The 141,027-nt window shown below is 52.2% G+C and overlaps 1 protein-coding gene across 7 annotated transcripts; it reads left to right on the forward strand.

Moving 5' to 3' along the window:
* Positions 1-20,254: 20,254 nt before the first annotated feature.
* Positions 20,255-100,506, forward strand: BCOR (BCL6 corepressor). Of its 7 annotated transcripts, none has more exons than XM_062626060.1 (15): positions 20,255-20,496; positions 61,022-61,152; positions 62,599-62,677; positions 63,584-66,415; positions 67,080-67,133; positions 67,582-67,765; positions 75,628-75,909; positions 76,312-76,665; positions 83,016-83,338; positions 83,656-83,925; positions 89,402-89,568; positions 96,439-96,584; positions 97,762-97,839; positions 98,050-98,200; positions 99,380-100,506. In XM_062626060.1, the coding sequence occupies exons 2-15, from the start codon at positions 61,067-61,069 to the stop codon at positions 99,672-99,674; spliced, it is 5,301 nt and encodes a 1,766-aa protein (XP_062482044.1). In that variant the 5' UTR covers positions 20,255-20,496; positions 61,022-61,066; the 3' UTR covers positions 99,675-100,506. The 7 variants fall into 7 exon arrangements, with proteins under 7 accessions (XP_062482044.1, XP_062482043.1, XP_062482042.1 ...); XM_062626059.1 differs by lacking the exon at positions 20,255-20,496 and adding an exon at positions 42,489-42,554; XM_062626058.1 differs by lacking the exon at positions 20,255-20,496 and adding an exon at positions 43,000-43,135.
* The last annotated feature ends 40,521 nt before the right edge of the window (positions 100,507-141,027 follow it).

A 141,027-nucleotide genomic window follows, 5' to 3' on the forward strand; every position in this document is an offset into this window, starting at 1 on the left:
GTAGTGCCTGGTACAGGTGAGACACGTTTTTTCTCTCTTTTCAGTGAATTTCAATAAAAGACAAGCATGAGAGTAAAGAGTGACCATGAAACAATATTTTGTCATCCTTTCCAAATGGTTGTTTTGTTGACACCTTAAGGTCACAGCTATCGGCTTCACTGAGTTTTTCCCCTTCCCACTTCTCTCCCCATGTTGGTGTGAATACATCAGAGTGCTTTTTTGCCATTATGCTGTGCACTGGTTAGGAAACAGCCCTAGCACCTTGTGAAGCTCCGGGCTGCTGCAGGATTGGGTAGGAGGAGCAGATGGCCTGATAAATATCTGAAAGTGCACCCTCCATTCACAGTTTTCACCATCCTCCAACCCTACTGCACCTGCATGTCTTAGCAGTTTTGCCTACGAGGTGTAGCTGAGTGCCCAGAAATTAACTTTTCTAATCTGTGGCTATTTCTGATCTCACATAAGATACCTATCCAGTGCACTGGACTCTATCTTCAAAGTACTTACAGCTTGGGGAGGGAGCAAGAGCACCATTTTTCTCCTGATGTCAGTATCTGTAATGAGCACTGCTATCCCAGTGGTATCACAGTTCAAAATGTGCATGATCATGATCCCTAGGTGCCAGTTAATGCAATATAGGCATGAGCAATACTCGTCTTACATATGCTGGGGGTTGCCCCATATTGCCTTGCCTTGCTCTGCAATGCCCAGCCTCCCATGTGGCTTCCCCAAGCTCCCACCACCACTGTGCCACTCTTTTCCTCAGTGCAGCAGGATAATTTCCCTATCTGGGAAGCAGGGAGCTGCAGGAGGGAGCTCTGCACCCTCCATACAACTCTTCCTTTCTCCAGTGGCATGCCAAAGCAGAACAGATCCCCAAGAGACTCAATGTCAGTGGGTGCCAGGAACTGAATGAGTGAAAGAAGGGTGGGGGTTGTTGGGGTAAGCAGCCCTATACCTTCGCGAAAGGCAGGGGAGGAAGAGAAGCCAGGGTCCATCTTACAGTATACCTTGGGATTAAAGTTGACCAGTTACAGGGCTTAGCCCCCCTGGTGAGATCACATTAGGTACAAGAGAGTGAAACGCGCAAGTGCCTCCTCTTCCACCCATAGCATTCTGTGATTAAGGAGATCATGATTGTCTCTGCACTACTATAAAAGAATCAAATATGATATTTAGTAGGGTACAAGCTTACATCGTTGGCAGCAACTAGAGGTAAAGAGCAGAACTCATTTAAACCGGAGGAGCCAAAGCCCCTGCTTGAAATCCAGCAGCTCCTTGCAGGGCAGGCTGGCTAGGCGCTCTCCACTGGCAGCCAGATTGACGCTTCTAGCCAGGCAGTGTGCCCGGAGCAGTGCTTCCCAGGAAATCACAAGGCTCTCAGAGAATCTCTTTGCTCATCAATTACTTGGCTTTTTCTGCCAAGGTTTCCCCCCAAAATACCACTTGTGCTTATTACTGGCTACCCAGTTCAGCCTAGCTCATTTAACAGAAACCCTAAGTTTAAAACAACTTTAAAGTAATCCTGGACATGGAAATAGTGCAGAGGTGAGAAATTACCCTGCCTAAGAGCGATTTGATAGCCTCCAAGAGTACACATAAATCTTTCCAGCAACCAGGACACTGATTCCTGCAGACTGTTGAGTCTGGATGAAACCAAGAAATCCTGCATCTTACATGCTACTTACAAAGTGCCAAGTATTGTCTGGGCACTGTTGGTGTTGCCAGAGCTGGGCCCCTACACACAGCACAGGAAGGGTCAACCATTCTGGGCTCAGTGACCAGTATTCCCAGTCGTACTGGTGACCAGACATGGTGGTGATAAATAGACCACATGAGAGCACTTGAACCAGGTCCGTGGTGTGGCAGTGACCACCATCAGATAAGGGAAGAAAAAAAGGGGGGAAGGAAAAAGGGAGAAGGAAAAAGTATAAAGCCATGTAACACAATATAGTAAAATGAATTCGCTTACGTGCTGGGAAGGTTTCCAAAAGACAGGAAAACATTTCTCCATCAGGAGGAGCTCTTTGCTTTGGTGAGACCATGTCAAAGAAGTGGTCATAGTTTTTACTCCAAACCCCCTCCTCCTCCTTCCCCTCCTGCCCCCGTTTTATACGAGAGCGGCAGCTTAATTGATTTGATAAAATAACAGCCAAAGGCTGCCCACAGAAGACAGGGAGCAAGGTGATGGATGCCCGTCACGCAGCCCATCCCGGCTATCCCCGCCTGCTATCCTCCGTCCCTGGGTAGGGGGACGGGACAGGGTGAGAAATATTCCTGGGCATTCAGGTACTCCCCTTCCCTGCGCCTGCCACAGCGCGGGGGCCCAATTTGCCCCTCGCTCTGCAGAGCTTCGCAGCCCTCCCGGCGGAAGCCGTGCGGAACCGGTAGCAAGTCTTTCCCTGCCCTTCCCCCGGAGGAGGATGCTTTTTATCTCCCACCCAGTTTCCTACCATTCAACACCCTCCCCAGGCCCCACCACCACAGCCACCCCAGGCGATAGCCGCTAACTTCGCAGCACAAATTAAATTGCTCGTCATAAAGGCGCTTCGCTATTTCCGGGACATAGCGCGGCGAGTGCTTTGGGGAAGGAGCCCGCTTAAAGGTTGCCACGGAGGGAAACCGCCGTGGGGACTGAACTTGCCCGCGGGACATTTTGTGACAGGGAAACTGGGTTCCCGAGCACCCGCAGCAGCAGGAAGAAAACCCGCCGAAATAACTGCGCTAAGCGGGGCTCAGCGACAGCCCTAACGCCCACGTTTTCTCCCTCTCCCCAGCCCCAGCAAACGGGGCTGCGACCCTCCCTTCCCGGAAGGGTCCCCACGGAGGCCCTCGGGAGCCCGTCCCTGCCGCGGGAAGGTCACACCGCGTGTCCATGTCCGCCACTACCACCATCACCCTCCGGTGTCCCTTGGGCCACCGCAGCGCTGCTCCGAGCCCGGTGACCTTGGCGGGGGGCTGGTGGGATCCCCAGCGCCCGCCCAAGCGTGTTCGCGCCGTCAAATGCGAATGAGGCAGTTACGTGCTGCCACCCATGGGGATTAGCGCAGCCCCGAGTAGCAGCACCACCAGCAGCGTGGAGTTTCCAGCGCTTTGTCCGCAGTTTCAGCTTGTTTTTCTTCCTAATTATTTTTTCAAAGACCCGATGACTCTTCTGTGTGCGTTGGGATTTTGGGCTTTGTTGGGTTTTGTGGTGGTTTTATTGCTCGACTGCTTTTTGTTTTCTTCTAGTTTTGTCTGCACTGCAATGGGGATTTTGAGCTGGAGAACCCGAAACCAGGAACCGTGACTAATTTAGGGGTGTATTTCTTCGGTGCGCTCATTTTAAGACAGTAAAAAAAAAATGGAGTGGAGGGGCTATGAATGTGGGCGAGGGGAGAGGGAGTGAGCATGACGCTTAATCCCCCCTGAGATACATAGAGCCCGGAGGAGGGAAGGGGAAAACACACGAAGCAAGTAAGGAGCAGATTGCTTTAAGATATAGAGCAATGATGAGGTTTATCATTTGATGAATTCAGGGAACATGAGAGCTGCAATTGACATTCCTAAAAACAAATCGGTGGGGAGTACTGCTGGAAAATCGATACGGCCCAGTGTAATAGTCTGACTATAACCAGATTCCTCTCGTAGTAATAAACCGCGAAGTGAGTGTGAAGTACCGCGATTGCCTGGCTGAAAGGAGGTCTTGTCCCCCAAAACAGAGGCCCCCTCTCTCCCCCGGCAATGCTCCCCGGCTCCCGCAGGGACCCGGTGCGACGGTACCAAGCACCTCGGTGAGACTGTCCAGCAGCAAACGTTCAGAACCCCGAGGGAAAGGCGGGGGATGAAGGGGGGAGGCGTATTTGGTATTTAAATAGCTTCCCGAGTAAGCAGCGAGCGCTTTTGGACTAGGACGGAAATAAACCGGGATTTAAGCTTTAAATATCCAGGCTTAAGAGCGAGATGCACTGGGCTGGGAGCGCTCCTGGGGTGGCTCCCGAGGGGGGCAGGCCTGAGAAAGAGAAACGTGGAGGGGATGGAAAAGGGGAAGAGAAATGGAAGGAGAAGCACGATCGCGGACCCAGGCCCCGCTCTGGCTGTGCCTCCCCCTCTGCTCGGCCGCTGCGAGCGGCGGGGATGTTTCCTGCGCCCGGAGGCGGCAGCCGGTTGGAGGGAGGAGGTGTAGGGGACCCCCGCCGCCGCGACCCCGCACTAAGCGGCGGTTTCCAACAGGGGGCGAGGGAAGCCCGAGGAGTCAGCGCTGGGAGCCCCCCGGGAGTGGGCTCGGGAAAGGGACTGGGACGAGGTCGGCCTATCGGTCCACAAGCCCCCCCCCCCCCCCCCCGCCCAGCGCCGGTGGCAGCCACCGCGAGGGACAGGCCCACCCTTCCCCGGCGGCTGCGGAGGGGAAAAGGAGAAACCGGCGCCAGGCAAACCCCGGGGACGTTTGCGGAGCTGGCTTTTATTCCGGCTTTGGCTGGTGAGCGGAGCACTGCGCCCGGGACTGCCGAGCCCCGCTGTGCCAGCGGCTTGGCACGGGCAGGCAGTGCCGGCTGCCAGCGCCGCGCCGCCCTCCGAGAGCTGCCATCATGCGGTTTGCAAAGCTGCAGCGGCATCACGCCGGGGGGCCCCTCCTGCGGGCGGGAGCCAGGGAGCCGGGTGGCGGTCAACCCCCGCCGGGGGCCTTGCCCGGCAGGGCCCGGGGGCCACCGACGAGCGCTGGCCCGGAGCGGAAAACAGCCTCTCCCTGCCGAACAGCCGCACTCGGCCGGCTGCGAGGGAAACAGGATCCCGCTGCCGTGCGCTGCACGGGAGCCTGTTCCTGGCAGCCGCGGGCTTCCCAGTGCCTCCACGGAAGAGGATACAAGTTGAATGCACGGCCGGGACAGAATATCCAAGGCTGGCGGAGGGGAAGGGGAGGAGGGATTGTGCTCGTCCGCCCGTGATGAATAATCCGGGCCGGCCTCCCGGCTGTGGCGGCCAAATCGCTCTGAGATCTGCCAAGAGATCAGCCGCGCTACCTCTGCCCGCGCCTCGGGCACTGTTGGCCTTTCCTCGGCTGGCTCTGGCAGCACGATCACCGCCAAGAGCACGGTGCGGCCTCCGCAGGGGACACTCTCCCGGGGGCCGGAGCGCTCCCCCAGCATCAGCCTGGGACAGCGGGGAGGATTGAAGTCTAGCAGTGGCGGAGGAGCGGAGCCGGGAGGGGTGTCACCGGGGCGGGGATGCCCCGAGGCAGGTGGAGCCCCTGCCGCTGCTCCGCGCCCTTCAGGCTCCGCACCCCGCCGTGCCCACTGTCCCGAGCTGGACAGCTCGGGGCCGACTGACCCTTCCCTCCTGCTTCCGACTGCCAGGGCCTCTGCTGGGAACAAACACGCTGTTCCGGCCCGGGGCCACGCAGTTGGCCCAGCGGTGGCGGCGGAGCGCTGCCAAGGGGCCCGCGAAGAAGGAAGGTCCTCGGGTTTCCCGCAAGCTCACACACACGCGGCCGCCCCGGCACAGCGCTGGGGTCGTCCCGGCGTGCAAGCGGCAGAAGCTGTGTGAACGAGCCCGTGTGCGTGCGGGTGTGGCGTTCCCGGGGAGCAGCGGGCGTGTGGCTCCGCGTGTGGGAGCCTGCGGCTGCGAGCGCCGGCGAAAGGATGCCCGTGAGGAACCGGGAGCGTGTTGCGAGGGAGGCGGCGTGTGTGTGCCTGTGGGGGAAACCCTGAGCGTGACAGCGTGGCGGGTAGGAGGGAGTGTGTGTGTGTGCGGCAGTGTGACACGAGTGTGAGAGAGGGAACGTGTCTGCGAGCTTCCCCACGGGGGGAGTCAGAGCCCGTGAGAGGGAGGCAGCGGGTGTACGTGGGAATCAACGCGTGTGTGACACGGGAAGTGTGCGTGACACGGTGCGACCGAGGCAGCCCGTGTGCCACACGCAACGTGTGCGTGACACAGGCGGCATGCCAGTGTGACTCAGCCTGCGTGTGAGTGCACGCGTGGGAGAGAACTGCCGAGCGGCGGGCGGGCGCGCTGCGGACCCGAGGTTGCCAGGCAGAAACCTCACTTTTATGCCCCCGGGGCCCCCTGCGGAGGCCACTCCCCGCCTGCGGCCCCGTCCGGGATCGGGGCACCCCAGGCCCACCCGGCTCCGCCCAAGGCAGCGCGGCCGGCACTCGCCGGAGGAGGGAGCTGCCGGGGCAAGAGCCGTGGCTGGGCGGGCGGCGGGCCATGGAGGAGGGACCCCATGCCTTTCCCCTCCCGCGCAGCGCCGAGGGCCGTTCTGCCCATCCCCACCTTATGTGCGGCAGGAACTGGGATTTTCCATCTGCCTGCTCTGCTGGTCGAGACCTCCGCGCAGGGCTCGCAGGCACCAGACCACCGGAGGGGGACCGAGCTGCAGAAGCAGCGGGAGATGCTGCCGCCTGCCCGGCGGAAGGGGCTGCTCCTCGAACAGTCTGCCAGTGTGTGAAAAAGGAACGATGGCAGCGGCGGGAAGGAGGGGGAGAGAGGAGGTTGTGGTGAGGAAGCTAGCGGGGGGAGGCCCTGGAGATCTGCCCTTCCTGGGGAACCTTGCCAGTGTTGTCCTGCCTCTGCACGTCCAACCGGCACAATTTTGCTTTCCCTGCCCTAGCCTCTCTGATCCCTCTTGCCGGGGACAGCAAAAAACGGGGTTTCGGGGGAGGGGGAAGGGGATACCCAGCTTTCATGCTCCACAGGGAGTAGGAGACCGCTCTGCGGCTGTTGGAGCACAGCAGAGAGAAAGGCCCTCAACTCGGTGCGGGAGGCTGCTCCTGCTCCACTGGATCCCAGAAACACGGGAAACTCCACGGGAGAGATGATGCAGTTCCTGCTAGTGGCTGTGTGACCCTCTCCCGAAGGGACACTAAAAACAGGGACGTGGAACAGATACGGATACCGGTCCTGATTGTCCTAGCAGGGAGGACAGCTGTTTGGGTGGGTGGGTGTAGGATGCAAGAACATCGAGCCACGTCCCCACCGCTGCTGTCCCAGCATCGTGCTGGAATTGCCGCGAATCACCGGGACACAGGGGAGCCGGTGCTGTCCCGCCACCAGGCTCACCCCCGAGGAGACAAGGTGTCCCCCGGGAATCGGACGGGGGATGCCGGCGGCCTTCGCCCAGAGGCAGCAGGGCAACACCGCTGCGAGGAAGCAATGGCTCTCCTCCTCCTGCGCTATAAAGCAGAGGCTGGCTCTGAGCAGCCAGCAGTGATGAGCTGATTTAGGTAGGGGTGAAACGTGCACTGAAAACCTCGTGACACTTTCCCCTGGTGGATTCAAATAAAAGACCGTGAGGTGGCGATCTCCCGGGTAGCTCCTAGGATGCTTGGCGTTGACACGTTTCAATTTTGGATTGAGACTGTCAATTACCCGCTGAGTTGCGAGTCAGCCTCAGGCGGGCTGGAGAGAGGGGACGGGTGTATTTATTAACCTCTCAAGCCTGGTGGAGCTGCGCTTCCAGCCGGTCGCTCGGGCCTTCTCGCACCTTCCTCCTGTACCAGCCAGTGCCACACGGGCTGCTCCGGGGACTCCCGTCGCCCGTTGGCAGCCGTACTTTGCCTCCGCCGGGCCCTGCGGAGGGGGCTCTCACTAGGGCAGAGCAGAGCGGCGAGCGCCGAGGTGCTGGGAGCAGGCTCTTTTGGCCAAAACAGCCTCGGACAGAGCCGGGAAATGCACGGGCATTTCCTCGCTTCCCTAAGGCACTCGGTCGGAAAAACAGGCCGGCTCTGCTTGGCATAGCCGCCTGGGTTGTGACACCCCACCCCAGTGGAAGTCTCCCCCGGAGCAGGAGCAAACGGCTCCGAAAGCCCGCTCCAGAAGCAGGAGCGGAAGGGCTAATTAGCATTTCATCTGGCAGCAGAGATCTGCAGGCAGATCGCTCAGGAAGCGCATCGCCCCCTCCCACGGCGTGCCCTCGCTGCATCGCACGGCTGCTGCTAAGCGCTCAGCGCCGTTTACAGAGGCGGATTCTCTCAGGAGGGGCCCGCCCGCTGCCCCCGACCCTGCCTTGCACCGCCCCGAGGACGCTGCGCTACACCAGCCCAGGAGGACTCCCAGCCCCGCGGTTTGCCCGATTTGCGCCTTCGCTGCTTCCCTTCCAGCTGCCTGAAAACAAGCCACCCCGACACTCCAAACACCTCTGCCTCTTGCCTTCTTCCCTTTCTCCTCCCTGGCCGCCCCAGGCTCCCAAACTTCGGGGGTCGGGAACTGCGCCCCCCGCGCGGCTCTCTCTGCTGGGAGCTGCAAGTGCTCCTCTCCACCCCGAGCCTCCGTGACGAGAAAGGCATCGTAGGCAGCCTATAAATAATTTCCATTATGTTCAGCTGACAGCGAGAGGCGATTAATTTTAATAGCTGTGTATTTGCCTGTTTCTCCTAATGCTCTGTAATGAGATGAGAAGCCATCCAACCCCAGATGGCTCCAGCCGCCTCATTTATTTATTTTGTGTATGCGTGCGTGTGCAAAAGCGGGGAGAAGGGGGTGGTGTGCATGGGTTCCCGCAGCCCCCCACCAACTCCCTTAGCTGCCCGCGTCCCCGCCACCCTCCGGCGCTGCCCGCGGGCCGTGGGAACCATCGTGACACTGCACACTCAGCCACCGGGGAATGGCCACTCGTGGGCACCCCCGGGGCCGCGGGCCGGCACCGGCTGGGTGTTTCGGGGCTATTTATTTCTGCGGGAGCGCCGGGAGGCGATCGGGGGGGGGGAGTAAATGCAGCGGCTCGATGTTCGGGTTGATGGGCGGGTGGAGGGCACCACGGCTCAAAGCCCATCCTATCAACCTGAATTTTGCCTCCGCGTAGCCTGAGGTCCGGGGGAAGGGACGGGGACACACACGATGGGAGGGGAGAGCTTTTTAGGAGCCGGGAAAAGCAGACCGGTCGCTGGCAGCAGCCAGCAAGGTGGCTGGCAGCGTGACAAAGCCTCGCCACGCCAAGCGAGCTGTCCCTCCGCCCGGGTGGCGGGCGGGGGAGGAGGGAGATTGCGAAATGTAGGAACGGTGGAGTCCCACATTTGGGTACTGCAAAGGGGCTGTGTGTGTGAAAACGGGCATTCCCTGGTAGGACGAGGCTGGTTAACCAGGTGGAACAACACCGAGGCGAGCACCTATGTATTTTTCTAAAAGGCGTGTACAAAGAATTGCATTGCTTTGAAGGTCATTTGAAGTTACGGGGCTTTTCAGGCTCGCAATGCCCGTGCGCTATTTTAAATGTAAATCAGAGGGTATCCGCACAAACCTGTATTGTAGGATCGAGGCGTAATGGATTCACTCCGGCTGCGCCTGAGCTCGCCACAATACAGCTGAGCAGCCGAGCTGGGAGCGCGCCGGGGTTTCTCTGCGGAAACGCAGTTGCCGAACATGAAAAGCATTAAATCGTGATGGGAAGGGGGCGGCGGGGGGGGGAAGAGCTCGGGACCGGAGGATGCGTTGCGGCGGCACAGCTACCCGTTGCTAGCAGCCGGGAAGTTTCTCTCCCAGAACAGGCACAAGGCTGGCGTGTCACGCACGGTGGCACCGGCGAGGACAGCCCCTACATCGCTCTTCCCTCGGGTGGGGGGGCACCATCCTTTCTGCCCCATCGCCCCCACCTCGGGCACGGCAGTCCTCGAAAGGCTGTTTGCTCCCGGGGGAGGAGGGTCCGTCCCCCGCCTGGCTCGGGGGACCTTGCCCCCCCCACCTTCACCCCCTTCCCGGGGAGGAGCTAGGCCCGGGCCGACCCGGAGGAATGTGGCACTAGGGAGGCCGGCCGGCAGCCTGTCCTTACTGCCTCTAAACCTTCATTAATCACACCGCCCGGGGCCCGGGCGTCCCGCCGAGCTGAAATGCTGTGCTATTAGCCCCACGCCCTGGGGTACGGTTCTCCCCGGCGGCGCTGCCAGCCAGCCCTGGCCTCCGTAGTCCCCACTCCAGCACCTGCAGGCGGCTCCGCCGGAGGCGAGGATTTGCAGCACCGAGCCCGCAGAGAGCCTTCCCTCCTCCTTCCCCTTCCCCCGCTAATAACAGGGCATCGCTCAGAAGACGGCCGCGCCGCACGGGAACAAACGCTCATTGATTTCCACCGCCCGGCTGCTGAAGAACGCCGGACGCCCGGGGAGCGGAGAGCCAGGCTGAGCTGTGCCGAGCCGCGCTCCCGGCACTTGGGGGTGGGCGGATGAACTGGGGAAGTAACCCAGACGGCAGAGTGCGCTTCCCTGGGCATGTCCCCAGGGCCGCCCGTGGGGAGGACACTGCACATAGACGTGCAGGTGACCCGGGGCCGTGTCCCGGGAGAGCGGCGGGTCGGAGAGGTCGCGGGGCGAGCGCCAGCGAGGGACCGCCGCGGTCTGTCCCCGCGACGCCGGGCCACCGTCGTGCAGATCGCGCCGTGTCGCCTCCCTGATGGCAGCCACCGCCCCCCTCTCCAGAAAAGTCAGCCCGGTACCACCGCTTTCCCCGTTGTCCACGGCAACCGGCGTATCTGATTGAACCTCGTTGTAGGCAGTGACACCCGCGTAATGGATCATCCTGTCAGTGCTTTTTTATCACAGGCATTTATTTTGGTCACGGCTGGTGATAACTTTGGTGTTTATCCCTTGTGTCATTACAGGCCTAGCCGCGATCTCCCTTCCGCCCTCGCCTGCGGGCTGGCAAGCGCGGGTGGGGAGGACGGGCCGCTCCGGATCCGCGGGGACCGCAGCTTCGCCCCCCCCTCTCCCGCCCAGGCGCTTCTCCGAGGGGCGCCCTCACCCAGGACTCCCGTGGCCCCGGCTGGGTACAGAGGGATCGATCTTTTCGGTTTGATTTGGCTTGCGAAGGGCCCTCCCCCCTTTCGGCACGGCCTCCCCGGGGCTGAGTTATCTTGGGTCACGCGGAGCTGGCGCAGAGCGCCGAGTGCGGTAAGCGGAGGCTCCGGCGGAACCCCGGTGCAGGAGAGAGCCAGGGAAAGTGCTGCCCGCAGTTGTCCATCAATCCAGACACTGCAAAAGTAAATAAAGCAGGGCAGTGCCTCCGGGGAGGGGAGAGAAGCCTCTGACAGGCGATTGTCTAGGGCGGAGCCAGGGCTATTTTCAACCCAAGAATAACAGGCTGCGGTGGCTCTGACCCGCGTGGCCAGGAAAGACCGGATCGGGGTGTTTTGCCTTTGTTATTCTGACGGCGGGATGGCACAGCGCAAGCCAACAATGGCCCCGAAGCGAACGAGAGGGGCATGAGGGGGGCAGCGCCTCAACTCAGGGGAGGGGGTGGTGCGGGGCCAGCTTTGCCCCCCTCGCCCGAAGTCGGGGGGCTGCTAGCGGAGGACCGGGCCGGGGGCGGCCCACAGTCCCACTGTGAAACGGCGGGAGATGGCACGGCGCGCAGGGAGGGCTGATGGGAGGCCGGGTCGGGGCCCCCGGTGAGCTTAGCGGGCGGGGTGGGGGAAGAGGCGAGGCAGCCCTGCTTATCTGGATCACTAGGGTTAGAGGGAGCAGCTGATAGGAACAGAGGAGCTGAGCTCCCGCTGCTGCAGATACAGAGCCGCGATACGGGCGAGACAGGCACCGAGCTGGAGGAAGGGCGGGCAAGCGGGAGGGAAGAGGGAGGAGGAGGCGGCGGCTCGTTCCGGCTCCCGAGCAGAGCCCAGGTGCGCTGTGGTTTCCCTGCGCTCAACGCTGTGCTAAGAACCCCCTCCCCTCTCTCCCCATCCCCCGCCCTCCTCTCCCCGGCCCCATCGACGTTTAACCCTTTCCCACCTCCGCGGGGGTGGAGGCTGAGGCTTGCGCTGTCCGGGCCGAGTCCCCTGCGGTTCCCCACTCCCTCCGTGGCAGAGACCGATCGCGGTAGGGGATAAACGGGGGGGGGGGGCGGGGGGGAAGCGGGTGGGAAGGCTGGCCTTGTGTGCGGAGCACCGCCCTCGGGGGGCAGCTCTCGGGACCCGGCTTTGTACACATACACCCAGCTGCGCCGAGCCAGCCCTGGGCTCCCACCGCCGCTGCTTGTAGCGCGGCCGGTCTTGGTTTCAATCAGCCACCCAGCGGGGTTTGCTGCGCAGCCGCTGCTTTCTTCCCCCTATCCGGTCCCCGCCGCCCTCTTCCTTCCTGCTCGGCCTGGCTTGCCCTGGAGCTTCCCCGCCTCGGCGGCGGCAAGTCCCCGCTCCCGGCCGCTGCCGGCGGGGAGGCGGATGCGGCGCGGCCAGAAAGAAGGGGAAGAGCTCTCTGAGCGCCCCCATCGCGCTCCCAGCCCTTTAATCAATTTCACCGTAGTATTAATTTTCCGCCAGTCAAGCTCGCCCAGGAGGAGCGGGGGGGGCGGTGGGGGGAGGGGAGGCTGATGTCAGCTGGAGGCGGCGGCAGGGCTGAGGGCCAGACTCCCCGTTCAGCCCCGGCACAGGAACTTTCGGCTCCGCTGGCTCTGGCAGCGCAGAGAGACGGGGGGAGGCGGCGATTTCCATTCCGGTGGATGCTGCCCCCCCAGCACACACATCCACACGCTTTCCCTCTCCCTTTTCAGCTCCCTCCTCTCCCCGCCCCCCCCCCCCCCTTGCAGACACATCCATACAAGGGCCCATTGCATCGTAGCGATGATGGATCGTGCCTAGCGGGGGTGATTTGGTGTTGATCGCATATTATCACGGGCAGGTTGGACTGGTTGCTGATGGACGGCTTTCTAGCAAGCCGCTCCTTCCGACGCTCGGGGAAGCTGCTCGATCGAAAAAGCAGCTTGCTTTTTACTCCTCTCACCAGCACGCGTAGGGCAAAGCTTAGCATCTGTCACAACAGCTCTCCGGATAGCGCTTTTCTCTCCTCCCACTCCCTTTGCGCTTCGGCAGACCCGCCGCCGGCTGCCTCTTTCCAGCAACGGGCGAGCACCGGGCACGACTTGGGAGGGGTTAGGGGTGGCTGTGAGGGTCACCCCAGCTCTCCGGGGGGGAGCTGCTGGCCGGCGGTCGTGTGCCTCTGCGGAGGGAGATGCCCATGGGGTGTCCCACGCCTGCCTGGGGAGAGCCTCTGGACCCCCGGCCCGGCTGGCTCCCGGCCTGGGGAGGGCCGATCCCTCTCCCTCGCCTCCTCCTCGCCTTTTTTTATGTAAGTGCATGCAGATACAAAGGCGGTTTCGTAACGCCTCCCGTCTGCAAGAACCGACGACCTTGGCTAACCTTTCGGAAAACTGATTGCAAATGCCTGTTAACAGCCCGGCCCTACTGCACAGGGGACCGGGGAAGGGTCATCGCTTCGGTGACAGGCAGCGAAGGTAGTCATGGAGCCACGGCCAAAGGCCTGCTCGCAGCCTGCCTCCCCAGAAACGCTTCGTGCGAGCGCTTATTCTCTGGCGAGAGAGGAGGGCGGTGGAGGGGAGGCTTAACCCTTTCGCTCCACGCCGCCAGCCGTCTCGCAGCCTCCTGCTCCGACCCGAGCTGCGTTGGCCACCCAGGTGCCCGGGACAACCCTGTCAGGGCCAGGGGCCAGGAGCCAGGCCAGGAACTGGTCCGGGACAGGCTGCCCCTATCCCACGTGATAGTGCGCAATGAGGACCGCCGGTTCTATTTTTTTTACACAGGGCTCGAAAGAGATGCTGCAGGCAGCTGCCTCCTTCGCTCGCTGGTTTAACTCCTTCCTGCAGCACCACTACAGGTTCTTCGGTCTGGGGACTTTTCTGTTTGGAAACCGGAGAAAGGGGGAGGCTATAGGCAGGGAAGCGATAGCTCGCTCTCGAGAGCTGCTCTCCAACAGGCAGCGCCTTGAAATCTATTTAAAGAGAGGGAAAGGCGGGGGGGGGGGGGGGGCGGGAGAACAAAGGGGGAAGAGGAGGAGGGGGCCGAACCAGAGCCAGCGAGAGAGTGAGAAAGCGATGGATCAGCCGGTTTGCAGTGTACATCAAGCTATCACATCTCTATATGCTCCGATCGATGAAAAGGATTTGTCATCTGCAGACCTCACTTCCCAGGGAAAGTACGGGGGGGGGGGGGGGGGTTAGGAAGTGAAGGAAGAAGTAATAGCTTCAAGGCCAGAGGCACTTCCTGATACAGCCAAATAGAAGAAAGGCTGGGGATTATTATTCTACAGCAGCCAAAGGGACGATCAGGGGACCCTGCAGACTTCTCTGCCCGCTTCCTCATGCTCCCACTCCTTTCTCCCCTCTCGTTTTTTTTTTTTGTTGAAACAGAGCTGCTTGCTTGCAGGGCTCCACAGATTTTCTTTGCCCGCGGAGGCTTGAGGTGGGTGAGCAGAAAAAGATCGTGAAAGCCTTGGCCTGGAAAAGAAAAAAAACGTGCCCAGCGAGAAAGTAAAACACACTGTTACAGTGACGTGGTTTGGCTTTAGGGAAGAGGGAAAAAAAGAGACGTAGCCTTTTTCTCCACCGCTCCCGGGCCCTGCCAGCCCCTCGCCTGGTGGTTACAGTTGCACTCTGAGTAAATAGTTCCCACACATGGTCCACATTTTGCACAGCAGCAGCGTGTTTCCTCTCGGTCTCTCATTGCTGCTCAGAGGTTTAGAGGAAGTTAAAAATCGGGCGAGCTGAGAAAAGACTGTTACATCCTGAATGAAAGCGAAAGCCCAGCGTTTCGGCCTTCTGAGCGCCAAGCTCTCACCCCCTTAGTAGTCACATGTTGGACATACCACTACCTACTTACACCCGACCAGATGGGCTCTCGGGTGCTCACAATAGTCAGGCTGGCTGCAGAGCCCGCCTGGGGGAGGCCGGCCGGCAGCCCGCCCGCTGCCTTCAGCTGCCTGCGGGAGCTCCTCGGGGGTGCGGGCTCCTTCCCTGTCGCTGGGGGATTCCCCGTCCCCGCTGAGGGGGATGCCCAGCAGCCAAGCCGTGTTTGCAAGAAACAGCGATGTCTAACCCGCAACCCGTCCAGTGTTTGCCTTCTCGGGGCCCCAGGTCATGAGGGGGAGGATGCTGATGTGGCCAGGTGGGACATCCGTGGGGTTGCTTCCATCCACTCAGATCCTCCCTGGCTCGGGCCCCGCTTCCCACCCTGCACCAGGGGAGCTGAAAGCTACGGTGCCTCAGCGACGTGCGCCGCAGGGAAACCATTATCCATCGTCCTCCTTTCCTTCTCCATCCAGGCCCCGTTCCCATTCTCCCCGCCCCTGAGCCGGGATCAGCAACCGATCTCTGTCCATCGGCTGAGCTGGAGACGCATCATGAGTAGCGTAAGTGCTCGGCCACACCGCGCTCCCGTGACCCTGTCGCGCCTCGCTCTCTCCATGGAGGCCTCCCCCTCGGAGTCCGGTGCCCCAGCAGCTCCAGCTGTGCGATATTTAAAAGAAGGGTTGCATTCTCCCCGATAGAAGCCCACTCGTTGCCTTGTTGCCAGGAACAAAGCGTACATTCAGAGGGGTGGCTGTTGATGGCTCCCTCTATATAGCACTGGAAAGCGGGTGGCCTTTGGTTACTGGCAAGGAAAATTCTAATCAGGGTGCTTGTAAGCGGGGCTTTATAGAAGCTTAGTTACAAAAGGCTTACACCAGAGTAATGCAATAATAGCCAGGGAGCCCTAAAGAGGGTGGAATGTGCTTGTGTCTGGATGATTTTCCCCGCTAGCACAGAGAGGGACTGTTTACCGCGAGTGCCATTAAGTAGCGCTGGAAACACCAACCGCAGCCTTATTTCAATATATTGTATCTGCTCTAAAAGCAGCTTGCTTCGGACGACTTTTATATCGCCCTAGAGAAGGAGAAGGAGAAGGGAAGAGAGGCCGCCCTCGGCCGTCGAAGGGGGCTCGGAACCGAGGGGCAATACCAAGGGTCAGGGAGCAAGGAGCAGCGAGTCAGGGCCCGCCAGGGTGGGCGCACCGGAGCGTGCCCCGGCAGGCAGCGCCGCCGCTGAACAAAGCTGCGAGGCGAAACAGCCACCGGGACCCGGGGCACAAAGCCCCGGGGCTTCGGCCCCCTGGGGTGAGGGGCACCAACTGACTCCGCCGATAAGGGCTGGGAGGCTCCGGGGCGGACACCGGGGTGGATAGCATCGCCCTCCTGCTGCTTCTGACGCCTCGGGCATCGGTGACCGCTGTGTTCCGGCTCAGCCCGGCTAATGGGATCAGAGGCGTCCCTCCGCCACCGCTGCTGCGTGTTGATTTTTCCATCCCGCCGCTGCAGCCTTTTTGCCCGACACCTCTGCCCCCCGTACCCCAGCCAGACCCAGCTACCGCTTGGCCGCCGGCGAGGGCCGCGGCTCCAGAGGGCAGGAAATGACTTGGCTGGGGAACCAGGGCCGGCCCCCGCCGCGATACCGGGGCACGGCGGCGGCCGGCCGAGCAGAAGGCTGCGCCAGGGGTGTCCCGGGAGACGGCAGGGCCCCGGGCGGGACGCATGAGGCGAACACAGCTTCACCGCCAACCCCTATCACCCTTCACCCTTCCCCGGTACCCTCAAGCAGACTTTGCAGCGCTTTAACGGAACAACGAAGCGCGGCAAGCAAACTGCTGTTCGGCGCAGGGCAAGAAAAATGGGTTTTTAATAGGCAAGGTCGGCGTGCTTGGCAGCCGGCCACCGCGGCCGGGGAAATAGAGGAGCTGCGACTTCAGGTCGGAGCAGAAGTTGCGCTCCCGACGAGGATCCCGCAGCACGGTCCGTAGGGCGAGATGCAGCCGCACACGGAGCCGCCGCGGAGAGCTCCTACCGACAATACCCCCCCCACCCCGACCTCCCCTCCCCGGCCCCCCACTTCGCCCGGCTCCTCCGCTCTCGGGGTCCCTCGGCGGCTTCCCGCCGCCCCGAGACCGGAGCGGGCGGGGGTAAGGAGCCTCCCTGCGGTGCCGGGAACTGTGCCCCCGGGCTGGCAGCGGGCGGGGGACAGCAGGCCGCCCCTGCTTATCGCGCTCCGTCGCTGATGCACGCCTAACCGCTGCCGTGCGACACTGCCGGCCTCGTTGAGGCGGGAGGAGGGGAAGGAGGGGGAATGGAGCCGCCCGATGGTGAAGCGGCAGGAGGGTTTGCAGCAGTGCTGGCGGGGCTCCCGTCCCGCCCCTGGGTCAGCAGGGCTTAGTAATGCTGGTGCCGAGAGCTCCCTCCCGGCTGCCTCGCATCAGCCTCCCCGTTGCCTCACCGCTCGCTACCGGCTCCGCGGGCAGCGGGGATCCCGCGGTCTCCCCAGCTGCACTGGCCGCCTGTGGAGGAGCCGGGGAAGGGAATGTCCATTCCACCACTCCCCTGCCCCTCAGTCCCTTCTGCCTCCTTGCAGCACCATCCTCTGCAGGTCCACGGAGGCGAAAGGCGACCCCGACCAGAGCAGGAGCTGTGCAGCCCCTCTGCTCGGAAAGGGCTTGGCGGGCACAGACACCTATTCAGCACCCACCGACAAACCGGGACGGAGGAGCTGTGGGGAGGGAGGGACAGGCCTTAAGTGCCGTCAGGAGAGTGAAGGGAACCGGGCCAGGAGAGTCAAGAGCGAAGTCCAAGCCTGGGGAAGCTGAACGATATAGTTGAGGGAGGCCAGCAACCCACACCCCGGCGGTCACAGGCCTTTCCCGACGCTTTTGCCGCTGCCCTCAGCTCCCACCGGAGCACAGCCCAGGCTGGGGCTCGGTATAGCAGGAGAAGGTACAGGAGCGAGGCATGCACCTCAGGTTCCCACGGGGCCCCGGCCTGGGCTCCCACCGTCACCAGACTCTCCCGACCGCACGGCGGCAGCGGGCAGATACCCCCCCCCCGGTCCCGTCTTTCTCCCCCTTCCCCCGCCGCAGGGCTTGGAGCTGGGCGCGGAGACACGGGTGCTGCGACGGGGACGGGCTCCGGGCAGGGCTGCGGCGGCGGCTGTCAGCGGAGCTCCCGCTTCGCGCCACCCGTGCAGCTGCCAGGGTTTTGGCAGCTCCCTCCGCAGACCTCCCAAGGCCTGCGGGGGCTGAGGGGTCACGGGGAATGGCTGCACAGTGCGAGAGGCCGCGGAACGGCCTGCAGCTAGGCCGAGCAGGGAGAGAGGGGACCATCCAGCGTGGAGGAAAGGGAGAGGTTCAAAGAGCTGGGACGGACAGGCACACACAGAGGACAGGCAAGGCCACCAGCCTGCAAAATGCTGAACTGGCAGCCTGCCGAGAACCTAGGGAGCTCTGCAGTCCCGAGAGCCAGGGAAGTGGCGGTGGAGCAGCCTGAACGGGGCAAAGACTCTTACCTGGTGTGACCTATTGCTTAAAGAACCTGGCTTCCCCTTCCAGGGCCAGGATGTACCTGCAGTGTAGTCTCTGCCTCTCTCATCCCATTATTCCAGTATAATCTTCATGTTGTGACCTACAGCAGTACTGATTTATTTTTAATGCATTCCGATTCCTGTTCCGTTGTCAAGAGATGCATTGAGATTCATTTTATATCCCTTGCTTTTCAGACTTCGGTTTTGCTGGAGGGACCCGCCAATAGAGCAATTCGATTTGATGTGATTTAATGAACACCTTGTTTTCTAGCAGGAGGATATGCAACCGCATTCGGCTTTTGCGAAACCAGACGTTTCCCACCGAAATCCTATCTGGTGGCACATACTCTAACATTTCATTAACAACCCCCTTGATATATTGATTTTTAATATTTGTATTAAATGATGTGTAAAATTGAACTCAGGCGTTAGAAGAGATTGTGCAAGCCGCAAGACATGACTCCTGTTTTTTTTTCAGTCCCGGAACAACAGTTGAGGCCAGCAGGAGGAAAAAAAAAATATAAAAATCTCCGCGGGGGGGGGGGGGGGGCGGGGAGGATAAAGGGCAGTGCCCGGGAACGCGCAGGGGAGATGGCGACAAGGCGCAGCCCCTTGCGACCGCGCCACCACGGCCCGGATGCCCCCACTACCACCCAGTCTGCCCGGTTTCCACCCGCGGCTGCCCCTGTTCCCTCCAGCACCCCAGGCCGCGGCGGCCCCGGCTCCCCTGTCCTTCCCCTGCTCTGCCGGCTCAGCTCGCTCCGCGTCGCCTCCCTCCCTCCTGCTCCATATGGTTTCTCCCCTCCTCCTCTTCCTCCTCCTTTCTCCCCCCCCCCTCCATGTTGTCTCCGTGACTCTCCCCGCTCCATGTTACGCCTTGAGCCCCCGGGGGAGTGTTTCCCCGCAGTGGCACGGACGGGCCACGTATCACGGCTCAGCCTGGCCCGAGCGGGATGCGCATGGGGCTCTGCCGGGCCAGCACGCAGCGCAGTGGGGAGAGGGGGGGGCAGCAGGGGAAAAAGAAGGCCGTGGGGAGTGGTGCCAGCCAGAGCTCCTGTCTAGAGTTTTCCGGCTGTGCGGGAGAAGAGCCTGAAGTTCATTCCCTTTCACTCTCCCCCTTTTCTGTTTCTTCTCCCTCCCCCCCCCCTTCCAGGAATACGAGGCATTCGGAGATCAACATAATTCACCTGCATAAAAAAAACCTCTCGAGCTATAAACTAGCGGTTGATCCTCCGCTTAGACTAGTGTTTAGCCGTTCATGCATCATGAGTGTCAAATAAATGCCTGATTGAGGCCCTCAGCGGAGGAATTAGCTTTCCTTGTGCTGGAAATGCATAATAAAGTGCTGAGGCATCCCTCCCGGAGTTAGCTGGGGCTCCGCTCCCTGCTCTCCTCTTTTCGGGAGCTTTCCCTCCGGCGCCCCTGCTCTGTCCTCTGCCCCCTAGCCCTTATCAGCACTCCCAGCTGGCCGGGGCCGAGGGGAACCCCCCTGTGGGTCCTAGATAGGGTGGAGTGGGGACGGTCTCGGGGAGGAGGGAGCACCCGAGCATCGCTCCCGGTGCCTCGGTCCCCGGCCGGAGTTGCGGGGGCTCCCCGGGGAATGCTGTCCCAGGCCGCCCAGGGTCGGGGAGCAGCGGGACCGGGGAACAGCGGGTAACCCCCCTTCCGGCAACGAGCGGCGGATATGACCCAGCCCCGAAGCTTGGTGGCGAAGTGGGGGGCAGCCAAGCCGGTGCAGCCACCCGGACACAGCCGAGGTACCCCCGGCAAGGGGTGCTGCCGGCGCTGAGGGGGGGCCGGCCGGGGCACACAGGGGTTAACCGAGCCACAGCCGGGAGGAGCAGTTGAAGTGCACGGGCTGCAGATGCTTTTCAGGCCTCGGTGTCTACCGTTTTAAAAAAACACCCGGCCCGACCATGCACCAGTGACCTGCAATTTCCCCTTCTCAAACTGAAATATGGCCAAACTATCTTCAAGTTAACTAAGGGCTGGGGACGGAGGCGGGGGATGTTGGGGGGGGTGGGGGTGGGTGGGGGGGGTGGGGTGGAGGGAGGAAATCGCTCTGGGTTGAGATCTGTGTCAAGTTTCATCCCCTCCTGACATTTCTGGCTCCGCGCCAAAGTCCCGAAAATGGAAAACTGGGGAAGGGCGGGCGGTGTGGGGTGGAGAGGAGGGGGTGAGGGGAGCGGGCTGCAGCTCTCGGCGGAGAAGCAGTAGCGAGAGGCTCCGGCCAAGAGGGATGCATGAGCAAGCCCGCCTGAGCGGAGCGCGGCGGCATCTTCCGCCATCCGTATCGCCGCCGGCCGCTGCCATTGTTACCGGCGGTCGATGCGGGGACCAGAGCCTCCGCTCCGGCAAGAGATAAATAGCCCCTGACAGCGCCTCTTCGCACCCACAGCTCGGCAGATCGGACTCAGCGAACAGCCGCAGGTCTGTGTCGTTTTCGCGGGAGTCCCTTTAAATCTCCGCTTCCTCCCCACAACCTCTCCCGGGGGATGCTGCCGACCTTCCCCCCTCCTCTCCCTGCTCCGCACGTCCTTCCCTGCTTGCTCCCGCTGCTACGGCTCGGCACGACGTGGAGCCACCGGCCGGGCGCGGAGCCCCGCCGGGGGTGTATGGGGTGAGAAAAGTCTCTGCTGAAATACTTTCGGCAGGCTGCGCCTTTGCCAGAAGGGGTCTTAGCGCTGGGTCTTTTGTCTCGGGGCCTTCGTCTGCATCCCCCGGGGCGTCTGGCGGCTCTCCCGGGAAGAGCTTCCGCGGAAAGCGCGGGGGCGCCCCGGCCCCCCGCTATCAGCGCCCGGCCGCACTTCTGCAGGCTCCACCGCCTCGCGGTTCTCCTCTCCCGCCACAGAAACCGAAGGGCTGAGCCCTCCCCGCCGGATCCCTGTCCTACCCGCACCGCCCCTTCGAGTGGTGAGCGTGACAGTAGCCCGAGGGGGACCGGGGGAGGCCCTCGCCGGCCGTGGTGCTCCTCTCCACCGGCCGTCCCGGAGAGGGTGCTGGGGAGCAACACCGGTAACCGAAGCGCTACTTTCCATCTGCTTCCCCCGCCCCCGAGCCCGGCAGCCCCGGGAAGAACCGGGGGGGCATGTACTCTCCGGACCCCTTGGCACCTCTGCGGGTTGCCTTCCCCCGGGACACCGGGGAACGCCACGTCCCCCGCTGGCGCTTGCGAGCGGCACGGCGTGAAGCAAGCCAGCACTTCCTTTCTTCCAGCATCCCATTCCTCACCCCCGGCCCCGGCGGAGGCCGAGCCGGTATGTGTGTGTGTGCGAAGGGGTTATCACCACCCCGAGTCATTTTCAGGCCGGCTACCGCAGGAGTCTCTCACAGGTGGAGCCGGTACGGGCAGCCGGGACAGGGGAGACAAAGGCGGGAGCCCGGGATGAGTTCGGAGACCCGAGGCGTGGAGAAGTGCGGGCACGGCCCGACCCGGCTCGGCTTGGCTTGTCCCCCACCCCCGCCAGCGGTGGGGCTCGGCCAGGGCCTCGGGGTGCTGCCACCGCCTCGGGAAGCACGGGCTGGGCTTTCAGAGCGCGCCTTTCCATTTCCATTTAATGTACTTTTAGGCGATTGTTTTCCCTTTCCACTTGTCTCCTGCTAGCCTCATAAACTGCCTCATGATTTATTACCTAGGCTAAGTGCTTAATTTGTGAATATGAAACAGATTAAAAGGAGATCGGCGTATTTTAGCAGGCAGGCCAGAGCGAAGCCCGGCAGCTGTTTCCAGTTTGTAGGCATCTCCAACCTCGTGTTAAGCGGGCTAGCCTGCTAGTGATCAAGGGGGTATCCCCGGCTCTTTCCGCGAGGCCCACCGCCGCTGGCTCCCCGGGTGCACAGCTGGCGCGGAGACCGGCCACGGGACGGGCGCTTTGGGGTGGGCTTTTGGGGGTGGGGGCACAGGACACTGACGCCGTTCGTCGAAACGGCACGCGTGACGCTGGGATCCAGGACCCGCTGTGTCGGCTCTGCCGGCGTCGGGCCCTGCAGGCACGCAGAGGGTTAACGACGACTCTGCCCTCTCCTTCAAAGAACTCACTCGAGATAGAATAAATACGGTCGGGGCGGAGAGGGGGTGCCGCTCAGGCCACATGATGCAAAAAGTAAGACAAGCACACTCCGGAGAACAAAGGCTTCCTCCCCCCTTCCTCCCCCTCCCCCCAAAATCTTAATTCTGCAAGTAAACTTGAGCAGCTATAAACCAAAGAGGAACGGTGGAAGTTATAGCCAAGGGAAAATCAAAATACCTTTGATGCAGTCCAAACACGCACTTGGTATTTTCTGGAGACATTCCCCCCCCCGCCAGGCGGGACGGGGGCTGCCCCCACTACAGTGTTGACGTACTCCTCCGGGGTTGTGCCTCGGGCCGATTTAGGTCTCTCCCAAAGTCCAGGGAGCACCCGCTGCCCGCGGCCAGAACCATCTCTGAGCCCTGGGAGAGTGCCCGCGCCTCGCCGTCGGGGCCGGGGTCAGGAGCAGCAGCAGCGGGGCAAGGCTGTCCCAGGTGTCCCTCGGGGCCAGCTCGCCGGGAGGGAGGACCGTGGCAGACATCCCGGTGAGACATGGCCGGGTCCCCGAGCAGGTCGTGGGGCTGGGGGCGATGCCCGGCTCCACGGGAGCCCGATAGGAGCTGGCGTTTGGGTGACTTGCCCCCTCAATCCCGCGCCATGCAAGAGACACCTCTCTGCCCGCGAGCACTGCTCCTGCCTGCCCTGCATTTGCAGAGCAGCCCAGGCACTTCTATGGCTGTCAATAGCACCCTGGAGTAATTCCCAGCCCCAGTGCCCCACAGAGCCTGCCTCCTCCCTCTTCACCCCCTTCCCCTGCCTCGCCTTGGCCTTGGAGGAGGTTTTAATGCATCGGGGACGGCAGAGGAAGCGAAGGGAGAAACCATCAAGCCAGCAGCCTGTGCAGCTGAGCAGACCATGAGGCCTGCCGAGTACAAAGCACTGCCAGAGAGGCAAAAATCTATAACCTGCCCTATACCTCTGCTCACCACATAAGAATTGGGAGCAAGAGCACTGTGTGACTCCCACTGGAGCACAGCAGACAGAGCTGGGTAGGAGGTAAATGACTCGTGTGCCCTCAGTGCACCTCATGCAATTGCTCTGCTGCTGCAGATGTGGCTGGCATGGGAGTTATAGGAGCAGGAGATGGGGACAGGCTCTGGGCAAAGCATGGGGACAAAGTATGGGGTGGCACATGTCTAGGCAGGCTGGGCCTCAGTCTGCTGGGGAGCAGGAGAGCAAAAGACCATGCACAGCATTTGGAAAGATGTGTGTGCGTGTGTGAAGATGTCAGAGCAACTCTTGTCTGGGGAAAGCAATATGCACTGTTGCTGGGAAGAGGTGTGTAGATAGTGGTGGCTTGGGGACACCCTGTCCCATGTCAAAGAAGCACCTGTAGAGCACAAGAATGAGACAACAGCAGATGTATCTGCAGCTTTCAGGTTGGCTTGAGACAGGGTCCTTCTTCCGTATTTGGGGCAAGGTTTGTGGCAAACCAATACTGAACCCCATTTCCCAGGGGCCTGACAGGCTTTGCATGTAGCTGACGGGTCCCTGCCTTGTGATGCGATAGGAGAGCTATTGCATAGGTATTACCGGCATAGGTATTATATGTTTCTAGCCCTGGGCCTTGTTCTTCACTGACTGAAGGCAGGACTAAAACTTTTGAGCAACCTGAGGAGCAGTAGGTAAAAATGGCCCCAGGGTCTCCTCACCTCCCTGTGGGTTCTGCACAGAGCTGTTCTCTCGCTAGGTACCTCCAGCATTTTAGCAAGCAGAGAGGCTTGTGTCATGATGGTAAGAAACCGTTTTCAAGCAATATACGTAAGGCAAAAATCTTTCCAAATTGTTGACTTGGCCTTTGCAGTCACCTCTACCTCAGGCAGGGCCATGGCCACAACGTTAAACCTTACACTGCTGAAATTCACCATGCTAAAAAGTCACCTGGTCCCTCAAGCGCTCTTGTAAAGCACTCCAGGTCCCCATAGAAAATGCTTTGCGTGTGCTTAAAACTATGTGGATTTGCTTCCAACAGTGCATAATGCCAGTTTCAGCCTGATCCTGTCTTGGCTTTCACTGAATTAACGCCTGGATGGATCTAAGTCCCAATATCTGAGTGGTTCAGATAGTTGTCCTGCTGCTGTCCCTCACTGCCCCAAAGGCATTTTAAAATCTCCTTGGAAGTGCTGTTATGTGGCCATGGCTAAGCCTCAAACAAAGCAGTAAACACAAGAATCACAGAATCGTTTGGTTTGGAAAGGACCTTAAAGATCACTCAGTTCCAACACCCCTGCCATGGGCAGGAACACCTTCCACTCAAAGCCCCATCCAGCCTGGTCTTGAACATTTACAGGGACTGGGCATCCGTAATGAATGAGCAAACCCCTGTGGCTTGCAGTGGTTGTATGGACACTGAAAGGTATGAATGCTGCTTCAGTTTCGAGCACAGATGCACCCCAGACTCCCCTCCTGACCCCAGTCCTTTCTTGCCAGTACTCACAGACTGCAGGCACCCCATCCCCAACAGCCTGCAGCCCTTCTTGCTGCAAGGCTTACACCTTCATCGTTCACCCAGTGACAGTCTGTCAAGTCGCAGCGTCTCTTTTTCATCACCTGCCTCCAGAACGCTCCCAAGCAGGGCAAAAATGTTTTCAGAAGTCCTGTCAACAAAACCCCTTAAAGACCACTACGTGACCACCTAAATGATGTCTTCATGTTCTTATGACCTCTAGGTATGCCACCTCTCTGGGCTCTGTTTAGATTTGTAAGCTTGTGGGACTTTGTCTTGCATCATCTGATGTACTGTGGCTCACCTAAACACAATACAGTGGTGGGAAGTTTTGAACTCAGGTCAGGCTCAGGATGCATAGAGATAGGGGCTAAATTTCAGTTGTATTCTTTCCAGGTCCACAACTATTGTGTTATCCGACAGCGGCTTTAGCATGCTGGGCACTCTAGGCACAGAAGGCAGACCGTTCTGCTTGCCCATAAAACAGAAGCAAAACTGTAAAAACCTACAATAGCGGATGACCAGAAGAGTGATGCTGGTGGTACAGAGAGGCAGGCAAGTTCCTGGTTTCGCCGGCAGGCTCTTTTGCCTTTTGCTGTTGCTCTCCAAGGCCACAGCTCCCAAAGCCCGCGTCCTGCAGTTAGAACAGTGTGTGTTTGTATGCGTGTGTTCATGTGAATGTAATTTTGTTTCTACATAATGTGGATTACCTTTCTTTTAGCAGCAAATCCGTTCAGGGCTTTGGATAAAAAGGGAAATCCTGCAGCCATTCCTTCTCTGGGAAAGGACATGTCTTCCGTTTTTCTCTGCTTTTTGTGGTCCCCAAACACTTTTTCCTAGCTCGGCATCTGATCTCACCTTGAAAGCCTGCCTGCTCTCAGAGTGAAGCACTCTCACTTGGGGAACGCGGGGAAAACACAAGGATTAAGGCACAGCAGGTGAGGTGTTGCTCAAATAAATGGGAGGAGAAGGGAACCAGGGCATAGAGCATAGAAGTAACCCCCAGTGGCATTGCATTGGGTGGTGCTAATGGAGGGCATGTACCCCACCACTACCAGCCCCCTAGGAAGCCTCCCCCAGCAAGGAGATTGGGTGTGCCATAGATGTGGGACACCTAATGGGCTTCCTTCTTCTGAAGCCCGGTAGGACTGCTTGGCTTTACCAACTGTGGAGGCAATCTTGTAGGGAAAGCTCCATTGATTTAAATGCAAAATTACCTTCCCGCAGTTCTAATTTCCCAGGCGAGGGCTATGCAGGCTCTGAAAACGCGAAAGTTGATGTATTGGTTCAATTAATTTTTAAAATAAGTTTGAATGCCATTTGTTTCACATCTGATAGGAAAGCGCTGTAGATTTTTGCAAAGACAGAGGTGAGCGCAGATAGGGTATTTTGTATAGCCTTGAAGGCTTAAACGAGGCATTCATTTAGTACTAGGCCTCTGCGCAGGGATGAGGCCCGTGGTGAAAGAAAAAGACCTGAACATCTGTATTTGCTAAGTGGCACTGGCAGCAGTCAGCCAGCTCACAGAGAAGAGCAGACATGCGGGTGTGAGGCCCAGTGGAGGATGCTGTGTCCCCGGTGCTTTTTAAAAGGAAATGCTAGTGGGGGAACCCTTTCTGGTGGCCTTGGCTCCTGTGACCCCCCTCTGATGTATGATATTTAAACAAGGAAATGTCAATATTGGTTTTCCACGTACAGCCTCGTTCTGCTCTCCATGAAAACTAATGACAAACCCCTTGGAGGGTTAGAGCAGACCCCAAAACAGTCACTCAGACCCAAATACTGTTGGCTGCAGCAGCCTGGAAGGAAGAGCGAGCGGGCTGTCATGAGTGGTTGGGTGGTATGAGCTTGCAAGTAAATTAGAAAGAAGCACTCCCACCCTGTGGCTCACAGAGCCTCAAAACTGCAGGTCTGATGGTTTGATTATTGCTTTTTTAAATTATAAATTGCATTTTGGTACAGTGAGGATAATGGGCTGCGTACTAAAGTGCAACTGAAGGGTGTGTTACAACAAAGGTGACTGTGCTGGCTTTTTCACGGTTGAGGCTGAGAATTTGATTTAAACCTGATGGCTGGCTGGCAATGGTTTTGGAAAGGAGAGATGGCAGTTGTATGAGGTGTCTAAACTGGGGCATCAGATGTGTCTTCTGATACGTCCTCTGAGGTAGGAAAGTGTAAGTCATAGTAAGAGAGGGCAAGTGTGTTTCATAGTAAAACGAGGGCTCGTGGAAAGTATAAAGGGAGGGCTGCTACTAGTAGGACATGAAGGCTGTGACGTGTCATGGGAAAAATCATTTTTGTGGATAATTTAAGCTTAAAGGGGCAGTTGTGGTGCAACTGCATGGCACAGAATGTGAGGTGGAGCATATGCACAAAAGCAACTTAACCATTAATCCTATTCTGCCCTTGTCTTGGTTCATGCAGGCTGGGCCTGAGTTTTGCAGTAGCAGCTTCAAGGTCCTCTAAGATCACATGAGCCTCATCAGAGTTCACTCTAGGGTAAAAAGCATAACTACACAGGCTTTATGCTGCTGGCACCTTGTTCCTGTAGGCAGTAGCAGAGTAAGTGGTATACGAGTCCCTTAAGCAGATCTGTGCAGATGAAGAAACACTCCTATATGGGGACCAGCTTTCCTGGGCAGGTTATAGCTGCTTTCCCACTAGAAGGTGCCTATGGTGCAGGCCCACTATTCTCACCCAGTTTCCAGCATGTGCCACAACCTCTGTTAGGGCAGATGCGGGAACAGCCTGGAGAACTGATTTACAAGATGCCATAGGCCAGTCTGCTTCTGGTGGGGAAAGCACCTTTGGTCTCATGCATGACCACAATATCGTGAATCTCCAACTGAGACTATGGAAGACCTATCATGTGGGAGGAAAATAGTGTTGCTCAGGTATGAGTCCTAGGAAGCACAGGGTTCGTGTATGAGGCTGAGGCTCAGCCACTTCCAAGACTGTCCTGTACGATTTTCTGCTTTTGGGGATACAAATGGAAAGATCTTTGGGGCACAGGTTGCTTCACATTACACAAGGCCCAGCACAACACAGTCCTAGCTACAGCTGAGGCTTTTAGAAGGCACTCTCAAATAATCCAGGGCATCTAGGCTACAACCCAGGCCATTTCTCATGCAGTCCAGGCTTGCAGCACCAAGCGTGGTTGCTCTCACTGCATGCAGTGTTTCCTGATGTAGCTTGAATAGATGAGAGATTTGGAAGTTACAGGAGCAATAAATGCTTCTGTAATACATAGACCTTCCATGTCCATTCCATACTGCCATTGCTCAGCAAGGCTATTTTCAGAAGCTGGGATAGACTGAAAAATGTATGGGCATCACCAGGATGGGCAGAGGAAGGGCAGCTTCTATTTAATCTCTTATCTAGTGGGAGAGCTTTACCCTGCTTTCTTTTGGAGCATTCATGTGAAGGTGAATGGGGAATGGGCTCGGGTGTGAAAGGGACTGTTTGCCATGGTTGAAGAAGCCCTTGTGGAAGCTGTCTGTAAAGTATCTTTGGAAGTACTGTCTCAAAATTGAGCCATGCCACAGCCAGTGAAAAGACTGAACAGTGAAGGTCTTGCTGGAACTTAACTGGGGCTTCAGCACTGCAAGAGAGGGAGGAGAGGGAACGGTGTAGTGGAGCTCTGTGCTCATCTCAGTGAACAGCCAGGGCTAGGGCCATTGTGAGTATATGTAGCAGTTGCTTCTTACAGCAAAAGCAGAAACATGAAGCCCTACTGAAGGCTAGTGCTGATGGACACTGAAAAAGCCCCACCTAGAAAAATGAAGCTAGCTTTGCAGTTTGGTCAAGTGATGCTCCGCACTGTGAATTTGATGGACACTAGTCTGCATGAAGACAGGTGACTTTTTAAATGGGGTTTTAATACAGTATTGCTAAAGCTAGCTATAATCTGCATAAGGTTTTAAACAAGCTTAATGATGCTATTAATACTTTTGACATGAATGGAGACCATTGCCAGAATATTGTGTTCAGCTCTGTTGTGGTGGTTGCATGTTAAAATTGCACTGGCAAATTAGTATGGGATCAGAAAAGAGCTACAAGAGTGATTCAAGCTCTGGGAATCGCATCTTATTGCAAAAGACGAAAGAAATCCCATCTATTAATTTATCCAAGGCTATGACTCGGTTTGATCATAGTCTTTAAGTGCCCTAAGTGTCTCTATGGGGAGATTTCTGATAGTAGAGATCTCTTTAATGTGGCAGACAAAGGCATAATGAGATCCTATGTTGGAAATGAAGCTATATGAATTCTGAGCAGAAATAGGTGATTTTTTTTTTTTTTTTAAACCAGAGGGAACACAACCACTGGAACAACTGAGGCAAGCAGTGGGTTTGCTGTTACTTAAAAGTCTTCAGAGCAAGTCTGGATGCCAGGTTAAAAGCTCAGCCAGAATTTATGATGTCTGGCTGAAACTCACTGGCCCATGATATGTAGCAGGTCAGACCAGCTGATCATAAAGGTCTCTTGGTTTAAAAAAACCTGTGAATTAGGTATTTCAGGTCCCCTGAGCCCCAATATTACTGAAGGTCTCGAAGGAATCCATTACAAGTTGTCATTAACTGTAAGCAAGCAGGAGGATTGCTTTTTTTATTAAAATTTCCAAGCCCTCGTAAAGCACCAGTTTAGCAGCTCTCAACAAACATGACAACATTTTAAAACCAGCTAATTCTCCTGTTTGCTCAGCTTTGGTTTTGCAGTGGCACAATTTCATCAACGCTGCACCTACCCATGCTTCTGTAGGGAAAATTGTGAATTCCAGCCAAATTAAAAAAAAACCTACATAGGGCAGCCCCCTCACTTTGTGCCCTCCTTCGCACGTATTCCTTCATCTCACAGATACATCGCAGGCTTTCTCTCTGCACTGTGCATGAGCAGAGCAGGGAAGAAGTCCCTGTTTTCTAGTACAGTTCCCTCGGACTCCCCTCGGGAGTCCATTGTCAGAGAGCTCCTGGCTTGGCCGAATGAACGGCAAGGAAGGCGAAAAAGGTATTGAGACACCTGGTATTCCTGAAATTATGCAAGCTATTCTTTCATAAAATGGCGTCCAGCAAACGGTCAGGATGTTTGTCTTACACGGGAGGAATAGTTTGCAAGACAGCACAAACTTTAGTACCTCTTCGAAGGAAAAAATTCCCAGCCGTGGCTCTCGGGAGCCTTGAAAACCATATCCACGGTTGCGTGGACATACTAAACCTGCGCTACACTCAGTGCCTCATCAAAACTGAAACGAGGTGGGAAGGAGCGCAGCCAAAGATGGAGTTTAAAGTTTCCCGGGGACTGCGCTCACGTCGGCGGGAGTCCTCTCCCCCTATCCCATCCCTTCTCCGTTTCTCGAGCCCGCAGCGTGTGATGGGCAGGCAGGGGGTGAATGAGAGGGACGAGGCCCCGGGGCTAGGCGCGCTGGTCGCCGGGGCGCCGCTGCCTCCCAGGGAGCAGGCGTGGGGGCCGGCGGGGAGCCAGACAGCGGGGGAGAAGGTGAACCCGGAGCCGATCGGGGCACAAACCCATTAGTTGGGTTGCACATAACTTGGGAAGACACTTGGCTTCGCCATGACAACCGGCGGCCCGGACGGCTCCCACGTCCCACCGCCTTCCCCCGGGAGCCCCTTTCTGCCCCCTTTCTCGGCGTTTGGGGAATGCGGGGGTAGAGGGATAAGCCCGGTGCGGGTAACAAAAGGGGATGAAAGGAGCTCCGTCGTTCACTTTACACGTCCAAGAAGCATTTTCATGCTCCGTAATGAGAAGGGATCATTCCGAGGAAGTTCAGATCAAAGGGGAGAGCATCCCAGACATTTGCATAATTGCCGGATTTCGGAGCACGGGCAGCAGATCGGCTGCTGCCCAACCTGGGCACCGCACCGGGGGCTGCTCCTTGCACCGCCCGGGGGCCCCGGCGAGAGGGAGAGGCTGCAGACCGTGCCCCCGCGGGGAGACAGCGAGACGCACCCCGGGAGCGGGGATACGGAGGCCGGGGGGGCGGGCCGAGCGGGGTGCTGGGGCACGGCTGCGATGCCCGACGGCAGGGCTAGAACCCCCCAGTGTGCCTAAGCGGTGTCCGGGTCGTCAGGGGCCCCCCTCCTGTCCCCCGCCGCTTTTTGAAATGTGAAGGTGGTGCCGGTGGGGATTGGCTCCCTGTTCCCAACCGGCGACATCTGTGCCGCGGAGCCAGCACGTCGCCTCCTCGGGCGGCTGGCGGGTGGCTGCCGGCTCGCCGGCTCGCATCGCCACCAGCGAGCGGGGATAAAGGGATTAACCGGCACGCTCGCTCCGCCGGCGGGAAAGGGGGGAGGGGGGGGGGCACTTCACCAGCTCAATCCTCCTGCTCCCCCCCCCGCGTCGCCTCTCCCTGTGCCCGAACCCTCGGCTGGCCCCAGCAGCGGGAGGCACCGGGCGCGCCCGCGATGCTTTATTGTTCCTGTAACCAGCCGGGGCTGCCGCAGGCGACCGTGGTGCTCGGGGCGAAGAGGCTCTTTGCTGCTACAGGGGAGGGGATGCCCCTGGACACTGCCATTTTAAAGCGGTAAACCTGGCGTTTCGCCACGGGTGCTCCACACCCCGCCCCCCTTCTGTGGAACCCACTGCACGCCCTCCGTGGTTCACGGAGATGCGGAGCTCCCTCCTGCCCCTAAATCAACGCAGCCCGCAGCTGCCCTCCACCTGCGGCTCGGAGGCGAAACCCCTGCCTGCCGCTGGGACGAGGCACCGCTTTCTGTCCCGGGGATGCGGCCAGCCCTCGCCCCTGCTCCCACTGTACCGCAGCCACCTATTGCCCCGTCCCCTAGCCAGAAAGCCGACAGCCTTTACCCCGTCCCCGAGTCACGGTTCAGCCCGTCCTCGCTCAAGCCGCAAACCGGCATGCAGCTGACCCCAGGCCGGGGTGCAGCCTCCCCGGGGAAGCCGCGGCTTCTCCTCTCCAGGCTGGCCCCCGAGAGGGCTGGCAGGGTGCAAGGGAGGTGAGGCTGGGCTCGGTGATGGCTGGCGGATGGCGTGTTAGTGCGGAAAGCGACGGGGGAAGGCGAACGGGAGCACGGACGGCACCGTACGAGCTCGCCACGTGACCAGAATGTGTTTATCTCGCCCGGCGAAGCCTGCGGAGGCCAGCAGTGCTTCCGCGGCGCCCGCGCAACTCCCGCGGACGGGGCTGGGCCCTGCGAGAGAGCGGAGACCGCATCTGCTTTCGCTGTCGCTTCGGCTCATCATTTGCCTTATCATTCATCAACCTCTCCCGGTTTCCTCCCCATTTGCCCCCAGCCGCCTCCCCCAGGGTCAGTCGGGAAAAGGCTGGGAATCCATCTGAGACGTGGGAATAAGGGTGGGATTGAGATGTGGCTGGGGCGGCGGGGGTGTTGGTGGTGAATAAAAGCAGCTGCATGCAGAACAAAGGTGCTGGAGGGTGGCTTTTGGTGGTGGAGCAGAACCTCGTAAATGGGAGATTTCCGTTCACAAGACTCCGCTTGCAGTTTGTCCTGCCCTTGAACTATCTGCATCGCAACCAGCAAGTAAATCACCCGGAGCCTGGGTGGGGGAGGGTGTGCACAACGCTTCCCTCGGTTGCTAAGCGCAGAAAAGTGGGAGATTTCAGCCTCGCAGCGCAGCCCCGCTCCAATATTTACTTTGGGAGCCCAGCGAAACGCGCTCCGTGTTTATCCCGGAGTGCCGGAGCAAGCTGGCTTTTGCGTGGAGTGAGCGGAGGAGCTGCCGTGGCGCGGAATATCAAAGCCAGACTTCCTTGGCAGGGCTCCCAGGCTGGGCTTTACTGGCACCCGTGGGATTCCGCGGGGCAAGGCGAGCGCGGGCCGGGCGGCGGCTCCCGCTCTTGGCTCCCCTGGGCACGGCACAGGAGAGGGGGGGGGAGCCCGCAGCATTTCGCGGCAGCGACGTTTCTGCCGTGTGCTCCGGGTTGAGGCGCAGCGGCTGGGCTTGCCCGCGGGCTCGGCGCTTCGCACCATCAGCTGCGGGCAGCCGGACAGTAATCTCATTAGTGCCGTCGCGTTTGGGGAGAAAAGCGCCCGTCGTCCCCGCCCGGCCTCTGGAAAGCAAAGGTCTGCAAGGCCCCGCGGCCGTCCCGTTAATGTTCAACCGGGAGCGAGGCAACCGTGCTTCTCCTCCCGGCTCCTCGTCGGGGGGGCGCCGACCCCTGTCCGCCGGTGCCGGCCAAGGCTGCGTGGAGGCCAGTCCAAGCGCAACGCACCTCTCCGTTTTACCCCGCCAGAGTCTTCTTGGAAGATGCTAAACGCGTGCATGTTGTGGATAATGCTCATTCTCGGTATTTAGGCGAAAGCCCAGCTGCGAAATGCCCCGCAGCTGTAGCCAGTGCTAGAATGCCTTGGAACCAGAAAATGCTCGAAGAAGTGGACAATTTACTAGGCTTAGTCACTCCATATGCCAATGTCACGAGAACACGTCTAGGAAAGTCCCACATGCCCACTCCGTAGCGAGGCTGGGTAATTCTGCATCCATCCCTGGCCAGGGCAGGGCAAGGGGCTGCGACACGGCACTCGCAGACTGCCTGGGGTCAGATGGCGATGATAGCGAGTGCCCACGAGAACAGCCCCGGGAGTCATTGATAAAGGTGTCCGGTTTCCCTGCTCGCTCGCGAAAGCAAAACCGACAGGTTCAGCAAGATCACGTAATCGTGGCGTCTGCCTAGAAAAGCTGATTTCATTACTACCCACGGAAGGAAAATACCTGTCCTCCCGCAATGCAAAAACGGATTCGGCCATCCTGACCTCCCAGCCAAGAGTCGGAGCGGCATTCAGCTGCCCGGCAGGTCAGCACCACAACCCCCAAAACAAACGGGATCGGGCAAATTCCCCAGCAGCCCCTCACAAACTCGCTGCTAGCTGGCAGAAGTCTGACTAGGAGCCTGCGGTTAGGCTCTGAGGCCTTCATGCATCCCTGGTGAGCAGCGCCCCATCGCTAAATGCAATTGACAGCGGCGCTGAATAATTTTCAGGCTTACAAAAAAAACCAATTTAGCAGTTGGAGCGATCTGGTGACGAGCGCGGGGAGCAAGGTGGAAGGAGCCCTCCTGCCTCGGACAGGGGCTGCGGCCGGTCCCGCACGCCCGCTCAGGGAGCCGAGACCATCTTAGTGTGCACAGTACCGTAAAGCGCTAAAGTGAACTGCCCCGATGGGGTTACCTCCCGCTACGGCTCTCCCCCGAACCGTCCCCCCGTAACCCTCCCCAGTTAGGGGCCGTCGTGGCGTGATCGGGTCGGCGGTGCAGGCAGGCACCTCACGGAACCTCCTTTCCCGGAGCCTCCTTCCTGCCCCCACGATAGGCACACAGCGCGGTCAGGCTCGTTTTCCTGCCTCGGGGGAGAGAGAGGAAATGGGGGGGGGGGGGGGGAGAGGGAGGGAAGTGGCGGGGTAACCCCTTCCCCGCTTTTCCTCGTATTCCTCAACTGCCATTACTCGCTGAAGTTCACAAAAGAGCAAGACATAGAGATCTAGGTTTCCGAGAGGCGAAAATAGCGAGGTAAACAAATCGCCGCAACCGAGGGACCCACCGATGGGCTGGGAAGCTAGTATCCGGCCGGGAAAAAGGGGGGGAAGGAAGGGAGAAAAGGGCTTTAGAAACTGGAAGGCAAAAGCTGTTGGGGAGGAAGTGTAAACCGAGAGGGAGGCTGGGGGAGGGGAGCGCGCGCCATCTTTTCATGTCACAGCGCTGGGCTCGGCCACAGCCTCACGGTTTCTTTTGAACAGCGGAAAACGTGCGATTAGCAGCAGACGGGCGGAGACGACCAGTCCTGCGCACACACGCAGCCCGCTGTCTCCGCGCCGCGTAATCCCAGCGCTCAGCCCTGCTGCGCTCTCCCATTAAAATCCCGGAGATTTCCTCCATCGCTCTGAGGAAAACAACGCCTGCCACCGCGTGAACCGGGGCAGCGCCGCCCGCCCCGCGCCGCCCATTCGCGGGCTCCGCCGACTTCCCGGCCAAGCCCGGCCAGACCCTGAGGGCTGCCCGGTCCTCGCCGCCCGGCCCCTCCCTCCCCGCGGAGGGCTGGTGCTCACCCCCTACTCCCGGGGGCCACCCCTTCGGGGCCGCACGGCCGGAAAGCGGGGAGCCTGCCTGCAGCATTCCCCCCTCCTGTCTCGTCCCCGGAGGCTTCAGCTCGCTGCTCCCACTACCCCCGCACCCTCCCTCCTTGCATCCCGAGGGTGGCGTGCGCCGCGCCGGAGCTCCCCGCGCTGGGGTGGGGAGCAGCGCCGGGATTCCCCCCCCCGACCAGCCGGTCCCGCAAAGGAGCCGGGCCCTGCCGCCGCCCAGAGCCCCATGAAGGGTGCTTTATTCCGCAGCGCTCAAACCCCTCATTGTGTTTGGCAGAATCACCTGCCTCCTCCGGAGCCGATTAATTTAATGCGATACAGAGCGCGCTCCGTCCCGACCCCTCCTCGGCGGGGAGATCTCCGCCGGCCGCTGCGCTCTTCCCGCAGCCGCGACGCGGAGGAGGGGCACGGTGGGGCGCGGCACGGCACGGTGTGGCACAGCACGGCGAGGAAGGCTGGCATCCTCCGAGCACCGGGTTTCTCGGCAGCGCCCGGAGACGCCTTCCCCGCCCGGTAGCGGCAGGGGCAGCAGCTCCGGTCGGAGTCGCACAAGCAGCCGCCGCCGCACAGACCTGTTCGGTGCCCGGGGGGAGCTGCGAGGCAGGCGGGGGCCGAGCCGTGCCTGGCGCGGGGATTTGCTGGGTCGTTGGCTGCGCCTGGGGAAAGGCAGGCGGGGGGGGGGGGGGGGGGGAGTTGGCTGCGCCTGGCGATGGAGGATTTGAGAGGGAAGGGGAGGGGGTGCCTGGGCTCAGTGGAGGGGGGTGGCTGCTACGGCTGCTGGGGACGGCGGCTGTTATTTTTAGGGGGCAGCGGTGGTGGGAACGGGGGGGCGGTGTGGAAGGGGGGCCGCCGGCTGCTCCCGCGGAGGGGGCATGAGGTGAGGGCGGTGGGAGAAGCGTCTCCTGTTTCTAATAAAGGAAACTTTTATTGAACGATAAATGCAGGGGAACGAAAGCCGTGTGGGTGCGCCGGGGGGGGCGGGGGGGGGGGGGGGATTGATTTGGCGAAGGGGGGCAGGCTGCCCATGGCGGCGTGGGGTGTTCGGGGCGGGGGGGGCGGCACTGGGCTGCCCCGGTCCAGGGGTTGGTCTCAGGGAGGGGGCGAGAGCTGCCCCGGTTCGATGGGAGGCTGGAGACGGGGAGAGCAGGATGCTCGCAGTGGGGGGTCTGAGGGAAGGGGGGGGGGGGGGGGGGGGCGTAGGCCGTGGGGTGGTGCCGCCTGCCCCTCTCGGGCAAGGGGGGGGGGCTGAGGGGGAGGTGTCGGCTGCGCCTTGCCAGTTGGGATTTGATAGGGGCGGTAGGAGACACGTCTCCTGTTTCTAATAAAGGAATCGGCTTTTATTGAAGGATAAATGCAGAGAACCAAAGTCGTGTGGGCTGCAGCCGCCGAGCTTCGTTAGCTGCTGCTGTGAAGATAAAACGCTTCACAATAACCCGAGCGCGAAGGCCGCCGAGTATGGGGACTCACAGTCCCCGCCGGCCCCGGTCCCGATCTCCAGCTCTCGCCTCTGGCGTGCCCGACTCCCTCGGCTCCGGCCCCGTGGCGGAAGGTGCCTGGGGAGCCTCCGACCGTGCTAACGGCTCGGGTTTGGGATTTTGCCAAGTTTCTCTGATTAAGGGAAACTCGGGATGAGTAATCGCGCCAGGCTGGGGTTTGGGAGGGTTTTTCGCTCGTTTGCTCTTTTTCCCCTTACCAGCTGCTGACCCACTCCTAGAATACGGCACCGACGGGTTTCTGAGAAGGGCGGCGGGAGGAGACGGGCGTCTCGCGAATCTAGGAAGTCCCCCGCACCGTCTCGGCTCTCGGCCGTCACCCCGTCTTCGCTCACGCTCAGGGCACGTCGAGGCTGCGTGGGGTCCCCCTTGTCCGGGGCTCCCATCAGGGACTCGATGTGGCTTTGCAGGGGGACGAGCCCCCCCCCCCGTACACCCATAACACACTCCTCTGTTTCGCGTGGAGGCCCATGGGGAGGTTTCCCAGGGCAGTGAGGACAGGACATGGCTGCGCCTGGCCCTCGAGCTCAGGAAGACTTTTCCCCTCGGCACCTCGCCTTATGAGGTGGCGACGGCTTAAGGATGGGAGATCGAAACTCTGAGCCTCGGGAGGAAGCTCTGGGGGACGGGGAAGCAGGCCCGGTCTTGGCGGCAGCAGACGTGTGCGCCCCAAGCCCCGCTGCACGGGGAGAAACGGCGCGCGCATCCTGTCCACGGGGCCGGGGGGGGAGCAGAGGGACCTTCCCTGCCAGGTGCCGCGGAGGGCTGGGCCTCCGAAGTGTGTGCCACGGCCTATGCCCTAAAGGGGCCTCCGCCTGTGCCTGCCGGACGGCGGGGCAGAGTAGGAAGCGGCCGGGGGCAGGTCGGGGAAGTTGGGGGGGGGACGGACAGAAGGGATTCGCCCCCGAGCGCCGCCGCCGGAGGATGCTGCTGCAGCTTGGCTGAGGGCAAGCCTTGAGCATCGCTCTGTGCAGTCGGGAGCGTGGTTTCTGTGCAGCAAAACGACCTGGAAAAGGCAGTCCGGCTCTTGTTCTCAGCTGCCAGTGCGTGTTGCTGGCGTGGGGCTCTGCCCAGCTTAGCTCCCTGTCCGCCTTACCGGCAGCGAGGGGCCTTTAAGGACGACCGCGGCCCCTGCCTGTGACGGGGGCGGCGGGCGGGCACGGCCGGGGAGCGCTGCTAATCTCGGTGCCTGGCAGGTTTATGTCCTCTACCTGCGTGGTTTCCGAAAGGCGCGCTAGGAAGCGGCTGCTGCCCGGATTTGGGTACCGCGGCAGGGGGGCCAGCATAGCGCGGTGAAGGGTTTTTAAATGGCGTTTCTGAGCAGAAACTTTTTGAAGCTGCTTTCGAAATGAGCATTTTCTGCGATGAGGTGGCCGATCAATCGCTGGGGGGAGGTTGAAGGCAGACGTTTTGCCCCAGCTTACTGTTACCTTTCACACTTGCAGGGCGAAAAAGTGGCTTTTTATACCCACCCCCCTCTCGCCTTAATTGCTAAAAACTGCGAAGTGTTTACAGGACAATCTCCCCGCGTCTATGCGGGGGGGGGGGGAGGTGGGGGGAGGGGAGGGGGGGAGGATACGATTTGAAAGGGGCTTTTCTCTGGAAAAGTACACACGTGTACACACCGAGAGCCTGTCCCTGCCCCCGCTCTGCTGCGGCTTTGATGTTGCTCTCTTTTCATATGGATGCACCCCGGCGAGCCACCCGCCGCTGCCAGGCTCGCAGCCGGGGCGCGCATCCCGCTCTGCACGCCGGCGAGCCCGGGGGCCGCGCCACGGGGCGCGGAGGGCGGCGGAGGCCTCCGCTGTCACCTCTGGGGCGGAGTGTTTATGAACCCGAGTGAGGAATTGGTATTCAGCTCCGAGCCACGGCATCGTCTCCTCGCTCTCCCCACCCCCTCCGAAACAAAACACAACCAGAAGGAGGACGGAGGTGATTCATCGACTGTATCCAATTATTAACATACAAGCTGTAGTCTGCAAACACACCTTCAAACCATGGCGGTTCCCCCGGCCGCCGTATTCTATTTAAACACGGGAGGGTGGAGGCTGCGGTGCCTCCGCGGAGCGCCGCTCGCTGCCGCTGATCCCGGGCCGAAAAAAAACGGGGCCGGGGAGCAGACCGCGACCCCCGGGGCTGAGGGACCTCAGCGGGAAAAAAGTCGGGGGCAGCCCCCTGCTCCTGAGCATCGCCTTCAAAAGGCGAAGGCTCAACCTCTTACTACTCTCCGGCCGGGGCCGGGGTTTTGTTTGGCTTCGGCTCCTGCATCCTCCCCGCCGACCCCCCCTGCGCCGCCCGCTGCCCCCCGCCAGGCTGGGGGGAGGCGAGGAGGAGAGCAACAACCTCGCCGGCGCTATTTTTACCTTTCCAGACGTGCGGCGCACGCCCCCTCCCCTGCAGGGCCTTGCTTGGCGGCTGCATCTCCCCCTTGGCTGGAGAGGGCCGGGACTGCCCGCTGCTCTGCCGCCTTCTGCTGCTCGCCACCCTAGCGCCAGGGCCTGGGCGCTGAGCCCTAGGCATCAGCCCCCTGCCCGACGGGTCACTGCCGGGGCTCGGGGAGGGGGGAGACATGCGGGACACAGGCGCGCCCTAAGACAAAATGGCCGAGGTATGCAAGTAGAAGAGGTGGAGGGGGCAGCTGGCAGCCAGCCTGCCTTCCCCCCAGGGAACTGCTGTATCCCCGTCCCCAGCCTGGGCCCGGCGAGCGCATTCCCGGCCGCAGCGGCAGCCGGCCCAGCGTCGAGCTTCCCTCCCGACTGGTGACGTGCGTCTGTTTGCCTGCCTGTCCTTCCCGAGCTGCCCGCTCCGAGCGGCGAACCGGGCCCGGAGGGCTGTGGGTATCTCCCCTCTTTTGTGGTGCGGAGAGAGGGTGCTGAGTAAAGCAAGCACAACCAGATTTGTCATTTGCCCCTGTGAGGAAGGGGTAGTCCGTGAAGCGAGCGCGTCTCGGGCTTTTCCGGGGGTGAGAACGGATTTGAGTAGCCCTGAATTACAAGTAGTACTGCTACACAAAACCCCCTGGATTGCGGGGTGTGTCGTATGGTGTGGCACGGCGGTGTAACAATGTGCTGGCAGCGCATCAGGGCTGGAAGCGCTGCAGACCCCGTATAACGCCAAATGCTTTTGTTAGATTTCTAAACAGCCTTTGATATAAATTCAGAGGACAGCGATTACAGGCTTTTCCTAGTAACACCAGGCTGAGCACCTCGGTCGCATTTTCTGCAGCGCCCATCTCTTTCCTTCTCCGCGCCCAGGAGATACGTGTGCTCCGGTTGCCGTTGGCTCGGAGGGGGCCGGGCCTCGCCGCTCCTACGGTTGGACTCCCAACTTTTGAGGTGTGCGGGAAAAAGGGGGAAACTTCCAATTAGGGGCGGCGCTGGAGGTAAAAGCCGGTGTCAAGCCATTCCACTTGGAAGCCTCCTGCGAGAAGCCCATTCTGCCATTAGTGGATTTGTCTTTACGAGGTTACAGCATTATCGAAGCAGCCGTTTCTTAGCGAGCGCATCACCCGGCTCCGCGGCGGCAGCGGCAGCAGCAGCAGCAGCGGGGAGCCCCGAGCATCCGTGCGCGGAGCTTCACTCCCTCTGTTCGCGGGGAGGGAGCAGCGTGCAGCGGCCTGACCCAGGGGTCAGCTCCCTCCGGGGCTGGGGGTTGCGGGGGGAGGCAGCCCAGTAATCCGCATGCTCTGTTTTTCGGAGTTAGCGGTGCCCGCCACACCAGAGGCAGGGGGAAGCGATGGGAGCAAACTGAAGCCCTAATGTCTTCGCCGGGAGCCTCCGTCCTCCCGCTGCAAAGATCGGGCACCCGGGGAACAAAAAAGGCACAGAGGCGAACAAGCGCGGGTTTGTTCCCTCCAGGGAGAAAACCGCGCACAAAAATTTTGCGGTTAAAGTGGGGCATTTACCCCGAGGTAAGATAAAGCAGCATCAACCAGGCAGCCCGACGCTGTCGGCGCACACATGTAATCCGGAGTTTGCAGCCCCAGGCAAGGGAAACGGGCGACTTTTGAGATGCAAGTGCGGGCCGGTGGCACCGCGGGTCCAGACCTGCGGGGAGACGCCCAGGTAGATGCATCCGGGGACCTGGGAGACGCGCTAGTTCTGCTTTCCTACCTGAAGTTTTTTCCTAGGAAAGGGGGAAAAAACCCAGCACAGGCCTTTCCTCCAGCTGTGTGCCTGTAACTCACGTGTGTGCAGTAGTCTAGCCCTAAAACATCTTTATAAAATAGGCCGTGTCTGTTATCGATTAAAAAACCGTGTAGAAGCCTTTTCAGATGCGCGGTCTGCCGCGCCGGGATCAAACCGGGCCGCTGCTTGAGGCCGTGCACCCCACCGGCCGGTACCGAGGGACTGCAGCCCGTCCACCGGGCTCCTTGCGAGGAAGCCGTGTGGTGCGGCTGGAGTTTCGGGTTTCAAACGGTGGGGATTTCACTTTTGTGACGGCCGAGGGTTTTAGGTTTTTTTCCTTTGAGAGCCTTAGCGAAAACCCAAAGCCCAGTGATGGCACTTTCATGAAATGCCACGCCTCTGGCCGTGACCCGGGTGCGTGTCTTGTGTATGCAGTGTCCCCCTCCCCCAGCATCTGGGGATCCCTTTTTACGGACGTGCTTTGACCAAAATTTTTGGGACAGCTTTCGGGAACTCCTGGTTTCCCATCTTGAGCTAAGCGACAGCAACAGCAGGCAGTCCCGGCAGTTCTGCTCCGGCGCTAAATCCTCGTCGCTCCGCACGCTGCTTGTGCGCTCCCGGCGAGAGCAGCTTTTGTAGCTCGCAGCAGCTCCGCAGCCTTTTCGCTGTGTCCTGAACGTGGCGATTAAGAATTCCCCCCTCCCCGGGCGAGCTGTCCGCGTTAATCACTTGCCGTTTGGCTGGCACTCGCTCCCACACGGAGTGGCGGCGGCAGGCGGGAGGAGGGGGCTCGATGCGGGGGCGCTGAAGTGGCGAATCTCCCTCTTCCCCGGGCAGGCGCCGGGCTGTGAGGGGGAGCTGCGGGGCTCAGTGCACGGCTGGCCTCCCACCCCCCCCCCCCCCCCCCCCCCCCCGATTGCCTCTGCGCCCCGGGCTTGGAGGGACCAAACCTGGGAGTATCGGCAGGGATGGGCGTTATGAACATGAAATTTACGAGGAGCTCGCCAAGCCAAAAGTTCCAAAGTAAATAGATGCAGCCGATAACTACCAACCCGGAGATTTAAGGGCTCAACACGGGCAAAAAATCAAGCAGCCGTAGAAATGCCAGCGGAGGGAAACGGTGCTTCAGCCCCCTTCCCCCCCCTCCCCCGCTTACCCCCTCCCCGCTTCCGAGGTAGCCACACCGCTCACACGCGGTCAAAAGCGCGTTAAGGGCTGCCAAAGCCGGATCAGGCAAAAACGCGCTGTAATGAGCTCCCCCCGCAATGCAGCCGCTGATGGACGAGTGGCTTTTTTTTTTTTCCTCCATCCCGATTCAGAGCTCGCAGAGGCTGCCCCGGAGGGAAGCGCGGAAATCAGCGCGGTCGAGTCGCACACCACGCGAAGCTGGGGGCGTCTGGTGGGACCCGAAGAAGGGAAATGGGGCTCTGGGGACACCCGGGGACACCCCATCGCGGGTGGGAGGCTGCGGTCGAAAGGGTCGGTGCGTGCTGTGATCCCTGCGGGGGAGCTAGGAAGGCTGCGAGCACTCGGTGTGTCCTGGGGTGGCGGGGATGCGCTGGCGCGACAGGGGGGAACGCGGAGTCAGCGGGTCTGGAAGGGGGGGTCGCGGGCTGCACCGCCGGGGGGTTCCCGGGGAAGCCGGGCGGGAAGACCGGGGGAGAATGGGGCGACATGGGGTGTCAGCGCTGCGCGACCGGCCACGGAGCCTCGCAGCGATGTCTGGCAGCGCCGCCGCCGCCGGGGTTTTGACAGCTTGGCTGAGCGGAGTGAGCGGAGCTTTATGGTAATTGCGGTTCTCCACTGGCCTTCTGGGTAGCGAGCGAGGGGGGTATCTGCGGGGAGGGGGGCGGCTTTCCTCTCCCTGCCGGCCGGGGGGCGCGGGGGCCTCCGGGGAGCCGCAGCTTGGCAGCGACCTGTGCCAACCGGGGCGTGGGGGGGGGGGGAGAGAGCGCAGCGAAGCGAGGGGCTGGCGGGGGAGGGGGGGGGGGCAAATCAATTAGCCAGGGCACGAGGGGGGAGCGGGTGAGCGGCCGGGCGAGCCCTGCTTGGGTAGGGAAACGCAGGGGAGGGGGAAACTTGCAGAGGGAAAAAACGGTGGCGGCGCTGCTGCTGCTGCCGCCGCTGGCGGCGGCTCCCTCGGTGCAGCGCCTGCCCGGGGGGAGGGGAAGGGAGGGGAGGCGGCGGCTGGAGGAGGAGGAGGAGGAGGAGGGAGAGAGGGAGGGGGGATGAGAGGGGAGCGCAGCGTGCAGCAGACGGAGCCCGGTCTCCCAGCGGCAAGGTGAGGAAGAGCGGCTTTCCCGGCGGACTAAAGGGGGGGGGGGGGGGGGGCCGAGGGGAAGAAAGGAGGAGGAGGAGAATTAAATCCCCAGCCACACACACACAAAGCCGCGGCGGCCAGGGCACGGGAGACGGCGGCGCGGGCGAGATGGGAGCGCCGCGCTCGCCAGCGCAGGAACTTCGCCCGGAGCAAGCCAGCAACATGGCGCTGCCAAACCAGAGCCGGCAGCCGGAATGAGCATCGCGGGCTGCCGCTCCCACTACCGCTGCTGAGCCCAGCCGAGCAGGGAAGCAAACCCCTTCCCGCGGGCACCTGTCCCGTCGGCGCAGGCGGCGGCCGAGTTCCTGCCCCCCGCAGCTCAGTGCCTACCCGCACCCGTTCCCCGGCCTGCCTGCGCCGGGGCACGCCGCGGTACACGCACCCACGGAGACGGGGAGGGCGATAGGGAAACTTTTCTCGCCTCTCTCCACCTCTGACTCCTGACGGGGTTGCCCTTCCCGGGAGAGCGGCAGGGCAAGGAGACGGTGCGGGGACCCGCGGCGCGGACGGCGCTCGCCGCAGCCCCGCGGCGCGGCAGGAAGGTCAGTGCTCCGCTCCGCGAACAGCTCCCGTGCGGAAGGCGCCGCCGGCGGGTCCCGCGGTGACCGGGCGTCCGCGGGGCTCCCCTTGCCCCGCCGCGGGGACGGCAGCGGTGGCGCAGGCGAAAGTTCCGGCGCGGGTCAGAGGGGCTCGGGCGGGAGTGATACAAGCGGCGGCGGGGCGGCGGTGTGGGGGTCTCACAGAGCGGCTCCGGGGCTGCGGTGAGGGAGGGGAAGTTTCGAAGCAGTTGCTTGTAAAGATGCCTGTTCTGGGCGGCGGGGGGAGCTGCCGGTCGCGCTGTCGGCTCCGGTGCGCCCGTGTGTGTGTGAGGGGGTGGCCGTGGTGTTCCCGTCGACTCGCACTTCGCGATCGGGAAAGCGCCGGGGCAGCGGCGGTGTGGGGCTCCCTGGGGACAGGCCCTGCTGACCCACGGAGCAGGGACGGTTCCCAAGGCGTGCGAGCCGGGCTCCGCGCTCCGTGCCCGCGGAGAGCACCGGCAGGTGAGCGGCGGGGAGAGCCCGCTGCTGGCTGCCTTCCCCCCACCAGGAGAGCCCGGGGCGCCGCTTCCCCCCTCCTCCGCTTCCCTCCGCCCCGGCGGGGCGGGCGCCGCCGCGCACGTGGATCAGGGCGGCCCAGGGCTTTCCCGTGCGCGGAGCTGTGGCTGGCGTGAGGTCCGGCGTGACACGGAAGTTTAGTGAGCCCCAAAGTGTAGTTTGGAGTTGAGAGCAAGCGGGAGGGACGCTCGGGCTTGCCATCAAAGGGCCGGCCGGAGGGGGCCGGTCGGGCAGGGGAGGCAGCTTTGTGAAGCCGGGGCCAAGTGCGGCGGCTCTGCGCAGCATATGAGGCATGTATTTGATGTTCCCGGAGCGAGTCCGGGGGCGAGTGCTGCGGAGCGTTCACGTTCCTTTCTTGCTCGATCCGTGTATGCTGTGTGGTTCCCCCCCCCTTTCGTTTCCGCGATGTCTGTCGGATCCCGGGTTTGGAGATGGGGGAGGGAGAGCACCTCCCCGTTTTCCCCGACCACAAGAAAAAACGCCTCGACCGTAGCGAGCGGTGTAAAACTGCCAAAGTGTGGGGACTGGCTTTAATGGTATCGCCTCGGAGCTCCTCGCAGCATTCCCACTAATGAATCTTTTCCAGAAACTCCGTTCATTGCTTTCATCTGCTCTCTGGAGCCCGCAGCTTTTGTATTCGTGTTTGTATTAAAAGGTTGGGGGGTGGGGTGGGGGTGGGGGTAGCCCAGCCAGCACCATGCAGCCAAGCCCGGATTTTCTAAAGGTTTTCTATTTTCCATTTTCCCTCACTCCTCTCCGTGTCCCTTCCGCGGGGGGCGGCCGGAGCAAAGCCGTGCCCCACCGTTGCTGCTTGGGAACAAAGCTGAGAGTTGGGGGACGGGCGGTGCGGGGTCTCGGTCCCAGCTGGGGGGGACGGGCGGGACAGCTCCCGCTTCCTCCGCCGGTGGTTTCGCCGCTAGCCGCTCTTCCCTCCGCTTCTTCCCCCCCCTTCTTTCCCCCCTTCCCCGATCCAGCTTTGTGCGCGCCGGTGCCCTCCGAGCCCTGGAGCACCGCTCGCTCCGGCCGCAGCTCTTGGCTACTTTCACCCCCGAGCCGCGGTCCCCGCCTGCCTGGAGCCCAGTGCTGCCGCGCTTGCGACACACCGGTTCATTTCCTTTCGGTTCTGCTGTCGGAGCCGCTGGGTGGATTCCCTCCCCCCGTTTTTTTATTCCCGAGAGGTAGCCAGCGCAGCGCTCACCCTAATTGCTTTTAGGAGGATTAGGAGCAAATTCCTCCCCCCCTCCGCCCTTTCTTCTCCACATTCCCCCCCCCCCCCCCCCCCCGTTGCCTTCGCGCGCCGGGGTTGCAGTTTATCCCTGGTGCAGTTCTTTGAATTGCTGTCACAAATAGGTGACTCAGAGTTAATTAGGAAGTATGCACCGGATCAGTGGGCTGCACAGCTCATTAGTTATTCCCCAGCCTTTTGCAGCGTTGGACCTCCGGCTCCTCGCCCCTTAGACAGCTTTAAATACGCACCCCGGAGGGCTGGCAGGGACCAGGGAGCACTTGGGGTGAGGGGGGGCTGGTTGCGAAGCGGCGTGATGAATACGGACAGTCCAGGTTGGGAGCTTGCGTGTGGACTTAAGGTCGGGTCCCCTCTTTATCTCATCTTCTTCTCCCCCCTCCCAAGCCCCTCCGGCCCCGGCTATCCAACCTGTCCCCCGAGGGAGCCCTCGTCGCCCCAGGGCCGGAGGGACTAGCCCGGAATGTCACCAAAAACAGGCACCCCCAAAAAATAGTTTATTGGAGCGTACGCGGAGAGAGCAGACAAAATCTCATTTGTCAGGCATGAAGGTGGGCTGTGTGGAAGGCTATAAATATACCGGAGAGGATTGTATCGCGGTCACTTTTCTTCGCCATTTCTAAGGTGAGTGGCGGAGGCTGAGGGACCGGGCAGGGGCTTCTCCTGGTATTGTTTGTCCGTCTGTGATAGATCGGTCTAGACAGCCGCTCAGGCTCCCTGCGAGCTCAGGAACCGGAGCCTGAAAGGGAGAGTGGGGGAGCCGGAGAGGAAAAGGTCACCGCGGTATTTTTTTTTTTTTCTCTTGTGGCGATGGTTGTTAACCCTTAAAGCCGAGAGGGGATCGGGGTCGGCTGCTCCGGCCTGGAAGGATGCGGGAGCATCAGCAGTCACAGCGATGCTGCCGGAAAGGGGTGGGGGTGGACACGACGAGTGGGGCAGTGCGCCTCGGGCCCCCGGCGCTGCCCGTCCATCCGTTGGCTTCCTCCGAGCTGTTTCCCGCAGTAGAAAAAGAGTTCACGAGGCGAGCGCCAGAATATTTCGTTCCCAGGAGTTTTCTTTCGTTGGAAACTCCGAGGAGCGCTTGGAGCCAGGGTTGTGTGGCCGGGGGTGAGGGGAACGGGGAGGTCTCGGGGGTGGCCAGCTGGCAGGGGGTACCTAGCCGCTCTCCACCTCCCCCGGCCCCACCGTGCTCCCCTTTCCCCGGAGCTGCAGGGAAAACCCAGCGGCGGAGGTTCCCGTCCCCGTGGGGGGAGCGCCTTTTCGCGGTCACCTTCAGGTCCCATCAACTTCACCGCCGGCGCCCTCGGCACCACGGGGCCACCACGGGTGTGCTTACGACGTGGGGCAACCCTCGGCCTGTGTCCATGCATGCCAAGGCCGAGTGTACCCGCCTTGAATCATATGGAAGCCCATGGGGCCACGCATGCTTTGTGGGGGGCAAGGGCAAGCGGGGAGCGGGTTCTTTGTAGGGGCTTGGGAGGGTCGGGGGCTGTTTGCAGCCCCTGCGTCAGTATGTGCTTCCTTTTGTACTGAGGCGTCCTCCGTGGTGGATGAGATGCGATCGTGGCGTGCAAGCCTGGGCTGTACAGATTAAAAGCAGTTACGGCTTTAGAGCGATGGATAAAAGCTGGTTTTGTTGGATTCGCCTGCAGCGCAGACCATTCCCATTCCTCTTTGTCTGAGCCCCGGTTCCGGGCGCTACAGCCTTATTGGAAATGCTCCCAAGCAGCCCGCGCAGCCAGGGCAGCAGGCAGCTCAGTGCTTATTTACACGTCACATCTAAATACATCTCTAATTAGAATAGAAGCAGTGCCGGAAATGGCAGATTTGTTGCATATCTAATAGAGACCAGTGCAAACAGACTCAGCAGGGTTTCCGTCTTCCCCCCCCCCCCCCAAAAAAAAAAAGACCATCAAGACCAAGCCAGTAATCTGAGACCGAACAGAAATTACTTCTCCCATTTGAGTGCATTAGGAACCACATTGGCGACTGTAATATTTAAAGCAATACTTAGGATGTGTGAACAGAATGCCCAAATATGGACTGGGTCTTGAAACAATACTGGTGCTTTGGCTTTATTCTTGCAGTGGTGGACAATCCAGGCGCTGTGTCACACACCGTATCTGCCTTTACCAGGATGTGCTGAGAGCTGCAGCCTCTCGGGCAGTTCAAAATTGTCCCATTTCCCTGCTCTACCTCCACCTTGTTACAGTCCACTTTAAGGTTGATAAAGAAGCCAAGGTCCCCTAATGGGGATGCCAAACGCAAGGCCACAGAGCTCCAGAGCCTCCTCCATGCTCTTGCACAAGCAAACTGTGTGGATCTGCAGCTGCGAGACTGCAAAGTTGACATGTTTTTGGGTCTCTGCTTGGGGAGAAAATGCACCCAGGCCGCCACAGCCCAAAATAATGACTGCTGCGCATGCCAAAGTAGTTTTAGCAATCTGTACCTGTCGTTTAAAAGGTCTCAACTTTGACCGGTGAGTGGCCCCTGCAAAAAAGGGCAAAAGGCCTGCTCCAGCTCAGGTCACAGCTCTAGCAGCCGTGTTGCTCTCGGGGGAAATGTGGCTTGGAGTAAATAGGTGCTCAGTATGGAGGAGAAGTGGCCTCTGATTTCTGCATGTCTTGACGGTGTGGGCTCTGGCTGGGACTCTGTGGTGCAGTTGGGTTGCACAGGTGATATGCAATACGCTCTTTCCCCCGAATGCTGTAATACATCATGCTTTAGTGTGGGCTCTGGAAAAGCAGCATGAAGCTGAGTTTAATACTTCCTCCTTAGGCTGCTGTTGCTTTACAAATAATTGATGGCCAGAGCGGGGCTGATCCCCTCTTTCTTGGATCTGCCGTCACCTGAAGAGGCAAGCCAGGCTGAGCCCTGTTATCCATGCCGAGCAGCTCTGCCTGCCTGCATGCGTGTGTATGCCTGCTTGCAGGAGACAGCGCGAGGCCCGGGCTGCAGGCAGGGGGAGTTCCCTGGCCCTGAGCAGCTCCCGTTAATCCTCGTGTCCTTTCAGGGAACCAGTTTACAGCTGCCTCCGGAGTAAACTTCTACTCTGACCTGGCCTGCTCAGGTCCGGAGGCTGTGGCAGGCAGGGTGTCTCCATCCTTTTCTGGGGGGAATGTCTCCGGAGCAGGCAGCCAGTACTCACTCCTTTGAATGACCCAGCAGATGAGGGGGGGATGGAGAGGAGGAGGCTGAGAACTTGTTGGAAATGTAGATTTAGGAAAGTTCTGCTACATTCCAGCAGGGAATTCATTCTTCGTTTGCTGGACAGTTCTTGGCTGAGTGGAGATTTTTTTTCCACCTCTCGTCCACCACTGGAAAAGTTAGCGAGCAAGAGCATGCTTCAGTACCTGCTCTCCTGTTTGCCTAAACTGTTGTCTGAATTATCCGGGACTCTCCCTACGCATACAAGTGTTCTTCGCACCTCAAACCTACCTCAGCTGGTAGATTCGGTGCTGTGTGATTAGACATGCAAGGAGGTTTGCTTGGAGAAGATCCTGACAGCATGAAATATAATTTGTGATCTGAAAGACAGTTTCCAGTATAATCTCATTATGCACCACAGACTCCCGGTGTTATTTTGTAGAAGGCGGACAATGATCAATTTACATTGACCTAGGGCTGGGCGAGCTTTTAGATGGTAATTGCCATATTGATTTGCATGCAAAAAGAAGACCTGCTAAAATTAAAGACCGGAAGCTAAATTTATTGTCTAGGTGAAAACTAAAGGACTTGTCACAAGTCTGGGGTAAACTTGGAAAGCTATGAAATACGGAGAAAATGATTCTCGTCCCAGTTGCTCTGGAAAATGAATCTGCATGACGGAGTCCGGGGCTGCAAAGACCCCATTGTGAGCGGAGGCACACAAGCCGGGGCTGTTCTGTGTAAGCCCCGACTCTAAACAATCGGAGAATAAAATATCTCTGTCCAATGAAAATCTCAGCCTGAATGTTGGGATTGTCGTGCTAAGGAAAACAAAGCTTTATTTGGATAAGACAAAGTGGAAAGCGCAGAATCCACCAGCCACACTGGGAATGGCTCATATAAAGAGCCGAGTGTGTTCAATAGAGCGCTGGGGAAAGGGGGAGGCTCAGGGCTGCGCTCTGCAGCCGAGCCTTCACCGGGAAGGCCTGGCATTGTGCTTCCTCTGCCTGCTCCTCGGCCAGGAGGGGTGAGAACACTCCGAGCCAAACCCACTCTCTTCATGGCTCCTGCTGCCCTGGGAGCAATCTCCTGAGGCTGGGAGCTGCACCCGTGCAGCTCTGTGGCAGGGTCAGTCATTCTCTATGCACCTCCAGATGGCCCATGGTGGGCTGTGGTCTGCCAGCACTGACAGTTCTCAGCGTGTTTTTTCACTTTCAGCTGGATGAGCTCTTGCTCTTACCCCAGGTGTTCATTTAACGCCCGGGAATACCTCTCCTACGGGTCTTGTATGTCTTTCAGTATTTGCATATTGCAAAACATTTGGGCCTGTATTCTGCTATAAAAGGTTTTCTCCTCCATGGAGTATCGAAGTGGCTGGTGCCTGGCACAGTTGGTAGCAGAGAGGAGTATGTCTGTACTTGCATAGGAGGCAGACCTGGTGCCGCCTGATCGCTGTCCTTGTGCTTGTGTGGCACAAGTACCATGGGGCTGCTTGTCTCTTACCCACTGCTGCATTTCTGCCACGCTTCCCAGGAGTGGAGTGGCATTGCAGATGGGGGGCTCTTGGAGGGTTGTGAGGGCTTTGTGGACTCATTTAGCCATGGCCTGAGGATAGATGGCATTTTTGTGTGGTGGCAGGTAGGGACGAAGAAGTGAAATCAAAGCTGGAGGGGTGTATTCTCAGCTCTTGAAATTCACAGAGAACTTGCTAATGGCAAAAGAAGGGGTGGGCTGAGCTCCCAAGTGTAAATTCCCTCCCTGAGCCAGACTTTCTCCATGTGAAAGCCCCTGTCTATGAAGAGATCCTACAGGGATCCCTGATCCTTAGGCAATCCCCTCTGCTCCCACGCCTCGGCATGCTGGGTTGTACTCTAAGCCTCTGCACCTTGCCTACAGCAGCAGGAGTCTGAGCTGGGGATTGGGAGAAGCCCTTCCCACAGTCTGCAGTCCCCCTGGCTCACTTTGCTCTGGCCTGGCCATGCTCCCTGTGCAGTTTTCGCTTCTTCCCGTTTCAGTAGTTGGGTACAAAGTGGATTAGCAAAGCCCAATGCAGAATTAAGCAGCCAAGTGCAAAGTTATGCCGAGCTCCACCTGGGACAACTTGCCTGCCGCTGCAGTGCAGACCTCACATGCTGTGCTGTGCTGTGCTATGACGTGCCAGGGCAGCCCAGGGCCAGCGGGCAGGGGTGGATGCTTCCCAGGGTCTCCATGCAGCTGTGGGTGAGGAGAGAAATAGCTCTGGCTAAAGTTGTGAGCAGCAGGGGAAGCCGGAACAATAGTTGCGAGCAGGAAGTGATCTCCCAGGGTAAACGTTTTAATGGGAGTGTAACCTGGCATTGCAGAAAAACCCAACCCAGGGCGGCTGCTGCCAGCTGGGGAGGATGCAGGAGATGTGTGGGAGGCCGTGCTGTGCCGTGCCATGCCGTGCTGTGCCAGGGGCACCCGCAGCGGAGCTGGGGGTGGCTGCGGCGCAGCCTGCCCTGAGCAGGTGGCTGAAGGTTGTCTTATTTTAGCTACAGAAATACCTCTCTAGATCCATTACTGCGAGATCTTGCTCGCAATAAACTGTATTGGCTCTCCTCTTTATATTGCTGGTATGAAAGAAAACCCAGCCTATATGCATGGAGGCAAGCATGAGCTAGTGAGATCAGGTTTCTGACTGAGCTCCCGGAGGAGAAGTCAGCATTTGATTGAAGCTACACTTGGTTCTTGGTTCCCAGGGGACAGCAGCCCTGAAACACGAGAGCCCTCCCTCCTTTCCCCCCCTCCGCCCCTTCTCTCTCTTCTTCCTCTAAAAGCCTTTGTGCTGAAAGAGCCTGAGTAGACACGAACCGCCGGTCTCTCAAGAGTGTGTTGCAGCCTTTGCTGACATTTTGTTAGCAGTGGTTTTTACTAGGCCAGCAGATTTCTAGCTATGTATGGGCAATGATACCTGCGAGTACATAGGCATTTGTCGGAGAATCCGATTCGGAAGTTGGTTGGAGATGTATCACGTCAGTGTGAAGCACACCTGCCTGGGGAGTATTACCCTTTGGTAGAGACCAGACCAAGACGGACAGCTTCTGACATCAGCTGTTTTCCCTTGCTGGTGCTGGCTTGCAAACTGCATACAAGCACCTAAAAAGTGTGCTGCCAGATCCTGTGGCCTCTTTTAAGAGTTCATGTGGTACCAGAGAAAGGATATATTGGGGGTTTTGTCTTTGAGATGCGTATTGGTAATGCTAGGAGTCAAACTGGGCAAGGGAAGGGTTCCTCCAGTCCCTTTATGTTCCCCTCGTTCTTGCTTCGCTTTGCTGCTGCTACCGAAATAAGGCCAGGGAAGGAGGTACGGGCATTGACACTCGAATTCCAGCTGTGGCCAACAAAAGGCCCGCTGAGAGCGTGCAGGTGGTTGTATTGCACAGGAAGTCCGACTCGTGTTTTAGGTTTGGGGGCTTTTTTTTTGCTCTTTTCCCTTACGAGGGAAAGGGCTAAAGGTGGAAACGGGTCTCTGCCGGGGTCCTGGCCCAATGCACGGCCGACCGGGGCGGAGGGATTCCTCCGCGGGAGGTTTGCTGCTGTAACAGGTCGGGTGCCGAGGCCGCTGCCTCCGCTAAGCCCGGTGTTCCCGCGGAAGAGCTGCTCAGGGGCGAGCTGCGAGGCGGCGGTCGAGCTCGTCGTGTGCCGCTGCGCAGCTGCAGGCACGGCTTTCCCCGCTGCTACGGGGCTTCTCCTCGCCCTTCCCAAAAGCCAGATCGAGAGCGGAGCTCGATTACTGATAAGGCTTTCTGTCGGGAGGGCTGGAAAGTCCGCTCTGCTGTCGGGGGGAGCCCCGCAGCGCTTGGGACTTCCACCGGCATCGGGCTGGCGGAACGATTCTGCCCAGCCTCCCTCTCGGCCGCGGAAGCTCCCCGAAGCTCTGCCTGACCCACCGCCGGGAACAAGCACGTTTCTGGCCCCGGGGCGGGGGAGGTGGGTAGAGGGTGTTCCTTGTTTCGAGTAAACTAGCTGCGGTAGTTGATGGTAAAGCAGCGAAGGCAGACACAATGCTGCTGTTGATCTCTAACTGGGGATTGTTAGTCGGGATTTAACTCTGTGGCGAGGGAGGGGGGAGCGAAGGCTGTTTACAGCCAGTGCAAATAATGTGACAGCTGTTGGAGCGCGAAGAGCTCGCGCCTCTCCGGCAGTCGCACACAAAAGCTCTCGCTGCGGCCAGAGCAGCCCCGGGGGCGTTTTCGGGGCCCGGACGGACACCCCTGGGGCTCGGCGGGCATCCGGGGAGGCGGGGCGCCGAGCCTCACTCCCCTACCGTCTCCGGAGCCAACGCCGCCGGGGGCGGAGGAGCCACCCCATCCTCCTTTTTCACCCTCCCCCTTTTTCCCGGTTGATTTACAAAAGGCGGCGGGGGGGGGGGGGGGCGGGCTCCGCGCCCGACCACGACCTGCTTTGGAGCTGGGAAATCCCTCCCGGCGGCGGGTTTGCGGTGACTTGGTGGGAGCAGCGAGAGAGGCGTCCCGGGAGCCCTGGGGCCGCAGCAGGCGGCCCCGCTGAGGCCTCGGGCAGGGCATGGCATGGCATGGCGTGGCTTGGCATGGTATAGTACAGTGGTGCCTGAGGCTGGCAGTGTGTTTGCTTCCCGAACACGTGTTGGCATAGGAGAAGTTATCGAGCTGGCAGCGTGCACCTCTGGCAGCTTGGACGTGCAAGGACCCCAATAACAGGGTTTTGGTGGAAAAGCTCCTGCATAAATACACCAGGAAGCTTTCTCCTGAAAGCTTCTGCATCTAAGCCCTGCAGCTTGCCTTTTGAGCATAGGACATAGAATATGTTTCCTGTTCTTGAAGTTTGCTCCGGTACCCAAAGTGTTCTCCCGAAGAGACTCTGGAAAGTCGAGGGAACTTTGAGAACTGGGTTCCAGCCTATATTTGTATGTGACATAGTTGAAAATCGCTTTTATATGTGACCTCCACGTACTGTTTTTTTTAATGAGGCAGCTCTGGGGTGGAAAGCAGGTGGGAAGAGGAGTTGCTTATTTCCTCCCCCACCCCCCTTTTTTGTAATTTTGGTCGCGTGTTGCCTCTATTTCTCTCCAGTCTATATCCCCCCCCCCCCGGCCTTGTCCCCTTGGTCCTTTATGGATTATGCTGTGCTATTAGCAACAATTTTCTCGATTTCTATAAACTTTTATATGATACATGCCATTTTTTCTACAATACAGCTTGCGAAACTAGTTTCGCCTTGGAGCAAAGGCGGAAAGATAAACAAGCCTGCATAGCCAAAACACTGGCAATCTCTGCTTTCTTCCAAATCTTTTAAAGTCACGGAGCAATATTTTCACGATTATGCTGCTGCTTCTGAGGAGGGAATGTCGCTGGCGTCAAAAAAAAAGGAAAAAAGCTAATGCAAATTAGAGAAAATTTTCTTTCAGCGATATGCAATGTATTAGTCACTTATCATGCTTAGAGGCAGACCTCATTTGCGCGTCTGCCAACTCGTTCACATCTGCTCGGAGCTGTTCAGGGCATTTTAACCTTGGCGATGTCGTGTCGTAGTCCCACGGATCAAGAACGAGTAATTAAAGCTTTAAGCAGCAGCAAAAAATTCATAGCCGCCCATCTGCATCGCAGTTGAGTCGCTGCTTTGTTTCGGTGCAGAGCGCCGGGATGGGAAGGCAGGGCCGGCAGCGGCCTCGTTCTCCAGAGAGGCATCTGGATTGCTCCCCCTCCCTTTATTTATTTTTCCACGGGAAAACCGAGCCTTGTCGTTGGGTTTCCTTTTTTTTTTTTTTTTTTTTTTTTTCCCCCGGTGTTTTCCACTCGCTGAGGCGGGCGGCGCCGGTACAGCCAGCCCTGGACGTGAGTGAGCTCTGGTTTGTGGGGATACGGGGCTGGAATATACGGAGTTACGGAGACGTGAGGATGTGGTGTGCGACACTGAGTTGCGGAGACGTTTCTTGAGGGGGGTTCATCGTGCTGCTTTCCGAACCGAGGCCTTGACACCGCTTTCCTGAAGCGTTCAGTAAAGCGTTTTCCTTCGAGAGACGTTAGCACCCGAAAGCCGACATAAACTTTGGGGCGAGGCTAATTTTTATGCATTAGCAGAAACCGAGCTGTTGGGAGGAGGGAAGAAAGAAAAAAACGGGGGAGGGAAAAGCCCCAACTTCCCAAGCACTTTTTCTTACGTGTGTCGGACGAAGGTCCCACTGCACCGGGGACCAGCCCCGCAAACAAAGCCTTGCAGCGAGCGGGAGGCTTCTGGGCCGGCCGCGCTAGGTAAAAGGGGAGACGGAGGCACCCAAGTTTAATATTTCGCTGTTGTGCGCCGGCCATTTGCTGCATGCGGCGCGGAGCCGCTGTCCCCGGCGGGGCTGCCGCGGGAGGGATGGTTGGAGGGAGCGGTAGGAGCCGCTCCCCATCTATCAGCCCCTCGAAGCTGTTGCTCCGTAAATGAGGGAACCACAGGCCCTGTCAGCCGCAATTATGCAAAATGAAGTCGTCTGTGATCAATATCTCCCAACGTCCCCGACGGATGCGGGGAGGGAGCGGAGGGGGGGAGCCCCCGCCTGGCGTGTCGCGGCGCGAAGCGCTGCGCTGGGTGGCCGGAGGGAAACCAAGGGCGTACGTCCCGTTAATCACTCCAGATCCCCCCCCCCTCCCCCCCGGGGTTGCGGCCGGGGCTGCGGGAAGGAAACGGGGGCTGTGCTCCGGTATTTCTGAGGGGATAACGTTGCTGAAGTGAGCGTAGGCTTTCTCCCAACTCTCTCGCTGGAGCGCTGGGACTTTCATATGGGGGGGAGCGGGGGGAAGGAGGTGTGTCTCCTCCTCAGTCCCATGTTTGCCAGGCTATTAGGGGTAGGAGAGGGGGACACGGCGGGTCTCGGCGAGCCCGGTGAATGGCGAGCCCATGGCGCTGCTCTCGCCCAGCCTCCCGCGGCCGAACAATGGGGGACGGGTGGGGGGAAGGGGCTGGCTTGGTGGTATTAGTCTTTTTTTCTTATTCTTATCCCCCGTCCTCTCTCTCTTTATATCCCTCTCCTGAAAATCAAAAGCCATACGGAATAAAGGCAACAATGAAGGGCTCTCGGGCTGCCGAGTGCGCGGCGGGTTAATGGGGTGGGGGCACGCAGGGCTGCGCTCTCTTCCCCGCGCCGGGAATGCGGCCTTAAATTACTTGAAATGCACATTTCTGCGTGTGTGTGTCCCTCTCCCAGTGCTGCCGCTGCTCCTCTTTCGCAGCCCGGACTCGGCTGCTGCCTGTTGTCTCTGGCAGCAGTAGCGGAAACCCCGCTCCCGTGCGTGTGCGTGTGTGTGTGTGCCTCTAAAATGGCGCGGACGCCCTGGGTAGGGAGATGCGGCGGGTGGGCGAGGGAGGGAGGTCGGGCTCTCGCCGGGGGTCCCCGTCTGCGCGGGGGACGGGGTTCCTGCGGCAGAGCCGGTTTGCGGCGCTCTCCCCTGCCACCGCCTCCTCCGGCAGCTTTCTTCACGGCTCGGCGGCGGGCTGAGCGGCCAGGCGTGCAGGGGAGGAAACCCCCGGTCCCTCTGGCTCCCCCCCGGCGAGGGCAGCCCGCCCGCCGCCGCGGCGAGCGCTGGGCACGGAGTCATCGCCCGTGTCGGAGCGGAGGAGTGGTTGTGGGGGTGGGGGCGAGCTCCGTAGCGGCAGTACGGGACTGCTGTTGCGGCGGACGGGATCGGTATTTCCCGCGAATCCCCGGGAAATCCTTCATGCAGTGATGCCTCGAAGTTGGGTACCAGCTGCCTCGTTCCCCCCATCCCTCCCGGTGTGTGTGCACCTTTCCTATCGTGCCCCGTCGATCCGTTTTAATGGGAAGATCGGGGGGGGGGTGGGGGGTGTGTGTGTGTGTGTGAACGAGGGCACTTGCCCTGCAATGTCCCGTACCCTTCAGGTGGGCATCGCCGTGTGCCGAGGCAGCCTTGTCCGTCCCCCCTTTTCCCGGGCCTCCCTAAGGAGCCGTGTGTCTGGGGATGCGTGTCATTCCCCGGAGCCCACACGGTACTGCCTGCCGCGGAGGGAGCCCCGGTGGAAGGCTGCCAGGGTTATTTGAAGGATCGCCAGCCATTTTCTTCCTTATTGGCCTCCTCCCCCGCCCTCTTCCCCGGTTCTTAGGGCTTATCAATTGAAAACTTTTTTTTTCCCCTTATTTCCCTTTTTTGGCTGCCGCCGGCGCTGACAACGATGCGATGATTCGCCTCGCAGCATATGGGAAAGGGGGAAAGCGCCGCTGCCGCTGCGACGCAGCGACTGTGTGCAGGGTCCAAGGCGTGACAGGCGGTGCGGGGGGAACCTCCCCCCCCCCCCCCCTTCCGAGCCCTGCTGCGGGCGGAGAAGGAGGAGGAGGAGGGTGGGAGTCTCCGCCGGGCCGGAGCCAGGCCCGGGGCGGCGGTGGCGGGCGGTGGGCGGATACCTCGCCGGTGCTGGCGCTCGCTCGGCGGCCGGGGGTGCCGTCGGACGGCTCTGTCGCGTTGTGTTTACAAGGCAGAAAGTCCCGGTCGCCGTCCGACACGTGACGGTGTGGGAGCCCCGGTGGGACAACGGGGACACACGATGGGGACATGACGGGGGTGGCTGCGGCAGGAGCCTTAAAATAGACTTCGACCCCCGTTACACTGCCTGCACCGAAATGCACTACTGTCGTGCATGACATATATTTTAAATCGGTTTAGCGATCTCGCTGGCGCATTGTGCTTTATGGTTAAATGAAATGCCACACGTCCCGGGTAAAGGTCAAACTTTAATCCTGGGATCCGTGTGGCGGCTACTTAGTCTGCAGCTTCCTCCTCTGGGTTACAGGACACGGCACTAATGCCGTGTGGAGATGGCAGAAAACTTACGGTGTAGATGTAAAAGCGCAGCCACCCCTGTTCTTTAAGCACTTGTCTAATATTAGATCGCTGGCTGCTGCCAGAGTATTGTGAACGGCGCATTGTAAACGGTGCAGCAGCACGGTGCCTCAAGTCTCCTTTCCGCGGCATTGTGCGTTTTTAGAACTTGGAGGTACAAAAACGAGGTACCTGAACAAATAAGCAGCTGCCCATATTTCTTACAAATACCGTACAAGCGCTGCCCTTTAAATCACGCTCCATATGAACGGGTTGAGGGCTAATCAAAGTGGATCGCCACGAGTCTCCGATTGCTTTTCACTCCTCTCGCAGGGATTTTCACAAATCTAGATCATTTCAGTGGTCTGGAACCGAGTGGCGGGGGGGTGGTGGTGGTGGTGGTGTGGGGTGTGTGTGTGTGCGATCAGAGCTGGACAATTTATTGGCTCGGGTTTAATCTCTGAAGGGCCGGGTTGTTTGCCCAAGCGCCTGTCGCTCCGTCAGAGCCACAGGCTCTCATAGGCTTGGTGTTTTTCCTTTTCACCCTCGTAGCTCTCCCCGCCGGCTGCCGTTGCGCTGCTGCTGGGTCTGTGGCTTGTGCAGTGGAAACTGGCGGGCTGCCAGGCAGAGCTCGGAGGTGGAAAAGAGTAAAGGCGCCAAAAGGGAACTCGTGCGCCGCTGCAGTTCTCCTCCCACCCCGCTTCCTGGCTCGCTGCAGCCGCCGGCCCCGCAGGGCTTCCTCTATTCCCCCCCCCCCCCCCCCCGACATTCACCTGACTCGCCTCCGGGCACCCCGGGGCCTAGCAGGGGATGTGGAGGGCCAGAGGAGGCTGCCCCTGGCTGGGCGGTGCTGCCCTACCCATCTCTTTTCCCCCGAGGCACGGAGAAACGGCGTCTTCCTCCTTCTCTCCCCCCCCCCGGGGGCATTGGGTTTTTCTCGTTTCCACGCCAGGAGTGCGTTAACAAAACTTTGCTGCTGCTGCTGGCGTCAATGGCTGCCAAAAGTCTGTTGACGTTGCGAGGGAGACCCAAACGTTTCCCTTTTTAATCAGCTGCCCAAACAGCGCGGTGTGTGTCTCTGCCTGCCGCTGCGGCGCAGGGCAGCGCGGGGCCGTGGGTGTTCCCGGCACGACACGGCTCCGCTCGGCGCGGCACAGCGCGGCACGCCGGGGCCCTGCTTGGCACCACGCCGGGAGGCAGGTTAGTGCTTGCAGGAGCTTTAAACAACTGGTTTCACACGTCGGCATCGCTGCGGAGCCGCGTGTGTGTTGCGCGTCTCCCCCCCCTCCCGCCACCCTCCTCTCCCTCTCCCCTCCTCCGTGCATCACCGTCTATATTTAGCCGCAGATGGCTTTATCGGCCAGACACCTCCCGGAGGAAATGCCGTTCGCTCTCCGGCGGCCGAGCCCCGCTCTGTTCCGCACCCTGCCGCGCAGCGCAGCGTAGGGGGCGGGGGAGCTGCGGCATCCTGGGGTGCGCTGACATCGATGGGGGGAGGGGAACCCGCGACGGGAGGGGAGGAGGAGCTGGAAAGGAGAGAGGGAGAGTCGTGTCCTCGGTTTCCTCCGCACACCGGGACACAGCCCGCCGTCGGGGTTGCATAACGGGGACGGTTGCGACCATTCCCGCGGAAGCTGGGTATAAATAGGAGCGGTGTCACCCCTAGCCCCCCCCGTCTTGTCCCGTCCCGACATTGCCGAGGGCTTGTGGAGCTGCCAGCGTTTGGCTGAGCCGCCCGAGTCTCCTGCGAGCTGCTGGCCCCGACGGCCATCCGCTTGCAGGGAGATAGCAGGAGGAGGGAAGGGGCGTGTGAAGAGTTAAAAGTCTGCTGCTCGTTGCAATGAAATTATGGCTGGCAGTGGCGCCGCTGCTCGTTCGGCAGACCTCCACTTTTAAACAGTTCACAAGAAGTTCATCAGGGCGGTGATTATAGCTGCACACACGCGCACCCGGGGCGGTGAGCACCAAGGGCGGCTTTGGGGAAGGGCTGGCAGCCGTCGGGGTGCAGGCTCTGACCTGCCTGGGTGGCCCCAAGGATATCCCACTGCCTCTCCGTGCCGTTCGTCCTGGTGGACTTTTGCCCTCTCCAGAGGTTGTGGTGGGATGTGGGGCCTCAAGATCACCCGCTGCTGCGGCTGGGGAAGCTCTCGCCCCCCCGTGCAACTTCAGCATTTCGCTATCTGCACGTCAGGGGATTGACGGGCTCTAATTCAGGCACTGCACCTTAATGATACACTTCCACCGAGGAAACCAGCCAGGCGCAGGCGGCCCCTCCAAAGTGCAGCGGGGGGTTAGCCTTGTGTGCCGCTGAGGCCCGCGTCTGAGCCAGTGTCCATCCCTCATAGATGAAGCAGCGCACGGGGTGGCTGCTAACCTTACGTAAACCCCTAAATCACTCTCGCCATGCTGCTGCTGCCTCTATTGAAAACATTACGAGCGGTGCATCTGGAAAACAGTAAATCTGTCCAGAAACCATCTTTCCAGTGAAATAATTCCTTTTGAATGATAGCATGGTATCTAATCTCAGTGGACTTTTGTTTCCTCACAGTGATTTTTGTGGACTTCATTAGGGAAAGCTAACCGTTGTGGAGGCAGGAGGATCAACATGCCATTTCATTAATATACATTTGTTCCAGACGTGGAGTTCTGCACAAAAGGCCTCTCTGAGGGGAGAAAAAAGTGTTGGGGAACAAGGCTTTCCTGCCGTTTCAGCTCTTAAACCTCTCTCTGAACGTGTGTGAAGTATTGTGTTAAAGGCCCAATCTGGGCTTCTTCCCCATTAAATGCCAAAGTGATCATTTGCATATTTGTAGCCTGACAAAGGAAATGAGTTTGCCGGGGAAGCATGGATGCATTGGGAGACGCTAGGCATTAAACTCCCAGTGGTCAATCGCCCGTTACTGGCTTGTGTGTGTGTGTGTAAAAGGAGTATCATGCCTCCCGCTTAAAAGCTTCTATTTTTGTGAGAGAGGAAGAGCTGAGGGATATCCTGTGCATTAAAGGCTCCCCCTACTTATTAACCCAGCATTTAGCAGCAGGATGCAGGCTGAAGCTCAGTCAAAAGAAACGACTCAACCTCCAAAGAGCAATTAAAATCTTGCACTGGAATAAATCATGCGCCGCGATAATCCTGTTAATAAAACGCAGCTTGTCCTGACACTTCGCTCATGCAGCAAACTAGGATTTAATGCCAGCGAAGGTGGCATTAGGAAAGGTACAGGGGAGGAAAAGCCTTTCCCTCTCCACCGCTGGACGCGAAATGTGGTTACCTTTCACCTGTCTCTCTGGCTGCGCATGGCGCCGATCCTCTCGGACTGCTAATACTTCTCCAGCGAGCCTGCTAATGATTTCTTTCCCTGGAGTGAGCAGGCATCATTGAATTACTGAAAGCACTCGCAGCAGCAGCAGCAGCAGCAGCAGCAGCAGCAGCAGCTCCGATGCAGAAGCCACCAGGGCTCCATGCTTAATCAAATCAAGGGGTGTGGAGCTTGCCAACCCACTTACTATTTTTAACCCCTTTCTCCAAGTTAGTCATGTGCAGATGCTAAAGGGGAGTTTTTATTTAGATCCCTTCTGTAGCAGCGTCTCTTCCGCTTTAAGTCCCTGCGTGAAAGCTTTGTCAACAGTCAGCGTAGCTAATACACATGGGATGTGGCTGTTCTTGCTCCGCACGCCTGCTCCTGTGCCTTCCTAATGCAGCGCTTTTGTGAGCGCATGTGGGTAGTTTGGCATGTTCCATCAGCCTGTGGGGTCTCCCTCCCTGGTTCAGCCTGTGTGAAATGAATATTTGGGGACCAGTGTGTACTTGGCCGGCTGAGTCATTTCTTGTGGAAATGAAGTGCAGCAGAGAAACTTTTGTTTGTCTATAGCTTGGAATGATTCTTAATTTTCTGGGTGTGCGCTGGGGAAAAGATCCATCTCCTCTGACCTATAAATGCCCTCAATTTGCTCCTTTATTGCAGGGTATCTCCCTTAGCGGTTAACATAGGCAGCTCACTCCCCGCACCAATCCTGCATTCATTATTAATTACCCGGAGGGAGGCTAGCTGCTCCGCCGTGATGTTTGCACTTCTTCCTAGACAAATCTGCTCAACTTTTTTTTCTCTTTTTCCTTTTTCTTTTCAATAGAATATAAAAACCGTGAAGAAAAGCGGTGACTTTTAAGAAGACGTCATGCTTTCTGCAACTCCCCTGTATGGCAACGTTCATAGCTGGATGAGCAATGAAAGGGTCCGCATGTGTGGAATTAATGAAGACAGGTAAATATTTAAGCTTCTGGCAAGTTAAACCACACTGTAATTCTGCAGCGTGAGGTCTTGGATTTTGCTCACTGCCCTAATACTGGAGCAGATAGCTCACTGCCCTGCCTTGAGATCAGCCCATCTTGGAGGGAGGGCAGTGGGGAGAAGCAAGACATGCCTGAGAGCAGTAGAGCAGTTGCTGATTTACTATTTAACAGGTAACCTGGGTCAGTGAAATTGGGATGCCCTTTAAAGAGATTACTCCTTGAAGCAGCTTTTAAATGCGCTTTTACAATTAATTTATTAATTCATATTTGTGAAGGGGAATTAAACGAAATAGTGCATGTGTTCTTGCGGTGACTGGCAGATGGGCTTCTGCAAAGTGACTTGGTGTTCCCTGCCTTTGAAAGAACAGTTTGTCCTGTGAAATAGGAACAGCAGCCTTTGCATCCCCTACAGGTGAATCTCTCTTCATCTCCACCTTTTTTTTCTGCTGAATATCATTCAGTTGATGATTAAAATTACAGTCTTTATGACACTGAGCAGAATCGGCAGGCACACCTGTGGTTCTCTGTGCCAGTTCTGTGTGGTTTTAGTGTTTTTCTGTCTTCTCTTTGAGCCCGTGTTCTCACTGTTTTGTGGAAAGCCTCTGAGAGGCAGGGAAAAGTTTTTGGTCTTTGTAGGGAATACTATTTGCAAACATGCACTGAAGGAAAATGGCCAAATGTCTCACTTTGCTTCCACTCCCTCCCTCCTCACTTTCCTCCCAGTTACTTAGGGATAATAATTCTATGTGCTGCTTTCAGGAAAGGTGAATCTTTTAAAAACAGATCCATTAAAATCGCATTTCTGCTTAAAGGTGATGATGTGCCTTTAAGCACTTTGATTGAAAGGACTTCTTCTGGGTAATGCTGAAACTTTCCTTCTGCTGCATGTCAGCGATTTTTATCCCTGGGATTTGAAATTTGGCACTAAGGTACATTCTTTATCAGTGCTTTCTGTGATAACAAGTCCCAGTGCTGCAACACTGGTATGGCACAGATGTGCATCTCCCTCTTTAGCATGAAACAGCTGACATTCATGATATTAGCATGTGTGTTTTAATTTTCTCCTCAGCAGCGTTTATGGATGGTACATGAGCAGGGAATGTTTAAAATGGCATATTCTCTCCTTAGAAAAAATAGAAGGGCAAGAGGCAAAAGAGAAGACATTGACAAAAGTCACTTGCATCGAAAGAGGCTTTTCTGAGATGTGCTTGGTGTACTCTTGGTGTCAAAACCCTTTATGCTTATTTTCAAATAGTCCTGGCTTCTAAAGTAGCCACTGTGCATGGGTACGCAGAAAGATGCATACGGTATGATATGGGACTTCTTTAGGGCAATCAAAATATGGAGGTGGTACAATCCCATACTGATCTGAGATGAAGAGGATGCTTTCAAGTAGTAAGCTTCTATTTTTTAATAGGAAAATTCCCGTTAATGATGGCGATGCACCAAAAAGCAGACTGGAGTTGAGGGAAGAAAATCACCTGAATCACAGTGTGGTAAGAAATTAATATCTTCATGGTGTGGCTGAATCTGAGCCTGGTCCTTCCCACCCTGTTCCCTACCCCTGGATGTCCCTGGGTGCTATTACATGATCCACTCGGAGAAATGGATGAAACACCTTTCTGTTGCAGCTCTAGCTGGGCTTGGGCACATGGGAGCTGTTTCTGTGAAACAGTGAAATGGGGCCTTATTTATCTTGTTAATCTCTTGACACTGACTTTGTGTTATGTTTTGTTGTATGATGTTATATTCTTACTTCCGCTCTGCTGTGAATTATGTCCCACAGCATACCAGCATGTGTAACGAAAACAGTTCACATAAGCATTAAGTACATCCATGTTTCAACATAGTTGGTGGTTTTCTCCTTCTTTGTGCATACGCGGGGAGTGGCAAGTGGGGAAGAAACTCTATGGCAGACCTTTCTTCTTGTACATCCTCAGACACCTTGCCCTATGAATCGTGGTGGTGGCAAGCTATGGCGGTGGGAGAGCTCCTTCAGGAAGAGGAGAAGAGGCTCTCTATCCTTCTCTTCCTGGTTTCCATGCACAGCCCACATCCTCTTACTCCGACAGGGCTGGGGCTGAGGAGCCAGTTGCTGCACAGAAGTGGTGCCACTGAGCATCATCTCTGGGCCGCTTCTGGCTGCTTGGGCTGTGGGTCCTCATTTCTTTGTTTCTAGCCAATAAGTTTTGGGTGTAGAGAGATTTTTGTTATTTGTGATGATATATATTGCTCCATAGGTTCCTGTTCTCCCATTTTCCAGTGTGATCAGCCTCTGTACGTTTTCATGACGAGCAATGTGTTTGCTTTGGTGTTGTTCCTCTTCCAAAATGCTGATGTATCTGCTTGAGTGGAATCATGTTAGTGGAATGTGAAAGTAACATACTTCTTGTTCTGTGAAGGTGGATGCGACTACAGCACATCGCATCGACAGTCTCACAGCTCTGAGTATGGACAGGTCTGGACTCATGCGAGAAGGACTCAGAGTCCCCAGTAGTATTGTCTATTCCAGCTTGTGCGGACTCGGCTCAGAAAAATCACGGGATGCTACGGGTTCGATAGCTGGGCTCGGATTTACTCCTGAAAGAAATCCAGAGATACAGTTTAAGTCTAATCCCCCTGAAGCGGTAGAAAGCGCAGCTGTCTCTGGAAAAGCCCCTAACGGCTTCAGCGCTATATACAAAACACCTCCTGGAATACAGAAAACCTCTGCTGTCCCGACAGGGGAGACGCTGGGTTTGGACCGCGCTGCGGGTGACAGGCAGAGTCCCCTCGGTGTCAATGGTGCTAGTTACCTAAGGCTCCCCTGGGTAAACCCCTATATGGAGGGCGCGACGCCCACCATATACCCTTTCCTTGACTCACCAAATAAGTATTCATTGAACATGTACAAGGCATTGCTACCTCAGCAGTCCACCTACAGCTTACCACAGCACCTGGCTTACTCACCCGTGTGTACGAACGGTGAGCGTTTTTTATACCTGCCTCCCTCCCACTACGTTGCCCCTCATATCCCTTCATCACTGGCATCGCCCATGAGGCTCTCGACCGCTTCAGCTTCACCGGCGATCCCGCCATTGGTGCACTGTCCGGATAAGAGCTTGTCGTGGAAGATGGGTGTCAGCCCTGGCAACCCTGTCGATGCGCACGCCTACCCCCACATCCAGAGCAGCAAGCAGCCCAGGGTCCCAGCTGCCAAGCCGGCTCCTGCCAACATCCCAGCGGATCCTGCGCTCCTGCTGCCGCACTCGCCCCGGCCATCCCCGCGCCTTCCCCTGCCTGCCCAGGTCGGGGATGCCTACGCCGATTTCCACAAACACTTCCCCAGGATCACCACCTCTCCCTCCTCCGCTGTTACCCTCCCAAAGCCCTATGTGAATGTCGGAGGTGAATTTCCACCTTCCCGCCTCTCCAATGGGAAGCTTCCCAAAGGCAGTGATGCTGGGGAGGCACCCCTGCCAGCTGCCCCCCATGTGAGGAAAGCTGGCCATGACCGGAAAGACGGCAGGTCCCCCCCACTCCTGGAAAAGCAGATCCCGACCAAAGACGTTGCTGACAAACCACTGGACTTGTCAGCAAAAGTCGTTGATGCGGAAACTACCGGCAAGTCAGACCACAGTAAGAAAATAATGCCGACAGTCCTGGTGCATGGCAGGGCGGGCGGGGGGACGCACTTGCCTGGCAGCGATATAATACAGAAAGAAACTCTTTCTCCTGGGAATGGCTGCCCCATCTACAGGCCTGAAATTATCAGCACAGCACCATCCTCCTGGATTGTTCCTGGTCCCAGCCCCAGCGAGGAGAGCGGGAAGAGCATACAGCTGAAAAACAAGGCATTGGACTGGGTGATCCCACAGCAGAGGAGCTCATCCTGCCCCAGGATGGGTGGCACAGAGGCGGTCGTTGGCAGTGTTTCAACAACGGTGTCGGCGGGGGGGCGGCCGGCGTCGGCATCACCAGCTCCCAATGCCAACATGGATTGCACCAAGGCGGCCAGGAGCTCTGCAGAGAGCACTGCATCGGTTATACAGCATGTCGGGCAGCCTGTTGCCACCCCTGCGAAACACAGCAGTAAGGTGGCCAAATCCTGCAGCCAGGAAGCCAACTTCAAGGCAAGTGAGTCTGCCCTGGCCTCCAGCCCCGTCTTTCTGCCTCCTAACGAAGCGTTTCGGTCCCCGCCTCTGCCTTACCCCAGGAGTTACATCCCATACCCAGTGCCGGAGGGAATAGCCATCAGCCCTCTGTCCCTCCATGGGAAAGGACACGTGTATCCTCACCCTGTCTTGCTGCCCAATGGCAGCCTCTACCCCGGCCACCTGGCTCCCAAACCCGGCCTTCCCTACAGCCTGCCAGCGGGTCGAGGGGAGTTCATGACCTACCAAGACGCGCTGGGGATGGGCATGGTGCACCCCATGCTGCTGCAGCATTCGGCTTTGGAGATCAATAAGGAGGAGAAGGTGGAAAGGAGGTCACGGTCTCATGAGAGGGTGCGCTATGAGGACCCGGCTATGCGGAGCCGGTTGCCAGAGCTCCTGGAGAGCAGTGGGAAGATGCATTTTGAAGTACCCAGTGAGAAGAGTGTGAAATTGCACCACAGCTCTGGCCACAGTAAGAACTCATCCAAAAGTGACAAACACCTCTTCCCAGATCTTCTGCGAGATGAGCAAGAAGCTAAAAGCGAAGCAAATGTAACGAAAGCCAGCTTTGCTGCAGAAAGCAGTAATCAGGCTAATGACCCTACAAAGCACAAAGTAGAGCAGGCGTCGCAGCACAGAGATTTTATTGTAATGAGAGAGGAGTTTGGAAGAAATAATGATCTTCATGAAACCTATAATTTCAAGCAAACCCAGAGTTCATCGGTGTTCAGCTTAAGGAAAGAAGATTTGTCTGTGAGCCAGCCTAAAGACAGAGTGGTGGTCCACCCTTCACCCACTTACTTGGATGGTGCTCATGAGAGTGATGCTCCGGCTCTAGCTTTTGGCAAGGTGCAGGAGGATGCAAAGCCGTTCTGCATGGGGACAGCACCGCCAAGTATTGACACCAACCAGACCTATACCAAAGATGGAGCCGATGATACAGAATCTGCTGATGGCAAAATACTAAAACCCAAGCCATCGAAGTTGGCCAAGAGGATTGCAAACTCTGCTGGTTACGTAGGTGATCGATTCAAGTGTGTGACGACCGAGCTGTACGCAGACTCCAGCCAGCTCAGCCGGGAGCAGCGGGCCTTGCAGGTGAGTCCGCGCGGTCCAATGACCGCTGCGCTTTGTGTCGTTATTTCTGTATGGCAAGTCACAGTCAAGTTTTAAAGTTGAGAGAAGCAACACAGGTGGGGAAATCAGGAGGTGTTTTTGTCAGGGTGTGCTCGCCAGAAAAACGGTTTTAAATAGCAGAGTAAGTTTCTTGATGAGAATAAAGAATAGTATGTATGGTTTTTACCTATGTACATGCTAGTAAGCTTTAAAGGGCTTTTACTATGATCTGGTAAAAATGTTAATGTACGTATGAAATGTTTGTGGAGTTATGGAGGGGAGTTGGACAGGCATGCATGTTCCCTTGGCGCTGTAATTTCTCAGCTGGCCTGTAGTGCCAGCTAGCAGAGCATACCCAGAAATTGTGATTCGCATGCCAAACGTGCAGCTTGATGGAGAGGAGTTGCAGCCATGTATTAACGGGACTCAGGCAGCATTTGCGCCAAGCAAACGTGTAGGGAAAAGTAGGAGCGGTACTGAGGGATGACGGATACTGTATAGGAATATCCTTAAGGTATTTTACTTTAAATGAAGGGATGAGTTAAGCCAAATTGTTTTGCATTGTTAAGAAAAGAATTGGTTTATGCTTATAAAAATGGATGAAATTATCTAAATGATCCATTGAGTGCCCATTTTAATTACATAGATGGAAGGATTACAAGAGGACAGTATTTTATGTCTACCTGCTGCTTACTGTGAGGTCAGTTCTTCAAATTTTTATTACTAGACTCTTACATAAACCTTTGAGTTAAATTTCATTTCCAAATACACAAAGGGAAGTCTGTGGGCCATGGTCGTCTTTATTCGTTGTACAGTTTTGTGTTGTTTTTATTTTCTTTTTCTTTTCTTTTTGTTTTTGTCTCTTTTTACCTCCAAAATGGAATGTTTTTGTTTTATATACAGTATACATTTATATATATCTTTTATATATATATATACACACACCTATGAAAGAATTGTGTGATTATTTGCATATAGATGCTAGAACACTGTTTTACGAGTCAGGTGTGTTAAGCTCCTACCCTAGCTATCTATCTGAAAGCTTGGTTTTGAGCTGATTATTCTTTGGAAATGCTTTCATATAAGGTAAGGCAAATGAAGTCGCTTTTATCGCAGGACTTTTTTTTTCATATCAATTCTCTTTCTAGCGTGCAATGATGCGCTTCTCAGAGTTGGAGATGAAAGAGAGAGAAGGCCAAACAGCAACCAAAGATTCAGAGGTCTGCAGATTCAGCCAGGCAGACTGGGAAAACTTGAAAGGAAACAGTGAAAAGAAGCCAAAGCCTGTCTCTCTGGAAGATGCAGTTGCTGACCAAAATGACAATGACAGATGTAAGCGAATTTACATGGCTTTCTGAAGCGCGTGTGTGTGTCTCTGTGCCACGGCAGCTTGTGGCAAAGCCGCACGGGCAGTGTAATCTTTGCGTTCTTGGGGTCTTGCTAGTTAAAGTCACTGACCTCAAGCTCTGCAGGTATGGAGCTGCCATGGATGGGCCTCTCTGTACTTGTTTTGGGGTCTGCAAGTTACTGATTACAGTTGTACTTGCTTTTCAGGAGATAGTTAACTGTCACTGAAATTACCACCTTAAAGAGATTGTCCTTTTAATTGGTGTGGTACCATATCAGCCAGGGGAGGCAAAGGTCCAAGATTGTATTTTAAATGCAGAAAGGAAGTGAGGGAAGAGAGGGTGGCAAAAAGGGGTTCAGCTTCCTGAAGCTGCTGTAGTGCTGGGAGATGCCAGTATTGCAGCATTCAGGCAAAGCAGGTCTGGAGGACAGAGGGGTGGTGGAGAGTGGGAAAGGATGTGATCTACCAGGCTGGCTTACCTGTCAAAGCTGGCTGTAAAACTGCAGGTGGTGAGAAGCTGGTTTGCCTGGGTGACTTCTTGATGCGGTGGCTGGGATGTGTGCGGCAGGTGCTCGTGGGCTGGCAGGGGGCTGCAGAATTCCCCATGGGGCTGACTGTCCCTCCAGGCTGTGGCAAGGTGTTGGAGGACTATGGAAAACGCATGCTAGTGCCATTGTCTTAAAAGTAAGAGAAACTTTAAGAAATAAATGGTATTAGGGGATTTTGGTTTTTACTGTGTGCAAGCAAAATAGCTTTTTTTAAAAAACTCTTAGTAAGCATGTGGCTTCCATCAATTTCCCTTTTTTTTTTCTCTTTTACCTATATAACTAAGGAATGGATCAGTTCTTCCTGCTGCTACTTTGTTTTGACCAACTCGGGGAAAAAAACCCGACTATGCTGAAAGTATTGCAAAACAAGAGGAATCACTGCAGACTGCACTCTGTGTGTGTGTGCACGTGTAACTCGGTGGTTGAGTGTGCTCTTCTGTAGGTGGAGATTCATGAGTCGGGCTAGTAGAAAATTTCGTTCAGGCAATTTAATAACTTTGAATTATTCTTCTGGTCTTTGGTTAATGCTTTTGGCAGAGAGCATGCTGGTCAGTCGTACTTGCTCAGTTATTCACCTAAATCAAGTTACTGTGGTATTGCTGTCACTGAAATAACAGCCTCAACAAAAATCAGCCTGGCAGAATCACAGGGGAAGTTTTAACTGTGGAAGTAGAGAAGGTACCAGGGTGGGAGAGGCATGCTGGAAGCCAACCAGGCTTTTCCTTCTCTTAAGTGATACTGAGGCAGATTTTGGAAGAAAGGCACAGCTGCCTTTGCTGTCCCTGTGCTAAAGACGAACTCCCCAGGCTGCTGTTATGACTGCCCCGCTTGCAGCCTTCCTTGCTTGTCAGAGGGCTCAGGGTGCCTTGGTGATATGCTCTGTTAAATCTCACCCCGAGTGTGCTGCAAAGCATAAAGAGCTGCAGAGCAGCGGGGTCCTGCCAGCTTGTTCTGGCTGCAGGGCAAAAGGGATCCAGGGGATGAGAGGGGGACAGTGACCTGTGGGGTAGGGATCAGTGCAGGGCAGGGACAGAGAGTCTGCTTAGTGGGTCTGTGGGGAGGAAGAGCACTAGAGCATCGTTGTTTGCTGAAACACCCCCTTCCATCCTTGCAAAAGGCTGAATATGGTGCCTCATTAAATTCGTCATTTAGTGAGGTCTGCAGCACTTGAATCTGCTGGCTAAAGTGTGTTTGAGACTATTAAATGCAGGGAGAATACGTTCAGTCTTACATTAGTACGTTCCTCTCCTCTACGAATTAGCTCTGACTTAACAGGCTATTTCAGAGTTGAGAGGAAGGTCTGAATTCCTAAAGGTGCAGATGTGCTCTGCTGAGGGAGCTTGTGTTCTGTATGCCTGCCTGTACAGCAGCAAATACTTACCGGTACAGATTCAGGTCTCAGTAAAAGTTTTTTATTGTGATGGTTCACCTCCTGCCCCTCGAGATAGCAGCTGATAAATCAAGAAGCCAAGCTTCACACTTCTTAAATGCCTGTAGTGTAGTGGCTTGTGCTCTGGTGCGGCTTGAGTCATCAGTGGTCGTGATGCATCTCTCACGATGCAGCTAGCAAAGGGGTGATATGCTCTGCCTGCTCTTCCCTTCATTCACCACCAGCAAGAGCCAGAGCTACTTACCTCTTGCCTTCCCTTTACCTCCAATTACTCACCATGCTGTTGATGTGTTTGGCTTTAAAGCTCTTCAGTGGGGACTAGTTTATGGTTTGCAACCTCTTCCATTTTCCTTTCTGCCTCCTGCAAGTGATCTTGCTGCTGAAAAGATGTTTCACCTTGTTTTATGTAGCGTTCATCCAGCACTGGCTAAAAGCAAGAGATGTGCCTTTATGTGTATGAACAGGAGATTCAGGAGCAACACCAGTGAGCTTTTGGACACAAGCACTTCACCTGCCCAGTGTTGGTGGGGAAGAAGAAAACCACAACTGAAACTGTGATTGTAGCACGCAGCTGGCTTGTGGGGTTCCATGCTGCTGCCTTGGTGTGGAGTGCAGGAGCCCATTGGGTCCTAGCAGCTGCTCAACCCCTCGGCTCCTCTAAATCTACCATTGCAATGACAACAACAACAAAGGCTAAATAACAAGCAAGTGATGCTTACAGAGGCATCTGATAGGGTGGAAACTCCTTTTTTTAGCTTGCTCTGGGACTTACTCATTTTCGTAGCTGTACAGCATATGTAGGAATGGACGTTTTTGGAAGCAAATGAAGGCAAGATATTTGATTCCTTAAACTTTCCTTCTAACTTGGCGGTGCATGGCTTTGCTGTACCAAGAGTCTTCTTAAGCTTCATCATGCCTTCTGGTGAAGGGTAAAGAAGATGGGGTTTTGTTCTTTGTTTTTATTTTTTCCAGGTTTTGTTTTTTAAAAAAGGCCCAATTTAAGGGAGGTAGCCATGATAGCTAATTAATGAGCAATTAAAGCCAAGGAGTAAAGTAGAAGTGCTTTAGTTCTCTCCCATCTCGTTTAGGTTTTGCCGGGCGTTCTAAGAGCAGCCTCGAAGCTGCTTTGTTGCCAAGGTGACTCGTAAATGTTGCTGAGGCGATGCTGCTCTGGTGCATTTCCATAGCACAAACATGATAAATTATGGAATGCATATGTCATGAGTCATAGGATTGTTCAGAGATCAAGTGATTTAAGCTATTGGCATGGACATGCGCGTCAGTACGGGCATGTGATGATCGCATGTCGGTTCATAACAAAGCTCTTGTAGCGGTACTGAAAATCATACCCAAGTGTGAAAGACTGAATAAATTCTACAAGCTGTGAATTTCCTGATTGAGAAGCATGATTTTACCTGTTTATCTAATTTTCTAAGAGGAAAATACTGCCCGTTTAAATCTGATCTGGGAAAAATGAAACCTGACGTGTTAAAAGCCTGGTCTTAAGGTGTGAGGTCATGGGGAAAAAGTTAAACCAATTTCTGTGTGTGAAAGTAAATGGTATAATGTGCCAAAGCCTTTAGAGCTGGTGTTCAGCGTCCAAGCGAGGCGCCGGTGTCCCTTTGCATGGTAATCCCCTGCTTTCCAATCCGGGCTGTGTGTATACCTGAACAAATGAAAGATGGAGACAGTAAACATGTCCTTTGCCCTGGTCAGTTATTACCTTCCTGCTACAGGACATAGTGCAAAAAGAAAAAGGGGAAGAAACAAAAGCCAGTGCAGGGGGAATGGTGGTTGCTTGCTTGTGCAGTGTGCTAGGCTTGGGCAGCAGGAAACAAATGTGGAAAGCTCCCAGCCAGAGGGACTGGGAAGAAAAAATGAACTCGTCTGGGTTCCCTCTACTCCATGGGGTACTCAGAATTGGATGCTGAAGGTGACTTCACGGAATTTCTTACTGATGTTGTGATCTCCAGGCTGAATACTGGGTTTTAGCATTTGGATAGTCATTATCATCCTTGGATGAATAAAGGGTGCCTCTATAAGCGAGCGCAATGAGAGGTTGCTCCAGGGGAGAGGAAAGGCTGTTTTTATCTGCCATGTTATTTGAACAAGAGAATTGCAGCCTAAACACTAAGATGTGTTTCCTTGTTTGCATTGCATGGGAGGGCCTGGTCTCAGGCAGCTGACAGCAACAGGAAGATGGAAAAATGAAGGAAAGTTTTTTTGTGGGTAGCATGTTTGTGTGTGTGTGTGTGTGTAACTGTTTCTCACGAGATTGTAGCCTGTGCACTAAGGAGGAGATACTGCTTCAGGCAGAAGCCATATGTGAAGAAGCATCTTCTTTAATTCTTCGTTGTTTCTAGACGGGTAGGACAGTGAGAAATGGTTTGGATTGTTGGTGCTGGCTCTTAGAGCTGGTGTGACACTGGCAAAATGCTGGAAGCTTGAGGAAGGAACACATTTAAGAGTTTAATCTCCTTGCTCGTTGAGGTGTGTTGCTATGAGAACTCAGCATTTATCCTGTGTTTCTGGCTACCTCGTCACTGTTTGAATAATGATGATATGAAAACACAAGAATTTTGTTGTTGTTTTCTTCCTGGCATGGAGAAAAGGATGTTGTAGATACATGGCAGGGGGGGAACAAAAGCAAATAAATTTTTCTTGTCCTTGTTGGGCTTGCACAATATGCTGATGTTGCTGTGCCTCTTGTTGACGTTTATATCTTAATTTGGGGAGACACTGCGTCTGATCTGGGTTGCTTGCAAAACAGTTTGAGGACAGAGTGGAATCCGGTGGTAAAACATTAATAGAGCCTGCACCCTGTAGGTGGCTGCTGCTCTGCCAAGGGGAAAAACCTCTGGGCATGCAACGTGTCGGTACAAGCTGCGCAGGGAGCCTGACAGCCTGTGGGTTATGCTGTGTCCTGAACAGCGACTGACCTTTGGTCTTTCGTGTTGAAAATCCAGCTGTGGAAGAGGCAGGGGGCATCAGCGATGGAGCAGCCAGGCAAGGACACGTCCTGCATGGCTCCGTGGCTTCGCTGTCCTCCTGTGCCAGTGCAGGATGATTACACAACCCAGATTAACGTGCGGAGATGTCACTGATCTTAATGGCCATAACCACATGTAGGGGGACAGATTTTAGAGACGCATGTGCAGAGGGATTTCTGGCTCGGGAGCCAGGGAGATGTAGCTGTGGTTGCCCCAAGGGACCCCCTCAGATGTCACCAGAGAGCAGAGGCAAAGGTGTTGCAGAGCTGCTGGCAGCGAGGGCTTTCTGGATAAACTTCAATAGGTGTGTGCTGCTCTTCCCAGCATGTGGGGCCCCGGAGAAATGCTAACGATGACAAGCTGTTAGTGAGGTTACAGCAAATGTCTCTCCCCTCCTTTTGATTCATTAGCATGGATGGTCTGAGTGAGCAGCACTTGGCATCCTTGTGTCGAGTCCTCTTGCAGATAGAGAAGGAATTAATCTGCAGCGGGTCGCTTTCAGGGGTGGCAGGCTGGAATTAGCTTGCTGTTTCCTGCAAGCCCCAAAGATTAAGACTGTCAACCCTCCCACCCCCCCCCAGCCTGCTACTTCCTCTGACCCTGCAAAAGCTTCTCTGGGAATTGGTCAGGATGTGCCTGCCTTTTCTCAGGCTAGACAGGGTTGGAGCAGGAAAGCTGTCCCGAACTAGTGACTCTTAGCATGAACCATGGTGTGTAGCTGCTGGAGACGTGAAGGCTATAAACAGTGGAAGTGTGGCAGAGAGTGCCCTTACCTCATCTGTTTAGGGAAACTGACCATATAAGTATTATATTTCCTTATGAAACGAGGAAAATTGCAGGCAGCATTAAAAACATAAAATGGAATTGGAGAGAATAATTTCTAAAGTGATAGTTAAAATGTGGCTGGTCCAGCTTCTTTTATGCTGTGTGAAACAGGACTGCTGGTGCTGTTGATGTGGTAATAGTATACAGCTGTTGGGCAGCATCTTCATGCCACATGTGCAAGCATGGGATGTTGCCAGATTCTGGTTCAGGACACTACTGGCGATTCAGAGGCACAGTTGTAGTAAGCTGGGATACCCGTTTTCTGCAACGTGTCAGCATTGCTGGCTGGAAGTGTGACAAACTGCATTTTAAAGTCTTGAAGGGAGCGGGTGTTGGCCAGGCGGCCTTGTGGAGAGGAGCATCGCCAAAGAGCAGAGTAGCCCGAGCGTCCAGCTCGCCTGGAAAGAGTCTACTTCTGTTTTGATTTTTCTTGGCCAGATATCTTCTGCTGCTTTATAAAGCAGCCCTGCAGGCAGGTTCCCAAGCAGTGTAAAAATGATGGTGGGGTGCCTGCAAACATCTCCAGAACCCTAGGTGCTATATGGAACTATTTCCAAGTTGTGGTGATGAATGATCTCATGAGAGTTCTCCCCTTTCTCGCCTTCCATTGCTTACAACAGGTGCTTCAAGGACAGTTGTGAAACCAGAAGGTGCTGGCAGAGCTGTAGGAAGGTGCTCTCAAGGTTAGGTGAGGTAGAGCTGGGCTGCATCCAGGGGCTGCCAGTGCTTGGATGCTGATGTGGTGGGTCTCTGGGGGAAGAGGAGGGGAAAGAGGGCTGCAGGGGATCAACTTCTGCCTTGGTGAGGGGGAAGAGCAGAAGCTGAGGGCCAGGCTGCACAGGAGAGGAGGCTGAGCGAGGATGGGGAGGGAAGGGAAACTGAGCTATCAGGAGTCCAGGTAGAAAACTAGCAGATGAGTTTGCAAGAAGGGAAATGGGAGAAGGAGGAGAAAGAGGAAAAGGAACAGTGAGCCATGGGGAAGTAGGATGGAGCATGCAGTTTGCCAAACAGCAGCAGATGTGATGAAAGATTATTGGTCAGCCAGGAGAGCTAAAACACATGGGAAGACCAACTTGTTTGTGAGACTTGTAAATAGGAAGCTGATTAACCGTGTTTCAGTCTGTACTGTGTGTCTGCCTAACCGTGCCTCAGCTAGTTTAGTTAAATCCAGGAAAATAATTCCTACTCAAGGCGATGATTATGTGTCACATTTGAAATTGCTTAAACTGCCTCTAAATTTGGGGCAGCAGTATTGGAGAGGGGAAGCTGAAGTTAGGGCAAGCATGGGGTGTTTTTGTGGCTAATTTGTCAGACTGTTTTCTAGTAAGCTTTTCATAGCTCGCTGCTGCTGGAAATACTCCCTGAAAAAAAGTGAGGTCTTTTTTAAGAGGAGGTGACTGAGATCATGTGATGTTCAGTGACTGGCTGATTACTCGAAGTGAGAGAACCTTTTTATAACCTTGGTTTCAAGTAGTGCTTTTTGCAAAATATCACAGCTATTCTTGGTGGCATTCCCATGTAGTGTGTGCGTGCTCCGTATCCCATTTATATCTCCAAAAGAAGGGAAAAATGCTTTCAAGTCAGACTCTGCAGTTCGGTGCAAGAAGTTAGGGAAGAATTAGGAACTAGCAAAAGGCTAATACTTTAGTATCATCAAATGGTATTTTTGAAAACAAAGTCATCGCAAAGTGGAGTTTGTATTATTGTTATTTACCATGTTTTTGTGGGGACAGGCTGCTTTCTGAAAAGGGTCTGTGCTTTTGATATCCAAAGATGTTTCTTTATTTGAAATAGCGTATTGTGATGTTTCTATGGATACAGGTATTTTGAATATTGTACTTCTTAAATGGATGTAAAAACAACAGAAAGTATTGTGCTGTTGGAGGTTTTGTACTTAACTGGTGAGAAAACTGCTGCCTTAGGCTGACCAGAGGAGACTTATTCCAAAGTACAATTTTGTGTTTATTTGCATGCCTCATGAGGCATACGTAAGTCATGATGGAGATGACTCTGAAGAGATCAGAGAGCATAGCTTGCTCACAATGAATTGTTTTGTATTTATTAGGTCATGGTGTTTGGTTTTTTGTTTTTAGGTAACTTTACTAGTACAGAAAACAACCAAGGTCACTTTCTTGAAAGTCCAGAGGAAAAAGATCTCTCAAATGAGAAATGTTACTTAGAGAGACATTCTGTATATGAAAAAGCGGAAGACCAGTCAACAGAAGATATTAGCCAACATCCATGTCCACGTCTGGACAGGAAGCGTAAACACTCTGGTGAGAGAGTGCAAAATGATGGCAGCCAAAATGACAGCTTTGTGGATGAACTGCAGGATGAACTTACATCAAAAGCAAAAAAGAAGAAGAACTCCAAAGGTAAGACAGCATTTTGCTTTGGTCTCTCTTAAGGAATGTCTTGTGAAAGGAATGTCCCTTTGGCTTAATGTGTTTCCATTTTTGAATTTGATAGTTACTAATGTGAGCAGTGTCATTTCACTTTAAATTATATATATATATTTATATATGTATGTATATATATGTGTATATATATATATGTATATATATAAAAATCTTGGTATATAAGGGTAAAGCACTAGTCGCTGGACACTGTAGCCACAGCAGTGCAAGTTACTGTAGTGCATGTAACCTTTAATGAGCGAACCTTTAAAATGCATAGTGTGGTGGTAAAGCTGAGACTATATGCCCCGAAAGTGAAATGTAGCTTTTGTTTTAAGTTGAGGGGGCTTTTTGATTAATTTTTAGTTATTTTTCCATTAGATGACTGGCCTGAGAGGGAAATGACAAACAATTCCTCTAACCACTTAGAAGAGCCCAATTGTAATGAGGTGACCAACCTGAAGGTGTGCATTGAATTAACAGGGCTCCATCCCAAAAAGCAGCGTCACCTGCAGCATCTTAGGGAACTATGGGAGCAGCAGGTGTCACCAGAGAGATCCCCGTCCGGCAAGTTGGGCCGGCAAAGCAGGAAAGATTTAGCTGAGGCTGTTCAGCCAGAGGCCACTGCAAAGGTCAAAGACTTCACAGAAGAAAGGCACACCAAGAAAAGGTCAGAGGCCAAAAGCAATAGAAGTTGGTCTGAAGAGTCCCTCAAAACAAGTGACAATGAACAAGGTATGCAGAGACTACTAGGGAAACCAGCTGGCTTTAGCATTTACAGTGACGCATGCTGCCACCAATGTTAAGGAATTGTTGAGAGCTTTTTTATTATTATTATTAAAACATTATATATATATTTCTGTAAATGTCCATTTGTATAAGGGCTGACAACTCCTCTTTAAGAATTGCATTGTAGCTGATATTCGGTAGACCAGAACATGTGTTTGTGTATGTGTGTGTAACTGTGTTTGTGCATGTGTGTGTGTGTGTGTGCGTATGTTTTGGCTTTAAATACTCTTTCATAGATAACGTGAAGATGAAGTTTATGTCTCTAGAGGAGAGCTGGGCGGGGGGGCATGCAACATGGGTGTGCGAGGGAGGCAGTGAAGAGGCTGCTAGTTGGTGTAAGAGCGTTTAACTAGATGTAGTATTTGAGGGGCTGTGACCCTCTGAAACACAGCTAGCAGCTCTTGATCTCGGGAACGCAATGCCTCCAGCACCCTCAGCATGGCTGGGATTCCCTGCCTTTCCCAGGGCATACTGCTCAAGAGCAGAAGCTCATCCTCCTCCCAAAGAGGATGCTTTGCCTGTTCACATGGGCATGTCCTGTAAACTCCTGTGGCCCCACTCCCTGGCCCCTAGGCAGAGATCTTCCCAGCAGCTCTCTCCTAAAGGGTCACTTCCTCAAAGCTCATCAGCTTTCTTTGACTTGTTTCCAGCTGCTTCTTTTCCCTTCACTCCACTTCCTCCTTTTCCTCATCTTCTCCCGCTTTTCTGCTCATTCCCTATCCTAGAGGAGAGCCCGTGGAGACAATGTGCCAGATTTTCCTTTTGGACAGACAGGTCACTCTCCTGTCCCTGCCGTCCTCTGCCCTCAGGCACATTGTCTGCTGTTGCTTTTCCGCTTCCGTGACATTTATTGCTGTAGCTTGGTTGGAGAACTGGTAGCAAATGGCAGCATGCAGCTCACGTAGCTGATACCCCTCATGTGTCCCCTGCAACTCATCATGAATCCCCATCTCCTCTGTGCAGAGCAGGGAGCCCTTGTCTCCTCTTTCAACTTTTCAGGTTGCAAATACTTTTCTTCCTCTCCTCCTCTTACCCCTCCAAGTCCTCTGCCTGCTTCTGAGGAAAGGCTGGTTTTGGGAGCTCTGAATTGGATGTTTGGGGTCCTTTCTCCTTCACAGGCCTGAGAGCTTCATCAGACTGGTAGGCATTCACCCTCCACATGAAATTCAGCTGAGATCCCCTCAAAAGAGAGAAGTGTGAATAAAGTGAATCCTCTTATTCCATGCCATGGAAAGGACCAAGTCCAGATCATCCTGCATTAGTGAGAGTTTTCTTGGGTAGCATCTCCAAAACAGTCACAGGCAAATGTATTGACTTCCTTTCTACCCTGAAGCTCCTCACCCATCTTTCCCCTCAGTAGGGTTATCTTGAGGGCAGAAATCCCAAAATTTTGATGCTTATTAATGGGGAAGGTTCTCCAAAAGGATTTGTGAAGCAGGAGATCAAAACTTACTTTAAAAGGAGCTTTGACTCTTACTCCCTTGCTTTATGTGCTGCCTTGGCAAGCATGGTATTGGCTCAAACACCCCTACCCATCACCTTTGTATGTTCAGAAAGAGATACCTTGTAGAGATTAAATGAGGGTTGCTAACAAGAAGCCACACTGTCTAAGGGTGCTCTAACTTTGCCCTGTCATGCCTCCTGTGGCAGCGACAGGCTTCTCTAACACATGACCTCAGGAAAGAAAAAGACTTGGCTTGCGATTTATGCACTTACGCACCCTTCCCAAGGGAATTCAGATTCAGTTTCCCCGTGGCTATGAAAAACTTTTTGGGTTTGGAAGCCCAAAAACCATAAACCTGACTAAATTATGCCTTGCCATTCATGGTGCAGAGGCATTTGGAAATTGTTGAGGTTGCTTTACTGATGCTCCTCCATCCAGTTGAAGTGTAAACCTATGGATCTCCTTTTTCTTAGTTTATTAGGATGAGGACATTTTTCCCTGTTGTGCAACAGAGCATCCTGCATGACAGTTGCATGGGGATGGAGACTTTCAGCTTGTCTTTCTTGCACAGGACTAGTTCTCAGACTTCCCTTAAGCAGGTATCATGAATACAAGAATATACCCTGTCTCTTGCAGCTTTTTGTGCTCTGGGACTGGGAACAGCTGGTTCCTGTGCCTGTGAACATGGCAGTCTTTGCTGCTGGGAAGCTGGTTGTATCCCAAGAAGTGGGCTGTAACAAGGTATCCAAGTCTGCCCATACACCAGAGAAGCATTAGTCCAACAGCAGGATGATTTGCTGCGTGTGCCTGCAAATCTCCAGGAAGAAGGAAGGGGCTGACTTCTGGGCTTGTTGCTCCAATTGTGTTCAACCCAGGATTTTACGTGGATAAGTCATGCACTGCACTGCAGTCCACCACTGGGCTGCCACCCCTCCGTTCCCCTTTCAGTGCCTGCTGGCTGGGTGACCAAGTGGTGGCCTCTGGAAATGTTCCCTCAATGACACTTCCGGTTGTTGCCTCCTTGCAGCCTCACTTGCAGGTCAGAATCATGAAAGCTGGGATGTGGCTTGCCCCAAATAATTTCACAGCAGAGAATGGATTGAGGGCAGCCCTGAGGAGAAGGACTTGGGGATGTTGGTTGACAAGAGTCATAGAATCACATACTACCAGGTTGGAAGGGACCTCAGAGGTCATCTGGTTCAACCTTTCTTGGCAAAGCATGATCTAGACAAGATGTCCCAGCACTCTGTCCAGCCTAGTATTAAAAGTATCCAATGTTGGGGAATCTGCCACTTCCCTGGGGAGATTATTCCAATGGATGATTGTTCTCATTAGGAAAAATTTTCCTCTTAGTGTCCAACCGGAGTCTCCTTAGGGGTAAGTAGTGCCTGTTACCCCTCCTCTTTTCTATGTGGCTCCTTGTAAAAAGGGAGTCTCCATCTTCTTTGTAGCCACCCTTTAAATGCTGGAACATAATGATAAGGTGCCCCTGCAGTGTGCTCTTGCATCCCAGAGAGCCAGCCATAACTTGGGCTGCATAAAAAGCAGCATGGCCAGCAAGCAGGTCGAGGGAGGTGATCGTGCCCCTCTACTCTGCACTCGTGGGACCCCACCTGCAGTACTGTGTTCAGCTCTGGGGATCCCAACACAAGAGGGATATGAACCTGCTTGAGCAAGTCCAGAGGAGGCCACAAAGATGATCAGGGGTCTGGAGCACCTTTCCTATGAAGACAGGCTGAGAGACTTGGTCTTGTTCAGTCTAGAGAAGAGAAGGCTCAGAGGAGACCTCAGATCAGCTTCCAGTACCTAAAGGGGGCTACAAAAAATCTGGAGGACTTTTTACAAGGATAAGTAGTGATGGGACAAGGTAGGAATGGCTTTAAGCTGTGAGAGGATAGATTTAGATTAGGTGATGGGAAGAAGTTCTTCAGTATGAGGGTATTGAGACACTGGAACAGGTTGCCCACAGAAGCTGTGGCTGCCCCATCTGTGGCAGTGTTCAAGGCCAGGTTGGTCAGGGTTTTCAGCAACCTGGTCTAGTGGAAGGTGTCCCCGCCCATGCAGGGTCGTTGGAACTAGGTGGTCTCTAAGGTCCCTTCCAACCCAAAACATTCTGTGGTGCTATGATCTTACTAGGTAACGGTTGCCATAGTGACTCTCCAGGGTGCAGCAGGTGTGTTAGGATACCTGCAACCTCAGGGCATCCTGCCGGTTGCCTGGACCTGTGGCTGAGGTGGGAACTGTGGTCTCTGCTGGGGTCCTAGCTGAGGAATAACCTTCTGGTGCTGTCAGTGGCATGATAGCCAGCTCCCCACCTGTCTCCAGGGAAGCTGCAGCTGCTCACCCAGTGCAAGAAGACCCAGGTAGCACAGAAACTAAAGCCCCAGAGAGAGGAACTGGGAGGATGTAGCCCACTGGGAAAGCTGCTGCCTGCCCCTTGGAGCCACCTCTGATCGCAGGCAGTGTGGCGGCCACTGGCTTGGCAAGCAGGAGGGGGCAGCTGCTGGGGTGGGAGCCAAACAAACGAGCATTCAGGTGACACGGCAGCAGCTGCTTTTCCGCATGGACCTCTCTGCATCCCACTCTTGTGGGAAGGGAGGCAGGTCCTGCTCTGAGTCAGGCTCACCACAGCCCACATCAGTCAGAGGTCTGGGTTTTTTGGGTTTGGATTAGGTTGTTTTTTATCCATGGGTATTTGGGGGTATTACTGCTCGCTCTTGTTTTTTTTCTACTCCCTTCACATATATAGTGGTCAGAAGGATGGGGTGGGATTCCAGGATTAAGCGCTTGCCTTTTCTCTGTCCATTTTCCCAGGCTGATGCTTGAATTTTTCTGGATAACGCTGGCCTCTTGCAGTGTTATTGATCCCGAAGCTGCTGGGCATAGCGCTGCTACTCTCCATCTCTTTGCTGCAACACATGCTTAGCCAGGTGCCTGCTGTCACCACTGTGGAGGGTGAATGTGGAGCACAGAGTTTATGTGGAGCTTGCAGGCTGGAGTACACACTTTGTGGCAATTAAACTTCTGCTTCTGATGCCTCGGCATCCCTGCATGGGCAAGCCTGCAGTTTTTTGAGATAGGCTTCTCTTCCTGTGTATTTTCTTCCTCCTTCCTTTTGCTATTTCTGTCCTTCTCCAGACTTGCGAGGTTTTCTCTTTCTGTTCTACTTTTTCTACATACAGCAGTTTCTTACTTCCCTTTGCACTCACCAGTCCTCACTGCTGCTGCTTTTTTTTTTCTTTTAGTAAGTGATTAAGTAGAGAATAATGATACTTTGGTACTGGAATTGGGATTCTCACATGCTACTCCAGTGAGGTTAGTTTGGAACAGGAGAGTTAAACATTCATTTCTCCATGCTGTCTGCAGAGTTGGAAAGACAGCCTTGCCTCCATAGGCTCAGCCTACAACTGGGTGCCTTCCTTCAGGATTGCAAAGCCTAAAGAGCTCAGTGGGTTTTTGCTGAACAGTCTGCGCATGGTGTGTCCCATAAATTCCCTGACATCTGCTTGGCTGCGCTATGGATTTTTTGCTAGAAAGTGTCTTGAAAGATCCAAGGGATTTCTGTTTTCATCTTTTAATCTAGAAAGCCTTCTGCAAGTTGCTTTCACAGGTCTATTTAAGGGAAGACAAAAGTGTGAAGCTGCCCGCCAAGCGCATTCTAGATTTTCTCTTCTGTCGACTGGCTCTGGATCGAGTCTCTTTCAAAAAAGATCTCTCCTTTCTGAGCAGCTGCCTTATTTGCTCCTGCCATCTCTTCTGTTCTGAAAGTAGCATCACTTCAGAGACTTCTGAGAGCAAAGGAGCCTCTTTCAAGTGCTCAGGGTTTTTTCCGCACCTTCCCTCAGTGGTGTGGTATTGTTTGGCTGAAGTGTCCCTTCCTTTCCAGCAACCTTTAATTTTTCTGCAGAGGAGCTGGTTCTGAGGTCACCTCAATTCTCTTCCCAAGGGAAATTCAGACTATAAATAGTCAACTTTCCTGTCCTTGTTTTGTTGTAAACCTGCTTGCACTATGAGGGGAAAAAAAAGTAACCATGCTTTTTGCATGTGGCCCAGATTGTGGGATCCAGTTTGTAAGAGCTAACCCCTGGAGAGAACACAGCTCTGCCGCGGGCAGCAGTGCCTTAGCTCCTCTATGTCCCAGGACTGTCTGGTCTCACAGAGACCAGACTCTCTTCTGTATGGGCTCATCAGGAAAACACAGCTGATTGCTTTTCCTGGGAAATCCACATGCTTTTTGATAGAGTTTGCACAGGGCTTCTGCAGGGATGCCTCTTCGAGTAGCCTTTCTTCTCTTTGCTTGTTTCTTGAGTAAAAATGCTGTGAAGGAGATGTTCCCCATCTTATTGCCATCTTCAGGCTAAACTCAACTTTCCTCCCGGTGCTGTCCCATGCTTCCTGCCTCTCTTGCTTCCCCTCCTCCCCCACCATCCATGTATCTGCCCTGCCACCACAACTAGCCAAAGGTGGGCAAGCCCGGCCAGGCCCAGGCTGCTGGAGGAGTTGGTTCCCCTTCACATAAAGCAGTTCCAGGTAAGCAGGAGAGTTTTCCCTGCAGCGAGGCGGCGGCTTTCTGCTCTGCCTGCAGTGACTGGGCTGCGATGGCAAGGCCTTCGCAGTGCCCCGGCACGGGGCATTTCGTTTAGCGATTGTTATCAGAGCGTTACAACTGTTAACGTAACGTTAACTGGCAGGATGCTATTTACAATTTGAATGTGGAATGCTTAAAATATTAATGATTTGAAAATGTAATTGATAGATCTCTTCAGCAGACGAGGGGCTTGTGTTAAGTGCTAGCGATGCGTTTTCCTTTTAACACACCATGCGATGTGTAATGCCTTTCCTTCCCATTTAGGCTTGCCTGTATTCCCAATGTCTCCGCACATGAAGAGCCTTTCATCCACCAATGCAAACGGCAAAAGGCCGGCTCCGCCAAGCTGCACTCCAGCCTCGAGGTTGGCTGCCAAACAGCAGAAAATTAAAGAAAGCCGGAAGACAGATGGGCTGTACACAGACGAAGAGGAGGATTTCCAACATGCATCTCTGAAATACAGCGAGTGTGAGAAGCCATCAGGGAAACGTCAGTGTAAAACAAAACACTTGGCACTGCAGGAGAAGAGAAGGAGGTCATCTCTGACAGGGGATGACACCACAGATATCGAAAATGCTGAAGATAAGGTATCTTTATTTAGACTTAATTGTCCACTGGCCTCTCAGAAGGCAGAGCCAACCTGCTTAAAACTAGCGCACTGTCATACATGCAGAGTAGTGGGGATTGCATTCAAATTCATCTGTGTGTGCTTTGCGCATTCTGTTTTTGCTTTTCTTAACCTGACTTAAAGGCGCTATTGGGGGGTGAGGCATCTCACGTTTAAAAGCTGTTGCAAAAAATTAAGTATGATTAGGAAAGTGTAATTCTTTGCTAGCAAAATAAAATCCCATCACTGGATTGCTTAAAAACACGGATAAATACCTCCCCTCTATGGTTTTGACAGGTCACGGTAACGAGGAAAGTCAGGAAGCGACCAGAGCCTACTTCAGACTGCGACTCCTCGCCAGCCAAGCCGTACGAGCAGAAGCTGTACGATCGCCTGCAGCAGACTCCCTCATTACTACCCGGATCACAGCCCCCGCAGCTGCCGATCGCGAGCCCCCCTCAGGAGACCACCCCGAGCCGACCCATGCCGCCCGAAGCGCGGAGGCTTATTGTCAATAAGAACGCAGGGGAAACGCTGCTGCAGCGGGCGGCGCGCCTGGGGTACGAGGTAAGGGACCCTCAGTGCCCAGCCGGATTGATGGCTGTTACTTTCGTTTCGAAAATTAAACCCCAGTTTCCAGTTTTACAGAGGTCAGTTTTGCAAAGCAGCAGCTTTGAGGCCGGTGGTTGAAATTTGCAAGGTCCCCCCTTCCCCCTGCTGCATTCCGTTCCCTGGCGCATGGGGTTTGGAGGCAGGTCACCGTGGGAATGAGTCCCCACAGCTGCTGGGTCAGCTGGTGGGTACCCAGCAGCATCCTGTGTGAACAAGCAAAGGGTAAAGCTTTATTGCTAACCCTTGCTTCCCTTTAAATATAAACCATCTGCAAACAGAATGAATGTCTTTTTTCCCCCTTTTTTTCAAGTAGTCTTTATGGTGATCTTTAATGAGCTTTACGTTTTTCTGCTTTTGTTATTTGTGAAGAGCGTGTAGTTGAGGAGAAGGGTTTTATTTTTGTTCTTTCCTCCAAGGAGTATCTGGTATGTGACACAGGATGTAGCGCTTGGAGTGTCCTCTTGCATGATCAGATGCATCGCAGGAGCACTCTGCATGCTTTATGCTCGGAGTCTGGAGCTGCTTGGCGTAGCTGGAACAATGTTGTCTAATGAAACAGCCCCCCTGTTGCTACAAAAATCAGAAACCGATGAATCGCCTAGCTCTGCTGTTTTGAAGCACGCTTTTATTGGGGAAATATGGGCATGTAGGTATGAGCGTCGCTGTTGCTCAGCTTCAGATCTGGTGAAGAGGTGTTTCATTGCACAGGGCAATTGCTGCCTTTGGTGTGACTGCGGGGGTCACCCCAGCAGTGAGAGCACTGTTTGGACCTCAGATCTGTGATTGAGCCCTGCACTGGAAGATGGCATCTGCCCGGGCCCAGGTAGGCCTGCCCAGCCTCAGGGATTTGCTGAAGCCTCAAAATGGCCTTTGTGGGGCTGGAGAGCTTTGTAAGGAGAGGCTTCCTTCAGGTCTGGAAGGCAGGGCTTGTTGGAAAGGTTTTGTTTACTCTAGACAAAGGCTTCTTCTAACCCAGGGCTCTTCAGCTCTAGCTAGGAGGAGGAGAAGTGGTTGTTAACAACATTGCTCTGCAATTTAAATGATTTCAGTTCCTACAGACATAAAATCTTCTACGTATCCAAAGTCAGAATAAGTTGTAGCATGTGTTCCTAGCTATCTTCCTATATGGTGTGTGTCGGGATGAGTATGCATGGGCACTTCGCTTTCTGTGCCTGGTGCACTCTGCTGAGCATAGCAAAATGGGAGCAGCTCCAAAATGTAGTGATGGGCTGAGGTCTTGCTCAAGCAGAGGCCAAAGGCTCTCTGCTCTGCTGATAGTGGGAGCTCTCTGCAGCACTGGCCATTAGTGGGCTGGTTGCAGTAAGCTGAGTGTGCCTGGGCTCACCAAGATGGGGATTCTTGGGCTGTGGCCTAACCTTGTGTGCACACCATGCCTTCCCGTCATCAGCTGATGGGGGACTTTGATTTTCTGACTTGAAGTTTAACAGGCTTAAATAGTCCAATTGTGTGACTGGATTGGCAGCACAGCAGTGGGTCCCGTTGTTGTTGGAGTGTGCGACAGGGGGAGAGATCCTGGTCCATGTGCCTGAGCTGGTACTGAGATCCAACACAGTCTGTGTCTTTCAAGGTCCAGAGTGGTGTGTGGCTGTGCTGCCTTGTTGGGACTTCATGAGGCCTCTTGGTGAGCTGCTGTATTTTGGTCAGCCGTGGAACCACTGTAGCTGTGGTGGTTTTCTTGCTAGCAGTCAGACTACTGCAGTTAGTAGAAAGTCCAATTTCCTTTGTCTCCTGAAAAATTAGAACAGTCAAGAAATTACAAATGCTTCCATTTAAAAATAAATAAATAAATCTGGATGGGTCGAGGCAATTTGCTGGTCTGTGACCTGTGCCAGCTGCACACATCTGTTTCTGCCGTCTCTGTCAGCAGGGCAGCAACCTTTGGTGGCTGCAGTGTGATGGTCAGGAGCTGGTGCTGAAGCAGAGCGTGGGTGTTTGTGGACACATGGGGCCTTTTCATGGCTGCTGCACTGGCATCAGACAGGCCTGCAGCCCTTTGCCAGCTTGGTGGCAGGCAAAGCAGATGAGTTTACACCACCAGGGCCACAGCTTGCAAAGGGATGCTGAGTGCTGATGCAGGACTTGGGGCTGGAAGTGACTGGCACTGCAGGGCACTGCTGAGCCCTGTCAGTGGCAGAAATATTGTATAGGGAAGAGCAACACCAACAGCTCTGCCCTGAGACCAAGTGAGCTTGTGCCTGCCTTTGGCAGGCTGCCTGCCTGCCTTTGCAGCAGGAATGCCCTGCAGCTGCACAGAGATCCCACCCCAAATGCAGAGGCAGCGTTGTCACCTTTGGCATACAGAAGTGCTGGTGAGCTGTATATATTGGCTGTATATATATATATATATATATATGTATAAAGTGTATATATTACCCACAGGGAGCCCAAATGCTGCTAGCTCAGGTGCCTCTGCCCCACTCTTGGGTCTCACAGTACAGATGTGCCATGGCTAGTTGCTGGAAGGAGGACACAAGTGGTTATGATTTTGTTTGTAAAAGCTGACATGACATCGAAATGTTGAAGGACAGGTGCAGCTTGTGTCTGGTCGGATAAATTGCAGGGTGGCAGCCAACGAGGCTACTTAAAGGCAGTGCGGCAAATGGTCTTCAGCTCTGGAAATCCATACGTATGTGCAGAACCCTGCTGAAGCTGGTGAGAAGCTTTGCCTTTTCTTCACTAGGCTTCTGTGCTGGGCCTTGTTTCATCAGGGTGTTAGCAACCCATCTCAGTATATGGGCACTGTCAAATCCATTCTGTTTTCCCCCATTTGAAACAAATGAGTTCAGATAATAGTAGTCTTAAAACTGTAATTTACTTTTTGTGAAGGGGGAATTACAGGGAGTGTAGAGTCTTTTTTGGAAAAAAATTACAAAAGGCTTGTGTCATGAATTTGACAGGAGACGAAATACTGGCTGTATTTGTGCCACTTGTTGGTGTGTGTCTGGGCTTGGAAAGTTTTCTGGTGAATTTGGGATTAAATGCTGCCTGGGAAGGCAGTGAAATTGGAGGAATGTGTAGTGTGTGACAGGGGTAGGGGAAAGATGGTGTGTGTTTCCAGAGGGTTTAAACAGTCATGAAGATGGGGGGAGAGGGTTTCCTCTGGGGATGCCTCACATGAGGGTCTCAGCCTGGGTCCCTGGTGGCACTGCTACAGGAGCTCACGCACTTGCACAGCTGCTTGAAGGCTCCTGCACCCTGCATGGGAATGAGCATAATTTCTGGGATTTGGCACACGGGGCTTGCAGTGCTTCAGCTAAGAGCCATGTTTTGAGGTTGCATAGAAGGGAATAGCGCTTCTTGGTGGCAGCATGTGTGCCCAGGGCATGGGGGATGAGCAAGGGGGTGCTGACCCCTTCCTGTTGAAAAGGGTCAGGAGCTGCTGAGGGCTCGGGTGGAAGAGACTAAAGTGAAGTGCACCTCTTTGTAGATGAGGATGGAGCATGCGTATTTGCATGCACCTTTTAACGTTGCTGTTTGCAATTTGGCTAACAAAATGCAGGCAGCGGAAGCAGTGGTGGCACATGTCTTGGCTCGAGATGTGCTAGCTTGACTCTCTGGATTAACTGCAGCTGATTCTCAAATTGCTGGTTTAAACAGAGTGCCTGAACAGACATTAAATTGCCTTGTGGCACTTTCACAGCCTTTCTCTAGCGAAACCAAAAGTGCGTTTGTGGCACCACGTGTTCCTGTATTTGGAGCGATGGCTAATTTTTTTTGTAAATTGAATAAATCATGCTAAAAAAAAAGTTAATGAGGCATTTAATTAATTAACAATGTAGAGTTTTATGGTCTTTATGGTTACATTTTGTGGTTAATGACATTCTTCTTATAGCCTCTTAACACAGAATTGCCCGACAAAATTAGCCTTTTCGTCCAGTAGTAGGTGTTCCACCCTAGGACGAGCCTTTCCTTTCTGCAAAAATAGATGAAAGGTCTTTTATTTTGAGTTGCAGGATCTATTTTAAATGGTAAGTGCATGCTAAAAGTGGAGCCGAATATGGCAGCTGCTTCTGCTACCTATATCCATCTGCTAATTTGCCTGGCGGGGTGGTCTGGTGTTGAAGCAAAATTCATACCTCCGGGGTATAATTTTGCACAGACCTTTCTTACGGGCTCGAGCGAGCACAGGGTAAACAGCATCCATTCTGGACCAGTTTTTGGCCTTTGGGCTGATTAGCAGGAACATTAAGAGCCGATGGCTGCATCAGGTATAGGTGGTGGACCTCTCAGTCCCTGTTGCAGGTGAGGGGGATGCTCTGGTGCCTGGGACAGGCAGCTCATTAGCTTTAGCCTGGTTAGCGAGGGCCTGCTAAAAGAGCAGTTTCATGCTGTATCCTGGATACCGGCTCTCGAGTCAGGTGTACCCAGAGCACAGATTATTGCAGGCTTTCCGGTAGATTTTGAAACGGGAAGAATAATAAATGCATTGCAAACAGTGATTGTTTTATTCTCTTGTTTTGGCAAAGCAAACACTCACCCTCTCCATGCCATGTCTGGCTTTGCGAGGATGTTGCTCAGCCCTCGAGAGGAGCAAATGCAAAATTAATGGCTTGCCACTAATCTGGGAACAAGGGGGCTATTTCATACATACAGTATCTCTTAGAAATGTGGTGGTCTTTTCTTCTGCATCTGACACAAATCGAGGAAGACTCACACCATCCTAAATTTTCGGTTGAGTGATGGAGCAGTCATTGTTTCAAGGCCGCACGTCAGCGTAGAGCTGAGTCTGGCTTAGGCTCTCGACCATGGTATATTTGACTGCAAGATGAATTGTGTTAAATTCACATGGCTTCCCACGGTGCTGGGCTCGTTATTGGAACCTGGCGCCTGGCTTTAGTTCTGCATGCAGAAAACCGCGGTGGGTGAAAATGGGATTTCCCTGATCTTGATAGAGCCGGGCTTTTTTTTTTTTTTGTTTGCCGATAGCAAACTGTCCTTTGTGTGTCTTAAATGTGTTTTGTTTCGGGTCATGCACTCTTTCTTTTTAAAATCAAACTGACGTTGCCTGTGCTGCTGTTGTGCTTGCAGAATTTTCTACAAAAAAATGCAGATGTAAGAGTAAAAACCTCCCTGCTAGCTTTACGTGTGGAAGTTTTGAGAAGCGAAAAGCTGTGTGTGAGTTTTGTCTGTGAAATTTGTTCCCTCTGCAACGATTCCTGACGCTGGGGGCTATGGGGAGGTCCCTGTGGGGCACAGAGTGGTCTCTGTTATGCCTCCTGAATAAACACGACTTTGAATGGCTCCACCTTTTGTTTTCCTTTTGACTGACCCCTCTCAAAAAGGGTGATTTAGGCATCATAGGGATTTGGTGTTTTCCCCTTTCCACCCTCCTCTCCTTCAAGAAGAGAAATCTCTGCAGTCTTGACATGAAGAAATAATTGTATGTATCTGTTTTCCCTCCTATTTCCAGGAAGTAGTTCTGTATTGTTTGGAAAACAAGGTGTGTGATGTGAATCATCGTGACAACGCGGGTTACTGTGCCCTACATGAGGCCTGTGCCAAAGGCTGGCTGAGCATCGTGCGGCATCTCCTTGAGTACGGGGCTGACGTCAACTGCAGCGCTCAGGATGGAACCAGGTTAGCAGCACCACCGGCCCCGATGCTGGGAGGAAGCACCCCTTGCCCCTCTCTTTATGCCTCTCCTTTATAATCCCCTTGTCCTACCTCCCCATCCTGCATGAAACCCCCAAAGCAGGTAATACTGCCACAGTATCCCCCTGCACGGTGTCCTTGCTGCTGGTCTTGAGGCAGGAGGTGCTAGCAGAGAGGTGGGGGTATGTGTTTGTTGTGACTTGACTTCAGTGTAATATGTTTTCTTCGGGGAATTTTAATAAGTTGTGCTTTTTTTGTGAAATTGCCAGCTGCAGGGCAGGAAGGAGTGATACTTGAGCTGCAGCCCTGCTCTTATGTATGCGCTCCAGGTCCTTTGAGTTGTGCCAGAAGAGCGGGCTTTGCCTTGTTAGTGGGGTTACTTTGAAGAGCACTTAAGGCTTTTGTGGCGATTGGGTATGTGAGTCCTATATGCGCTATATAAAAAAGTTGTTTTCCTGAACTGTTAAACTATCTTCTCGTTAGTTATTTTTGATTTTTTTTCCTTTTTTTTATCCCAAATTAGCCTTTTTTTCATTTCCTTCGCAGAATGTCAGGAGTGCTTAGTTCCTGTGCTCACAGCAGAAGGAGCTTTTCCTTTTTGCGTTGTGAAATGCTGCTCCCGCACCTTTTTTAAATGTCTTGTGCATCTCCTAAAGTACCTCTGTAACCACCTCTGCAGGGCTGACTTTGGGGTTATTTGTCCTCCGCATATTCAGAACATTACCCAGTCTGTGCATTTTGGGGACTGGTTGCTTTGTATTCTGTGAAGCTCCCCTGCAGCTTGTTATCTCAAATGGTTTATCCCATTTACTGTCGCCCTCCAAATAGCCAGGGAGGTAAAATCAGCATAACTAAGAGTCTGCCTCTTTTGTTTTTTAAGCTCTTTATTTATTAACTTGGGAAGGGAGGAGCCAGGAAAACAAAAGTCCCAAGTGGGCCCGTTAGAAGTTCATGATGGTTAGTCGTTACCGGCCCATCATGGTCCAAAAGAGACTTTTCTGGATAAACATGAGAACTCTGGGTGGCTTGTCTGATTCCTTCTCCGGCTCCCACTTCTTTGTAAGAAGTCTTAGCTCTCTGAAAAACAGCCCCACATTTTCTGCCGTCTTCAATTTTAATATGTGACCTATGCAGCAGCAGCGAGTTGCCATAAAAAGAATCCCAATTTTTTTTTTGCCTCACTTGCTGGAATAAGCTGTATAGAAAATTAACCCCAGGAAGTTTTGGACCAGTTTTAATTACCCACCAGTTCAGAGTCCACCTTTGATTTCAATTCACAGATGGAGCTGATTTTCAAGAAAGAAACTTGGCTTGTATACCCTGAAAAGTTGTTCTGGGGAAAATGCATTTTGGAAATTAACGTAATAATGATCTGATCGTAGACGGTAATGTCAGAACTCGTCTTGCAGTTCCCTGTCTTTTCTGATGGAAGACTTACTTTTTGTTTGAAAAGCTGCCCAGCAGGCAGTGTGAATCCAAACCACATCTAATACACAGATGAAGGATGATCTAGCTGCCCCGAGTTGGGCAGGACAGAGAGCAGAAGCTTCTGTAAGGACCTTTGTTATCCTCTGCTTTTCGGTAGGGCCAGACTTCTCTGTCTCTATAGAGTAAATCATGACATTCGTAAGGCAAATCCCATTTCTCTCATGAAGCCTCAGTAAGTTTTTCTCCTGTAACTTTTAGGTGGAAAAAAGTGTGTCTCCTTCAACTGTGTTGCTTTTAAAATTCGAATTCCTCAACATGTTAACCCTTTGGAATGATAGTAAGATCTTAAAACGAAAAGGCCCCAAACAAACCCACCATCAAAGACTTCTCCCCCTCCCCTGTTCTTTTTAACTACACTGAGCATGCCTTCTTGCTGTCTCTCCCACCTCACAAGCCCACTAGCCAAAGATATTTTTGGTCGTGCTGGAAGCTCTTGTGGCTCCAGACAGCGGCACTGGATGTGTTTCATTCTGTTCAGCCAGTTAAGGTCAATGTGCATAGAGGAGTGCTGTAACTGCATGAGCTGTGATGTAACTGCACACGCTGGGTTTGTTGGCATGGCATCCGGGGGCGTCACTTGGATCCAGGGTGCCTGAGGCTTCGGTCTGTGTTACTCGCTGCCTACAACCTCTGTGGTTAATGTTTTGGAGGACGCTCTGCAAAGTTGTGACAAGTGAGGATGTGGCTTCATTCTAAGCAAAATGTGCATATGGTTGTGAAAGATGTAGTGAAGTTCTGCAAAGTCCGTGCGTCTCCTTTCAGTCCTGTCTGAAGTGCTGCGGGTGCTCTGATCCGTGTGGTGCTTTTGCATGCGTGAAAGAGAAGCAAAGACCTGAGCCTCTTGCTTCCGTGTTGCCTTTTATGTACCTATGCAGCCAGAATGTCTGAGTTCAGTAGATAAGGGAGGCTTTCAGCCTCTAGTTTGTAATACTATCAGAAATCTCGGTGAAGCCAAAAACAAAGGAAGTGTCAGACTGTAGTGGCAGGGCAAGGGGGTGACAGCAGCTGGGGGGGGGGGGGTAGGTATGGTGCAGTCCTTCCCTTCCCTCTCAGCTGGGGCTCTGCCTGCACACCTCCTGCTGCCTTCGGCGCAGGGTGTCCCTCTGTCTGCCCTATTCACAGCACATCTGGCCCAGCTAAATACTGTGGTCTTCCATGCTTTCCTCCTTAAACTCTGTGCTGATAGTGGCTCTCCAAATGCAGCGCCTGCAAACCCTGAATACACAAGCACTCTGCCACTGAATTAGTGGCTAATCAAAGATTATTGTAGAACCAGGCAAGATCTTTAAGACCTGTCTCAGAGGTGCCACAGTCACTAAGGACTCTTAATCGCCTTACCTATAAATAATAATAGACCGTGCTTAAGAGGTGAGTGCTTTCCTTCCCTGACAGGACCCCAGTAAGTGTCTGACATTAGCACGCATGGTTGCTGGTGTATTTGCCCTTATCTCCTTGTTCTCCTCTTACTTTCTCAGCTGAACAGGCATCACTTTAAAAATAAAGCTGCATGCCAAAACTACAGGCATCTTCTGCCTGTTAGCAAGGCATCTATTGCTTCAGAGTTCCCTCGCTAGACTTGCTCTCCGAAGCCAGTTCTGCTTTATCCTTCTTGCTGGCAGCTGATGAGCTCAGCCTTTTTTATTTTTTCCCTGGGAGGACCATGCCAAGATGGCTCTCTTCCTGTGTCCTTTCAGCTGGTCTTGGCAGAGCCATACCGTCCGGCAGCTAATTGCGTTAAAGAAGAGGCATCCTGCGTAGCTGCCCTCCTGCAACTTGTTCCTTTGCCTCTTCCATGGGGCAGCATTGCATAACAGGGTAGATGGAAGTAAAATAAGGTGCCAGAGATATGGTATTGGTTGGTGAGTTAGGAAACCTCTTATTGCAGTGAGGAAAATTCTGGTGGTGCCTGAAAGGCTGGGAGCAAACCCTGACTGGTCTAAATAGTTTATAATTTTGGGGGTGGAAGGATAAATCCCCAGTGAAATGTTTTCCTAACTCTAGTAGTGGTAAAAATAGTAGAAAGAATTCGAGAGTACACAAGAGAGGGTTGAGATGTTTGTCTCCTGTAGGATATTGCCGCTCTCGAATGTCCTCAGATCCTTCTGGGGCCTTCTGAAGGGTTTGTTTTAGAAATGAGATGTACTACCATTAACTGTACCATTAGGGATAGAGTGTTTATTTCCACGATGCTCAGGGTGGAAAAGATGATACGGGCAAAGCAGCCCATGAGAGGACTCCCGGGGATCTTTTTTTCACATCTGAAGCGGTTGCTGTCTCCAGTAGTCACTTTTGCATCCTACAAATAGGATGGTTAAACTCTGCCAAGACTGAAAAATACTCCCTCCTCTGCTGGCCGTGGTGGGAGAAGCAAACAAGTAGCTGTGCCTTTGCATGGTCCTGCTCAAGCTTGCCAAGAAGTTGTGCTAGCCAGTAAAAGTCTGTCAGCTTTCTGTTACTGCCTTTTTTTTCCTTGCTTTACCTATGGGGAATCTCCCTTTCACACACGCTCTCCCCCCCCCCTTCCGCCAGTGTTTTCTTTCCTTCCTTCACTTCCTTCTATTTATTGTTCTTCCTCCTTCCACATGGCTTTACTGTGCCTTTCCTTCCCCTTGCCTCTATAAAGTCCCCTCTCATGCCTGGGGCAGCCTCTCTGTGCTCCAGCAAGCAACAAAGGTTAGTCTGCCTGCCCTGCTGCCTGCTCCACTGCCAGTCCTGCCGTCTGCTCCTGTCTGCACCACCATGCTGGGTTGGGTGACCTATAGAAATGGGGAGGGGGTCCCATCCTGGGGTGCTGTGATTTTTCCTTCCTGGGGAATGCTCAGGTGCCCTTTAATAAACTCATCCGGGTGTTGTTAAATTGATTGAAAAACTGGGCTGTGATTTAGATGCTGTTTTTAATAAGTTAAGGAATCATCTTGAATTCATTACTGCTTCAAAAGTCACTTAGGTGACTCAGTTTAAGAAAAAGCCAAACAAGAAAACCCACAAACCAATAAATCCACAGCACTCTGCACCCCCACCCCCCAAAACCAGAAAATCCTAATTCTAAAATAAAATGGAAAACAGTTCAAAATTAAAGACTCCACTAAAGTGAGGGAGTGGGGGAAAAAAAGCATCCCCAGCATTTGGCGGCAGCCGTAACTCTCATCTGTTCCTGGTGCCTGTTGCCAGACTGTCAGCCAGGGATGCTTCATGCCCAGTGGGGGACAGGAGGGTTTGCAGCAAGGCTGACCTTTCCTGCTGTAGATGGTGAGCGTGTCATGACCTGACAGCTCAGGCCTCAGATGCTTGCTGACAGCCAGAAACACCCGATACTTCTTGAGCCTCCGTGTCATCACCCCTATTATTTGTTACTTCTTGTGTTGTATTGCCTGGGATGTTTAGCGCTGGCCAGATCCTGGATGTGCTGGGTGCTGAGTGCTGTGTAGGCACACGATGTTGCGGTTGTCTCTGTGTGGAAGCACTGAGTCAGTAGGAGTAGGTGGGAGTAAGGCTTGCGGGGGACCCTGGGGATTCTGGCTTCTCCAGCACCGTCTGTCTCAAGAGCATCACATAGTGTGAGTGTAATGTTAGAGACTTCCCTGAGAAATGGAGAAGGGATATCCTCACACTTTGCAAATGATCTTCCCGGACCTCTTTAGTCTTAAAATTTGAAAGTGACTTTCCAAAGAGCGGCATGTGGGTGGCATGCACGTGCTGCAGCCTCTGGAACCAGATGTCTGAGGGGTGGCAGGAGCTGGATTGAGGACTAAGCTCAGCAGCTCAAGGATGACCTGGTTGGTCGCTGTGTTGGTGCCCTGGGGTGTACAGGAGGCAGGCAGCTTGGGTTAAGCCGTTTCTCCATAGGGAATGAGCTGCAAACTCTTCAAGTGCACTTCCTCATGCCAGTATATGGCGTACATGTGTCAAAACCAAAACTGCATGCAGCTTTCAAGTAAGACAGGGGCAAGCAAGAGTGCTTCATGTGTGACAGGTGTTAATCACCCTCAGTCACAGCCTAGTAGAAAGTACTTGGAGTAAAAACACCTGGAACATGCTTCCTTTTGAGGTGGATTAGAGTCCCCCTCCTACCAGCAGCGCTGTGGGATAGAGGGAAAACCGTGGTGTGCCTTCCTCTTCTGACTGGTTTGATCTTCCCTTCCTTTGCCCTGCGGTCACTGGGGTGTCTGTGGTGACATAGAGGGGATGTGCTGCCTGTGGTAGAAGGAGTGGTGGGACACGGCCTCTTTGCAGGAGGGAGTTTAGGCCCTGGTGAATAGCCAAGCGTGGTTTGGTAGATGGAGCTGAGGGGTTTGGTTCTCTGATGGCTTCTCCTTGTAACACCATTCCGAAAGCTTTCCAGGAAGGCAGTATGTGATCCTGGTTAAAGTTCTTCCTTCCCTTGCCTTTTAATACATCTGTTTGAGAGCTTGAAAGCCTTGTTGTGGGGTAGCAGTGTTGACAGCATCAAGGAGGAGGAATCTAGAGTTGAGTTGAGCTGCCATGATTGCTGGCCATGCTTTTGACTCTCTTTTTAGTTCCCTGCTCATTGCTGTCGTAAGGAAAAGATGGGATTTTAACACATCTTCATTAGTCTGAAGGGTAATATGTCCTACTTCTAGACAACTCCCCGTTCCGTATAATCAATTTTAAAGGCAAAAGTTAATGCAATTTATAATTAGCGATAAGGAATGCTAAACTTGGAATTGCAGGCATGTGTATTAATGAATAATCCTTCTATAGGCTCACAAAATCTATGTCTGAGCCTGTATAGATTGAACATGCCATGTAAAATACGTTAATGTCTGGGTGGACTAAACTTAAAATAACATGTTTTTCTGTTCTCTGAGTAGAAGGGTTGAATTGTGCTGCAAATATATTCACAAGTACTGTTTAAAGAGGGTATAGCATGGAAGCTTAATTCCTAGCAAATTTTCATAACTTATTTCTGTGTGCATAAATTAGGAGCTTTGGGTAACTGATTTCCATGCTTGTCCAGAGGCAATTAGCCCTTACTCCGCAGCATGCAGTTAAATTGTCAGAGGCTTGGAATAGTAGAGTGACTTGCACCAAAATGATGTTTGTGAGGCTTCACACAAACTTCTGCTTTCTGTTACAATAGTTTAATTATTTTACTGGCCTTCAAAATATGTAGAGCGATGAATAGACATAGAAGAAATACCTGCCCTGAGCAGTATGATTGTGAAAAGACAAGGGGGAGGGGATGATGTGTAAGTGAAACCAGCAATAAGATAATTGACAGCTGTATTAATAGTGTTATTTGCTATAAATAACTTTGATCTGAAGTCAGAAGTTTCTTGTCAAACACGTTTGAATAATACTGTTGAGTCAAAATGTAATGCTGTGATCTTTCTCATTTCTCCCTAGACCGATCCATGACGCGGTCGAAAACGATCACTTGGAGATTGTCCGCTTGTTACTGTCTTACGGTGCTGATCCAACACTTGCAACCTACTCTGGGAGGACCATCGTGAAAATGACCCACAGTAAGCTCATGGAGACCTTCCTCACAGGTTTGTGGCCATGTTGTGTGGGGCTTTAATGGTCATGGCAAGTGGGGGGGATATTCTCTGGCCCCTCAAAGTCCCTGCTGCCTGATGGGGATGGCTCCACGCCAAGGAGCATTAATGAGGGTAGGCTGCAGTAGCTCTCTCCCTGCCTGCAGGAGCTCAGTGGCTGCAGGTGGGAGGCATATCCATGCATGGGGGCTCCTTCTAATTGAAACTCTTAATAAGTCGTAAGGATTATGCCTCTATCAGATTTGATAGGTAGGTAGGCGGTCAGCAGGCTGCTTCAGTGCCTTCAGTTTTCTGCTTGAAATGAAAATAAGAAACTTACCAAATCAAGTAGCTGTTTGTTAAACATAATCATGTATTCCCATGGTCTTGCTTTTTATCCGAGCACTTGTCTTTTTGCAAGTTCTGCCTCATTTTATATCCAAAATGCTGTAAAGATATATTAAAGGCTCTTGTGTTTAAACATGTCCATGTTCTAACATGGTTTTAGTTTTTTTTCCTGTTAGTTTTGGATAAAGACACTTGCATTCCCTAATAACTCACTTCTGAAAGTGTTTGCAATGTTCACAGTCAATCGGTTTAAGTACTTAGCCACTTACCTGTTTAAATGGTGCATAGGTGTGTCAGGACTCCAGTGAAGTCCAGTGTCTCAGACTTCTTAACATCTTGAGTCTCAGTATCTTTCCATCTACTCAGCTAGCAAATCTCCCAGATTGTGTCTGCAGGAAAGAATGGCATCTTCTGGACATAAATGTGTGGAAAAACCTTTCCCACCAGTTTCTTTGGGGCCCCTGTTTCACCCCCAAGTTGGTGTCCAGAATAACTGTGCAGGCTAAAAAGTGGAATACATCCTATGTGTCATAAAAACAAAACGCCACTCTTGGTTTCTAAAGCTTGAGGTTGGGTCTGTCCGTGTTATGCCGTGACTGATCATTTGATGTGGTGGGTCATTATGTGATGTGCTGGGAGAAAGGATGCAGGAGAAAAGCAGAATCCAGGACTATTTGCGAGAACAGTGTGTATATGCTGTTGTTTGTAGCATGTGTGTCAGGATATACGGTGTGGGTTTCTTTGATGGAGGATGCATAGTGAGACTGTATGACACATGGTCTGCTAAACTTGCCAGCTTTTTGTTCTCATTGCTACGTTTTTGTTGTTGTTTTTCCCTCTCCAGAGTATTTAACTGACCTGCAAGGTCGAAGCGTTGATGACCCTGGTTTGCACTGGGATTTCTATGGCAGCTCTGTGTGCGGTGAGCAAATGTTACCCTTTATTTCTTTGTATACGGAGACTTTCAAAACATGTGGCATGTGGGGGTGGGGGCTGTTTTGTTTTTATGGTGGAGGAAGCTAGGAAGGAAGCAAACTGATTTTATTTACAGATCACGTTATTGGAAGAAAAAGCAAAGACGTGCAACAGTCTCTTCAATGCTGACTTGGCACCTTTATTCAATTTTGTTTAGATCCAAAAGATGAATCTGGCTTTGACATCTTGGCAAATCCTCCCGGCCCAGGTGATGAAGATGAAGATGGTTTTAGCGATGTGTTTGAATTTGAATTTTCAGATGAGCCTCCCTTGCCATGTTACAACATTCAAGTGTGTCTCTCTCAGGGGTAAGAACAAATACAGGTTTTGGGGTAAAAATAGATGCGACAATCTGCTCGGGATGGTGGCAGTTTGTGTCCGCAGGGAACAGCGTTTGAATTCATGTAGCGTAAATGAGAGAGCAGTACTCTTAACTGCCATGCTTTTTTAGAAATAGGCAAGGAGGTGAAAGGGGGAAAGGCTGACTTGTCAGAGCTGTGTTTTGACTGCCATACTGCAGAATGGGATGAGTGACGTTTGAACCTAAATTCCTTCCCTCATCCCAGGCAGGCGTCTTGGTATAGCATCCGAAAATACAAGTGCTTCTAGCACTTAAATTCGTCTATCGTGTCTGTAAGGTGTTCTTCATTTTATTTAATGAGCTTGTCTGTTTTGCTGAGTGGACACACTCTGTAGGTAATGAAAGAACACCATTACTGCTGTTCTAGACTTTGCATCAGAGCTGGTTTAAAGATCTGAATTAGATCAAACAAATACATATCTTACAGAAGATGCTATGATACTTAACAATAAACAAAGACCTGAAAGTTTTATTATCTGTTGTATTCAAGATCTAAATTAGTTTTGTAAACAGCTCCCATTTGTCATTTGCACCAATTTTTATGAAAGCTGTGGGAAAAATAATTTCAGATATTAATCATGCAGGAGTGTGGGTTTTAGCATCGTGTTATTATTTGGGTGATGGATATTACTTCAGTTCTCTGAAATGGACAAGTGCAACGATTGAATTTAAAAAAATGTATTCTTAATCTGAGAAAAACAGCCGTCTATTGACTTGTATCTAGTATTGGCATCTCTGCAAGTCAGACGTGCCAAAATTTCTGGTTATAAGTATAAGCCATCTCCTAACTCGCTAAATGAGGGCCAGGCTCAGCAGGGTGAACCTTTAACTGTATGAGCAGCTGTTTGGATGGCTGCTGACCCACGTGCATGTTCACAAGCCCTGGATTTATAGGCTTCAGTGCCCCTGCATGCCTGGTCCCCCTCCTGCCTCAAAGCTATGGGCAGCAGTACTATGAGTAAATCAGTATGTACCTGCACCCCTTAGGGCAATGGTCTTGATTTCAGGGAGGTTGCTTGTGCAGGTATGGTCGGGGAGGGTTTGTCACAGGGAGATACAGTGAAGAGTCAACAGGCCTGTGACTTAATGTCAGTTACTGGAGCCTCTTTTTCCTTCACCTTCACAGACCACGAAACTGGCTTTTGCTCTCGGATGTGGTGAAGAGGCTGAAAATGTCATCTCGCATCTTCCGCTGCAACTTCCCCAATCTGGAAGTCGTCACCATTACGGAGGCAGAGTTTTACAAACAGACTGCTCTCAGCCAGTTGTTCTCTTGCGCCATGGACCTTGAAGCTTTTAACCCAGAGAGCAAAGAGCTGTTGGACTTGGTTGAGTTCACAAGTGAACTCAAGACTTTGCTTGGCTCCTCGCTTCACTGGTTGCATCCGCACGAGGACCCTCCCTTCGACATCCTCTGGTGAACCATCAGGCCATTTAATGTACAGTGATCTATACAGTTACTTCTTTATGTATATGTGTTCAGATGCAATTGTTTCTGTAAAGAAAGGACACTATTAAATATGAAAATATCCTTTATATAAGAGATCTGAATTCCAGTTGGATGGATTTTGGAAGAATTTTTTTTTAACTTCAGTCAGTTTTTATGGAATTGTTATATAACGTTTCTTTAAAATGCACACAGGCTTTGGGATAAGTTTGTTATTACTCGAAACACATTTTTTTCCTTTTTTTGAAAAGAACACACCCACACATTGACTTTGTTTCATACAAAGCACTGATTACACAGAACATACCTTTTCTAGGTGATGTGATCAAAGTCGTGTGGCTCGTTTGGGAGGTAGAATTCGGTAAGGCACTTGGTGATATGAGTTTTGTTTTTTTGTTTACAGAATTACCTGCTTTGGCCAGGTAAGCCACTATTGAATATAATTCAATAGTTTGTAATATAAATTAAACCATATCCATACGCATCAACTAATTGTAAGAACTTTTATATCCTAATTTAAAAGCTGTGAAATTTAGTTTTCACACATCAAACCGGATTGTTTATATATGTTTAAACATTTTATGCTCTTTATTTAAAGAAGACTTTGAACTATTTTTTCTGTACCTTGTAAAATATTGAAAAACTAACATATGTTGAAGTTGCTTGAAACTGTACATAAACTAAATTTTCTGAATTGTGTGTTTATGTTTGAGATCTGTGTTTTAACTTTGTAAGTAAATCTCCTGCCTTTGTATTTATATTTTACAAAAATTTTCTTAAAGGCAATAAAACTGTTGAGAAATTAAGAGGCTAAACTTGACTCCCATTAATCCTGTGCCTGGGTGCGAAACGAGCTCTGACTCATTAATGACTATGAAAAGAGGCTCTGGGAGCAGTTCCTGAAGCGGAGCAGGGCTGGCACAGGTGCTGGTGAGCAGCTGATGAAATCTGATGTGGAATCTGCATTGGCTTTCTAAATTCAAGGTTGCAAGAAGATATTGGGTGGGTGCCCTTTGTGGGACAGAGGTTTGAAAGCAGTATTCACAACACTTTCTGCATTGCCTTCTTCTTAAAAGAGTTGTGAATAGGTTCAATTATTTTCCCTCCTTTGTCATCATTTGAAGTTGAATTGGCTGAATTCTCTTTTCACTGGTGTCTGCAGAGGGGTGGAAAATAGCACTAGGGTAAATGCTTCAGTTTGAATGTGGAGCATTAAAGCTATGAGCATGCTTTGGGGGAATTTGAAGGCACAGAATGTCAATTTGACATGGCTTGGGAACTTCCATCTATCTTAGGAGGCTGGGCTCCCTGGGCTTGGGCAGATCCTCTCTTAAGGGTCTGGGGGTGCTCTTCCACTTGTGGAAAGAACTTGCTGTGAACCCAAACTCTTGTTTTGCTTTGGGGATGTTTTTATCAGTAGTATGTCCTGTGATAGCCAAACACTTCAGCTGTGATGTTTAAATCACGTTTCCCTCCTCATGTGGGCCAGGACACTCACCAAGAGTCTTGAGCAGAGCACCTGGCCCATCTGAGAAAAGCATCTGGAAAAATGTTTATCTGTCTGGAGCAGTGAGGCTCAGAGTTGTGATCTAACGGACTGTGTACTGCAAGGTATATCTTTGCTCTTGGGGGAGTTGAAGAAAGGGTCAAATACCCTCATCCTGAAGGAAAGGGAGAACGACACCGTATTCCTGAAGGTGCCCCACGGGGAATGATGCAGAACTGATGCCTCTTGTGGTGAGTTGCCATCAAATTGAGTCTTTTGCTTAATATTTGTACCGTGTGGCTTACAGTGCAACTGCTTCTGGGGATAAGGTGGTCTTGCAGCTGAGCCAAGAGGCAAGAGAAGGGTCTGACAGCTGACTGCTGCTGACAGCTGAAAGCCCGTTTCTGCACAGGACAGGGAATTTTTCGTCCTGGTACAATCACTGACATCCTTCTCCAGGCTTTGGATAAAGATGATTATGGTTTCTTCTGTACTGCTTTACACACACATCCTGGGTTTACTTATAAGCTATCCTCCAGCTTCGCAAGGAACTGTAACCCAGACCACCCTATTCCCCAGTGCGGGCTGCTCTTACCCCCTGATTTTCCCAGAAAGCAGAGATGGGCCAGAAAAACTTGAGGCAAAAGAGAACATTAAAAGCCATTGTTACAGGCACCTTTATCTGATGAGCTACATAATGCCTGGATGGTTTGAGCTGAGCATAAATCAGCTTTATACCACTTCCATGGGTGCATGGCAGACACCTCATTTCTCGCCGTACCTGCAGGCAAGCAGGAGATTGACGTGGCTTCCTCTTTAGGCCAGCTCCTCCTCCAGTAATCTTGAGCACATGCTCCCCAAACCTCTCTGCTTAGTCAGCTTTACACTATCTCCACTGAGTACAGTTGAGCCTTCTCCATGCTGGCGCTTGCATCCATGCTCAAACACAGCAAAAGCCTCATGCTGTCACAATGCAAGCGTGTGCCTGCTCTGCGGCTCACCTGCGCTCTAAAAATAGGGCCTTGGAGGGGAACACCTGATGGCAGTGCTGTCCCTTAACATAATGCAACCATTTTATCTCCTAGGATGTACTTTTTTAAAGAGACTTTGCTATGTGAGTGTGCCTGAGAGCACATGGAGGGTTCAGCAAAGGAGGGCAGTGTCCTGTGCTCCTGGGAGCCCAAGGCTGGCTTGGCTGACCCTGTTCTAGGTGGTTTGAGAGAATGTCATGGGAGAGGCTGTCTGCATAAGTAGTAGGCAAGCCCAGGGGATAGCTACCCCAGGGAGAGGAGAGATGGCAGCAACTCAATGACAGTGAGTGCAGGCAGGGAAGTCAAATGCTGTGTGGTGCGAAGCTGGGGACTGAGCTGGCTCCAACCAGCATGGCAGGAAGTGGGCTGATGTTCAACATTTCAGCTTCTGGACTCACGCTGCTCTCCTGTAAAGCACTTTCCTGTGCATCCTCCTTGGGCTAAAGATACTCACTTCACACCACTGGCGTTGCTCCAGGTTCATAAAACATAAGGAAACAGAAACTCATCCTTTGGGGATGGGAAAACCCTGCCAATCCTGTGTCCTGCTTTCTGCAAGGTGCAAGTGCAGTGCTGATGCTGTTGGGACCCAAGCCAAGGTGTCTCCTTGAATTTCCCCTGCTTATCACTTGGATTTGCGTGTCTGGGAGGTTGTGTGCTCCATGGAAGTGTTGAAGAACTGCCGATGCAACCTGATCTCCAGCTGGAGCAGGCAGGTGAGCCTGACTGGAAGGAGTTTCCTTTGTCAGACTTTGACTTGGTTCTGGTTGGGAAATCCCAGGAAATGCCCAGCTCAAAGCCTGGCAGTGGGAGGGAATCACAGCATGGGCAAGGCTGGTAGGTTTGCCCTGAGATAAGTGATGGTGCTGAGCACCGCACAATACTGAACTCCTCCTTTGCCGCCGTGTTGTACCCGAGAAGTTCTGAGTTCTGCACAGAGAGGTCAGTCCTGGGAGTTTCCCATTTGGGTTGTTTCTCCCTCCAGACACTCTTCTTGTTTCTTCTGCTTTGCTGTTGTGTCCCTTTTTTTGCTTTGATGGCCTAGCCATAGACTTGGGCCAAAGACATTGCTACAGTGAGTGGCAAGCAAGAGCCAGAGACGTTTGGTCCTTGTTTGTGCTCTCTGGGGAGTAATCTCCTAAAGGGAGAGAGCCCAGATGCCTGCTGGAAGCCCAACCCATCTTCTAGTTTCCAGGATCACAGGAGCAGAATGGAAATTGTCTTAAAAACTGCTCCCAGGGGTGAACTCATGCCATGAATCAAAAGAGTTTGAAGCTGACTCCTCCCTTCATCTCTGTGCTAAATAATGAAACTATAGATGAAACCCATCGTTTGTGCATTAATATGAACAAGGTGTCAGGGAGTGGTAAATGCAGACAGCTGCCATTCCCAGGCTCTGCAGGGCTGCTGGTAAACATTCAGCATCATTTCTTCAGAAAGAAAAAAGGCACATGTTGCTACTTTAAACTTGTACAGATGCACGCTAAAGGAAAAATAGTGTATCTATTTAAAATTGTTTGCAGAACATCATATTTTCATTTCAGTACAGGTCTAGTGTTGGTAGGAGAGGGCTTGGCACAACTTCGCAAGACAGAAGAGTTGAATGCCACAGTTGTGAAGACAGGTATTAGGTCTTTTCTCAATGTGCTTATTCACCATTGCATTTCTGCTAGGAGGAGAGACAGGAGAAAATGACTGGAATCCAACAAGTTTCACTTTGTGAGCTTGTAGTGTTGTCAGGAGAAAAGCATCCCCAATCAGATCTGAAGAAGCTGAAGTTCTCTTTAAGAACTGTGTCTAGATGTCCCCAATGTCTTCCCACTTACATCAGTCTTGCCAGTTCTGCATTTTACCTGCTAGCGTGCTTTGCATGGGTTCACCATGGTTGCAGCGTGAAGCGATTGTATTTCCCTGCAAGTTCAGTGTGATGGATCATTAGGAGCAATGCTGCTCTCTACCCTTTGGGGGTGAAGGCAGTGTACTGCTTGTTTCTGGTTTGCCAGCCCCAAAGCAAACTTTGTCCACACCATGTGCACATACTGCTCCAGCAGACCAATGTGACTGGACGGTTGCTCTCTTGAGCCAGGTATGAACCACAGATCTGCCAGTAAATAGATTTTCCTTTTGTTGTCACATTAATTTGCAACTCATTAATAGTGACAGCAGTGAGGTACTGCACTGATGCAGATTTGCATATTCATGACTAACTTATTATTAAACAAATAAGATTTCCCTGGCTTAGGAAGCACCCAGAGTAATGCCATATTGTGCATTACATCAGGCTGGATGTTTTATTTTCTCTTTAATATGTTAATAGATGCAAGGGGTGCTCTTCTTTTTTTTTTTAAGTAAACATGCATCTATAAAAAAAATGTAATTTAAAATATCAGAACCCTTTAAATAGTAATCTATTAACAAAGCTGCCAATAATTGACCAGAAGTACCTATTTAATGTACAAATCTATTAATCAATTGTAACTGCTGGCTTTTGTCTCCTGATGACTGTAACATAGGCGGACTCAGCAAGGCACAGCCAAGTCACTGTACCAGTGTGGTGAGCGAGGAGCAGACAGCTGATTCCATGTCTTATGATTCTTACATCCAAACTGTGTGGCTTTTCTTGGCTGCTTTTGTTTCTTCACCCCAGAAGAGTGGTGGAAGAGAATGTGAAGACCACATGGTGTGGTACCTGCTGCTGCCCTCCCATCTTACATCTCTTTGGTATGGCTGAGGGAAATGTGGCCATCACAGCTCCGCAGGGCCCCTGCTTTCTCCCTTATCTCTGCCGGCAGGCAGGCACTCCCTGTGGGTGCCGTCTTGACACTAGTAACGGCTGAGCCCTGAGGAGGAGGAGGAGGGCAGTGCTCTAGCAGTGTGCTCTGCCTGGGGCAGTGGGTAAGATGCATCCTCATGCAGAAGACACCAGGGGAAAAGCCTTGGAGTCCAACAGCCACTCAAAATCTGCAGGCAGGAGGGACAGGAGATGTCATGAAGGCGGGTATCTTATTTCACTTCCTGGTAACAGTGAAGGTCCTTTGCCCATAAACTAGCACAACTTTCTCCTATAGGGCTATTCAAGACCAGCCAGTACGTATACCAAAACCCTCTTCAGCTCCCTGCTGAATTTTTCATTCCTTTCCGGCTCTTTAAAAATGTGCAGTGTACTGGGCACAATTACATGTGTGGGAATCAGGGAGTTACTGCAAAGTTCCCCTCAGTCCTCAGGTTATATTATTTCCTCCTGGACTTTCCAGAGGCCTTTGATGGTGTGGCCTTACCATGGGGCCAAATGCAGTTCTTACCCCATCCTACTGTTTCCTTCTGAGTCACAAGACACCTCCTTTGAACTGCTAGTCCCTGCAGAGGCACAGCTAAAACTGAAGATGGTGCAAAGCAGTCCTAAGTCACCCCAAAGACTATAGCCCTGCATGTGCAAAGCAGGGTGAGGCTGGTTTTAAAACCTGTATACAGCAATCTAGTGATAATTTCATTTTCTGATGTGGGATCTGTCCTTGTCTCCATCTCCTCTCTCAGATCCTTCCCTGGCACAGTGAAGGGTGACAGAGGGGCTGTAGCTTGATTTCCACTGCTCCGTGGCTGCAGCCTTTGCCATGCAGGGTGTAGGGGGTTAGGCAACACATGTGGCAGATGCTTGTGATACCAGAGACAGTGTTTAGTATTTGTAGCTGTTGAAATTTCAAGGAAAAGGCTCCCTCATGAAAACCCTTTTCCAATATGCCATAAACCTCCTGTTTAAGTAAAGCCTATGCAAAGGCAAGTCCTGACAGGCCTCCTGAAATGAAAAGGGCAGATTATTTAACAGCTGATCAACACTAATAACCCTTGGCAAATACTGTATGCAAATTTAGCACCGGAGCCAACACTCACTGAAGGGACTCTTCTCTAACAGCAAGGCCTGGCTGCTCTCAAACCACCACTGTTAATCACAGAGCCCAGCACTGGGAGTGGGCAGACCGGGGCTGTGACTGCCACGTGGTGTGTCCCTGGTCTGCGGGTGCTTGTTTAGGAGAAGTTCCTCCACCACCACAGGAATCTCATGGGCTTTGGTGTCTGACTGCGTGGTGGGGCCAGGCTCGAGCTCCCTTGCTGAGATGCTGAACCTTGGTGGCATAAGGCGCCAAGGGAACCGAAATAAATAGTTTGAGGCTGGATATCTTATCTCCAGACTCCGTGACATCTTGGGGGAAATACCAGCTCTAAGTGTTTGTGTGGTATGCCAGTCTACACAAAAGAAATCTCTTTTCTGAATTCGTCCAGCCTTTGGACAGAGTTAAGCATGGCATGGGAGCTGGGAGCAGTGGAGCTCATCCTTTGCCCCCCAGCTCTATCACGAGGGTGGCTCAGTATCTGCCCTGGCCAACTCGGCTTCCCCAGCACAGGGACCCTACATACGCTACCCACTGCTATGAGCACCTCATTCATCAAGGCAGTGATTGTGACAGCTATGGGACAAAGCGGGGTGCATCCCAGGGATCACTGCTGCTGGATGGGGTGCTCCCCTCTGGGCTCTCCCATGGGCTGGTTGAACCATCAGAAGCCAGGCCAGAAGACCCTTAGGTTGGGGGTACAGGGTGGGAGAGCACCCCAGCCCCCTGCAAGGGGAGAAGGCAGTCCTGCCTGTCTGTGGGTGAAGAGCAAGGGGTCAGGGATGGGTAATGAAGTGTTGCCCTTTTGGTGGCAGTGTTGTGGCATTATCTTGGCTCAGAAAGATGGGTGAATGTGCCTCCTCCAGAGCCAGGATGCTCTGCCCATCCAACAGCTCCCCAAGCAACCATTAGCAGTCTAGTGACCAAAAGTGCCTGGTCCCCAAGGGGTTATCCCTCCTGAAATGGCTGCCATGCCTGAAGAGGTGCCTTTGACTACTACAGTTTTCAAAGGCTTAGGAGTGAGCTTGATTAGCAAAGTCAACAAAGAGATGCAAATACACTGCAGCAAAAAGGTGCCTTGTAAGCCTGAGAGTCAAGGCCTTGGGTAGTGCTATCAGTGTTGTTGGGAAACATTAGAGTGGGGAGGGTGTTATTCTGGAGGAGCCAGTGGCTCAGACCAGCGCATGGCTCCATGGACACAAAGCAGCGTCTCTGTCTTCAAGGTTATTTAACAGTAAATAAGTGTTGTCAGGAGGAAAGCAATCCACTGCTGCCCAAGCACGCAGGCTTGGGCTATTTTGTCAGCACAGCAGGAGCCATGGCATGGGCAGCAAAGACTGCAGTAATCCAGAAAGCCCCTTCCCAGCCTTCTACAGCTACGGGTCGTCTTGAAAAGGCAGCTCATTGTGCTCAGCCCATGTTTGACTTGCCAGGGCTTCAAACATCCCACTAAGTTTGTAACACATTATAGTCCTTCCTGCCCAGTGTTTGCCTTTAACTTCACTTTGAGGTAACTCTCGGGGCTTGGTGGAGCCCTTGGTGATGCTTTGGAGTCGGTGCAAGGTGAGCCAGCTCTGTGTCCCTCACCCTGCCAGCTCTGGAGGAGGATGAGAGCAGGTTTGCTTGGCAGCTGGTGCCAAATCACACCAAAACAGCCCCAAGGACAGTCCCTCTTCTGCTGCCGGCAGCTCCCGGGTGCGGAGGAATGCGGTATCCCAGGCAGCCTGTTTACGAAGGCATAAGGCATTCTCTAAAACACACAACAGAGACTTCTGCGGAGCCTGGTCTTTTTGTAAGGCGAGTTGATTTGACAGGTTTATTTCTTTATCAGGTGTTTTTCTACCCCAGTGACACCGGGCGAGCTGGTTCCCTGGTACAAACATTAAAACATAAACTCCCAGGGATGTGTACTGTCACCATCAGTGTCCAAAATTTCCTCACCCCAGTTTCGTGTTAAGTGCCCCAGTGTGGCAGCAGGGGACCCCAGCGATGCTGGATAGATAATCTATGCAATGATTACACTGGGCCGCTGTGATGTACAAAAGCCAGGAAAAGAGATGGCTCTAGTAAGAGGACAGGAAATAGGCTTTTGGCTGGTGCTGGCTGAGTGGCTGGTAGATACAGGGGTTAAACCCAAGCCTTCTGCAAGCGGTGCCTCCATCAGACAGGATGGAGAGATTAGAAACACCTTAAGCGCCTGAAGGTTTTGCAGCAGTGATGGCTGATCAAATAAAAATATGTGAATCATAAATCAATGTAATTTAAAGCAGATTTATTTAGAAATTGAGATCGAGCACTAAACGACTTGACTTAGTCAAATCACTCTAGCTTGCCATCAGCCCCCCGAACAGTACATACTCTCTTGGTTAGGTGAGGTGGGGGTGCAGATGTGCTGCCTCCTGTTTAAATCAGACCTGTGCAGGGTGATTGGGGTGGTACCCGTGGTGAAGCAGGGACTCAGCTGCCTGGTGCTGGCCAGCACAGATGACAGCCAGTCAGCAAGAGCAGGCGTGCAGTGTGGCTGCAGCATGACATGAGGTCTCCATGCAGCTCAGCTTGTCAAGGACCACGGTCAGTCCCAGCAGCAATGGACACACCGGGGACTCCCGTCGCTCTTAACAGGGAGCCTTTGCTGTGCTCCTGTCATCACCTGCAGCAGCCCTGAGCATCTGATGCGGGGAGATGCTGCAGTTCTGCATGGTGTGTGCATGTGCGGGGGGGGGGGGGGCTGGCTGCTTGTTCCTAGCCGCAGCTGTGCAGGAGATCCTGTTACCTGACAGGAGCCAGGAGGGGGAAGGCTGGCTCCTGCTGCCCATCAGGCCTGCAGTCACCTTGCAAACACATTAGTTTTCCTAAAAAGGCACCAGAGAGCCTGAACAGCAATACCTCTGTGGTGTTTATTAATTTTTTAGTACGGCTCTCCCTCCGCCATCCGCTGTGATTTGCATACCTGTTAATCCTCTCCCTCCTGCAATAATTCTGTGAAGGATAGGGAAATTATATCTGAGCAATAACTCCTTGACTCTGAAGCTGTGGAAAACCCTGAGTGCCACCATGCTCACAGCAGAGGCTTCCAGCAAGTGGAAGCAGGAGGTTTAACCTGCTAAGAGCTGCATGCCACCTACAAGCCCCAAGGAAAGCCAGCCATCTTGAGTAAGTGAAACCCTGCCAGTCCCAGATGGCTCTGCCCCCAGGAAAGCCATGGCCCTTGGCAAAGGTTTGCCTTGAGAAAATTGCTGTTGCACGCCTGCAGTGTGTTCTCTGCAGCAAAGCTGCTTCCCAGGGAACAGGGGAGGAAAGCCCTGCACTCTGGAGGCTTCATTGTCCCACCAGCTCTGCCTGGGGAGCTGGGAATGCCACCCTGCTTCCTGCACATGCTGGGACTGAGCATCCAGTGGCAAGGCTGTGCTGCAGGGCTAGCTCAGGTGGTTTCTCATGTACTCTGTGCCAGCAAGAAGCTGCAGATAGACGTGTGACCCTAGCAGCTTAATTTATCACTTTTCTTACTGCTGCCTTTATCGTCTTCCCCCCGACTTCTTATTTCATTTGTGTTTGTGGATGAATGACATCTCTTCCAATAAAAATCCTGAAGATTAGTCAGTCAGGTCCACATCCAGGGAGAGAAAGAGAGCAAATCCCTCCAGAAATCCCTGGAAAGGCTGAGCCAGTTTTTTATGTCATCCTGCCTTCTCTATGACCAGGTGGGACAGGGCAAGCAATCAGGCAGAAGAGAAAGAGCAGGTGATGAGTAAGTGGTGGAGAGCTCTGGGGAGCTCACTGGCATGATTTGGAGTCAGTGGTAGGGGAGGACAACAGAGGGAAGTACAGGAGAGGAGCAGGATGTGAAGTTTCAGGAGGAAACTTTTATCACGTGGTGGTAAGTTCCCAAACAGCAAGCATCACTCAGTGGGAGAGTAACTAAAGCCCCAGTGAGCTGCAGCTCTGTTAATACTGCTGTGCTCCAGCTCTGCTGGGAAAATAAATCATTTTTAAGGTCTGAAAGCTCCATCTTTGAGGTCTCTGGAACCTACACGTCCTTGTGTGCTATGTGTGTCCCTCCTCGCTTCCTGCCCTGGGACAGCTGCATAGACCAAGCAGTGCAGGGGTGAGGGAGGTGAGAGAGGAGAGGTGATGCTCACCGTCGTATCTCTCCTGTGATTCTGAGATGCAGGGTTTGCTTTTTGCCAAACACAGGCAGTGGCTGCTGGACAGCAAACATCAGGACAGCAAGCCTGGCATGTGCGTGTGAAGGAAGACTACACCACTGTCCTGTACACCCAGGACAGGGGGTGTCTCTGAGCTCTTCAGGGACAGTCACAGACCTTAGAGGCTCACGCTGCAGACAGGGGCACCTGGAAGGGTGGGCAAGGCATACCTGGAGCAGGCAGGCTGTGTGCTCATGCTCTCTGCAGCCTCAAAGTGTGCTGGGGCCGTCATTCACCAGGCACATTGGTGGCTGTCGGCAGGGCTTGCTTCATCAGCCACTGACAGAGAGGTCGAGGAGGTTCCTCTTTCTGGACTATATTAAGGTGCGCACAACGGCTGGTGAGAGGACAGCAAGGAGTTGTGAAAGAGAAGCACGCTGGGGCCTTCTGGCAGCGTGTCAGAAAATGGGGTGGTCCAGTTCGGGAGTTCAGGAAATTGCCTGAGTTAGATTAAACATTTTCTAAAACCTTCTGGGTGCTTGAGAGCTGACTTGGAAGTTGGCAAAGTTAAACAAAACAAAAGTTAACGCATCCCCTTCCATTTATTTTATTACAGGGCTAGTACACAGCCAGCCTCTTTTTCCACGTCCCCCTCCATCTGAAGGCAGGAATATCTGCACAGTAAAATCCCAGGATGCAGTACAGCCCTGCAGGAGGGAGCACATGTGACACAGAAGAGCTTTAGCATACGTATCAAAAACTGTAAACCACATAACTTTTAGGCAGAACCCCACATTTCTCTCTAGCTGAAGCTTGGGTGTAGAAGAGTCTCTGTGGAGCTTGCTGGAGTCTTCCTTCAGCCTCAAACCTGGAGAGCACCAAGCAGTGGGCATCCTGCCCTGGACATGCTGCTTGTCCCACAGGACACAGGGCTGCCACAACCTGGGCAAGGAAAGTATCAGATCTCGCATCAGACCTGCACAACAATCGCAATGGAAGCAGCAGCATGGTTTCTCTCTGGAGAGGATGGGATATGCTGAGATGCATAATGCCTGAGCAAAGCAACAGCTCCTCTGCCCCCATGCTCACTGCAGGTAGCCTCTGAGAGGTCTGACCTCTCAATGTGTGTCTCCTCTTTCCTTCAGGGAGCAAGTGGTGTACAAGGTGCCTGGAGCAAAGGATACGCACTGCTCACATAGGCTGCTCATGGCCAGGAGCTGCAGAGCAAACCCACACCTTGCACCTTTCTATGTTCCTGGTGGAAACAGGAGCCCTTGATCAAAAAAAAACCCACAGCCTGGGAAATTGCCTGCTCCTGTCCCTTGGGAAAAGTTCCTACTGGAGGAACAGGAGATGGTATCAGGCACAGAGCAGATGTTTGCAGCTTTCTTGCTCCATGGAAACAGGGAAGTAAGGAACCCATTTAAAAAAACGGTCCCACTTAAATCTTAGCCCAATGTTTCTTGCCTGTGCCCAATTCTGTATGATCTCTGCAAAGGGTAAATTGAACTCTCCTTCACTGATCAAGCCCAGTGCTATTAGTTATACCTGTCTTTATGGAAGAGCTGCTTTGGGTGAGGAAAGAAAAGCAGTGTGGCCCCTGGAGAGAGGGGGTGAGAAATCAGAACGTAAGTGCAGCTATCAAAGCAGAAAAATGCATAGCACACTATTAGCCCAGGGTATGTTGGAGAAGAAAACAAACTCTTATCACAGTAAGAGCAGAGGAAGCCATCCCACAGAAGGGAGGAGACAAGAAGGACAGCTGACATCCTGCAGAGAGGGAATCTAAGGTCTGGGGGAGGGAGCACAGCCCCAAAGGCATGGCATTTGGAAAGGATGCAGCTCTTAAAGATGCAGCTTCACCGAGCGCCTCTGCTGTCTGGCAGCTGGAGCCAGCAAGCAAAACACAGCAAATCCTGAGCAATTCCCAGGCAATGAGGAGGCTGAGGGCAGGTCTGTGAGCACAGGTATTTTTAAATGGTGCCGCTTACAGGCTTCTTGTCATCCAGAAAAGTCCCAGGAGAAAGCAAGAGCCTCAAAACCTGCCTGGGATCTGGTCAGATAAAAATGAATTATTAAAAGGAGTGTAGATCTACTGCCTTTAAAAAGTTATTAACAGGACAAGGAGACAGCTTTCTGCAAGAGTGGTGTTGGGAGGCAGGAGCAATAAAGGGAGTTTTGTCCTTGAAGGTGGTCAGCTCCAGCTTGAAGCTGGTAGCCTGTCTCCAACCTTGTAGGAGTCTAAAGCTCCCACCCAGTGCCTCAGGCCCTTTGGCAGATGCATAGCATCTGAAGGGCAATCCAGAGGAACCCAGCAGAAACACTGAGGACACTTCCCCTTTCAGTGTAGAAACCTGGTGAATGATGGGAAATTGGGCTGAGCCCTGCAGAAGCCAGGGAAACCTGTCTACTCTGCTTTGGAAGGAGCAACTGCCAACCCACCTTCAGGCGCTGGATTTCCAAGATACAGCTTTCCTTATAGCCAGGAATTGAGAAGCGTACTCTGACCTCTAGCAGAGGTGTAATGACGCTGTGGGGATGGGGGAAGGAGGAACTATCCAAGAGAGGATTCCCAGCAGTGAGTCACAGGGGGAAGAGACTGAGGTGGAACTGGCAAAAATAGTTTGGGGAACAGGGACAAGTCAGAAAAGAAAACAGCCTTTGTGTAAGGATAAAATAAAATCAGAAAGGGCTGTAGCAGCACTACGGAGATAGAGGTGAAACTGAAGACCAGGAAGAAAAGGCAGAAGGGTAACACAAAGAGAGGATCCTGCCAATCATTGCGCTTTATGTAACAGTTTAACGCCAGGGCTTATTGGAAGGATTGCTATTTCTAGTAACCTGTGTGTGTTGTCTGCACTGGCAGGTGAGGGTGAAGATGCTTTCCTTCGTGACTTCATTATGATGCCAGAAATAAAGACACTTTTATCCCTGGAAAAGCCTCCAACTATGTTCTTCATGTCCAAAAGGGGGTACTTGAGGGAGAAAAGCTGAAGGAAAGTTCTGTCCCCTTGTGCTGATACAGACAGTCCACATAGACCCTCAGCCTCTCACAGCTTACCTATGGCTGTATAGAAGACAGAAAATTACCAGTGTAACCTTCAGAAAGCTGACTGCAAGAACATTTTCTCATTAATGCTGATAGTGGGACTATGGTTGCATTGTTTAAGATAGCCACACTCAGCCACAAGCAGAGCTGACCTCTGTGTGCACTCTGTGTAATGTTTTGCTTCTCTTGATGCCTGAACTGGAGAACTTGCTAAGGAGATGTGTTGAAGACAGCCCAGTGGTTTAGGATCTTGCCCTGTCTGATGACCAAATTCACCTGTCCATATTCAGTTGCTTAGTGTGAGGCAAGGACGCACACAGTGTTTGCTTGCAGGTGGAGTGGTGGGCCTGGGTCAGAAGCATGGCCAGAAACCAGCCCATTAGTCAAGTCAAGGGCATTTGTGTACATCTTTTCCTCTCAAACTCTGAGGTTGATTCCTGACAAGATACACGGCAGCACAAAGAAGACATGCTCTCTAAAACGTAACTACTTTGTCTCCCTCTGATACTAGTCACACCTCATGTTGGAGATGGTAAGGAGTAAACATTCCTACTGGCACTTCTATCCTGTGGAATACCACGAGACAGCAGCTACTCTGCAAATTCGAATTCCTCCCTTCAGTGCCCAAACCTATGAAAATTAATGTTGCCATTTGTCTTGTCACTTCCCCTCCTTCTCCAGGGGATCTGTCACATGAGCAGATTACAATTACGATGAAAAGGGACTAAACCCAACACACTCTTGGACTCCTCGCAGATTCCTCCCTGCTCCTCACCTCCTCCACCTCTGATTGTCCACTTCCATGGACCCTGCTATGCCGATGTCTTGAGTTTTATATTGAACTGTTGTATTTCTTGCCTATGATTGAACGTTCTTCTGTGCACTTCACATTTCTTTTCTTGATCAAGATGTCAACTTTTGCTCATTTTCACTGAAACGCACAAACAGATGTAATGACGTTACTGCAGCTCAGAGCTGTGACCCAGTCCAGAGGAAGGCGTCTTGGAGCTCAGACAAAAGCTGCAAGGGAAGTCCCCCCTCTGATCCCAGGGCTGTAGTTTACAAACCAGATGGTAAGTTTTGTGTACAATGGCCTTTAACCACACTAAGAGCATGTTTGCAGAAGACCTGGCCTGCTGATAGAGACTCTGTATTTGCAAACAAACAAGCTCCTCAAGAAAAAAACAGAGTTCCACTTTAAAGTGTGTTTCACTGGAAACAATACTAAAATAAAGCCCAGCCATTATATTCAAAAGAACAAGTAAACTCTCTCCCCACTCCCCATATCTTGAGAATCCCATTATCTCAGGAACAAAGACTAACAGGGACCAAGCACTTTGTCAGAGCTGTCCTCACACAGTAACTGCATTGGGGTGCTCTGCAGGTAGGGGAATACCCTATTCTGTACTGCAAAGGGCTTCTACTCTGAATGGAGATGTAGCAGTAAAGCTGGCAAGATAAAACTGCAGAAACAGCACTGAGAAAGAGCAAAACAAGTAGCTTCAGCACCATGACTGGTTAGCTTGATATGAACGTGCCTGCATGAGGCAGGATCACACCAACGCTCTTGCACAACTGGCATGGTTGTGGTGGTGGACGCTCTCAGTCCAGAGTTATCTGCCTTACAAGAATCCCACGTGTTGTTATCCCTTGCAATGACACATGCAAATACTTATCTGTAATGTAAGTTTAAATAACAATTTCTGTAGTGACTACTGGACAACTGATGTGAGAAGATGGGATTTCAGTGCATATAAGAAAATAGAACAAGCCACTAACTCGTGGATATTCTCATTATTTTAGTTAACCTACCTCAGACAGGTACACAACAAGGCCAAGCAATTGTGGAGCGTGTTTGAGCTGCGAAAGGAAAAGGGAAAAAGGCAGAAAAAGTTCTGCAAAGGAAAGTTCAGATACATTTCAAAGCACTCCAGCTCTAAAAACACCAAAGGAGTTTCATCAAACTTGCAGAAAAACTTTCCACTGAGAGGAAATAGGGCAAGTGAGATTTGAAAGAAAGACATCAGAGATGATGGCTGAAAAAACTCCAGCCCTAAGCCTCCTGAATGTGCATTTGTCCTGTGCAGTGCATAGAATAGCTACTGTCAGGCTGTAATTAAGACAAGAATATGCGCTAGGTTCACTGACTAAAGTTCTGGATCAGTCTTGGGTGTAGTTGAGACTCCAGACTGACCCAAAGCAGCCGAGTTAGCACAAAGCACTGATTCACCAACCCTCGAAAAGAGTGGAGCCATTTTAAATATTTTATTATTTAATTCCTCTGCTAATTGACAGCAGGTAGTGAATAGGAAAGTGTTTATCTCCCCCCTTCAGCTCACTACCCTGCTGGGTTATGACAGATGGAATGTTAATTAACATGACCTGGCGTATAATATTTAATTCAAGACAGAGTATCATGGAAACATCTGACTGCCTCAGGCCTGGTCACCTACCAGGTATGCCCTGAAAAACCCCTCCCGTGAGCTATCCTTGGGGCACCGACGGCTTTTAGTTGAGCTAATCCAGAAACAAGCTCAAGGCTGTGACTACACAAGGTTTCCTGGCTCCTTTTGCTCTCGCTGCTGCTCCCCCGGGGGCAGGGTGTGGGTTATCCCCCTGGTCCCCCGCTGCACGCACACCCAGTGTGCCCAGCTGCATACAGCTCTGGCCTAGAGATGATGGGAATGGTGTGAGGCACAGCAGCATAGGCAGCGTGCTGTGGGCATGGGGAGGCATCTTCCTCCAGTGCAAGCAGAGCTGATGCTGTACACGTTCAAGTCACCAGGATAAAAATGCACGGTTTTATGTACCCAGGTGACAGTGCTGTGTGCAGCCCTTTCACACTCACATTAGCATCCTTCCGTGCTGCCTGTAACACTGGGGGACTGGTTTGCTCTTCTCTGTGCAGACCTTCCCTCCGAGACAGTCAGTGCATACCTAAGGCTGTCTCCTCAGACAGAAACCTCAGGGAGTACTTGAAGAGAAATCACACGGAGTATGACTTTAAGAAGCTTCAGACTAATGCCAACACATCCACGTGGTTGCAGAGTAAAAACAACAAACAAACAAACATTCAGTGCAGGCTTTTTAAAGGTCTGTGCTGCCATAGAAGGACTTGAAAGGGGATTCTAGCTGTGAAGAAAAGCACCTGACTCCTCTATTCTCCCTTGTTGGCTGCAGCCAAGAAAAAGCAAGGAGGCAAGAGCTGAATTACAGGTTACCGTTTTTATTTTGTCGTAATTGATGTATGGTTAGAAACACAATTAAAAGAAGAAACCTGTTCCCTAGCACTGGGATAGCAGCTGCTTGGAGACTGAGGTGCTGAGCCCCTGCCCATCCCCTGCCGGCAGGGTGACAGGTCGAGCTCAGCGGGAGCTGTGAGTGCACAGCGCCCTGCATGTCGCGGTTTTTATACCAGACTCAATAAATGAGTGCTTCAGCGTGAGATGCCAGAGACAGCAACTCAGCTTCAGCTTTAAATCGAGGAAGTCCTTTAAAATAATGCCATTCATTTGCAGATACAGTTAGGATACTGACATGGTGAAGAAGCTTCACAAAGCTTCCCCCAGCCCTATAAGTGAAATATCGGACTTTCTGTTATCTTTGAAAATCCTCATTTAGCAGATGAATTACCAGATGCTACCTCTGAAGAGATTTGGGCCAGTGATTTCTAATAATTTTAACAAATGTAAACAGTGTCATGTGTGCGCGCACACACAAACACACGCCTTGAAATGTAGGAATCAAAACGCTTCTCTGTCTGCAAAAAACTATCTACTGTTATAGCCAGGAGCAGCCTTTCTGACCACAGATACCTAAAAGACAGAGTGGTCTTTGGGTACTATTTAGTTCCAAAGGGGCTATAAAAGGCAGATGGTCTCATTAGAAACAATTTATGCATATATATTTCTAGGAGTTGAACACTGCCAGAATAGGTTTAGCTCTTTCACCATACCCAGGAAAATATCACCACTTGCAAATGTTTCCAGTTTGCAAAATAATGACCTATCCAAAGTAGCTAAGCAACTAATTACTCAAATACTAGAAGGTTATATGCCAATATTATCACATTGTTGGTCTCCTGGGCAAACAACTTCACATTCCTCAAACTGCCATATAGTGTCATTAGACTATGCAAGGAAAGTCCTTTCTTAGTAGTACAGCAGCAGCAGCCCAAACGCCTCTGTGCTTATGCCATCATTTCAACTATTATTTCCAATCTCCAAGTTAAATCACTTATTAATTAGAGAGGCAACTCTAGCAAACCCAATTACCCACAGGCAATTTCTTCCCAGATGTGAAGCCCTACTTGGAGATGGACCGTGATCTCAGTTGCTGGGGAATGTTTGTGATTTTTCTCTCCAACAGATCAACCATTACACTCAAACCTGGCAATACCTCTTCCAGTCCCTGCTGGCGACATGTCTGCTGGATGCATTCCTCCACCAAGCTTGAAATCCTAGAGAATTCAGCCTAGGCAGCTTCAGGATGTACAGACAGCCATGTGCAGGCATATGTGCCTTTAAGGCCTGTTCTCAATGTCTTTGAATGTTTCTTGGGAGTAGAGAGAACACAAAGCAATGATGTATTGTGCAGAGAAGTAGGATTGGTCAGGAAATTGCAGAAGACAGCAGCTCGAAGACTTGGTTTCTGGATTCACTTAAATAAATACTTTTGATGATGGATATTTAATAAAAAAGGCAGAGAGAAGCCCTGTTTTGGGGTGAGAATGTTTTTGTGGAAGATATGTGAAGCACTGTGAGGAGCACTGGGTTTGTGTGCCTTCATCTTTGCTTTTTAGAAGGGTCTGAATATAGCATGTGTAGCAACAAACATGAACCGTTCTCCACTATAGATTAGTCACTAGAGGGACCATCACACATGTTTAACAAGTATGCTCAGCCTGCAAAGTCTCCTTTTCTAGGACTTGCGCATTTGAGTTGTATGGTGGTACTGGAAGAGTGGATGTGGTGCCTACAGCTAGCCTATAGTGTGTCTCATGTTTCATGTAGGGTGCCAAAGAAGGAAAGAAGATTTTGGCAAATATCGGGTCTGTCCTTCAGAATAGCTGAGGAACTAATAAGCCCTTGGGTGTGTACAAAAGGCGGCTGCATATGGGGATGGAGAAAGAGAGCAGGGATTAGGAGGATGTGCCTGTTATCTTCAGACAACCTTCTCAAGATATTGTATCTTCAGGATGGCTGCATTCCCATTCAGACACTCCCTTGGGAGACAGTCACTGGCACTAATTATGCCCATACAGAACAGAAGTGTCCTCAAGACATGAAACTATAGAAAAATCTGTGTCATCATGAGCAGTTGCAAACTGTGGTCTTGGTTCCTGAAAACAGCCCTGCTTTTTCCAGGTGCTTGTATGGTGCTCATCCCCACAGCATCCAGCAGCTTTGGCTTCTAATATATGTCTACAGCACCCCAAAACTTTAACAAAATATTTTGCCATCCCCTTGTCTCCTACATACACTTCACATTCTCTCCCAGTCATGTTCTGAGCCTGCTGCTGTGGGCCTGCATCCTCCCTTGTAAAGAATCTGGGATTATCCAGCTGAGGACATGTGCCTTCATTCTTCTCACCTTGCCCTGAGAGACAGGGTGATGCTATTTTACAGTCCATGAACTCAAACACAGAGGCTAGTGGCCATATTCTGGGATATTTATGCATCAGTGTCACATGGAAAATCTGCAGCAAGCAGGGAGTCAAATCCATATCTCCTAAATCCAAGGTTAGTAGATTAATCATTGCCTTTCAGCCATCTGTCCAACAGCAAAGTATTTCTGTATTCAAAGTATATGGATTTCTCCAGGAGCAGTTAACCACCGATATGCTTTTACCTTACGGGCGATGTTAAAATACAAAACACAAGGAGAAAAAAAAAAGAGAATGCATTTAATTACATTATAGATATGTATAGCTTAAACCCTTGACTTAATCTGACTCCTCCAGGGCTGGTCCTCAGTTTGCTGAAAGCTGTTTATAGAAGATATACCACTGATGGTGTTCAAGGCCAGGGTGGACAGAGACTTGGGTGGCATGGTTTAGTGTGAGGTGTCCCTGCTCATGGCAGGGGGGTTGGAGTTAGATGATCTTAAGGTACTTTCCAACCCTAACTATTCTATGATTCTATTCTATGGTTCTATGATTCTATTCTATGGTTCTATGATTCTATGAAAGCAAAACATATGTCCCCACTGAAAATAGGTAACTAACTTATGAAAAAGTTACCCTCACAAAACAATACAGGAAAATATAGGGAAAAAAGATGTTAAGTTGAAGTGAGCACTCCCTAAGTGTTTAGGAGTCAGCCTACTAGATTTCTGGGAGCAATTTCCAATTGTACAGCACTATTGAATAGGTGCAGCATAAAGCACCCGGTGTAGCTTTGTGTACTGGTTTGTGCTCTCACCCATGTGAGGTGATCCCCATAGCAACATACTGCCACGACAATACGGAGCCTCTAAAGGTCAGCCTAGAAAACAACAACAGTATTTCACAAAATCTCTAAAACAAATACTATTTTATTTCAGTGACATGGAAATTAAACACACTCTAAATTCTATCAGACCAAGGACATTCAGGCCTCCTTTCAAAGCATGACAAAGAAAGCTCACCAGCCTTTCCGTGCTATGAAGAATCCACCTCATAGACCCAACCTGCCTGTGACATTTCTGATAAAAAGAATTGGACAGAGTATGACTCTGTGCTTCTTGCATAGGTGTAAAAGTTGCAGGTCTAACTTTTGCAGCCTGTTACACTTGATGAAGTAAAAGATAAATGCAAAAGATCTTCACCTACCGTTCTGCAAGCAGTTACTATTAGCCACAGGGAGGCCAGCAGTGGCAGCCACAGAACATATCCATACTGAACCTTTATCACATAAGCACATCAAGGAAGACACAAAATCCTTATCTAAAATTGGGAAAAGAGCAAAGTAGCATTTATTCCAACAGCTATAGAACAGTGCCACTTACAGAAAGTTTACACCTCTTTTAGCAACTGTGCCAAGGAGGCTTTTTAGCTATCAATCATAGAATCATAGAGTAGTTTGGGTTGGAAGAGACAAAAAGATCATCCAGTTCCAATCTCCCTGCCATGGTCAGAGACACCTTCCACTAGACCAAGTTGCTCAAACCCCCTTTCAACTTGGCCTTGAAAACTGACACGGATGGGGCAGACACAGGTTCTCTGGGCAACCTGTGCCAGCGCCTCAGCACCTTCATAGTGAAGAATTTCTTCTAATATCTAACCCAAATCTCCTCTCTGTCAATTCAAAGCCATTCCCCCTTGTCCTGTCACTACTTGCCCTTTTAAAAAGTCCCTCTTCCAATTTCTTGTAGGCCCCCTTTAGGTACCAGGAGGCTGCAGTAACGTGTCCCCAGAGCCTTCTCTTCTCTGGGGTGAACATGCCCAGCTCTCTCAGCCTGTCTTCATATGAGAGGTGCTTCAGCCCTCAGAACATCTTCATGGCCCTCCTCTGGAGCTGCTTGAGCAGGTCCACATCCCTCTTGTGTTGGGGTCCCCAGGGCTGAGCGCAGTACAGCAGGTATTAATGGACCATCAGTCACTGCAGCTCAGATGCCTGAATATTGGGAAGGTGCAGCCATGGGCACAGGCAGTACAACTCTCCCTTGGGGATTGTTTCTTACAAGTGGGGAACACAAACTTTCCACCTTTCATTTACAGAAGAAACTTCTCCTGGCACCTCTGACTCATGATCAACCATTCATATGCGACACAGAGCTGCCCTCTCCTTCAGAACTGTCCTCTACTGCTGTGGCTGGTCGGAGTGGAGAAAGTAAGGAATGAAGAGCTGTGAGAAGATGAGCTATACCTATAGCGTCTCTTGGAGTTAGCCCCATCTAGTAAAGGAGCTGTAAGTAGCTAAAGAGAGAGTTCCTGAAAGCCAAGTGTGCTGAGTTCTTGGAAAGCAAGTGCTCTGGAAGGAGTGATCATTGCCTACCAGTGCCCCTGGAGATAGGAAGATTCACACACCTATCTGTTTTACACTGGAGGGTTATCTTCAGGAAGGTCTCCTTTCTGCTCCTCTCAGATCTATTTCTGTTAAATCACCATGACTGGCTCAGGACATGAGCTACAGCCAGGGGAGGGGCAGCCAAATCAGGTTAGGACAATGCAAAATTAGGTCTCAGCCAGAAAAAAGAAAAGAGAGCAAGAAAAGAAGAAAGGAAACCCTGAGCATTTCCATTTCAGTACTTTGAGCCTGAGCATAAAGTATTCCAGGGGAAGATGCTTTCCCTTTTCTTCAGCCCTTGTATTCTGCTTGGGTGCGCAGAAGCAGTAAAAGCAGGGCACTCCTCTGGTTAGGACATTGTAGCAGAACACTATAGCCCAAATAACTCTTTTCTACCACAAGGCCCAGGAATACTGCAGGAACAAGGATTTTCTGCTGAGTAAACTGCAAGGTGTCTGGAGAATGAAAGCTCCCTTTATGTTGGATCAATTGATTTTTGTCAGAGGGCTGTGTGGTTCCTTACCGCAGCCTGGGATGTGAAGGGCGCAAACCCCTCCATGTCTCCTCCTTCACTTCCATTGTGTGTCCTTTTCTGCCACTCCCAAAGTCAGAGAAGAGAATTTTGGCCCAGGCTCTTACAGAAGATGAAGTCTAAATGTCAGGTGTCTCCCTAGGCAAGCAGCAAACTCTCCCTTCACCACAGAGCACAAGAGGATGAAAAATTAAATCCAAAAGAAAGCATGAACAATCCATATGTCACTCCCTAGGCTTCGCAGTACTAACCTCTTACCAGTGCAACAAACATCCTGTGCTCAACCTGAGAAACAGTGAAAACACTAAAACCTTTAAAAGGCAATAATCCAGGTCAAGGAAAACAACCTTGACCACAGCAGGTTACTTGCAAGGAAGTAGAGACCTTGTCACAAGGACAAGGACCTGACCTTGTGATGATGGAAAGGGCATAAAGTGAGGTGGAATCTCACCAAAGGCACTACTCATGGCCAGAAACTGGAGATGGAAGCCAGAGAAAACCAAGGCAGGGCTGATTATGCCACTAATGTGTCAGAGAGAAAAAAAACCCTGTTTTTTCTAACGTCCAAAGTATAGGAAGGCATAAAGCAGCCCACTGCACTCTTAAGAATGATAAGAGATTTTGAAAGTAGATGTGTGTGGTAATTCAGGAGGAGAGGACAGAACAGGTCTGCGTGACATACTGCTATCATCTCTAGTACTTCCTGGTTGTTGTGTCTTCTCGCTTATTTGGTATATATTATGTCCGGTGTGAGCTCTTGATCTGTTTTCATAGAGAATCAGACACAGTGGGCTCCTGATGTAGGTTGTGCAGCAAAAATATAAATAAACATTACACTCTTTCTTTTTTGTTAATTCGTTAAACACAAGTGGACAAATTCAAAAACTGAATAAAGCCCTAAGCAGTCTGAGTCTCCATTCTGAGCAGGCTGCCTCTACCTTTAATGAAGGTCTAAGGTATCTGTTTCCTGGTTTGGCAACCACGGTGTAACTTGTCCTGCCAGTAGAACACTATTGACTTAGATAGAGTGGAAATCCATATGGGATGCGTGGATGTACTCATTGTAACTGAGTTGCAGAGAGAGTTTGGGAAGTCACTCCTGTGGAAGTACTGGGGCTGTATTTGGGATACTTACAGAAGTATGTACTGCCTGTAAAGTATGTTGGTACAGAATTAGGTAGGGAGTGCTTGGGAGATACGCAACACGACCCTGGAGCCAGCACTTTTGTGTTTGCATACTTGGAGTGTGACTGGTGAAGGGATACATTTGATTCAGACCATTTGTTCCTGCCATAGCATTTGTCCATTATAGCAGTGTTTGAGAACAGCCTGGACGGCAAAGGTCAGCAGGGTATGGGCAAGCGGTGAGTGCAGCTGAAGACCTTGTGACACTGTGTATAAATGTGCTGGCCTGTGAATGAGGTGAATGCAGTTGTGAGAGCGGAAATAAAATTTCCTAAAAGGTAGCATGCTGGTTCATGACTGGGTTTTTAGACCTCCCTTCACTAATGGTCTGATGCCACCATCTTGCTGTTTTCCCACTCAGTCTCCTGCCTGTAAGAGATAGATTATATGTACCTCTGTTTGTGCTTCTGGATCTACAGACATGTGCAACACTTCAGCTGTCTCTGGCTATATTCTTCAGCAAAAGGGTATATGTAGGGTGTGGAGTAAGCCTGGTATGCAAAGGAAGCCAAAAGAGAGGGAACCCTTTGCATGGTCTGAGGTGCTGTCTTTGGCAGTGTGTAGCTGAAGGGTATGTCTCATTTATACCCTGTAGAGGCTGGCAGAGGCTGGCCCTCCTGTAAAGGATTGTCTGAGCCCTGTGTGTGATAAGAGGCTGCATGTGAGGAAAAGGAGGAACACAGGATGCTGCAGAGTGGCTGTAGGCGATGCAAAAGGGCTGCAGAAGTGGGGGACACTAGGGGGCTTAGGGGAACAAAAGGCTATGGGGGAGCATCACTGTCAGTGTAAGCAGTGCCACAGGCAGGGCATGTACAGCAGGGCAGTGTGAGCAGGCAGGGTGACAGCATGGGCAGGGTAGGCAGGGTGTGTGGGGCAGAGGCAAGGTGCAGGCAGGCAGGGCACGGGCTGGTCCAGGTTGCCCCAAGCCCCACCACTGTGCTGAGGGCAGCAGAGGCAGTGGGTGCTGAGCCTACTGGCCGCCCAGAGCTGCCCAGGCAGGGTTGGGCTGCCTGCAAGGGCACTGCCTCGCCCCGGAGCAGTTGCTGTGCGGCTCAGCCCTGTTTGGAGAGGCTCCCTGCCAAGGAGGGGTGCCGTGCCCTGTGCCATGCATCGCTGCAACATTTGGCGGTGCTGTAATTGCTACCTCTGGAGGCCGTGTCCTATTGCTGCCAGGACTCTAGGGGAGTTGGCAAGCCAAGGGGCGTGCTCGCTATTGTGCATCTAGGAATACTACCCTCACCTCCTTCATGTTGAGCGAATTAGTGCCATCCCCGTTAAATGCTGTTCCCTGTTTATAAAAGGGGAACTGGAAACTTGGAAAGACTGACCAATTTGTTCAAACCATTGGGCAGAGCTTAGAACGGGACCTAAATCTTCTAGAACCTCCTGCTGCCCTTAACCACAAAAGGAATCCATCCTTTCCCAGTATGCTTGTGCAATCCATTGTTTCAAAATTACATCCTTACGAGGTTGCGTAGATGTTGCTGGGGGTTGCATTACACCTCTGGAGAGGAAGATTTGGAGGAAGGACAGAATGCAACTTGGGTATCCAAGTCTCTCCAAGTCTCAATGTGTAGACCCTTTTCCCCTAGGAGTAAACTAAAGGCATAGAGTAGCCCAGTGTGATTTTAAGTAATACTGAAAATCTGTGGCAGAAATTAAAGCAAAACCTATTAATGATGACGTTCAGTTGTACATCACAAGCCCACCTTCTTCCCCGTGTAGTTTACGCTGTATGAAGACGCACAGTCCCTTTATCTGCCACACAGGAGCATCCACCACTGCTACACACTGACTGTCCCTCATCGTCCACAAGCTCATTAGAAGGTTCCACTGGGAGAGTTGTATAAGCAGAAAGATAGATACTTTTCCTGGTTGTTATGTCTTTCTCTACTGACTTTCCCCCTTTAGATGGTCATTAGCTCCTCATGAACAAAACTTTATGTTATCCTCCACCAAAAGAAAAGGAGGGATGCAGAAACCTGGAGAAAAATAAATAACTTACGAAATAAAACAAATAGAAAAAGGGACTGGGTGAGGGTGAAAACATCCATCCTATAAGAATAAGAAGTTAGCTGTAGGGGGATACTGAGCAGATGATTTGTGTCAGCACTGTCATTCTCCAAAAGGGTTGAAGGGCCTGTAAGCTGTCCAGTGGTGCAAACACTGTGAGCTGCTGGAGACATGACTAGCAAGAGAATAGATGGGGACCTTCATCAAGACTTATTCTGCTGGTGTTGCAGATGGCATCCACTTGGCTTACTGGAGAATGGGAAGGATATCCTGCAACTGTTTACACTTGAGGTGGGAATATTGCTCCTCTCTCCTCATCTCTTTGGTCTTAAGTTTGTGCTTTTCTCGGGCAATAGCAGAGCAGAACATTCCCCTGAGGAGTGCTGACATTCCCCAGCATTTTCTCAATTGTGATGGAAAGGGATGACCCTGAACTTCTTGTCATGAGCAGCATTCCTGGCCATCTGTGAACCTCAACCCAGTTCCTGCAGGGCACACAGAGCCCTTGGCTGCTGGACATTATCTTGGTCAAAGTAGCAGCTCTTGCAGACTGATGACCCTGTGGCCATGATACACTGCAGCCCAGCCCAGGAAGAACAAGCTTAGCCTCAAGCCTTTCCTTGCTGCTCTGCGTTCCGTGGCCCCACATCATGACTCACACTTCCCGCTGCCACTGCCTGCACAGGGAAATCAAAACCAGGAGCTGGTTTGAAAGGGCCCTTGGCCTGACCTGCTCCAATAGCCAGTTATGCAACATACTGGAGCAATATTGAAACAGCAGTCCCAGGTTTCTTGCAAGGACTTCTACGCTTGACATTTTTTGACCCATCCTTTCCAAGGCAGAGAAAGCGATTGTAGCCTTTCTCTTGCCATTGTTACCCATTCTGGTACAGCTATTTCTAGTGTTGTGGTACTGAGGCACTATGGAGCCCCTCCTCTTCAGACAGTGTTCATGACTTGTCTTCTTTCAGGCAACACCCAGACAAGAGAATGGAAAGGCAAGAGATCAAAACATTATTTTGTGTGTTAAGTTTTGTGGAAAAGTGGGAAGACCAGCTCAAACCCCTGTGCTTTTTGTAGTCCGTTTTGCTTTTGACTTCAAGGCCTGTTTGAAATCCTCCCTCAGAAGGATATATCTTCCAAGGAACTCCAGTACCTTGAACAAGGAGAAAACCCTTGGTATTCCCCATTCCTTACTCCATCCTCTGTCAGTAAAATCTGTGGGTACAGAGCAGTAATCACAGAGGTTTTTCTTTGGGGTAGAGGGTGTACAAAGCACACAAGATCAGAAAGCTTTCTTAACATTGAATTTGAAGTTTGGCTCTGTGGCAAATTGAAAGACAGCTGCCACCCAAAGAAAAGTGGATAAAGAAACCAGCATTTGTCTCGTGTGTTGGTCTTTACAACTCATGAGTTCAACACTAATGAGTTATGGGTTGGCCCATGAAAACATAATGTGTAAATTAGGAATTTAATGATGTGTAAGATTAAAAGCTGTGCGGGGTTGCATTTATTTAAGGCTGCCATCTTGTGTTCAAAGAGGAATTACTTTATCAGACAATGTCCATTTCAGTAGGTTTAAATTGATTCCGTTACGCATGTTATGGAGGGTACTCAAGTGCCCGAGACTGCCAGCTGACAATATTTCCCACTAAATGCCCATTCTGCAGCTCTGTTTGTAGCTTCATAATAGCAAACATACCATGCAAGCCATAATGACTTCATTTAAACTTCCAGAAACAAGTAAGTGCAGATTTTCCTACCGATAAATTTAATCAGAGGAAAGCTGAGATTCGAGACAAGAGATGTTAAAGCTGAAGTCCTTACTGCTTCTCTGTTTGACTTGCTTTCCTGATACTTCACTGCGAAGTCATTAACACCCACCCAAAACCTCTTATTTTATAGAAAACCCCCAAAACCAAAACCCAAGCCATATTAATCAGTGAGGAGCACCTTCACATGTCCATTTTTATTGCAATGTGTGCAGCTAACTTCTAGCTACTTGTTGGATGGCATCATGGCAGTACTTTGTGAACCAGGAATCCTAGTTCTCAAGTCATGTTTTGCTGATGTCTGTAACTGACCCGAGCTCTTTTAGGGGCTTGACACCGAGCCAAGCACTCATGCTAGGGCCTCATGAAATGGCAAAGTGACACTTTGCAGGAAGGGTTTGGTCTGTTTTGTACACCCTCATCAGTACAGTTTAAAGTTGCGTAACTCCTTGGTAAAGCAAGGAAGAGAAAGGCGATGGCTGAGTGTCCTGCTTATCTGCAGAGCCTTCATGAAGAACAGCTTTGGTCTGATTTGGTTCCTGTACGTAGCAAAGTTTTAAAATCAGCTAAGGCGTTCAGGCATCTAGTTAGGTATGCTGAGAGGTCCATGTTCCCCACTTAGCTACTTCCTGAGCTTGTGGGCGAGTTCCACTTACCATCCATTGGTTAGAGCAATCTCTTAACAGATGTAAAACCTGTTTTCAGAGCCTCACTCTGCCCAATTTGGGCAGATCTAAGTGCTTCTCCCAGCAGAGTGGCCTGACCATCAAGCTGTTGGCTATCCCAGTCAAAGCCCATCGCGACTGAATAGACTGATGAAATATGAGAGCTAAGATGGTTGCTAACTCAGTGATCTTGTGGCTAGGGCATTTCCCTGTGATATAGTTGAGTAAGATGCCACTCTCTACTCCAAGGACACGTGAAACAGCAGCATGAGGAGAGGCTGTACCCACTGAGGTCCAAGTCTGGGCCAGGTAGAGTTTTGAGACAGGTATCCTTCCTGCCAGCGAGCGTCCTAAACCCATGGCTATTGAGGAAAATATGCTGGATGGTTAATGACAAGACAGTGGAGTGGAGTCTCTAGAGTGGAAATGCTTCTGTTGCCACTCTGAAGTTGGGAGGTTGATGCCATACAAGGAATGTGTTTTAAGTATCCCTTTCATCAGGATTTCCTCTTGACTAGTGGATGGGGCTTTGTATTTAGCATTTGAGCTATTGTTAATGCCTTTTCCAAGCTATGTATGTTTTCAAGGCTGGGTTCAGATAGGACAAGTTTGGATCTATCTTTATTTTCAGCTGATCAGATACGGATGACCCCAGCCTGAAGCTCTCCTTGTGTTTGTGTGCCATGCTTCTGTGCAATTTATTCCTCACTCTCAGATTTGCAAGAGTCATTATTTTTAATAGCTGAACAGTATAGCTCTTCATACTTCACTTGTCTTCTTTAACTGGAGTAGAGACCATGCCTTACTTCTGTTTATACAGTGCTTAGCATTGAGTTGTTCAGAGTCTCAGGGGGAAGTTCAATAAGAACATTAGCAAGAAAGTTATCTGTAAACATGATAACAGCACATAGTTAATATTCCTGTTTTCAGGCTCATTTCCTAGAGCCACAAAAATTACAAGAACACACTGTTTATCTGTTAGTTCCCAACTATGAGCTTTTGAGCTCCACTGGTCAGCATGGAATCAAATTTGGCAGAGGGCAGTGCTGATGGCAGTACTTAGAGCAGAAAGACAACAATTAGAACTTCCACCAAAGAAAAGCTGGAGAGAAGATGCTACCCATACTCTTTGGCATCTGACAGCTCCCCAGTCCAAATCTACATATTTCTGGTTGATTCACAGCATGTGCTGTCTCTTGCCAAGCAGAAAATTTGGAAGAGTGGTGTGAGGGCATATGTGGGCATGGTAGGAGTCACAGAGGACAGGAGGAGGGCACTGCAGATATGAAAAGATGACCTAGTTTGGGTATTTAAGGAACATGGAAGAGACCTGAAGCTATAGTAGGCTGTAGACTACGGGCCTGGGAGAGATTTGGGGTGCTACAATAGAAATTTCATGGTGAGAAACAGTTTTAAGTGTCATAGGGAGGAAGTTTTGGGGTATATGACCCAAATTTGGAAAGTTTCCTTAGTTCCTCTGTATATAGAGCAAACCACATGTGACCAATGTACTTAGTTTGTAGTTTTAAGTGTTGATAGATCTTTTTAAAAACGTTTTGATGTTCTGTCTGTAATCTTAGTGACTGGTGTTTTATACAAGTTCTTATGAGGGAGAGAATGGCTCCAGGAAGCTCACAGTAATATTTGTTTATTACCTGCGCAATGGCGGTCTGGGCCTCCAACGCAGCAGGCACCATGCAGATACGCTACTGCTACAGTCAACGCAGAAACGCTGGTGGAGGAGGCATGGAGGCAACTTTTCTCCTTGAGTACTTTACACAAAATAAGGATTTGGTGGTAAAGCAAGCAAATTGAAATGATGCCCACAGGGAAAAGCTTGGGTTTGGCCAGGAGAAGCTGGCTTCAGTGCCTGCTATATATAAGAACCAGAGTCAACCAAAACATTACTCTGGGCTTGCTTCTGCCAGCTCCTAAGGTATCCAGAGGAAATCCAATGTGGACTGAAAACCGGGTTACTACAGAGGTTGTTCACTTTCGAGAATAGCCTGAAATCCTGTTCTGAAGCTGAGCGCCAAAATGCCTTGGCAGTTCAGTCATTGACTGGCATTCCTACTCAGCCAATGTATGTGACTGCTGTTCTGCTGCCTATTTTTAACAGGCTGCAACTATTTATCATGTTTCTGGCTGAGATTTTTATAGTTGAGGCTCCTGCCATCCATCAGCTCCAGACGATTTATGTGGAATAATGGCTTCTCTCAGGATCGCTTTGAGCTCTCCAGACTAACAAACTGGCATATGACTTTGCCATCAGCTCTGGGGAGAACTTGAATGTTGCACTGGCGTCCAAAGCCTCCATCTGGTCCAGCCACCAGTGCATGTCATGTAGCAATACCCTTGCTACTAACAGCAGTGGCATCCAGCAGGCTCCCATCTAGCGCTGATGGGAGCATCTTACCTGCTGTCACTGCTCATGCAGCATTACAGTTTCACCAGTGCGTAGGGCCAGGAGAAGGCCAAGGTTTCATTTGTGTCTCGAACTCTTTGATGATGCACCTATAAGATTTTATTCTAAATTCTAAAAAGACTTGGGTCAGAGGTGAGAGAAAGAAGAACATCCTCTTTGCTGTTTCTAATGTAAGATGGTGCCAGGGGATGTGGTGAAATCTAGCTCCCCTTTGCCTGTTCCTCATTGAGAGCTTCCCGTTGATGTCAGTGGAGCTAGGGTTTTCACCTCCTCTGCTTTTAAAGCTTTGCTGACATGGATTTAACAAACTTCGAGATTCATGGGTTGTGAAGGGGATGGGGTATTCTGCGGCCTATTTTGCTCTAATTTATTTTTCACAAGCAGAATATGGTGTTAGAAATGTAGGGAAGGAGCAAAACCAAATAATTTCATCTCTGCCATGACAGACTAAAATAAAGCTTTTAGCAAGCACTAACAGTAGAACCTAACATCTTATGCATTATAAAGCCAGACTCTGATACCTTTACGTCTGTTCTTTAGCCTGCAAAATAACCTGCCCCGCTTATGGTATAAAGTATAGAGAGCACATGTGAAAATACGAAAATTTGGTTTGTATCTACCAGCAAGAATCAAATTCTGTATTTATTTTGTAGTACTTCCCTCCCCCCACAAAATGGTGTGATGATGGAAAAGACAGTAAATTTCTCAGCTGCCTTAAAATGTCAAGTATAAAATGTTTTTATTTTACTTCATTACACTTGCAGGCTCTCACCACAACACTCCAAATACGACAGAAACCGCTTCTGGGAAGCCCTACTTTGGTGTTACACACTGTAGGAAACTCATCCCTGCCCCAGTCCTGCTCTCTCCACATCGTTTTCATGTATGGATATTAATTTATGTGCTCAGTAGAATACAAACGTTCCCCTGTCTCTATGAGTTATAGGAGCAATCATCCAAGGAAGCATCAGAAACTCCTAAAGTCAATTCTGGTGTCATAATTTCATACTCTAACCGGAGATGCCAAATCATGGGCCTTTACAGATGAGAAGCGGGTGTGTAAAAGCACTCCCTTTTTGGAATTGCAGACTTTATTTCTCTATAAAACATATTTATGCTGGGAAATAATAAGGGGCTAACATGGCGGTGCAAAGGGGATCTGTGTCCCTGGGGACAGCTTTGGGAACTTTGCTTCTGGGGAAAGGGAGCACCTGGAGAGCTCTTGGACTCTTCCTTGCTCTGCATCCTGTGTATGTAGCACAGCAAGACTCCCTGGATCAGCCACGGTCTCTGATACACATGCATTAATAACTAGACAACAGCAACAGCAGTAATAACATTGAGTAACCCTCTTAGCCTACCCCATAATGTTATGAGCAAGCTCAGGAGGGAGGGTTCATCTGCTCCTTCTCAGTCACATAAATCAGCCAGCCTGGCAGAAGGTTTCTGATGCATGCAAAACCCTCATTCAATAACTGCTTTGGGTTCCTGATTTTGCAGTGGTTGTCCCTTGGCTAAACTTCACCATTTCTTGGGCTGCTTCATGCTCTCTTCTTAGCTAATTTTACACTGCACTCTTTGGCACCTTGACTTATGATACCTTTCAGCATTTTCCTCCCCAAGGTAACACAAAAATCCTCTAGAAAGGAAGTTGTAGAGCAGTAAATACTACCTGGGATAACATTTCAGTAAGAAGAGCTCTTTTATGGACCACCTAAAACTATGTTTAATGCAACCATGGGCAACCCCTTCTTGTATTTGATTTGTGCAGCTGGGAATGCAATTTTTTTTTTTTGTAATGGAGAAAAGGAGATGTCTTCTGGGATTTTTTGTGCTTCATTCCACTTCTTTTTCTTCCACACTGATGATCAACTCATTGTGCTTTGTCTTTATGTATTTCTGGAGTCACTCCATCCATTGGTGACAATTGGTGTCTCCTCACAACTGAGAGTCACTAGTGTTTCATCTTGCTCCTGGTGTAGTTCACCTTACCCAAGGTTCATGTGAATCCTGCCAGTTGAGGGTGCTTGTGACTCCACTGGATTCCCAAACAGACAGTGATCCTTTAAACACTGTGTCTTGGTGGAAAACATGTGGCACCTTCAGTCCCAGCATCCACAGCATTTGCTATTACAAGACTCATTTTGGATGATAAAATATTAACCCATTTGCGGAACCTGGTTTAATTGCATGGTGCATCTGTGGAGTGAGAAGGGGATGGGGCACAGAAGCAGAATCCTTCGTCTAAGGCAAATTCCCAAGCAACCAGCTAATAGGAGAACATCGAGGACGTTAAGTAGATTAGACACATCAATAGCATCTACATAAGTGATGCCAAATTTAGTAACAGCAAAGGGGAAAACAGTTTTATTTTCAGTGAGACTGCTAAGCAGTGGCTCCAGGTCTATTCAGGGTTAGGTACTGGGTTTCTTTGCAGCACACACGACATTCAGTGCAGAGGAAGAGTTAACTAAAGTAAATGGAGTTTAAATTTCTGCAAAAAGAATGATGTACTGTACCTATGCATTTTATAGCAGTAGGTAAGTAGTTTAATGTCTCAGCCAATATCAAACACTTCATTTGCAAATCTTAGTGTGCTGGGCTCCCTCGTGGTTTGTGTAATAAAATGGGATGGTTAAAGGGCATGTCCTTGCATTGACTATTCCTTCTAAATTTGAAGGGCCCAGCTGTTATGTAAATATTTACTATAATTAACTGCTGAAGCTCACTTGTCCTAGTTTGCAAAAGTTGTCCGAAGTTACCGTTATCCGTAGACATGGAGACGCTATCTGTAAATACTCACTTTTACCATGGCTGAGTGTGGTGGAAGGGGAGGTTTGCCTGATCCTGCTTGTCACATCTGACCACTACAGTCATTATCACCCTGTTTTCATATCTACTTGCAGTCAGTTGCTCACTGTCTGTAGGCAGTTTAATTGGGTTGTAGATTATTCATAACAAGGGTTAAAGGCTGGCGCTGCCCTTGTGCCTAACAGCCTGAGTTGGACTCTGACTGTGCTGTGAGAACACAGTTATCTGCTTCCAGACCAAAATGGCCTGGATCCCATGTGTCCCCAGAGTTCTGAGTCTGCACTAAATCCCTGCAAACCCGAGATGGCAAGGCCATTGGGGTGTCTTTGCCCTGGGTTCCTGAAAACACAAGTTGGGGCTGGAGGATAGAGGCACCAGAGGGCACTGCATAAGGTCCAGCCAGGTTTAATAGCTCCATCTCAGTATGGGCACTGCTGCATCCAGGTTGTTTCCCGAAGAACCGCTAATGCACTTCTGTGTTGCACTCTGCAGGGCTCTGCAGCACTTCACCTAGCTGAGGGGCTGTGCTATATTGAGCCACAGTGCCAGCAAAGGCCGATGCTGGGCTGATACAGTGGCCTGGAGCCCAGATTGCAGCTCAGAGACACCTGGGAGCTGGTGCTACCCCAGGTTTGGCAGAAGCAGCCTCAAGCCAGAGCTAATGAGCTCTGCTGGATCTGACCTATTCTTTGTGGACCATCTCAGCTGTCTTCATGTCATGTGGACTAACATACTTGAAGGATTCTCATTACTTATGTTTCTTTGTTGCCTGGGGTGCTCCAGCCCCTCTGACTACACCCCTCTGCAAAAAGGGAAAATAAAGAAATCAATCTTGAGCTTACAGGTAGAAACAGAAGAACCGGGGCAGGCCAAGGAATAACAGATGTACCATAGGGTGCCACGCTTAACTTTGTGCTGTGTGCCAAAAACATTCTGGCTGTGCTTTTTATTCCCCCATTTTCCCTTGAATTCTCGCTTGACATGTTTGGCTGCTGCGCTGCGCGGGTACGTGCGTGTGGGCTTCTGGAGCTGTCTCTGAATCCATGCCCGGGAGGAGGAAGGAGTCTTTAAAAATTAATACTGCGAGGCAGCGTTGGTGGCAGCGCTGGCAGAGCAGGCGGAACCGCTAGCAGGGAGAGCCCGAGATTGCAGGGAGGAGCAGGAGCCGCGGCTCCGTGCCAGCAGAGGTGACGCGCTCCCGCTCCCGCTGAGAGCAAACCGCCTGCCGCAGCACTGGTGTTTGACCCTTCTGTGGAGCTGTGAGGATGGAGGCTCTGAAAATAGCCACCAAAGCGTCCCTTGCCTGCCCTCTGCGATAGAGGCACTGTCTCCATCCCTTCATCTGCTCCGAGATCAGACATTCAACAGCATTTCCTGGCTTGCTTTGCCTTGCTCTCTTCAGTGTGTTCCACGATGCTCGGGAATACAGACTGGGGTGCACTAGATGGTCTTTTTCCCAGTGTAGCATCATTTGGCTTCAGTAGTCTAAAGGATTTAAATCCTGGCCCCCTCTTTACCTCATGTTCAAACCTTTGTTCCGTGCCAGGACAAAAAGCCTAGGGTAGTGATTTGAACGTACAGATTTGGCTGCAGTGGTGGGTGATGTGCGTGCTCACTAACTCTTGCTTTGGCCAGTGCTGATTATTTTTTGCCAGCTTCAGGTGCCCTTTGGCTTGGTGGATGGGGTCACCACTGAAGAGCAGAGCTGGCTGGGAAGGCAGGAATATAACCACATCTTTTCCCCTTTCTTTCTTTCTTCTTTTTTTTTTTTTTAATCTCAGGCTTTATTAAAGCTTCTAGCATTTCATCTCAAATACATCTAGAACACCTTTAGCAGTCCTAGCATGAAGCTAAAGCCCAGGGACACTGAATTGTCTGTCTAAAGGATTTTGGCTGGTGTGACCCCTGCATGCCTGATGACTAGGCTGTGGAGGGAGCCGCAGTTTTATGACATTAAATATTAACAGCTGGATATTAATAATGAAGGCTGACAGCTCCTTTCCCGGCTCCTGAGATTGTTTCTCCCCCAGCTGCAAGTCCAGCAGGATTTGTGTTTTTTTCACTGCCTGAGCACTGTGGTCAGGGCCCCCTGATCTCACAGGGTCAGGGAAGGTAAGGAAAATAACACGGAGGTGTCACTGCTGTGAATGGGAGTTGCTGCTGTCTGCCAGGGTCCTGCACTGTACAGGCTCTGCTGCCTCTAGTTAGCCTTGTCACAGCTTGCTGATTGGAAAGCAATTTACCATTAAAGGCAGGGAAAATGTAGGAGGCTAATAATAAAATGGGGGAAAAAGAGTGGCATTGGGAAACCTAGCAGATCTTTCTGCATTGCTTTGAGCCAGAGGACATAAAGCTATACCAACACGTTTGTGTTTTATTGCTGTTTGGCCTGTGCAAATAAAGCAGTTAAGATTATCATACTCTGCCCTCCAAAATCATGTTTTTCTCTCTTCCTTGCTTCTTTCTCTTTCTTGTCATCAGCTGCAGCTTCCCTCCAGCCTAGGACAGCTGAAACGCTGCTTCAGTCTGTAGCTATGTCAGTCTTATTCCTAAGATAATTTACAGGAGATGCTAATGCACAAGGCAGACTCTTCCCTCCCACCAGCAGCATCACACAGCTGAATAAGTCATGTCTATAGCTCAGATCAGGTGGCTGGAGGGCAGAGGAACACAAGTCCTCTCTTGAACTCGTGACCCTCAAGCCCTGCCTTGCAATGTGCTAAACGTTGCTGAAAAGTCATCTCAGAGGAATTTGAGCGGGGCTTTATTTGAATAAAGAAATACATCACAGAGCACACAATAGTCACTAATAAATCACAGGTTGGTTTTATTTCGCTAGTGCAACTCTGCCTTATTTTTTTTCCATATTGGACTTTTCTCCAAATTACATTTTCCCCCTTGTGCATATTTGTTCTTCTTACTATGTGACAAATGGAGATGCTGTTTATTCTTTGGCTTTAACGTTGTGCAAACCAGGTCAATTCAGTTTTTGACAAGTAAGTCTGCTTTTTGCAGGAATTACCTGGTTGGAGCAGTACTCTCTCTTCTGATTTTTCTGCAAAAGCTGACCTCCAAACCTGTCAACTCCACAGTGAAACTCCATTTATCCAGACCGCTTTTAAACTCTCTCTTGGTCAAATCTAGACCATATCCTCTACTCTGACCCCTGTATCAAATAACAGCCTAGTACCCCTTTATGTAAATGGTTTCTAATGTTCCCCGTGCCTGTAGTTAAACACTTTGGATTGACAGCACGTAACTTGGAATAAAACTCGGTTTTATTCTGAGCAAAAGTAACTTAGAGCAGATGGCTAAAAAGACATGCAGGGAGAGCAGGACAGAAGGTTTGGGCTACGTGAGGTAGATCTGGGCCATGACGTGAGATGCTGGGCACGAAGAGAGACCTCAGAAAAAGGTAAGGATGCTTTCAGCTCCTAAACTTTCCTTTTTAACCCTCTTCTGTGTGCTAAAAGCCTTGAGTTCAATATTTTCTCACATCTGAACACCATTGTGTTTGCTGCGCTATTTGACACAACATTGCACATGGCTTTTGGGTCAGAGCCAGCAAGGAACAGGCATTTTGGAAGTTTACCTATTGTCTGTGTTTGAATTGCTGTGCTCGTAGTACTGCTGAGTCCAACTGCTGTAAAACCAGCTGCTCCCTTGGCCATGAGATAAAAAATCTCAGTGAGGAAGAGGGTGTCTGTCTGTGTTTTGGAACTTTGAGGTTCACAGAGTCAGGAAGCTGTATAAGGGAGACAAAGAGAAGGCACAATGAAGTGTATTTGGAAAAGAGACCAAGGTGAGATTCTCATGTAACCCAAGTCTCAGAACACGGGATTTAAAAAGTATTGTGTATCACAAAGTCTTCAGTAAAATTATGACACTTGGCAACAGATTGGTTAAAATTGCCCCTGGCCTGCGCTTGCCTGCACTTGCAGCTAAGATGTGTCCAGTTGTAGTGATTTTATGACGGTGACCATGTTCAAACACAGTCACATGCTATAGTAAGGCTAATCCTACGGATGTTTTTCTTCTGCCTTTTCTATCCGTGGACCTGTACCCTGCTCAGCAGAGGTACAGGGTGTAATGAAATAAGCCCTGTCCTCACCAGCTCTCACTACAGCTTCAGCAGCAGTAGGAACAGTGGCAGCTGGAAAGGGACAAAGGTCATCTGTGGTGCATGGCAATGTCTGTCAGACGAGGGAGGGCTCCTGATGCAGAAAGTAGCCCAGGGAGTGGCAGGGGGAGGCTGATCCATGACCTCTTCTCCAGACCTTCTCCAGACCTAATGTTGGGATGTGAAAACATGCCCAGGTGCTCAGCGGACAGAGCAGGCAGTGGGCAATGCCAGGGGAACACTGGAGCCCTTTCCTTTTTTTCTGTCGGTGTTAATGGACCAGGTGGTGTGTGAGTCTCAGGTAGGAAGGGTCTAACGCAGATGGATCAAACATATTGTGGGGAGAAGGCCATGTCTGTGACCAGGAAGGGATGAGTGCACTGGGGAGGAACTGCCTTTGCAGCTCTAGCTGTAGGTTCTGCCTCTCTTCTTAGCTTGAGGGACTCTCTCCCCACCCACCTCTTTCCTTAAACAGCAAGAGGCTGTGTTCCTCGCTGGCAGGAGCAGTCTAGAGCCTGTTCTCTGGAGGTGGAAGTGGCAGAAGCAGCAGGATGAGGAGTGTGGGTGAGGATGATACCCAGCCCTGGTGAGACTTCTGTTGGAGAGCTTGGCCACGGTACTGGAAACCCCGGGAGGGAGGGGATGGCAGGGTCCTGGGAGGTGACGTGGCAGTCCTGTGGAGAGGACATGAGGAAGGGGACAAGCAGCCTGATCCTTACCAACTCAGGAGAGTTATGGGAGAGCCCCTGAGGCTGTGCTGCTCTTCGTCAACAAAACTGTCAGGGAGGACAGGTGCTGGAGCAAAGGCAGTTTTAAAATTAGGTCATGACAGAATGCTTCTGTAGGGGAAATGCCCTGGGTCACAACAGTGTGAAGCCAGGGAAGCCCAGGGGTGACAGAAGTTTCCTGCTACCCTGTAACTCTGAAAGCCGCCTCTGCTCTGGCTCGAGATGAGCCACAGCAGTCCTCAGGGAGCGAATTAGTGGCTGTTGCCCTGTGATGGGAGGCAGGACTGGTGGGCAGGGAAGGGTTGGTCCTGAGGTGCTTCACTCTCCTGTGCGCAGTGGGGGTAAATGCCTCGATGCCCAGGGGCTGAAGGAGTTCGTGTTATAAAGGTGAGGGGATACAGGGTTCATGCACTGGGAGATGGCTGTTCTGGATTTCTGCAAGGCAAGCTGTTCCACTGGCTGGAGGTTAGGGATGAGAGGCAAGGGGGAGCTAGACGTGCTCAATTGCCTGTAACTAATCAGGCATGTACACTCATCCTTCCCCTCCCTGTTCTGAAGAGGTACCCTCAGCCTCTCTCCTGATTCCTGTAGAGCCAGCAATGAGGCAGTTTATACAGACATGGACACAGACACTGTGAAGTGCAAAGCATCGCCTGCCTCATGCTCAGTCCCTGTCAGCACTAGGACTGGCCCATCAGGACGGCCATAGTCCGCACACTCTTAGCATAAGAGCTATTAAAAAATGAATAGCAGCTGTGACAAACCCCAGGGATTGTTAGAAGAAGGACTTAGATCTATTTGTTATAAAATCACATAGTATTGCTGGGGTATAGTTCTTTGCTGGGACCCTGAGGTGGGAAAAGGATGTAGGAGCAGGAGCTTAAAAATGATGTGCGGTGAGTTCCTTCATACTTAATACTAGTTTTCAGCATCTTGGTACCTGGATTTTCAGTGGAAGTAATTAACTCTGCCAGACTAAGAATTTTAGATCAAGTTGGACAGAGCTAATTTTGGATCAAATCAGAGCTCTCCTTCACAGGGAAAATGCTGAAGGCACAATTCCCAGTCCTCATAGTGACAGTGAGCAAAAGGCGATTAAGAAAAGTTCTGGGGGAAGCTCGTCGCACCCATTCTCATACTCAGCTGCTCCTGTTGAAAAACTTCAGTTTCCTAGTAGTAAGAGCGTGCCCCTGTAGGCATCCCTTCCTCAGGAGTCCACCACAACTGCTGCTCCTCAGAGGGAAACTGCCTGGAACGAAGCAGTGGGCAAATTTCCATGCATCCTCTTTAGCCTGTGAGCTGGCTGCTCTTCCAAGTCACTGTGCTGGGGAGGTTGAACCCCTGGACTTAAAGCAGTGATCACGATCCCCCAATTCAGGGTGAGACTCTGGCTTAGAGTGAGACACGAAAAGCAAACATGCAGCGCTGCCCTAGGGAGCCCAGTTTGTTGGCAGCATTGGCGGTTAGGTGGCTATATTAGCATTTTAATCAAATAACTAGATATCCTAGAATTATATGTTTGAATCTCTGTAGGCTAAACATAGCTTCAGAGGCAAATAATTTCCATGTAATTTTAGGGTGGAGAATGTCCTCTGGGTAACAGCTGCCTGCTCTGCATGGGCATTAAAAATCCTGTGGCACTTTATTGAAAGCAGAGGTTTGTCTCAGAGGCCATGCTTGAAACATCCCTCAGTGTGCTGGCTGTCTGCCCGGCTGAAGTCCCGACACACCAGTTCAGGGGGACACACTGCAGCTCCTGTTCCCTATATTAATTGTGGAGTGTCATGGGAGCCTTGCTAGAAGCATGGACTGCTTGCATAAGGTCACAGCAAGGATGACCTTGCTGGCATCGGTCTGAGTGTTTTAGCTCATGTGGTACAGTGGGTGCCCAAGCCCTGGGAAGAGTAAGACCTTTGAGAATAGGAAAACTGTTTGCCCAGTCACAGGCTGGCCCAAATCCTGCCTCATCAGCAATATCTGACAGCCAGCTGTATTGACTGGGGGCAGTCCACTGGTTCCTGCGGTGGACATGCGTCTACAGGCCCAGGTTCAGTATGGAATGGAACGTTCTCAGGATGACATCCAGGCTGCGCTAGAGCTGACTTTACATGTTTTTTTCCCCCAGTTTTTCATAACATCAGTGATGTAAAAAGTTCTAATGATAAACCATTTGGAATAGGTTTCTTTTCAAAAGGAAAGAATGAAATAGATGTGAGCTGGCAGGAGCTTTCAGAGAGATTTCCCCCACCCCCCTCTGTTTATATATTATGCGGAGAATTCTACAGGAAAATGGGATACACGAAGTTGAGCATTTCATGACAAGTTGTCACATTCTGTGCATAAATTTCTGTAAAGTGTTAGGCACCAGTGCTGGGAGGAGATATTAGGTCACTCATTGCTAATCCTGGAAAGTTTAGGGGACTTCGCATGTCCTTTATAAGTGCCCCTTTGATGGAATAAACATCACCTGTCCAGAATTATTCCTTCATGGTGCATATAATCCATCCACATATTTGATAAAGGTACCCATAAAAAACCCAGAAATGACCCAACAACACTCCCAGTACTAATATTAATTCAAACCTGCTGTTCATCTTTTTATCTTCCAGCTTTCTGCTGCATGAAATAACGAAGAACTCAAAGAAATACTCAGTCCTTTTTAAAAGCATGTTACAAATACTAACCTTGATTCCTCTTCTTCCTGTTTTCAGGAGGTTAAATATAATTTTTCAGAGGATTTAAGTACTCAGGGTGCATTTGAAGGTCCTTGAGTGACAAATGTTAAGAACCTCTGAACACGAGCCCTGTTAAACACTCCCCAGTGCATGTGGGGGACATATCAGAACCAGATTCTGATGGTCTCAACTCCAACCATGGTCTAATCACCCCTCTTTCAGATGCTGTTCACAGGTGATGGCAGAAGAGCATCACGTTTCTGATGACTCAGTATTTTCAGGAGAGGTTTGCTTTAGGACATAGCTCTTCTGCAATTCTGAGCTCCCATATTACTTCAGCATTCCTCCTGAACAGTGCATGGCATCGTCATCTTTGCTCCCTAGGAGGAGGGTAATACTGCGTCAAGCACTGGTATAGGGGGTGGTTTGTGGGGGAAAATAGATGTTTTTCTCTTAGCAGTGTTAGGACACAATTTCAACCTCTACTTTCTCACACACCCTTGCCCTGCTATTTCATGTAAACCTCTCATGAAAGCAACAGTCTTTCTAAACGTGTGTTCAGAGTATTACTGCTTGAGCCCACAGGGAGAGCACATCTTTCACACAGGTTTCACCCAGGGAATCTGGACAGTGCTTGTGCACAGACGCTGGCTGGATGCAGGTGTGAGTTGCTAAGGTGCCCAAACCTGCAGTTTGCCCAGTGGTACCCTCAGAAGGCAGTAAGTACTCATAAAATTTGGAGCACTGCTTTGTAGAACCTAGGGCATATTTCCCTCTGACTCTATACAACCACTGTGAGGTAGAATCCCTCAGGT

This window comes from Pezoporus occidentalis, unplaced genomic scaffold (genome assembly GCF_034315485.1).
Source record: "Pezoporus occidentalis ecotype Australia unplaced genomic scaffold, CSIRO_AGI_Poc_V1 ctg288, whole genome shotgun sequence".
Lineage (NCBI taxonomy): Eukaryota > Metazoa > Chordata > Aves > Psittaciformes > Psittacidae > Pezoporus > Pezoporus occidentalis.

What these genes read in the sequence shown, in the direction of transcription:
- BCOR (XM_062626060.1), top strand. Translation starts at nt 61,067, where the DNA reads ATGCTTTCTGCAACTCCCCTGTATGGCAACGTTCATAGCTGGATGAGC. An exon ending in TGTGGAATTAATGAAGACAG is followed by an intron (nt 61,153 to 62,598) that starts GTAAATATTTAA and finishes ATTTTTTAATAG; the next exon opens with GAAAATTCCCGTTAATGATG. An exon ending in TACCTGCTGCTTACTGTGAG is followed by an intron (nt 67,134 to 67,581) that starts GTCAGTTCTTCA and finishes TTCTCTTTCTAG; the next exon opens with CGTGCAATGATGCGCTTCTC.